Genomic DNA, 144179 nt, shown 5'->3' with positions numbered 1-144179 from the left:
AGTGAAACGTGATATTCCAAGCATAGCTCTTTCTATTCTTCTTTGGGAGACCTGAATAGCGTTCTCATCTTGTTTGCGTAGGGCCCAGGTCTCTGAGGCATATGTTAATGCAGAAAGAACAGTGGAATCAAAGAGATGTACCCGGAGCCGGAGGTTCTTCGTCCTCTTAGCTATTTCTTCGACGTTCTTGAAGGCGTTGCTAGCCGCTCTCTTCCTCCTGCGCAGCTTGGGTGCCAGGTCATTTGTCATGTTGACCTCTCGACCTAGGTACACATAGCTGTTGCATTCGGAGATGGTCGTTCCATTGAGAGTGAATGGGGCGTCAGGAACAAGGCTGTTTCTCATAAACATTGTCTTCGTAAGATTCAGCTGTAGTCCTACCGTTCCACACTCACGGTCAAAGTCGGCCAGCATTTGTGCCGCTTGGCTGATGTTTGGTGTTATTAAAACAATGTCATCAGCAAAGCGGAGGTGGTGTAGTTGCCGACCATCTATCTTCACTCCCATTCCTTCCCATTCCAGTCATCGCATGATGTTCTCGAGGGTGGCACTGAAGAGTTTCAGTGAAATGGTATCACCCTGCCGCACCCCTCTCTTGACATCAACGATCACTTCTTTGTAGAATGGTGAGATCCTGGTAGTGAATCCGCAATACAGCTCACGGAGGATCCTGATGTATTGGGCTTGAATGCCCTGATTGGCTAGGGCTTCAATGACCGCTTCCGTCTCAACAGAATCAAAGGCCTTCTTTAAATCAATGAACGTTAGACAGAGCGGCATCTTGAACTCCCGAGAAACCTCAATGAGCTTGGTTATCGTGTGCATATGGTCGATGGTGCTGAATCCTTTGCGGAACCCGGCTTGCTCGCATGGTTGTCCTTCATCTAGTGTTCTGCCAATCCTATTCAGGATGACTCGAGTGAACAACTTGTAGATGACAGACAATAGGCAGATCGGGCGATAGTTGCCAATGTCATGGATGTCTCCCTTCTTGAACAGTAGTACGGTCCTGCTGGTTTTCCATTGGGACGGAACCTTGCATTCAGACAGGTAGCGAGTGAAGAGCTGAGCCAGTGTATTGATGAGTACTGATGGCAGGTTCTTCAGGTGTTCAGGTCTGACCTTGTCTGGGCCGGGTGCTGTTCGTTTCTTTACCGATGAAATGGCCTGTCGGATTTCGGAAGGGAGAACATTGGGAATGACATATCCATCCTGTGGAATTTGTTATGTCGGCAAGTGGACATGGCTATCGAAGAGATTTGAGTAGAAGTCATGGATAATCTTCTCCATTGCTGTTCTGGGATGTGATGGATCCATCAGGACGTCGGAGGGCAGTCATCTTGGTCTTGTAGTTGGCGAAGGACAGGCGGGCGTTATGAATACTTTTCCCGGCTTCTGCCACATCTACCAGTACTTCTGCTCTTCTCTCTTTGAGGTCTTCCTTGATGGCATCTCTGCACTGCTTTGCGAGCTCGGACGTTAGCTTATGGTTGCCTGAGGCATGCGCCAAACCACGCTGGCGACTTAGCTCAAGAGTTTTTAAAGATAGGCGATTTTTTGTGGCTATCTCTCTCTTGGCGTTCCTTGCACATTCATGGAGGTGCTGAACCAGTCGATCGTATTCCTCGTCAATGTTGTCAACAATGGCATCTTCCCATGTTGTCGCAATAGTACCAAAGAGTTCCCAGTTGGTGGTCATTCTGGGAGTTCTCTTTTTGAACTTTGCAGCCCTTTCTCCCCGCTCTTTGAAGTAGAATTTTGCACGAAGGAGACGGTGGTCCGATCCCGTTTGAAATTTTGGGACAACAGCGACAGTGGTCAGGCAAAACCGTTGATTGAATATGATGTGGTCTATTTCGTTGTGGAATCGTCCACCGGGAGACTCCCATGTCCATCGTTTAGATTCTGCCTTCTGGAACTGTGAGTTACCATGAATGGTCTTGGTCGACATGATGAAGTCAGACAGTCTCTCACCCTGTTCGTTCCATTCTAGGCCATGGGTCCCGATGTGAAGTTCTTCAGCTGATCTTCTCGGTCCTATCTTGGCATTAAAATCACCCACAATGATCTTGTAGAAGGTGTGGTCTTCTTTATAGAACTTCTCTAGCTCCATGTAGAACTTCTCGATTTCTCTTTCGTCATAATGAGATCTTGGTGCGTAGACAGCTAAGATAGAAACTGCCGGCAGTGAGCCACATCTATTCAAATGTAAACGTCCGATTCGGGTTGTTAGGCATTCGAATGAATCAATGCTCTTGGCCAAGTTTGTGTTGACAAGGACACCGACGCCTCCGACACCTCTTTTATCGCATGTTCCGAGGAACAATTCTTCTCCAGTGTCGAAAACGGAATGGTGAGATTCGTGCCTTCTTGTCTCGGTCAGACCAATGATGTCGTACTTGATCATTCGCGCCTGTACCATCAGGTCCTCGATGGATGCATCTGATGCTAGCGTACGTGCATTGAAAGTACAGACAATCATTTTTATCTTCCTTCGTTGTGGCAGCCTAGGTCGGCCTTGAGATTTTGTCGGCCTCTCCTTTCTCATCCTTCTCAGTGCTGCCATGTCGGTGAAGCCTTCAGGGTCAGGTGAATGAGACCAGTTGTAGTTACTGGTTTTGGCATATTGAATACACAACGGATAGCTTGCCAGGCTCTTCCGTGCGGGCGGAATACTCTTGGTAGCTTGCCAGTCTTTCTGAGAGGGATAGAGGCTTTTGGGGCGACCTTTAATCATCCTTGTAGGTGTTACCATATTTGAACCCTATCAAATACGGTACGATAATTCCGGAAGATGGGTATTTAGTGTCTTATGACGTGTTGTGCAACCGCAAAGCGGCCGCGCATGTCCGGAAAGCGTCCTGAAGTGTGGCGACGGCTGGGTAGTGGAAGTAGTGTAAACTTTTAAAACAACAAAACTAACCTTCATTTTCTTCAAAGAGCTAAAGTACAGAGAAAAGTAAAGATCATAGTATAGAATCTGTTTTACATTCTTAAATTTTAAATTTTATACCCTTTTATTGTCTGTATCGTTTCTACCCTCCTTTCTTCTGGAAAAAAATTTTCCACATTCTGTTCTCAGAACTTTTCTTTTTTATATTTTTCCCTCTAGGATTTCACATGTAAATTATAACATGCAGTATTTGTCTTTTTCTGAAATGATTTATTTCACTTAACAAAATAGTCTCAAGTTTTATGTTTTAACAAATGGTAGGATTCTTTTCTTAATTGTGGTAGAAAATATTCTATGATGAACACATCTTCATCATCTGATTATGAATACTGAGATAATAAACATAGAATAACAGAGGATCTCTAATACTGTTTTCATTTTTTTTGGATGCACACACATGTATGCATATGCATATATATTTACTTATATATATATACTGGGCCCGCTCGAGAAAATCGATGAACAATGGGAGGACAGTGACAGTGACAGTGAGATATATATATATGTATATATATGTAGAGATATATAAATATCCCAAAGTGTGATAAATATAGTATCAATAAATGTGGTTAATATATTTTTAAAATTTTGAAATATCTCCATACTATTTCTCTAGTGAGTGTAGTAATTTTCACCCCACCAAAAGTGCAGCAGGATTACTTTTTCTCCACATCACATTACACATGTTATCTCTCATCTCTCCGAAGACAGCTTTCTAACAAGTGTAAGGTAATATCTTATTTTAGCTTTGATTTGTGTTTCCCTAATGCTTGTGATGCTGATCCTTTTTATACACTTGTGTACCATTCATATGTCTTTTGTGTACATATGTCCATTTATCTATCCATTTTCTAATGGGTTGCTCATGACAGTACTGGGGTTGTTTGTATCTAGGCAAGTGCCCTACCCATCCCTTGTTTTGTCACTCTGGCCCTTGATCTTACTGCATAGAAACACAAAATAATTTCTCAATGATGTTTTTGTATTCTGTAATTTTGCTGAATTCATTGATTAGTGCTAACAAATTTGTGGTGACTTGCGATATTTTTTGACGTAAAATTGTATAATTTACAAATAAAGAAAATTTTATTCCAAAAAAAAAACCAACAAATGCTGGCCGACTTCAACCATGAGTGTGGAAAGGTTAGACTGCAGCTGATTCTCACAAAGACAATGTTTATGAGAAACGGTTTTGTTCCTGGAGTCCCGTTCGCTCTCAATGAAACAAACATCTCTGAATGCAACAGTTATGTGTACCTAGGTCGAGACTACGAAAACAGGATGAGAACACTATTCTGGCCTCCCAAAGTGGAATCAAAAGAGCTATGCTTGGAGTATCACGCTTCACTCAAGTGAGAGAAAGAATCCGGAGTTCTGACCTCCATCGATGATCGAGAATCAGGGATGCTGTCTCATTTGCCAAGGCATTGAAAATCAGATGGGCTGAACATGTAATACGATTTGGAGACCACTGTTGGACTAGAGTTGTTACTTACTGGATTCTATGGGACGTCAAAAGACCACGTGGCCGCCCACCTACGAGATGGTCAGACTTCTTCAAGACCCTGAACGATTGGTTTGAGGCTCTTTGTGTTCCTGGAGTGAGCAGACGCCATTGGGCTACACTAGCACATGGCAGGGATGAATGGAGACTTTACTGGCGCAGTCTCAAGCAAATTGATGTGTAACGGGATGTCAAGTGATCAAGTGATAGGTATATGTCTGTAGTCAGTATCACCCTCAGAAACAATATCTGCTTCTGGGGCAGCAGCTCTAGTTAGCAGCTGCTTGTTGCTATGCCACTCTTTTCTAGTCTTCATCTTCATCAGTCCCTGTAGGCCTCCTTGTCTTTTAATCCTTGCTGTTTGCATTCTGTTCTCTGCACTGTGTTCTTTCTCTCATACTGTCCATTATCTATCATCCTGGATCTATCTTATTTTCTTTTCTCCACTGGCTCTCTGTGTAGTCTGTCATCTCCTCCTATGTAGTGACTTACATATATACATATATAAACATAAGTCATATATATATAATCTATATATTTATACATATAAAAATTTATATAAATATTTATATAAATATATAAATAAAATTTATAAATATATATTTATATATTTATATATTTATATATAACCTATATATTTATATATATATAAAACCTATCTCCATTCTTAGCTGTGGGGGTGGTAAGCTTGTATATGTGTTTCTGAAAGAATTCACTGAGTTTTAATAAAAGTTTATTTAAAAATAGGATGCTTTCAAAGAGAAGGCAAGTGGGCCTTTATTCTTCAGCAGAATGTCCCAGAGTAAAAGACCAAATCTAGATTTTGATTCAGGCCTATATACTGGATGTCTACATCATGTAGTCAGGCCTGACATTGAAGTGTGACAAATAGGCATTGCTAGAAATATTGCTGACTTCATTTCTCTTTTTTGCCCTTAGTGTGTATCCTATATTATTTTGCTTACTGACTTGCTTCTGATATCACAATTATAGGTTGGATTCTGGGTCCGAGCCCATCCTTTGCATTCCATAAGAACAGAAACAGATTTTCTTACTATCCTTATTGTTCTGTCTTTTTGTGATTGACTATATTCAGGCTGTGACTTGAATTTGGACCTTGTGTCTGGAAACAGGAACTTGTCAATCAGTGTGGTTACTGTAATACTAGAAAAAGGTAAAGGTAAAGGTAAAGGCCCTCCCGTTGATCATCGATGAGCGGGCCCAGTAACGTCTCCATTGGAGACTTTGTTGTTACTGTGTCTGGCATATCGAATACTCTCGGTAGCTTGCCGGGCTCTCCGAGAGGGGCGGAGGAATCGAACTCGGGTCGGCCATGTTGGCCGGGTGTAAGGCTATCGCCCTACCCGCTGTACTATCGCTCCAGCCACTAGAAAAAGAAACAACTGAATATAAAAGAGGGACACAGGGGTTGGAGAGATAGCACAGCAGGTAGGGGCACTTCCTTTGCATGTGGCAGAACTGGCTTTGACCCACAACACCTCTTATGGTCCCTTGAGTACCAGGCATCACCGTAAGTGATGGCTGGAGCGATAGCACAGCAGTAGGGCGTTTGTCTTGCACGCAGCCAACATGGCCGACCCGAGTTTAATTCCTCCGCCCCTCTTGGAGAGCCCGGCAAGCTACCGAGAGTATCTCGCCCACACGGCAGAGCCTGGCAAGCCACCTGTGATGTATTCTATATGCCAAACACAGTAACAACAAAATCTCCAATGGAGACGTTACTGGGCCCGCTTCAGCAAATCGATGAACAACGGGAGGGCCTCCTTAGTGCAGAGCTAGAAATAACTCCTGAGTATTGCCCAATATGTCCCCCAAACAAAGAACAAAAAAGGGACTTTTTTTGCAGTGAAACAACTTAAATCGAAAAGAATGTCCACCAACCAGGCTGGAGAGCACCTTTAAGGACAGGGAAAAGAGGGTTTGGTTTTATGCCCAGCAGAGACAGTGATATAACAGCTTATATTTTAGTAGTTTTTCAGCAAACTCAAATATTCATGAAGGACAACATCAAGCATGCACAACTGAAGAACATATAATGAACATATGTTGTATAAACAGAAAATGGTGATTTATATGTTATTGGGGGTAGGTATTTTAGTACAGTAATAAAGATTAAAGAGCTAGAGGTCCAAATGGGTACTCTGTACTAGCTAGATATGGCTAGGAGTCTTGGTCCTTATCAATATTCTTAGAGCAATCAAAGTAGAGAGAGTAATGTGGAAATCATCTGCCTCACAGGTAGGGGGAAGGTGTGCGATGGAGGGGTATACTGGAGTTTTTGGTGGTGGAAAGTGGGCACTGGTGAAGGGATGGGTGTTTCATTGTATGACCGAAACTTAAACCCGAAAGTTTTGTAACTGCTATCATGGTGATTAAATAAATAAAATTATAAAAATGGGGAAAAATGAATACAATGAGCAGCTTTTCCCAGAGAGAAGTTGGCTTCAGGTTAGTTTTTTTTTTAATTTTTTAGCTTTTGCTAACCCCAGAGACCACTTATTTACTTTTAGTTTTAGCATTAATGAAATCACAGCTGTTCCCTAATTGATTAGTTTTTGGGTTATTTCTCCCAGTGCTCAGGGATTACTCCTTGTTTTGTGCTCAGGAATCATTTCAAGTAGGGCTTGGGGAACCATCTGGGGTGTCTAGGATCCAACCTGGATCTGCTAAGTGCAAGGCAAGTACCCTACCCATTGTACTATCTCTCTGGCCCACAAAGCATGTTTTTGTCTTATTTGATAATGATGGGGTGGTCTCACCCAAAGTGCTCCAGGATGATACCTGGCTTGGAGCTGCAGATAGGAGGGTGGGGTCACTCCTCAGGCTACCATAACACTCAGGTAATTGAACCCAGGCCTTACGTTTCCAAGGTAAGTTCACTACCAGTGAACCATTTCCTTAGTCCAGCCTGAAGTATTTTTTAGAACGGGTGGTATACAGGGGCCTGTACAGAGGGTAGGGGGCTTGCCTTGCATGAAGCTAATGTTGGTTTGATTTCCAGCACCTCATATGGTCCTCAGAGCCCTTCCAGGAGTGATCCCTGAGTACAGAGCCAGGAGTAAGTTCTGAGCACCACTGGGTGTCGCCCCAAATAAAGGAAGAAAGGGTGGGTTGCAGATTAGTGGGTGCTCAAATGCACACTTCCCTTTGGCTTGGTCACAGTGTCTTATTTACAAAATTAAACAGAAATAAGAGGCTTTGGTGAGTGGCAAAATGAAGGTACAGTCCTTATCTTTGTGATTTGCTTTTGCTTTTGGGCCACACCCTGTGCTATGGTAAAAGGTAAAGGTAAAGGCCCTCCCGTTGATCGTCGATTTGCTCGAGCGGGCCCAGTAACGTCTCCATTGGAGACTTTGTTGTTACTGTGTCTGGCATATCGAATACTCTCAGTAGCTTGCCGGGCTCTCCGAGAGGGGCGGAGGAATCGAACTCGGGTTGGCCATGTTGGCCGCTTGTAAGGCGAACGCCCTACCCGCTGTGCTATCGCTCCAGCCCAGTGCTATGATCAGGGGCAATTTCTGACTCTGCTTAGCAGTGACCCCTGGCAGTGCTCAGGGGACTGTATGTGGTGCTAGGAATTTGAACTAGGATTGCAACCTCTGCAGCAGCATGCAAGGCAAGTGCCTCACCTCTTGTGCTACTTACCCAGCCCTAATCTTCTTGTCTTTAGGTTCTTGTGGAAGGGTAATTTTTCTGGTTCATAATATTGATTTTTTAAATTTTTCCTTTTGTTTTTTGGGTCATACCAAGTGATGTTCTGGGACTCCTTCCCAGTCTGTTTTAAGGGGTCACTTCTGTTGGAGCTCAGAGAGCCAGAGATAGAATCTGGGCTTCATGCACATAAAATATGTACTCAGTTGAGCTATCTCTCTGGACCTCTAATATTGATCTTATGGGTCAGTTTCAAAATATCATATAATTTATTGTAAGAATAAAGAGGATAAAAAGCAGAATAACATCCTTATAGTCAATGGGAGGGATTGTAGCTCAGTGGCAGTTCTTGTCTTGCATGTTTCAGACTCTGAGTTCCATCCTGGAACTGCAAAAACAAAAAGGAGGGAAATGAGAGAATTCCAGTGATACATGCATGAATAATAATAGGTGAAAAAAATGATACCCTGGTTCAGAAAGATAGGTCAATGGACCAAGCCACTATTTCTCTACTGGGGTCCAGTATATCCCAAGGGGAGTACTCCACAAGTGCAAATGGCAGGGCAGAGGGGGCATATGGGCATCCAGTCAAACATGAGGGTCTACAGGAAGGAAGAAAATATGGAAGGGGACCATGTTTGAGAACATGGCTAAGTGCGTGCTTTGCACTTGGGAGGACCTGTGTTTGGTTGTTGGTACAACATGGTGCCCAAGGATCTCTGAGCACTGCCAGAAGTGACCCTCTCCATAAGCACATAACCAGAAGAAGCCCTCTGTTAAATTTAAAAAAATAATCTACTATTTAAAAATGTTTAATTAAAATGAGGGGCTAGAGAGTACAGCGGGTAGGGCACTTGCCTTGCATGTAGCCAATACTGTTCAGTCCCCAGCATCCTATATAACACCCCAACCCTGCCAGGAGCAATCCCTGAGAGCAGAGCAATGAGTAAGTCCTGAATACCACTGAGTGTAATTCAAACAAAAAAGAAAAGAAATGATATAAGATATGAAAAACCAACACATCAGAATGAGAAAAATTAAAATACAAGCTAAGAATTAAAAACACTAAAACTGTGATGCCACTTCAGATGTGGTTAGAGATAGAAACTTATTGGCATCCAGCCAATAAAGATGGTGAACTTATGTTCTCAAAGTAACCATCATGTGTACCAAGTTTTCAAGAAAAGGGTTTTATAGGAAAAGAACAGAGTGGGGGAAAGTATGTGTTGCAGACTAGTGGATGCCTGAATGAACAATAAAATTCCTTAGTAGACTGGTCCCCAGAAGCTTACTGTCTTGTCTGCAAACCTAAACAAAAATAATAAAATCAGCTTGAAGAAATTGGTTGAATACAGAGTTAGAAATAAGAAACGTGTCTGGTTAGGAATAGTTGAAAATGTTTCCTTTGGGTCAGAGTGACAGTATAGTGGGTAGAGTGTTTGTCTTGCATGCAGCTAACCAACGTTCAATTCTTGGCATCCCATATGGTTTGCGAGCACCACCATGACTAATTCCTGAGTATGGCCTGAAAATGAACAACACACACATACATACAAAGAAAATGTTCCACTTAACTTTTCCTAAAAGATAAAAGAGCGGAAACCGTAATCAGAAATCTTTATCTGCAGACACAAAGAAAGTGTGCCTCAGAAGATCAGCCCTTGAATGAATTTATTATCACTCTGGTGCTCCTCTGTTTTAACATCCTAGCAATACTTTAACAACCCACTCTTCCTCAAGATGTGCTTCCATTTTCTCTTTTCCTATGAAACTGAAAAAGAGCGGCTGGAGTGGAGTAATAGTACAGCTGGTAAAATGCTTGCCTTTCTTGCAGACAATCCGGCTGATTTGGGTTCAATTCGTGGCATCCATGTGTTCCCTTGAGCACTGCTAGAAGTAATTCCTGAATGCCGAGCCAGGAATAACCCCTGAGCATTACCAGGTATGGCACCAAAACAAAACAGACAAAAACTCAAAAAGAGATCACACAGAAAGATAGTTGCTATGAGAATACGGGTCTGCCATTTTCTAACTCCCAGTTGTCAATAAAACTTTCTCTTCTTTGGGTGGTGTTTGAGGGCAAACTTGTCAGTGCTCAGGGCTTATTTCTGGCTCTCAGAAATCACACCTGTTGGTGGGATCATATGTAGTGCTGATGATCTAGAATTGAGATTTGAAAATCTCTTTCTCAATCATTGCCATCTTTCATTTGATTGACCTTCAAGTGAGTAGGAGTGGCACAAAATCTTCAGTAAAGGCTAGTTCTTTAGGGAAGGACAAGAGGAGAAAGACTATTTTCTTTTTTGGTGTGTGGGGTGGAATACTTGGCTCTGTGCTCAGAGTCACATCTGAGGGTGGTCAGGGAATCGTTTGAGCACTGGGATTTGAACCATTGTCACAGCAAAGTACAAGGCTAATTAGTGCCTTAACCTCTGTACTATCTCTCCACGCAAGACTATTCTTTTTTTATTTTAAAATTTTATTTAATTAATTATATTTTAACTTCCAAGTTTTATATCTTTTTAAATGTGTTATTGTGCAACTCTTTAATTTTTGTTTTTTTATGTTTTTATTAAAGTACTGTGATTTACAAAATTATTGATAGTTGAGTTTTAGGCATATAATATTCCAACAACAACCCCACCACCAGTGTTGACTTCCTTCCACCAATGTTCCATTATTCTCTTCTCACCCCAACCCCCACCCCATCTCCACCTGTCAACTTGATAGGCAAATTGCAAAGTTTTGGCAGTTGCAGCTTAGATCTCATGTTTTAAGTTTCATTGAGTCCGTGTTTTGGATATACGGCTATACCACTCTCCCATATCACGGGTATGGCTGAAACCCTCAGTCAAAACTATTCTTATCTATATTAGCTTTTGGTGGACAGGGTAAAGTGAGGACAAATCATTCTTAGACTTTTGAGCCAGGGCAGTTATCTTCATTTACTATTGAGTTTTAGCCAGGTTCAACAGAGTGAGAGCACCTGAAAGATAGTTCAAATGATAATGCATAAAGCTTCAAAACATGTGTTCACTCAGTCTTTGGCACTGCATGGTCCTCCACAAGCACTGCTGGGAGTAGTCCTTCAGCATAGAACTGGGAGTAGCCATTGTCCACTGTCTTGTGTGGCCCCAAAACTAGGAAAAAATAATTAGGAATGGAGAGTTTTTTGAAATATGAAGACTGCAGTTGGTATAAAGGATGTGAGTTATCATTAAGCTATTTAAAATATGAAGACTATGGGCAGGAGCAATAGTTCAGCAGGTAAGGCACTACCAGCTTTGCAAGTGGCCAATTCAGGTAGAATTCCAGGCATCCCATATGGCCCTTGGAGCACTGCCAGAGGTGATTACTGAGTGCAGACCCAGGAGTAACCCCTGAGCATTGGCAGGCATGGCCTCAAAACAGAAAAAAGCCAGTGAGGTAGATAGGAGTAGAAGCACTTTACTCGCATGAACAACCCAGCTTAGATTCATTAGGATATGGTCGCCTGAGTACAACCATGATTGATTCCTGAGCACTGTTTGATATGACCCCAATCCCCAGCCTTAGGGAGAGGGGAGGTAGCTTAAAGGTGCTAGAACACATTTTTTAAAAAAATTTTGTTAGTGAAACACCATGAGGTACAGACTTACAAATTTTTGTGCTTGGGTTTCAATTATACAACGATCAAGTACCCATCCCTCCACCAGTGCCCATTTTCCACCACCACGGATCCCAGTATCCCTTCCTCCCCATCCCCCCATACCACCCTGCCTCTAGAACACATGTTTTGCTTGAGGAAATCTCATGTTTGCTTCCCAGCACTGTATGGTCCCCCAACACTAACCTCAGCACAGAGCCAGAAGTAATTGTTGAGTTTTGTTGGGTGTGGCCCGAACCCCCCAACATAGAAGACTAAACTTGAAGAAACAAAAGAGAATATAATATAAGTGGGGCCAGAGCAATAGTACAGCAGGTAGAGCACTTGCTTTGCATTTAGCCAACCTGGGTTCAACCTCCAACACTCCATATTGGCTCCTGAGCACTTCCAGGAGTAGAGCCAGATATAAACCTTAAGCTGCTGGTGTGGCCCAAAAACCAAACCAAACAAAACCAAACAAAAAAAAAAGAGTATAAATGCTGATGGTGATTTTTCCTTTATTTTCTGTAAATCAAGTTCCTGACTTAAACTTTGATTGCCAAGTCATCCACTTTATGACTAGAGACGCATGAATAGATAAAGAACCCCTATCCCCAAAACCACCAGGTGAGATCCCTGAGAGTAGAGCCAGGAGTAAGCCCTGAGCACCACCAGGTGTGGCCCAAACTCCAAAAACAAGTCAAACAAAAACACCAATAACTGACAATTTGGGCTAAGTTTCCCCTTTCCTGTACTTCCTGCTCTTATATTTTAATTACTTCACAAGAAATGTGAGCCCAACCAAACCTAGGGCTCCTGTGTTCAACCCAAGAAAAACAAAACCTCAGGCTCATGAACAAACCTTATTATGTGGCCTAAGTATGCCATGTAATTTCCAGACCTTATAAGTAATAAGAGCCTAGCAAGCTACCCGTGACATATTCGATATGCCAAAAACAGTAACAATAAAGTGTCTCATTCCCCTGACCCTGAAAGAGCCTCAAATACGGCAGCGTTGGGAAAGACGAGTGAGGAGAGGCTGCTAAAATCTCAGGGCTGGGACGAATGGAGACGTTACTGGCACCCGCTCGAGTAAATTGATGAACTATGGATGACAGTGATACAATGATAAGTAATAAACCTTGCTTTTTTAAGTTTGGGAGTAGCTATTGCTGAGGGACGTCTTGCAATCATATTGTTAGTGTGTAAGAGGATGTTCCTACTCTGGTGGGTTCTTGAGAAGTGTATTAAAGATTTTCTTTCTTTCTTTTTTTTGCCTTTTGGGTCACATCTGGCGATGCACAGGGGTTACTCCTGGCTCATGCACTCAGGAATTTCTCCTGGCGGTGCTCAGGGGACCATAGGGCATGCTGGGAATCGAACCCGGGTCGGCTACTTGCAAGGAAAACACCCTACCTTCTGTACTATCACTCCAACCCCCGTATTAAAGATTTTCATACAAAACTGGAAGATTAAAAGTTAGAGTTTATTGTACAATAAGTAGATGAGTTCAGTTCCTCTCCAAATACCCTGGCCTCTCCTTTACCTGTGTACAACACCACTCGTTCTGTCTCACAATATACAACTTCTGAAATCTTGTGGCTGGGCCTTGCTTGGACTGCTGAAATCTTGTGGCTGGGCCTTGCTTGGACTGTACCCAGTGGTTCCTTTATGTCTTGTTCTGGCCTTCCTTAGTTTATGGTCATGGCCACACACCTGTGGTTGAGACCCCTATGCTCTGTATTGTCATTGAGCCTTTCAACTGTACCCCCACAGTTCCTATTGGTTTGTCCTAGCTTTCCTAGTCTCTAGCCACGGCCACAATGCTTGTGGGTTAGACTCCTGTGCTCAGCACCTTGTCTCTCAGACACTAGGGTATCTGAGCCCTGCCTGAATCTGGGCTATCCTGGGAATCTGATCCCTGTCTAGGCCTTTGAGTCCTGCATGTACTCGTGTATCTATCTGGGTGTACAAGTCCTACCTGATAGTCATCTGGGCACATGCAAGACCGCAAAACAAGAGAGCATGAGACTGTCTGGAAGCTTCCTTTTATCTATTGCTCTTCTCCTGTCCCCAGCCATCCTATTATCTATTCTAGTTGGATACCTTTTTGATCAGTGAGATTTAAACTGAACAATTAAATTTACCTAGCACTCTGCCCTTCCATTTCCACTATATTAATAAGAACTTCTAGGGACTAGAGCAATAATATAGGAGGCAGGGTGTTTGCTTTGCCCAGGGCCTCTATGGGTTCAAATCTCTGGCACTCCATATGGTCCACTAAACCCTTCCAGGAGTAATCCATGAGCACTACTGGATGTGACCCCCTACCAAAATAAAAGAACCTTTAAGTCCAGACCAGTCACAACACTAGTTATAGTTAGAAAGCAGCACACAGTGGTAAATAAAATAAAACTCATGAAAAGAGATGAAAAGGAGGAAAGTTTTATTTTATTAATGCATCTAATGAAGTTATTTTTTTACGATTTTCCTCCCAGTTTTGTTGGGGAACCACTGTCTGAAATATCCACTCTTGGAAAGCACAGAACAACCCATCCAATTAGTTATCTTCTACAGGATGTTCTGATGCAGAACGGGGAAGTAGCAACTGCTGCCAGAACGGCCTGCAAAAACAACCAGTGAAGAACCCAACTGGGCTTGAAGAAGGAGGCAACATCCCATAATAGATTCTTACTAGTCTCCTAGAAACACTGGAGCTGGAATCTATTCTGATTTAAGACTGCATGCGGAAAGCGGGTTTGAGCCGGGCTCGGGGAAGCGGCGGGGACCTCATGGGAAGGGGGGCTTTGTGGGCCGTCCCCCACGCCCCACCGAGGTCGCCAGCTGCCCCCCACGAGCGGCTCTCCGGCACGGCCACGGCCCCGGAGGCACAAGGACTTAGCACAGAGAACCAGCCGCTTGGAGCAGAAAAGCAAATGGACTTGTGTTGATCCGCGCCACCAAGCCTGCCCGGAGGGGGAAGGGCGTTGACCGGCCCGCCCGCTCCTCTCTGGAAAGAAAGATGGCGGCCGCACGGGAGCCTTGTGGAAAGCGGGTTTGAGCCGGGCTCGGGGAAGCGGCGGGGACCTCATGGGAAGGGGGGCTTTGTGGGCCGTCCCCCACGCCCCACCGAGGTCGCCAGCTGCCCCCCACGAGCGGCTCTCCGGCATGGCCACGGCCCCGGAGGCACAAGGACTTAGCACAGAGAACCAGGCGCTTGGAGCAGAAAAGCAAATGGACTTGTGTTGATCCGCGCCACCAAGCCTGCCCAGAGGGGGAAGGGCGTTGACCGGCCCGCCCGCTCCTCTCTGGAAAGAAAGATGGCGGCCGCACGGGAGCCTTGTGGAAAGCGGGTTTGAGCCGGGCTCGGGGAAGCGGCGGGGACCTCATGGGAAGGGGGGCTTTGTGGGCCGTCCCCCACGCCCCACCGAGGTCGCCAGCTGCCCCCCACGAGCGGCTCTCCGGCACGGCCACGGCCCCGGAGGCACAAGGACTTAGCACAGAGAACCAGGCGCTTGGAGCAGAAAAGCAAATGGACTTGTGTTGATCCGCGCCACCAAGCCTGCCCAGAGGGGGAAGGGCGTTGACCGGCCCGCCCGCTCCTCTCTGGAAAGAAAGATGGCGGCCGCACGGGAGCCTTGTGGAAAGCGGGTTTGAGCCGGGCTCGGGGAAGCGGCGGGGACCTCATGGGAAGGGGGGCTTTGTGGGCCGTCCCCCACGCCCCACCGAGGTCGCCAGCTGCCCCCCACGAGCGGCTCTCCGGCACGGCCACGGCCCCGGAGGCACAAGGACTTAGCACAGAGAACCAGGCGCTTGGAGCAGAAAAGCAAATGGACTTGTGTTGATCCGCGCCACCAAGCCTGCCCGGAGGGGGAAGGGCGTTGACCGGCCCGCCCGCTCCTCTCTGGAAAGAAAGATGGCGGCCGCACGGGAGCCTTGTGGAAAGCAGGTTTGAGCCGGGCTCGGGGAAGCGGCGGGGACCTCATGGGAAGGGGGGCTTTGTGGGCCGTCCCCCACGCCCCACCGAGGTCGCCAGCTGCCCCCCACGAGCGGCTCTCCGGCACGGCCACGGCCCCGGAGGCACAAGGACTTAGCACAGAGAACCAGGCGCTTGGAGCAGAAAAGCAAATGGACTTGTGTTGATCCGCGCCACCAAGCCTGCCCAGAGGGGGAAGGGCGTTGACCGGCCCGCCCGCTCCTCTCTGGAAAGAAAGATGGCGGCCGCACGGGAGCCTTGTGGAAAGCGGGTTTGAGCCGGGCTCGGGGAAGCGGCGGGGACCTCATGGGAAGGGGGGCTTTGTGGGCCGTCCCCCACGCCCCACCGAGGTCGCCAGCTGCCCCCCACGAGCGGCTCTCCGGCACGGCCACGACTCCAGGGCACAGAAACCAATCTCTTAACTAGCTAACTTTTAATAGAAATTCTTCCAGGGTCAATAAGTAAAATAGCAGAAATTCAAAACCGCGCGGCCACGATAGCGGCCGCGCGACATCATTTTATTCTTAAACCAAGTTGTAGAAAGCAAATCATTTCACAACGCTGTTTCAGCATGTCTGATTGGGGGGGGGGTGGGTCGTAAACTCTAAACAATAATTGTGCATCTTCTATCGAAATAATCTATCTAGTCAAAGTAGATAGAGTATTAACTAGAACTCATCTGCCTCATAAGAATTGGGAGGGGTGGGAGGTGGGGGTCTATTGGGGTTCGGGGTTAAAAATGAGTATTGGTAAAGCGAAATGTGTTCGGTATCTACATGACTGAGACCTAAACCCGAAAGCTCTGTAACTTTTCCCACAGTGATTCAATAAATAAATAAATTATAAAAAAAAAAAAAAAAAAAAAGACTGCATGCTCCACCAGGAAGTACCCTAGATCAGACCAAATATGGGCACAATCAAGCTGATTGGTTCAAGCTGATCTGGCACAACCCAGAAAGCCAACTCTCCTCCTTTTAAAAGCCTAGGCTGGACCAATGTGTGTGTGTGTGTGTGTGTGTGTGTGTGTGTGTGTGTGTGAGGCTATCATTAACTGTATTGTAAGTTACAGTGCCTGCGTTTTAAAAATGGGGGGAAAACAAAGCAAGGGAATGGTCAGTGTCTAAAGAAAACAAAACATTGAATATTAGAACTGAGTTAATCAAGTGAAGCTTTGGGTGGAGGGGTAGGATATGGAGGCCTAGAAGGGACTTAGAGATAGTGATGAATGGATTTGGGATACTTTATTAGTGACAGTGCGGTAATTTTGCACACCACTTGATCACTTGACTTCCTGTTACTTGTCGATTTGCTCAAGTGGGCGCCAGTAACGTCTCCATTTGTCCCTGTCGCATGCTAGTGTAGCCCAAAGGTGTCTGTTTGTTCTAGGAACACGAAGAGCCTCAAACCGATCATTCATGGTCTTGATGAAGAAGTCTGACCATCTGGTAGGTGGGCGGCCACGCGGTCTTTTGACATCCCGTGAAATCCAGTCAGTAACAGCTCCAGTCCAGTGATCGTCTCTAAATCTCATTACATGACCAGCCCATCTGATTTTTGATGCCTTGGCAAATGAGACAGCATCCCTGATTCTTGATCGTCGACGGAGGTCGGAACTCTGGATTCTTTCTCTCATTTGAATGAAACGTGATATCCCAAGCATAGCTCTTTCAATTCCTCTTTGGGAGACCCGAATAGCATTCTCATAATGTTTGCGTAGGGCCCAGGTCTCTGAGGCATATGTTAATGCAGGAAGAACAGTGGAATCAAAGAGATGTGCCCAGAGCCGGAGGTTCTTCATTCTCTTAGCTATTTCTTCGATGCTCTTGAAGGCGGTCCAAGCTGCTCTCTTCCTCCTGCGCAGCTCGGGTGCCAGGTCATTTGTCATGTTGACTTCTCGACCTAGGTACATACATATAGCTGTTGCATTCGGAGATGGTCATTCCGTTGAGAGCGAATGGGGCGTCAGGAACGAGGCTGTTTCTCATAAACATTGTCTTCTTAAGATTCAGCTGTAGTCCTACCTTTCCACACTCACGGTCAAAGTCGGCCAGCATTTGTGCCACTTGGCTAATGTTTGGTGTTATCAAAACAATGTCACCAGCAAAGCGGAAGTGGAGTAGTTGTCGACCATCTATTTTCATTCCCATTTCTTCCCATTCCAGTCATCACATGATGTTCTCGAGGGTGGCACTGAAGTGTTTCGGTGAAATGGTATCACCCTGCTGAACCCCTCTCTTGACATCGATGATTACTTCTTTATAGAATGGTGAGATCCTGGTAGTGAATCCGTAATACAGCTCACGGAGGATCCTGATGTATTGAGTTTGAATGCCTTGATTGGCTAGGGCTTCAATGACCGCTTCCTTCTCAACAGAAACAAAGGCCTTCTTTAAATCAATGAACGTTAGACAGAGCGGCATCTTGAACTCCCGAGAAACCTCAATGAGCTTGGTTATCGTGTGCATATTGTCGATGGTGCTGAATCCTTTGCGGAACCCGGCTTGCTCGCATGGTTGTCCTTCATCTAGTGTTCTGCCAATCCTATTCAGGATGACTCGAGTGAACAGCTTGTAGATGACAGACAATAGGCAGATCAGGCGATAGTTGCCAATGACGTGAATGTCTCCTTTCTTGTACAATAGTACAGTCCTGATGGTTTTCCATTGGGACGGAACCTTGCATTCAGACAGGTAGTGTGTGAAGAACCGAGCCAGCGTATTGATGAGTACTGATGGCAGGTTCTTCAGGTGTTCAGGTCTGACCTTGTCTGGGCAGGGTGCTGTTCTTTTCTTTACTGATGAAATGGCGTGTCGGATTTCAGAAGGGAGAACATTGGGAACAACATATCCATCCTGTGGAATTTGGTATGTTGGCAGGTGGACATGGCTATCGAAGAGATTTGAGTAGAAGTCATGGATAATCTTCTCCATTGCCATTCTGGAAGATGTGATAGATCCATCAGGACGTTGGAGGGCACTCATCTTGGTCTTATAGTTGGCGAAGGACAGGCGAGCGTTACGAATACTTTTTCCGGCTTCTGCCACATCTACCAGCACTTCTGCTCTTGTCTCTTTGAGATCTTCCTTTGATCACATCTCTGCATTGCTTTGCGAGCTCGGAAGTTCGCTTGCGGTTGCCTGAGGCATGTGCCAAACCACGTTGGCGAATAAGCTCAAGAGTTTTCAAAGACAGGCGTTTTTTTGTGGCTATCTCTCTCTTGGCGTTCCTCGCACAATCATGGAGGTGCTGAACCAGTCTATCGTATTCCTCGTCAATGTTGTCAACAATGGCATCTTCTCATGTTGCTGCAATAGTGCCAAAGAGCTCCCAGTTGGTGGTCGTTATGGGAGTTCTCTTCTTAAACTTTGAAGCCCTTTCTCCCCACTCTGTGAAGTAGAATTTTGCAAGAAGGAGATGGTAGTCCGATCTCGTTTGGAATTTTGGGACAACAGCGACATCGGTCAGGCAAAACCGTCGATTGAATATGATGTGGTCTATTTCGTTGTGGAATCGTCCACTGGGAGACTCCCATGTCCAACGTTTAGATTCGGCCTTCTGGAACTGTGAGTTACCATGGATGGTCTTGGTCGTCATGACGAACTCAGACAGTCTTTCACCCTGTCCGTTCCATTCTAGGCCATGGGTCCCGATGTGAAGTTCTTCGGCTGATCTTCTCGGTCCTATCTTGGCATTAAAATCACCCACAATGATCTTGTAGAAGGTGTGGTCTTCTTTATAGAACTTCTCCAGCGCCATGTAGAACTTCTCAATTTCTCCTTCATCATAAATGGATGTTGGTGTGTAGACAGGGAAGGTAGAAACTGCCGGCAGTGAGCCACATCTATTCAAATGTAAACGTCCGATTCGGGTTGTTAGGGATTCGAATGAATCAATGCTCATGGCCAAGTTTGTGTTGACAAGAACACCGACTCCTCTGACACCTCTTTTATCACATGTTCCGAGGAACAATTCTTCTCCAGTGTCGAAAATGGCATGATGTGATTGGTGCCTTCTTGTCTTGGTCAGACCAATGATGTCGTACTTGATCTTTCATGCTTGTACCATCAGGTCCTCGATGGATGAATTTGATGCTAGCGTACGTGCATTGAAAGTACAGATGATCATTTTTGTCTTCCTTCGTTGTGGCAGCCTAGTTTGGCCTTGAGATTTTATCGGCCTCTCCTTTCTCATCCTTCTCAATGCTGCCATATTGGTGATGCCTTCAGGGTCAGGGGAATGAGACCCATTGTAATTACTGGTTTTGGCATATCGAATACAGAACGGATAACTTGCGAGGCTCTGCCGTGCGGGCGGAATACTCTTGGTAGCTTGCCAGGCCTTCTGAGAGGTATAGAGGCTTTTGGGGCGACCTCTAATCGCCTTCGTAGGTGTTACCATATTTGAACCCTATCAAATATGCTACAGCAATTCTGGAAGATGGGTATTTAGTGTCTTATATATAATGTGTCGCTTTGCCGCGCGGGTCCGCAAGTTGTCCTGGAGTGTGGCGGTGACTGGTAGTGGATTTAGTGGACCGAAAAAATGTAGTGCACACCAAAAAATGTAAAAATGCTATTGTAAACCATATTTTTGCAGCAACAATAAGATGGAAAATAGGGAAAAAACCCAGATAGACAGGTAGCACAGTCTTTCCTTGGGCTCCCATACCCTGCAACTCTCTCCTAGAGCACCGTTTTTAAACAAAAGTTTCTTGCTTCGTCAGAACATGAGTCACCTAAGAGCCCACCTTGGAGCACTGGGGGGGAGGTCCTCCTGTAATGTTTAGGTTTTGTTTGTTTGTTTGGTGGCTACACCCGGCATTGCTTAGGGGCTACTCCTGGTTCTGCACTTAGGAAATATTCTTAGCAATGCTTGGGTGACAATTTGGGATACCAGGAATTGAACCTGAGTTGGTTTGTGCAAGGCAAACACTATATCTGCTGTATTACCTCTCTGGTGCCCACCTGTAGGATAACATTGGTTTCATAGCCTTAGGTAGTTTAGGTTTATTGGGTTACTCCCATCACAGTGCTTCCTTTCCTCTCTGTTTATTTGTAACTTCTTTCCTTCTTCTCTTGACTTGTAAAGATTGTTTTTCTCTTCTCCCTAAGTCCTTTGCATAGTTTATTCAGAGTAATGTCCTTTTTGTATGCACACAAGAAGACAGTAAATGCTATGCTTTTGTCATGGTCAGAGTCCTCCCGTTGTTCATCAATTTGCTCGAGCGAGCCCAGTAACGTCTCCATCGTGAGACTTGTTGTTACTGTGTTTGGCATACTGAATATATCACGGGTAGCTTGCCAGGCTCTGCCGTGCGGGCGAGATACTCTCTGTAGCTTGCCGGGCTCTCCGAGAGGGGCGGAGGAATTGAACTTGGGTCGGCCATGTTGGCCGCTTGTAAAGCAAACGCCCTACCTCTGTGCTATCGCTCCAACCCATGCTTTTGTAACATGGGAATTTATTGACTCTCAGTGATATTTACCTCCTGGGCATCTGTTTTCTCGACCTAAGCCTCAACTGCCCTTACTTCCTAGCAACTCCAAAAGCAGGGTCCCGATGAGGGACTGGATGGAACCAAGGCAAGCAGTAAGCTATGTGCTACCCTGGCATTGAGATGGGCCTGGCCAAAGTGCCTAATGCTTAAATATAAGTTAAGAGCTTGGTCATAGACAAATGCTGTCATGATCCAAAAAGAAATAACTAGATTCGGACCCTGCTAGGGTTAGAAAAGATTAATCTGGTCTGAGCTCTGTAGTCTGAGTCTGTGGCAAGATGTTCCCAGGAGAGCTGCCCTACAAGCCTCAATGTATCTCTTATTGTGTCCATACAAAAATAACTAGAATTAAGATGTTGATAGAGTTATTGGACTAAGGAAAGGAGAAAAACACCTTCGGAGGTATTTTGTTTGCCCTTGGGCTGTCAGGAAGGGCTTTGGAATACCACTAGGTATTTACATCCTTGAGCCTGATGGCAGTCAGGAAGGGCTTTCTTACGTGGATTTGGCTACCAGACTGGGTGCAATGTTGGCCCAGAGTGCCGGGGGTTCCAGATTGGGGCAGAGAGAGAGAGAGAAAGAGAGAGAGAGGAGTGAACGGGGATGAGATTGGAAAAAACAGCTATTGAGACCAACCAGCCTGGCTCTTGTTCCTTCCTTTGCCTGCCCTTGGCCAACAGCCATCGAGATCCAGTCCACACACAGTGGCTCTAGAGTACCAAACATGGGAGGTGAGATAGCCACCCAGAGAGCCTAAAAACACACACCCCTTCAGTGTGCATAGTTTCTTACACCCACCTATAATGTTTTATTGAGAAATAACTGTAATAAGTCATTGTTTGAAGAAGATAGCATGATGGTTTGATTTATATTTGTTGAAAATGGTTACTGAAATAGCTAGCATCCACCTTCTATGTGTAGCATTGTCCTCCCGTTGTTCATTGATTTGCTCCAGTGGGCACCAGTAACTTTTCCATTGTGAGACTTGTTACTGTTTTTGCATATGGAACACGCCACAGGGAGCTTTCCAGGCTCTGCTCTGCAGGCAGGATACTCTTGGTAGTTTGCCGGGCTCTCCTAGAGAAACGGATGAATAGAACCCAGGTTGGCCTCGTGCAAGGCAAACACTCTACCTGCTGTGCTATAGCTCCAGCCCACCTTCTAATATAGATATAATAAAATAAAGAAGAAAAGAAAAATGGTAAAACAAGTATCTCCTTGTGAGGAAAACTCAAAACCTTGTTTTTTTTTAAAAATATTGGATCACTGTGAGATACAAACTTTCATGATTATATTTTAGTCATACAACTATCAAGCACCCATCCCTCCACCAGTGCAAATTTTCCACCACCATTGTTACCAACTGTCCCTCCCACCACCCCTACCCTATCTCACCCACTGCCATTGTGGCAGTTACATTCCTTCTTGCTCTCTCTAATTTTGGGTGTTATGATTTGGAATACAGATAGTAAGAGGACATCGTGTTTGGTCGTTTATCTACTTTCAGCATATCTCTCCCATCTTGAGTGATCCCTCCAATCATTTACTTAGTGGTCCCTTCTCTATCCCAACTGCCTTCTCCCCAAGCATGTGAGGCTGGCTTCCAAACCACGGAGTGATCCTCCTGGGCCTTATCTCTACTGTCTTTAAGTGTTAGTCTCATAGTATGCAACTTTTTTTTGCCTTTTGGATCACACCCAGCTATGAACAGGGGTTACTCCTGGCTCTGCACTCGGGAATTACCCCTGGCGGTGCTCAGGCGACCATATGGGATGCTGGGAATAGAAAGCAGGTCATCTGTATGCAAGGCAAATGCCCTCCCTGCTGTGCTATCGTTTCAGCCCCCTCATAGTATGCAACTTCATATGCCACAAATGAGTGCGGTCATTCTATATCTGTCCCTCTCTTTCTGACTCATTTCACTTAGCATGATACTCCCTTTGTCCATCTACTTATATGCAAATTTTATGGTTTCATCTCTTCTAACAACTGAGTAGTATTCCATTGTATAGATATACCAAAATTTCCTTAACCAGTCATCTGTTCTCGGGCATTTGGTTTTTTCCCCCATATTCTGCCTATTTCATGCAACACTTTTTATTGACCTTTTGAACAGAAACAGGAAGTTATTTTCCAGGAAGGATGATCCATCATACTTCTGCTGGAAACAGTGCATGGCCTCCTCTTTGCTGATTCTTTGTTCGGCCCCAATGCAGCCTGTCCTGTGCTACTTGTCTGCTATGCTGAAACCTGGCCTACCCAGCACCACGTAGAAGTCCAGGACAAAGATACTGATGCTTGGGTCATATTTGATTCCGAGATTGATGTGTTCCTGGATCCCAAAACCAAAGTTTCCCGTATCAGAAAAGTTATTTTTTCATAACTCATACTCTCGCACCTTTACCCCTTTCTCCAAGATTTCTTCTGCCTTGGCTCCTGGAACAGTGCAGTGGACAGCAATCTCGTTTCTCTGGATGCCGAAAAACCTGACGGTATACCAAACTTTGGAGAACATGGGGGTCTGCCTGGTGAGCTGTTCCAGCACTTTGGCCGTGCGGGTCAGCCTGTCTCCGCTCTCCCCGATGCAGATGTTGAGGCAAAACTTGTGGATGCGAAGTTCCCACATGGGGTTCTCCTTTTCAGCCTGGTCCTGCGCCAGATGGAGAACAGGAAGAGAGAGCGCAGCTTCCAGCACAAGGCAGCCCGGCAGACCTCCTTTACCTCCACTACCTCCACTATCCAGCCACAGACGCCCTCCAGGATGATTTCCGGACACTCAGGCCAGGATGCACACATGAGTGAAGCCCCAGAGATCCAGGGGGCGGAACACTGTGACCTTGGACTCAGGGCTCAATGGACCTGGGAGCAGAGATCATCTGCCTGCTCCGAGCAGCCTGGCAGACCTCCATTACCTCCACTACCTCCACTACCCAGCCGCGGACGCCCTCCAGGATGCTTTCCGGACCCTGCGATATGCCAAAACAAGTAAATACAATGGGTCCCATTCTCCTGACCATGAAAGAGCCACCAATATGACAGCGCTAAGAACGATGAGGAAGGAGAGGCTCATAAAATCTCAGGGCTGACCTAGGCTGCCAAAACGAAGAAGGACAAAAATGACTGTCTGTACTTTCAATGCACGTATGCTGGCATCAGATGCATCCATTGAGGACCTGATGGTGCAAGCGCGAAAGATCAAGTATGACATCATTGGTCTGACTGACACAAGAAGACGTCAATAATATCACGCCGTTTTTGACACTGGGGAAGAACTGTTCCTCAGAACATGCGAAAAAAGAGGTGTTGGTGGTGTCGGTGTCCTTGTCAACATGAACTTGGCCATGAGCATTGATTCATTCAAATGCCTAACGACCAGAATCGGACGATTACACTTGAATAGATGTGGCTAACTGCCAGCACTTTCTATCTTCGTTGTCTACACACCAACATCCAATTATAATGAAGGAGAAATTGAGAAGTTCTACATGGAACTGGAGAAGTTCTATAAAGAAGACCACACCATTTACAAGATCATTGTCGGTGATTTTTTAAAAATTTTTATTAGTGAAACACCATGAGGTACAGTTGTAGATTTACAATTTTTTGTGCTTGGGTTTTGATTATACAATGATCAAATACCCATCCCTCCACCAGTGCCCATTTTCCACCACCATGGATAATATCCCTCCCACCCCATCGCCCCATCCCACCCTGCCTCTGTGCATTCCCTTTTGTTCTCTCTCTCCTTTCGGGTCTTGTGCTCTGCAAAAGAGGCATTGAGTGGCAAACATGTTCAGTTCATAGTCTACTTTCAACATGCATCTCCCCTCCTGGGAGGATCCTCCAAACACCCTTTCTTTGGTGCTCGCTTCTCTATCTGAGCTGCCTTTTCCCCTAGAATGCCTGGCTGGCCTCTAAGCTATGGAGTAATCCTCCTAGTGCTGATCTCAGCTATTCTTAGGTATTAATCTCATATTTTGTTACTTTATATCCCCCAGATGAATGCAATCTTTCTATGTCTATCCCTCTCTTTCTGACTCATTTCGCTTAGCATGATACTTTCCGTGTTGTACCACTTGTATGTAAATTTCATGACTTCATCTTTTCTAACCGCTACATAGTACTCCATTGTGCAGATGTACCAAAGTTTCTTTAACCAGTCATCTGTTCTTGGGCACTCAGGTTTCTTCCAGTTTCTGGATATTGTAAAGAGTCCTGCAATGAACAAACAAGTGCAGATGTCACTTTTTTTTTGAGAATCATCCATACTGTTTTCCAGAAGGGCTGAACCAGTCGGTATTCCCACCAACAGTGAAGGAGTGTCCCTTTCTCGCTACATCCGCACCAGCATCGGTTGCTTTTGTTCTTTTGAATGTGTGCCAGTCTCTGAGGTGTGAGATGGTATCACATTGTGGTTTTGATCTGCATCTCCCTGATGATTAGTGATGAAGAGCATTTTCTCATGTGCTTTTTTGCAATTCGGATTTCTTCTTTGAGAAAGCTTCTGTTCATTTCATTGCCCCATTTTTTGATGGGGTTGGATGTTTTCTTCTTGTGGAGTTCAACCAGTAATTTGTATATCTTTGATATCAATCCCTTGTCAGATGTGTATTCAGCGAATATCATTTCCCATTCTGTAGACTGTCTTTGTATTTTGGTCACTGTTTCTTTTGAGGTGCAGAAGCTTCTTAGTTTAAGATAGTCCCATTTATCTATCTCTGTTTTCACTTGCTCGGCCAGTGGCGTGGCATCTTTGAAGATACCATTAGCTTCAATGTCATGGAGGGTTTTGCCAACTTTGTCTTCAATGTACCTTATGGTTTCTGGTCTGATGTTGAGGTCTTTAATCCATTTTGATCTTACTTTTTTACATGGCATTAGGCAGAGTTCTGAGCCCATTTTTTTGCATGTAACCGTCCAGTGATGCCAGCACAATTTGTTAAAGAGGCTTTCCTTACTCCACTTCACGTTACTTGCACCTTTATAAAAGATTAGATGATCATATGATTGAGGGGAGATGTCAGTGTATTCAACCCTGTTCCATTGGTCTGCAGTTCTGCCTTTGTTCCAGTACTATGCTGTTTTAATTATTACTGCTTTGTAGTACAGTTTGAAGTTCGGGAGGTTGATTCCTCCCATTTTTTTCCCCAAGAATTGCTTTAGCTATTCGTGGGGGCTTATTGTTCCATATAAATTTCAGGAGTGTTTGCTCCATTTCTTTGAAGAATGTCATGGGTATCCTTATAGGGATTGCATTGAATTTATACAATGCTTTCGGTAGTATTGCTATTTTGACAATGTTAAGTCTCCCGACCCATGAGCAGGGGATATCTTTCCATTTCCTCATGTCCTCTTTTATTTCCTGAAGTAGCATTTTGTAGTTTTCTTTGTACAGGTCCTTTACTTCCTCAGTTAAGCTGATTCCTAGGTACTTGATTTTCTGGGGCACAATTGTGAATGGGATTTTTTTTTATGTATCTTTCTTCTCTCTCACTGTTTGCGTATAGGAAAGCCATGGACTTTTGGGTATTGATTTTATAGCCTGCAACTTTACTATACAAGTCTATTGTTTCTAGGAGTTTTTGGTGGAGGTTATTGGGTTCTCTAAGTATAGTATCATATCATCTGCAAATAGTGAGAGCTTGATTTCTTCCTTTCCTACCTGAATGCCCTTAATATCTTTTTCTTGCCTAATCGCTATTGCAAGTACTTCCAGTACTATATTGAACAGCAGTGGAGAGAGTGGGCATTCTTGTCTCGTCCCTGATCTTAGAGGGAAGGCTCTCAGTTTTTCCCCATTGAGGATGATGCTTGCTGTAGGCTTGTGGTAGATGGCTTTAAATATGCTGAGGAAAGTACCCTCTATCCCCATTTTGGCTAGGGTTTTTATCATAAAGGGGTGCTGGATCATGTCAAATGCTTTCTCTGCATCTATTGATATGATCATATGCTTTTTATCTTTTCTTTTGTTGATATGATGGATTATGATGATTGATTTCCGAACATTAAACCATCTTTGCATCTCTGGGATGAATCCTACTTGGTCATGGTGTATGATCTTTTTGATGAGTAGTTGGTTTCTATTTGCTAGTAGTTTGTTGAGGATCTTTGCATCTGTGTTCATCAGGGATATCGGCCTGTAATTCTCTTTCTTTGTGGTATCTATGTCTGCTTTTGGTATCAGTGTGATATTTGCTTCGTAGAAACTGTTCGGAAGTGTTTTTGATATTTCAATTTCGTGGAAAAGCTTAAAGAGGATTGGGAGTAAGTCCTCTTTAAAGATTTGGAAGAATTCACTAGTGAATCCATCCGAGCCAGGATTTTTGTGCTTGGGGAGACTTTTTATTACCATTTCAATTTCCTTTATGGTGATAGGTCAGTTCAGGTATTCCAAGTCTTCTTGGTTCAGCCTTGGGAGTCTGTAGGAGTCTAGGAATTTATCCATTTCCTTGATTTTTTGATGTTCTATGGCATAAAGCTTCTCAAAGTACTCCCTGAGGATCCTTTGAATTTACGTAGTTTCTGTTGTAATGACCCCATTTTCATTTCTGATTCAGTTTATTAGGGTTATCTCTCTCCCTTTCTTTGTGAGTTTTGCTAGAGGCTTATCAATCTTGTTAATTTTCTCGAAGAACCAGCTCTTGGTTTCATTGATCTTTCGGATTGTTTTTGGGGTTTCCATCTCGTTAATCTCTGCTCTGAGTTTTATTATTTCCTTTCTCCTGTTCGGGTTGTGCTCCGTTTGTTGGTCCTTCTCCATGCTCTTAAGCTGTGAGGTTAAGTTATTTATGTGTGCTTGCTCCTCCTTCCTGAGGAATGCTTGTAGAGCTATAAACTTTCCTCTTAACACAGCTTTTTCTGTGTCCCATAAGTTCTGGTAACTCGTGTCCTCATTTTCATTCGTTTCTAGGGATCTTTTGATTTCCTCTCTAAGCCACTCGTTGTTCAACAGCGCACTGTTTAACTTCCAGGTGTTTGATTTAGTTTTCTGTTTTTGTGTGTGATTTACTTCTAATTTCAGCGCATCATGGTCTGAGAAAATTGTTGATACAATCTCTATCTTCTTAATTTTATGGAGGCATGTTTTGTGGCTCAGCATGCGGTCTATCTTGGAGAATGTTCCATGCACACTTGAGAAAATTGTGTATTCAGCTTTTTGAGGATGAAGTGTTCTGTATATCTACTAAGTCCCTTTCTTCCATTGTTACCCTCAGATGAAGTATGTCCTTGCTAAGCTTGAGTCTGTTTGATCTATCCAGAGGTGACAAAGCGGTGTCGAAGTCTCCCACTAGTATTGTGTTGCTATTGATGTCTTTTTCCAAATCTATGAGTAGTTGTTTTAAGTACTTTGCTGGTCTCTCATTAGGTGCATATACATTTATTATTGTAAGTTCTTCCTGTTGTACAGATCCTTTGATCAATAAGAGATGGCCTTCACTCTCTCTTATGACCTTCTTCACTCTGAAATCGATGTGGTCTGATATTAGGATGGCTACCCCAGCTTTTTTATGGGAGCTGTTTGCCTGTAGGATTGTTTTCCAGCCTTTGACTCTGAGTCTGTGTTTGCTTTGAGTGTTGAGATGTGTTTCTTGCAGGCAGCAGAATGTTGGGTTCAATTTTCTAATCCATCCTGCCACTCTATGTCTTTTAATTGGTGCGTTTAGCCCATTGACATTGAGAGAGATTATTGTTATGGGATTTTGTCCCATTGTTCTATTGAAATTTGGTGTATTTGAGGGGCCTTTCTTGCCTTAAAGTATCCCATTTAGTTGTTCTTGTAACCATGGTTTTGAGTCTATGAAGTTCCTGAGCTGTTGTTTGTCTGTGAAACTGTGTGTTGTTCCTTCTATTGTGAATGAGAGTCTTGCTGGGTAAAGTATTTTTGGAGAGGTATTTATTTCATTGAGTTTTTTTTACTATGTCCCACCACTGTTTTCGGGCCATGAGGCTTTCATCAGAAAAATCAGTTGTGAATTTTAAGGATGCTCCTTTGTAAGAGATTTCTTTCTTCGATCTTGCTGCTTTCAGAATTTTGTCTCTGTCTAAGGTTTTGGTCATTTTGATCAGGATGTGTCTTGTGATATTTTTATTCAGATTTCTTCTAGCTGGTACCCTTCGGGCCTCCTGAATGTGGTCACAAGTTTTCTTCAGCTCTGGAAATGTTGTAGCAATCATCTTTGACAGTTTCTTCTTCATCAAGGTTTTCTTCCTGTCCCTCTGGGACTCCAATAATTCTTATGTTACCCCTCTTGGCTTCATCACAATCTTCTATTGCCATCTGTTCCCGAATTGTGAGTCTCTTTTCCATTTTCTGCTCTTTTCTGGAAAGTATCTGAACTTCATCTTTGAGCTCACTGATTCTGTTCTCAGCAGCTGTTACTCTGCTGCTGAGGCCTTCCACTGAGTTTTTCAATTCGCCTACCAGGTTTTTCAGGTCTGACATTTCCAATTGCATTTTCCTCATTTCTGCCTTCAAATCCTCTTGTCTTTTATTGGCATTGCTTTCCATAGTTTCTTTTAGTTCCCTAAGCATCCTAAGTAGCTCCCTTCTGAATATCTTGTCAGAGAGGTTGTCTAACACTACAGTACTGTTGGTGTCTTCTGGGCTAGACTATTCAATAAGAAAGTTTGGTGGGCTTTTGCGTTGCTTTACCATTGTGACAAGTGTGGTTTAGTCCTTCACGTTCACTGTTACTATTCTGCTTGATATGCAGTGTGAATTGAGATAGGCTTATGAGTTATTGGCTACTGTGTTTCTAGATGCTGAGCTAACCTAGAGCAGGTTCCATCTAAGAGGGTAGCTTATGGTTCCTATGGCATATGTAGTGGGGGAATATTTCGCGGCCGCATTAGCAGCTGCGGCTCCAGAAAGGGTCCCTGGCACTGAGCGGCAGGCTGTACCTGGTTGAATGAGGAGAGAGTACCCGGAAATGTTCAGCTTTGTTGCCGAGAGGTGGGCCTCAGTTCCCGTCCCGTGCAGATCAAGGGAGAAAACCGCATTTGTTGGTGATTTTAATGCCAAGATAGGACCAAGAAGATCAGCCGAAGGACTCCACATCAGGATCCATGGCCTAGCATGGAATGAACAGGGTGAGCAACTGTCTGAGTTCATCATGTCTACCAAGAACATCCATGGTAACTCACAATTCCAGAAGGCTGAATCTAAACATTGGACATGGGAGTCTCCCGGTGGATGGTTCCACAATGAAATTGACCACACCATATTCAATCACGGTCCTGACTGACTGATGTCGCTGTTGTCCCAAAATTCCAAATGGGATCGGATCACCATCTAGTTCATGCAAAATTCTACTTCACAGAGTGGGGAGAAAGGACTGCAAAGTTTAAGAAGAGAATTCCTAGAATGACCACCAACTGGGAGCTCTTTGGCACTATTGCAGCTACATGGGAAGATGCCATTGTTGACAACACTAACGAGGAATACGATCGGCTGGTTCAGCACCTCCATGATTGTGCGAGGAATGCCAAGAGAGAGATAGCCACAAAAAGATGACTGTCTTCAAAAACTCTCAAGCTCATTCACCAAAGTGGCTTGGCGCAAGCCTCAGGCAACTGTAAGCGAACGTCCGAGCTTGCAAAGCAGTGCAGAGAAGCGATAAAGGAAGACCTCAAAGAGAGAAGTACAGAAGTGCTGGCAGATGCAGCAGAAGCCACAAAAAGCATTCGCGATGCCTTCCTGTCCTTCTCCAACTAAAAGACAAAGATGACTGCCCTCCAACATCTTGATGGATCTATCACATCTTCCAGAAGGGCAATGGAGATGATTATCCATGACTGCTACTTGGATCTCTTTGGAAGCCACATCCACCTGCCCACATACCAAATTCCACAGGATGGATATGTTGTTCCCAATGTTCTCCCTTCCGAAATCAGACACACCATTTTGTCGGTAAAGAAACGAACAGCACCCTGCCCAGACAAGGTCAGACCCAAACACCTGAAGAACCTGCCATCAGTACTCTTCAATACGCTGGCTCGGCTCTTCACACGCTACCTGTCTGAATGCAAAGTTCCGTCCCATTGGAAAACCAGCAGGACTGTACTACTGTACAAGAAGGGAGACATCCACGACATTGGCAACTATCGCCCAATCTGCCTATTGTCTGTCATCTATAAGCTGTTCACTCGAGTAATCCTGAATAGGATTGGCACAACACTAGATGAAGGACAATCATGCAAGCAAGCCAGGTTCCGCAAAGAATTCAGCACAATCGACCATATCCACATGATAACCAAGCTCATTGAGGTTTCTGGGAACTCAAGATGCCACTCTGTCTAACGTTCATTGATTTAAAGAAGGCCTTTGATTCTGTTGAGACTCAAGTGGTCATCGAGGCCCTAGCCAAACAGGGCATTCAACGTCAATACATCAGGATCCTCCGTGAGCTTTATTGAGGAATCGCTACCAGGATCTCACCATTCTACAGGGAGGTGATCATTGACGTCAAGAGAGGGGTTCGGCAGGGTGATACCATTTCACTGAAACTCTTCAGTGCCACCCTCTAGAACGTCATGCGATGACTGGAATGGGAAGGAATGGGAGTGAAGATAGATGGTTGGCAACTACACCATCTCCACATCGCTGATGACATCGTTCTTATAACACCAAACATCATCCAAGTGGCACAAATGCTGGCTCTCTTTGACTGTGAGTGTGGAAAGGTCGAACTACAGATGAATTTCACGAAGACAATGTTTATGAGAAACAGTCTCGTTCCTGACGTTCCATTCACACTCATTGGGACGATGATCTCCGAATGCAACAGTTTTGTGTACCTAGGTCGAGAAATCAACATGACGAATGACCTGGCACCTGAGTTTTGCAGGAGGAAGAGAGCAGCTTGGAACGCCTTCAAGAATGTCGAAGAAATAGCTAAGAGGACAAAGAACCTCTGGCTCCGAGCATATCTCTTCGATTCCACTGTTTTTTCTTACATTAGCATACGCCTCAGAGACCTGGGCCCTATGAAAACAGGATGAGAACGCTATTCGGGTCTCCCAGGAGGAATCAAAAGAGCTATGCTTGGAGTATCACGCTTCACTCAAATGCGAGAAAGAATCTGGGATTCTGACCTTCCTTGACGGTCAAGAATCAGGGACGCTGTCTCATTTGCCAAGGCATCAAAAATCAGATGGGCTGGACACGTAATGAGATTTGGAGAGGACCGCTGGACTAGAGCCATTACTGACTGGATTCCATGGCATGTCAAAATGTCACGTGGTCGCCCACCTACTAGATGGTCAGACTTCTTTGTCAAAACCCTGAATGATCGGTTTGAGGCTCTTCGTGTTCCTAGAATGAGCAAATGCCATTGGGCTACATTAGCACGCGACAGGGATGAATGGGGATGTTACTGGCGCCCGCTCGAGCAAATCAATAATAACAGGATGTCAAGTGATCAAGTGATTCTGGATATTGTGAACAGTGCTGCAATAAGCATACAAGTGCAGATGTCATTTCTACTCTGTTTTTTTTTTCCTCTCCAGGATATATTTCCAGGAAAGGTACTACTGGATCATATGGGAGCTCGATTTTTAGTTTTTGGAGAAATATCCATATTGGTTTCCAGAAAGGCTGGACCAGTCAACATTCCCACCAACAATGAATGAGAGTCCCTTTCTCTCCGCATCCATGCCAGCATGGTTCTTCTTGTTCTTATTAATGTGTGCCAGTTTCTGTGGTATAAGATGGTGCCTCATTTTTTTTTAAGTTTATAATTTATTTATTGAATCACCGTGAGATACAGTTTCAAGGCTTTCATGTTTGAGTTTTAGTCAAACAGTGATAGAACACCCATTCCTCCACCAGTGCACATTTTCCATCATCAATGTACCTGTATATTTATTGCAGCACTGTTCCCAATAGCCAGAATCTGGAAACAACCCAAGTGCCTGAGAACAGATGACTGGTTAAAGAAATTTTGGTACATCTAAACAGTGGAATACTATGCAACTGTTAGGAAAGATGAAGTCATGAAATTTGCTTATAAGAGGATCCTTATTGTTGTTTTGATTCACATCCTCCCTGATGATTAGCAATGTAGAGTATTTTTGCATGTGGCTTTTGGCTATTTGAATTTCTTTTGGGGAGAAGTTTTTGTTAATTTCTTCCCATTTTTGATGGGGTTGGTTGGAGGGTCTTTTCTTGTGAAGTTCTACCAGTGCCTTGTTTATCCTGGATATTAAGCCCGTATCTGATGGGTTTTAGGGAATTATTTTTCCCATTCTGTGGGCTCTTTCTGTATTTTAGTCACTGTTTCTTATGAGGTGCAGAATTTTCTTAGGTTAATATAGTCCATTTTGTTTATGTATGTTTCCACTTGCTTGGTCAGTGATGTTTCATCCTTAAAGGTGACTTTAGCTTCAGTACCATGAAGGGTTCTGCCTACATTTTCCTCCATGTACCTTATGGATTCAGGTCTGATATTGAGGCCTTTAATCCATTTTCATCTGACTTTTGTGCTCGGCATTAGACAGAGTTCTGAGTTCATTCTTTTTCATGTAGCTGTTCAGTTTTCTCAGCACCACTTGTAAGAGGCATTTTTTGCTCCACTTCACATTTCTTGCTCCTTTACCAAATATTAAATGCTCAGATACTTGAAAGGCTGTGTCAGAATATTCAACTCAGAATATTCCACAGGTCTTCAGGTCTGTTTCTATTCCAATACCATGCTGTTTTAATTACTACTGCTTTGTAATACAGTTTGAAATTGGGGAAGGTGATGTCACCCATCTTCTTTTTCCCAATGATTGCTTTGACTATTTGTGGGGGCCTATTGCCCCCTATGAATTTCAGGAGACTTTTGTCTATTTCTTTGAAAAGTGTCATAGGATTCCTTATAGGGATTGCATTGAATCTGCATAATGCTTTGGGGAGTATTGCGATTTTGACAATGTTAATCCTCCCAATCCATGAGAAGGGGATGTGTCTCCGTTTCCTAGTGTCCTCTTATTTTTTGAAGTAGTGTTTTATAGTTTTCTTTGTATAGGTCCTTCACCTCTTTAGTTAAGCTGATTCCAAGATACTTAATTTTCTGAGGCACTATTGTGAACAGGATTGTTTTTTTAAATCTCTTTCTTCTTTTTCATTATTTGTATATAGGAAAGTAATAGACTTTTGTGTATTGATTTTGTAACCTGACACTCTACTGTACAAATCTATCTCTAAGTATCATGTCATCTGGGAATAGTGATAGCTTGACTTCTTCCTTTCCTATCTGGATGCCCTTGATAACTTTGTCTTGCCTAAGTGCTATGGCAAGTACTTCCAGTACTATATTGAATAGAAGAGGTGAGAGAGGGCAATCTTGCCTTGTTCCTGATCTTAGAAGGAAGGCTCTTAGTTTTTCCCCATTAATAATAATGCTTGCTGTGGGCTTGTGGTAGATAGCTTTGACTATATTGAGAAAAGTTCCTTGGACTCCCATTTCGCTGATAATTTTTATCATAAATGGATGGTGGATCTTGTCAAATGCCTTCTCTTCATCTACTGATATGATCATATGTTTTTTATATTTCCTTTTATTGATATGGTGTATTGGGAGCCTCCTTTTATACTCCCATCTGGGAGGAGCATCCGTGAGTTCTGGAGGGTGGTTGATGAGGAGATTATCTGATGCCAGCAGGATGTGACTTATGGGTGTGATCTCTGAGTCACCAGAGACTGGGGGAAGCAGGCAGAGGATCTCTGTTCTGGGTCCCGTTGAGACTGTGGAGCATGTGAGAGCCCTCCCCACCCCAAGGGACCCAGCCCTGGCAACTGACCTCCACTGCCCAACCTCTGCCATGCTCCAGACCACTTTCTGGATGCTCAGGCCGAGCCTCACGCAAGAATGAAGTCCCACGAAACCCAGATAATGCAAACCTTTGTGACCTTGGACTCTGGACTCAACGGGACCCAGAATGCGACCCCTCCTCTGCCTGCTTCCCCCAGTCTCTGGTGACTCAGGGATCACATACATAAGCTATACCCTGCTGGCACCAGATAATGTCCTCATTGGCCACCCTCCAGAACTCACGGATGATCCAGACGGGATCATCCCCACCCCAAGAGACCCAGCCCCGACAGCCAACTTCCACTGCCCAACCACCGCCACGCTCCAGGCTGCTTTCTGGACTGAGTGGCTGCAAAGCGACTAGGCGTCACATTATAAGACACTTCCTACCCATTTATACCTCACGGAGAGCCTGGCAAGCTACCAAGAGTATCCTGCCTGCAAGGGCAGAGCCTGGCAAGCTCCCCGTGGTGTATTCTATATGCAAATACAGTAACGACAATGGGTCTCTTACCCTTGACCCTGAAAGAGCCTCCAATTGCTGGGAAAAGACGAGTAAGAAGAAGCTGCTAAAATCTTAGGGCTCGGAGGAATAGAAATTTTACTGGTGCCCACTTGAGTAATTTGACTATCAGTGGGATGACAGTGATACAGTGATATGGTGTATTATGTTGATTGACTTGTGAATGTTTAACCATCCTTGCTTCCCCAGGATGAATCCTACTTGGTCGTGGTATATTATCTTTTTGATGAGTCATTGGATTCTATTTGCTGGTATTTTGTTGAGGATCTTTGCATCTGTATTCATCAGGGATATTGGCCTGTAATTCTCTTTTTTGTGGTGTCTCTGTCTGCTTTTGGTATGAGGGTGATATTTGCCTCATAGAAAATGTTTGGAAGTGTTTCTGTTTTTTCAATTTCTTGGAAAACCTTGTACAGGACTGGGAGTAGATCCTCTTTGAAGGTTTGGAAGAATTCATTAGTGAATCGACCTGGGCCAGAGCTTTTGTTTTTCAGGGGAATTTTAATTACTATTTCAATTTCCTTGATAGTGATAGGTCTATTTAGGTATTTCCAGATTTTCTTGGGTCAGCTTTGGGAGATTACAGGAGTCCAGGAATTTATTCATTTCTTCTAGGTTGTCTTGTTTCATGGTGTAAAGCTTTTCAAAGTAATCTCTGATTATCCTTTGAATGTCTGTGGGTTCTGTTGCGATATCTCCCTTTTTGTTTCTGATTCTGTTTATTAGGGATCATTCTTTCTCTTTCCTTGTCAGTCTTGCTAGTGATTTATCAATCTTGTTTATTTTCTCAAACAACCACCTCTTGGTTTCACTGATCTTTTAGATTGTTTTTTTTTTGGTTTCCATGCCATTTCTGCTCTAAGTTTTATTATTTCTTTCCTCCTGTCTGGTTTGGGATTCTTTTGTTGGTCATTCTCCAAGATCTTAAGCTGTTAAGTTATGTTACTTATGTGGACTTGTTCTTCCTTCCTGAGGAATGCTTGTAGAGCTATAAACTTTCCTCTTAACACTGCTTTTGCTGTGTCCCATAGGTTCTGGTAACTCATATCTTCATTCTTGTTCATTTCCAGGAATCTTTTGATTTCCACTTTGATTTTCTTTCTAAGCCACTCATTGTTCAGTAGTGAGCTGTTTAGTTTTCAGGTGTTTGGTTTGAATTTCTGTTTCTAAGTGTGATTCACTTCGCTTTATAGTGCATTATGGTCTGGAAAGATCGTTGATAGAATTTCTATTCTCTTCATTTTATGGAGGTATATTTTGTGGCCCAGCGTGTGGTCTATCTTGGAGAAAGTCCCATGTGCACTTGAGAAAAATGTGTATTCAGCTTTTTTGGAATGAAATATCCTATGTATATCTACTAAATCCCATTTCTTTCCTCAGAGAAAGTATGTCCTTGCTGAGCTTGAGTCTGGATGATGTTTTGAGAGGTGAAAAAGTGGTGTTGAAATCTCCAACTATGATTGTGTTGCTATTGATGTCTTTCTTCAAGTCTACGAGCAGTCTTTTTAAGTATTTTGCTGGTTCCTCATTAGGTGCATATACATTTAGGAGTGTGAGTGTACAGATTCTTTGATCATTAAGAAATGACCTTCACTGTCTCTTGTAACCTTCTTCAGTCTGAAGTCTATGTGGTCTGCTATTAGTATGGTTACTCCAGCTCTTTAGGGGGGAGTTGTTTGCTTGTAGAATTGTTTTCCATCCTTTCACTTTGAGTCTCTGTTTGCTCTGACTGTTCATGTGTGTTTCTTGCAGGCAGCAGAATGTTGGGTTCAATTTTCAGATCCAGGAGCTGGAGTGATAGCACAGCAGGGAGGGCGTTTGCATTGCATGCTACTGACCCGGGTTTGATTCCCAGCATCTCATATGGTCCCCTGAGCACCACAAGAAGTAATTCCTGAGTGCAGAGCCAGGAGTAACCCCTGTGCATCACCGGGTGTGACCCAAAAAGCAAAATAAAAAAAATTTCAGATCCATCCTGTCACTCTGTGTCTTTTAATGTAGCCCATTGACATTGAGAGAGATAATTGTTATGGGGTTTTATCCTATCTTTCTGCCAAAATTTTGTGTATTTGAGGGGCTTGTCTTGTCTAAATGTAGCTCATTTAGTTGCTCTTGTAGCCATGGTTTTGAGGCTGTAAAGTTCCTGAGTGTTTGTCTGTGAAGCTGTATGTTGTTCCTTCTGATATGAATGAGAGTCTAGCTGGGTAATGTATTCTAGCTGAGGCATTTATTTCATTGAGTTTGTTCACTATATCCCACCACTGTCTTCAGCCCTTTAGTTTTTCATCGGATAGGTCTGCTGTGAATCTTAAGGATGTTCCTTTATAAAGCAATTTCTTTCTTTGATCTTTCTGTTTTCAGAATTTTATCTCTGTCTATGCTTTTCATTATTCTGATTAGGATGTGTCTTGGAGTATTTTTATTTGGATTTCTTTTAACTGGTACCCTTCGGGCCTCCTGAATCTGATTGCATCTGCTCTTCAACTCTGGGAACGTTTAGCAGTTACGTCTTTGACAGTTTCTTCTTCATGAGGGTTTTCTTCCTGTCCCTCTGGGACACCAATGATTCTTATTCCTCTAGGTTTCATCCTGATTTTCTCTTGACATATGTTGGTTTATTTTGAGGCTCTTTTCCATTTTCTGCTGTTGTCTGAAGATTCTCTGCACCTCTTCTTGGAGCTTACTGATTCTGTCCTCAGCAGCTGTTACTCTGTTGCTGAGGCCTTCCACTGAGTTTTTCATTTCACCTACAAGGTTTTTAAGGTCTGTTATTTCTGCTTATATTTTTGTTTGTATTTTCTTCACCTCCGCTTTCATATCATCTTGTATTTTATCAGCAATGTGTTTCATTGCTTCTTTGAGTTCCTTATACATCCTTAAAAGCTCCATTTTAAATTCCATATCTGAGAGGTTATAGAGTTCATTATAACTCTTTGATTCATCTGGGCTAGCAACTTCAATCATTAGGCTTGTGTAGTTTCTGCATTGTTTTACCATAATGACCTTTGCGTTTTGGAGTTTTTTCTCATGTTGAATGTTTTTGCCCCTGTAATTGGGCTATCTTTGTGTGTCACCGTGGCTTATTGATAGGTACATGTGAGGTCTGGGTTAACTAGTACCTCAAATGTGAGGTGCAGACAAAGTAACTTCTTGCAGACACATTAATGTCCACGCAGTTTTGTGGTTAGAGGTTTAAAAGATGCCGGATGGGTAGATTGAGGGGGGGATGCTAGGGGTGCACACACCTGATGAGGACTTAAGTTTGGCGGTGCTCTGAGGCCGGTAGCTGGCCGTGGGGTGCGGGTCCCGGTGAGATGCTGGGAGGAGCTTGCCTTCGTGTAGAGGGCTGGGGTGCATGCGGGGAGAAGGGTGACTGACCAGTATAATTCACACACCTGATGGAGGAATTTAAGTTTGGTGGCGCTTTGGGCAAAAATCCAAAACCTTGTTGCAATGCCTATTGTTCCCCTCTTGCACAGTATTCTGGCTTAAAACCATTATTTTCTGAATGGGATATGAGTTCCATAGTTGGATAAAAATGTGGGCAACTTCAGTCAGCTTAATCAATGACTGAATAAATAGTAGTACTCCTATGTTTCAAAAAATGTGCAGTCTTCTTGGCTATGAAATCCACTTAAGTATTCTCCTTAATTATTTCAGCATCTCCTTCATAATGTCTCTTGTAGTGAATAACTGCTATTTTTTGTTGGAAGTTGCACTGCCTTAGTTTTACTATTTCTTCTCCATGATTTATTGAATTATTTTAGCTGATTATTTTTTTTTAAATTTTTATTAGTGAGACACCATGAGGTACAGTTGTAGACTTACAAACTTTTGTGCTTGGGTTTCAGTTATACAATGATCGAGTACCCATCCCTCCACCAGTGCCCATTCTCCACTCCCAGTGATCTCAGTATCCCTCCCACCCCCCTATCCCCCCCATCCCACCCCACCTCTTTGGCAGGGCATTCCCGTTTGTTATCTCTCTCCTTTTGGGTGTTGTGGCTTGCAAAAGAGGCATTGAGTGTCAATCATGTTTGGTCTATAGTCTACTTTCAGCATGCATCTCCCATCTTGGGAGGATCCTCCCAACACTCTTTAGTTGGTGCTCCCTTCTCTATATGAGCTGTCTTTTTCCCTATTAGCTGATTATTTAAAAAGTTCCTTTTCTTCATGAACTTTGCATTAGCATGTAGAAGTAAAAGAGCATATTTAAAATCAGTATAGACGTTTAAGTTTCTCATCCAATTGGCAGCCTTGGTAAGAGCTTTGTCTTTTGAGCTAAAGTTCACTTCCCAGCAAGGCTTTAAACTTCCAATATTTTAGATTTACAGTGGCATATGTCAATTTTCTTTTCTTTCTTTCTTTATTTCTTTCTTTCTTTCCTTTCCTTTTGCTTTTTTTTCTTTGATTTTTTTTTCTTTTTGGGTCACACCTGGCGATGCACAGGGGTTATTCATGACACTGCACTCAGGAATAGGAATCACTCCTGGCGGTTCTCAGGGGACTATATGGGATGCTGGGAATTGAACCAGAGTTGGCTACATGGAAGGCAAATGCCCTATCACTCCAGCCCCTTTATGCCAATTTTCAAGTTCCCTCATGAACTAGGCTACTACCCTTAGTTAACCAGGTTCTGTCTGGATTATCCAAGAGAGAGGGTTATTTTTGTTTGTTTTTGTTTTGGGGCCACACCCAGTTGTGCTCAAGGGTTACTCCTGGCTTGGCACTCAGAAATTAATCTTGGCAGTGCTTGAGGGACCGCATGGAATGCCAGATATTGAATTTGTTCAGCCTCGTTCAAGGCAAATACTCTAGTACTATCGCTCTGCCTTGAGAGAGTATTTTTAATTAATTGGTTTGGGGGTTACATATGGCTGTGCTCAGGGTTTACTCCTGGCTCAGGGATCACTCCTGGCAGTGCTTGGGGGACCACATGCAGTGCTAAGAATTAGGGCAGAGTGTGCTACATACAAGGCAAATGCCTAAACCCCTATATAATTGGTTCCCAGGGGACCACTCATATCTTTTAAATAAAACTACTAGAATAGGGATCAGCTAGATAGTACCTAGATAGTAGGGCATTTGCCTTGTGCATGGTTGACCTAGGTTCGATTCTCAGCACCCCATAAGTTCCCCTGAGCACCTCCAGGAGTGATCCCTGAGTCAGAGCCAGGAATAAGCCCTAAGCACCACTGGATGTGCCCCCTCCCTAATTAAAATTAAAAAGGTCTACTAGAATATATTCATTTAATTACCTCTGTGCACATATGATTTGTACATTCACAGGTTTCCTGAGGAAGGGGAATAAGAATTGCTGGATTAAGCATCTGACAAATCCTACAAGTTATTCCTGGAGAGTCTAACAATAGTATTTGGTACTTTGTTAGTCTGCCACTTCTCAATTATTGATGACCTTTTATTTCTAGCATACTCTGAAATTTAAGGGGCATCTGTATTTCTAGTGGCTGTCCTAGAGAAGGTTTTGTGGACTCCTCTACCATAAGAATAGTTGCTGCCATTGCCTGGAGGCATCTGGGTGAAATCTGACCCACACCGATAAGCTGTTTAGATAAATAGACTACAGGTTCTGAGAGTTTCCCCAATTTTTTTGGTTAACAGACTTAGTGCTACTATTTGCTTTTCAGTTACATGTAAGATAAAAGGCTTTCTTAGATTACATATTTCTAGAACTGGTGTGGAAACTAAATAATCTGTAAGATTTTGAAATGCCAGTTGGCAGCTCTTCTTCCAGTCTAGGGACTCACAGACCTCATAAAGAGATTTTGCTATTATGCATATTTGGGGATTTATAGTCTTTAGAATCCTGTTATTCCCCCCAAAACCCCCTTAATTTCTTTCTATTTTGTGATACTGTGTGTTTAACAGTGACTTCCTTCTGGTTGTTGGACAGATCTTCAGGAGTAAGTATGTATCCAAAATACCTAACTTTTTTGGTGGGTAATTTGTGCACTTAAAGAAGTATTTTATATCCTGTTTCCTCCCTGTGGTGATTTATCACAATAAAGGCATTTGGATCAGCACCTTTGATCTCTGTCTAGCAGGGTAAATTGCAAAGAACGAGAGAGACAGATGCTATGGCATGTCCAAATTGCTAGCTGGACAGCCTTGAACAAGGGGATTAACTGAGGATCAGCTGGCCATTTATTTAATACAATTTCTCCCCATCCCCCTCTTACCTTGATTCCAGATGCAAGCCACTGTTTATGTTAAAGGTACATTCAGGACAGATAGCAGGTACAACAAAAATTAACAAATATGGGGCTGGAGAGATAATATAGAGGGTAGGGTGCTTGCATTCTACACAGCTGACCACAGAGCCAGGAGTAAGACCTGAGGACTGCTGGGTGTGGCCCCCAACACACAAAAAAGTAAAACATCTTCTAAAATGCATCCTTTAGAAACTAGTACTGTGAACCAGGCAGTATTGATTGGAATTTGAGTTAGAACCACTGCCTCACTGACTGAAACCCATGGATTAATTTTTTTCTCTGTTAGGGGCATTAACTTTTTTCTAGATTCAGGCTTTTTTCCCTTTGGCTTTTGGGTCACACTCTATGATGCTCAGAGATCACCTCGGACAGTACTCAGGTGACTCTATATGGGGGTGCCAGGGGTTGAATCTGGGTTGGCTACAGGCAAGGCAAGTGCCTTGCCCATTGTATTCAGCCTGCAGTTCCAACTTTAGGCTTACCTACCTGTGTAGATAGGCTATACTTTCTTTGAGGTTGCTCCTCACAGGAATGGCTTTTTGAGTTCGTATGGGTAGTCCCTGGTCCCATTCCACAACAAATAGAGCACCTCTAATTTCAAAAGGGAGATATACTCCTCCTGAAACAGCATTGAATGTCAGAACTTTTTAAAAGAATATTTTGGCCATACCTAGCAAGGCTCAGGGATTGCTTCTGGCTCTGCACTCAGAGATCACTCCTGGTGGCCATGGGGCACCATATGCAATGCTAGGGATCAAACCAGGGTCAGCTATCACTCCAGCTCAGTGTCAGAACTTTTATAAAGTTTTTTCCTGTCGTGGGAAGAGAATGATAGGGGTCCCTAAGTTTTTTCCTTGTAAAGGGATTGGGCATTTGGGGACAAGAAGAAGACGGTGAGTAAAAAGGACCATCTTGTAACTGCAGCATGATGATCAAATAAATTTCCTTTCTGAATACCTCATTTCACACCCCTATCATCTCACATAAGTTGGCTGAGAGAAGGCCTGGAGATTGACTAAGGACAGAGTAAGAAGCTACTAGATCTATAAAAAATATATATACCTACTTGCCACATCAAATGTAACCTGAAGCTCAGTGACAGTAAAACAGGTTGAAGCAGGGAGCTGCAACGACCTTAGGCCTTTTCAGTCTTCTTAACAGAGCAGACTCAAGACAAGGACTGACTTCATTCCTCTCTGGGGTTGGGGAAGTCCCTTTTCTCTTACAATTAGGGCAGTACTCAGATGGTGTTGGCAGATCTGTACATTCCTTGTGCAGATGTCTTGTTTTTTCCCCACCTGAAGCAGTTCTCCTCTTTAGACTGCTCAGCCTGGAATGAATTCCTTGTGCGAACTTGCCTTCATGGTTCCATTGATGTTTCACGCCACTACTCACAGTAACTGCTATCATTTGAGCCTACTCTCATCATTTAAACTGATTCCTCTTGACTCTCTCAGCTTTCTTGGCTTTCTCTTGATTGTTAAATAAACTCATCAAGCTGACTTAGTGATATTTGTGTTCCCATAGCTGAAGTTGTAAATTTTCTACTTATATCAGCGGTACTCCTTATATCAGGGACTTTTAGGATACTTGGGCTTCTCTGTGTACTTATTCATTGTTTGTATTAGTCTATTCTGAAAGTGGTAAAGAATTTCCATCCTTTTCCTCAATGACTTCCTCCAGATTGTCATAATTAACAGCATTAAGACATGTTTCTTCATTTCTACTATTAAGCTAGTAATCAGGTGTTACCTCTTTTTCCTATCTTTTATGCTTTGATGGTCCCGATCTGAGTCTGTACAGGGTAATTATTAGGGTCTGTCATGTGGATTTCACTGCATAGGCTTGTGTAGTTGTTATAATCTGTACACTTTTCTTGGGAGGATACACCAATTTGACAGAATCAACAGCATATCCCCTCAGGTTAATTAAAAGAGAATTGTTAGGGTTTGGAATTCCTCCATAAATTTCTAATGATCTTTCCAAATTCTTCCTAATTGCTGTTTGTATTGGTTAAGGTCACTAATGGAGAACAGAACGTGGGTCTTCACTATGCCTGCTTCCCCATTATGTACCTTTTACAGAGGGACCATCTGTGCTAGTTTGGTAGCAGGTTCCCCTGTGAGTGCATCCTATAGGTTTATCTTTCTCTGGAGGGAGCTAGAGTGTGGCTTCTACTAGGGTTACTGCTTAGGTGCAGTTTCAGTCAGTCTTTGAGGCATTAGTGAACCTTATTCATGGAGCATTTAGCAATAGTGTCTAAAGTATCTGAAACTGATTCCTTTGATTCTGAAATGGGGATGTATCTTATTCAACATCCCTTTATTATCTCTGGATCACAGTATATTGTCATGAAGGCATGGGCATAAGAAATTTCATCCCATTTTCTTTCTTTAGGAAAGAAATGTTCTAACTGCAAAATTATATTATAATGATGCAGGAGTGGTGATGGCAGGTCTTTGTGTTTGTTCACACTTTCCATATTCTTCAATATTTTTAAGAATAAAAATATTTAGTAATAAAGATGCTCAGATTCCGAGTTAGAAAATAGAACGTTTGTTGGAAAATAAGTAGAAGAGAAAGAAACTCCCCAGCAAGGGAGGAACTCAGTATAGATCTAAGTATGGCTCATCCTGTGGGTTTTTTTAAATAGGAAAATTGGGTGTTGCTTACCAAAGTAATCAGAAGATTCTCAATTTTTTTCTCAGAGATGTCTTGCTAATTTAAGGCCCATTTGTGTTGCTAAGACTACCACCCTCTATATACTTATATTTCCATTTAGGGTATTGAGGGTGTCTATTTAGGTCCTTTTAGGTTATTTTATCTCTTGGTCTCCTATGAGCCTAATTGCTGGGGGAAAATTTATGGTCTTACCAATATGTAAACTAACTAGTGTAAAAGAAAGTCCAGGAATTTTCAGGAATGTCCAAAATGTAGAATTAAGTCAGCTTAAATGGCACCACAACGATGGACAACGGGGGAAACTGAGGCTTCCTCATTCATTAATGTAAACTGCCATTTATATATCCCCTATTTTTTGTTCATATTTGGGTCATAGGGTGTTACTAAAATGGGAAAGACACTTCCTCTTTAGGAATGAAATTTGATGCTCTTCCATTTAGCAAGTAACCACCTTAGAGGTGTATCTTTAGAGGAAGAAACTGAATATCCCATGTTATCTTCTCTGTAGCTGCAACAACTTATGAAGAGAAAAATACTAAAATCAAGGTGTCCCTGATATTTTTTCTCAGGTTGGTCCTTAATTTTTTTCCCAAAGGGATTTTTTTTCTCTTTTCTGGTTTTTGAGCCACACCCGGTGGTGCTCAGGAATTTCTCCTGGTTCTGTACTCAGAAATCACTCCTGGTGGGCATAGGTAGACCATATAGGATGCTGTAGTTTGAACTTGGGTCAGCAGTGTACAAGACAAGGCCGCTACTTGCTTGTGTTATCTCTCCATTCCCCACTAAGGGGATTCTTAGTCCCATGTGATTTAACTGAGTTCCTAATGGTGGCTATGACATTAATCCCTTAAAACTTGCAGAAGATACTTCATCTGTGCTGGTGAGGAACCCTAAAAGTTGCATTAGGGATTTCGCCCCATTCCTTGGTTTGGAATTCCAAAAAGTTGCAGGAGGGAATTCCACCTATATCCTGGCAGGAAATTCCTAAAACTTGCAGAAATGGGTGCCATCTCATGCCCTGGTGCAGGATCCCTAAAAGTTGCATCAGAGTTACTGAATTTGACATTTTTTTTAATAACCTCTGCAGTTTACCTTAAGTGTCGGGGTGAGGGTAAGGGTTGATGTGATCTGATGTATGGAAAACCACAGGTTCATGCTGAGTTTTGCTTAGAGCAGCAGGTTTGGAATGCCTTGTCACTGGATATAGAAATGAAAGTTCTACCTTTCTAGCTTAGTAGCCTGAATTTCTTCTCACTAGATTCAGGTACCAGCGTTTATTTTTCCTAGAGCTAAACCTTTATTCTGACCTTATTAGCATCCTAGTTCCTGCCTAAAAATCTCAATTTTGGGGCCAGAGCCATGGTAAAACAGGTATGGTATTTGCCTTGCACTTGGCTTACCAGGTTTAATCTGCCAGGAATGATCCCTGAGCATAGAGCCAGGACTATGCACAGAGCACCTCCGGATGTGACCCAGAACTATGTTCCTGCAAAAAAGGATTCCAAATCTTTTCTCCTGAACTAAGAGAGAGGGTCAGGGTAAAAGATACCAAAAGGGGAGGGAAAGCTTTCTAGTGCATTGACCTGGGGGCAAGATTTCCCAAATATTAAAGTTTATATTCTGACTAAGCTACAGAGATATTCTCCAAGAGTGTATCTGCATGACAGATTTAAATGGGGTTACCTCCCTTCTCCTGAATATCTTTTTTTTTAAATTTTTTTTTATTAGTGAAACACCATGAGGTACAGTTGTAGATTTACAATTTTTTGTGCTTGGGTTTGATTATACAATGATCAGATACCCATCCCTCCACCAGTGCCCATTTTCCACCACCATGGATAATATCCCCCCCACCCCCATCCCCCCATCCCCCCCTGCCTCTGTGGCAGGGCAATACCCTGTGTTCTCTCTCTCCTTTTCGGTGTTGTGGTCTGCAAAAGAGGCATTGAGTGTCAAACATGTTCAGTCCATAGTCCACTTTCGACATGCATCTCCCCTCCTGGGAGGGTCCTCCAAACACCCTTTATTTGGTGTTCCCTTCACTGTCTGAGCTGCCCTTTCCTCTAGAATGCCCGACTGGCCACTAAGCTATGGAGTAATCCTCCTGGTGCTGATCTCAGCTATTCTTGGGTATTAATCTCATATTTTGTTACTTTATATCCCCCAGATGAATGCAATCTTTCTATGTCTATCCCTGTCTTTCTGAATCATTTCTCTTAGCATGATACTTTCCATGTTGTACCACTTGTATGTAAATTTCATGACTTCATCTTTTCTAAGAGCTACATAGTACTCCATTGTGTAGATGTACCAAAGTTTCTTTAACCAGTCATCTGTTCTTGGGCATTCAGATTTCTTCCAGTTTCTGGCTATTGTAAAGAGTGCTGCAATGAACAAACAAGTGCAGATGTCACTTCGACTATACATTTTTGCCTCTCTGGGATATATTCCCAGGAGTGGTATTGCTGGGTCAAATGGGAGCTCAATTTCTAATTTTTTGAGAATCGTCCATACTGTTTTCCAGAAGGGCTGAACCAGTCGACATTCCCACCAACAGTGAAGGAGTGTCCCTTTCTCGCCACATCCGTGCCAGCATCGGTTGTTTTTGTTCTTTTGAATGTGGACCAGTCTCTGAGGTGTGAGATGGTATCTCATTGTGGTTTTGATCTGCATCTCCCTGATGATTAATGATGTAGAGCATTTTCTCATGTGCTTTTTTGCCATTCGAATTTCTTCTTTAAGAAAGTTTCTGTTCATTTCATTGCCCCATTTTTGGATGGGGTTGGATGTTTTCTTCTTGTGGAGTTTAACCAGTATTTTGTATATCCTGGATATCAACCCCTTGTCAGATGTGTATTTGGCGAATATCCTTTCCCATTCTGTAGACTGTCTTTGTATTTTGGTCACTGTTTCTTTGGAGGTACAGAAGCTTCTTAGTTTAAGATAGTCCCATTTATCTATCTCTGTTTTCACTTGCTCGGCCAGTGGCGTGGCAACTTTGAAGATACCATTAGCTTCAATGTCATGGAGGGTTTTGCCAACTTTGTCTTCAATGTACCTTATGGTTTCTGGTCTGATGTTGAGGTCTTTAATCCATTTTGATCTTACTTTTGTACACGGTGTTAGGCAGAGTTCTGAGCCCATTGTTTTGCATGTAGCTGTCCAGTGATGCCAGCACAATTTGTTAAAGAGGCTTTCCTTACTCCACTTCACATTACTTGCACCTTTATCAAAGATTAGATGATCATATGATTGAGGGGAGATGTCAGTGTATTCAACCCTCTTCCATTGGTCTGCAGTTCTGCCTTTGTTCCAGTACCATGCTGTTTTAATAATTACTGCTTTGTAGTACAGTTTGAAGTTCGGGAGGTTGATTCCTCCCATTTTCTTTTTCCCAAGAATTGCTTTAGCTATTCGTGGGGGCTTATTGTTCCATATAAATTTCAGGAGTGTTTGCTCCATTTCTTTGAAGAATGTCGTGGGTATCCTTATAGGGATTGCATTGAATTTATACAATGCTTTCGGTAGTATTGCCATTTTGACAATGTTAAGTCTCCCGACCCATGAGCAGGGGATATCTTTCCATTTCCTCATGTTCTCTTTTATTTCCTGAAGTAGCGTTTTGTAGTTTTCTTTGTACATGTCCTTTACTTCCTCAGTTAAGCTGATTCCTAGGTACTTGATTTTCTGGGGCACAATTGTGAACGGGATTGTTTTTTTCATGTTGCTTTCTTCTCTCTCACTGTTTGCATATAGGAATGCCATGAACTTTTGGGTATTGATTTTATAGCCTGCAACTTTACTATACGAGTCTATTGTTTCTAGGAGTTTTTTGGTGGAGGTTATTGGGTTCTCTAAGTATAGTATCATATCATCTGCGAATAGTGAGAGCTTGATTTCTTCCTTTCCTACCTGAATGCCCTTAATATCTTTTTCTTGCCTAATCGCTATTGCAAGTACTTCCAGTACTCTATTGAACAGCAGTGGAGAGAGTGGGCATCCTTGTCTCGTCCCTGATCTTAGAGGGAAGGCTCTCAGTTTTTCCCCATTGAGGATGATGCTTGCTGTAGGCTTGTGGTAGATGGCTTTAATTATGTTGAGGAAAGTACCCTCTATACCCATTTTGGCTAGGGTTTTCATCATAAAGGGGTGCTGGATCTTGTCCAATGCTTTCTCTGCATCTATTGATATGATTATATGCTTTTTATCTTTTCTTTTGTTGATATGATGGATTATGTTGATTGATTTCCGAATGTTGAACCATCCTTGCATCCCTGGAATGAATCCTACTTGGTCATGGTGTATGATATTTTGATGAGTAGTTGGATTCTATTTGCTAGTAGTTTGTTGAGGATCTTTGCATCTGTGTTCATCAGGGATATCGGCCTGTAATTCTCTTTCTTTGTGGTATCTCTGTCTGCTTTTGGTATCAGTGTGATATTTGCTTCGTAGAAACTGTTTGGAAGTGTTTTTGATATTTCAATTTCGTGGAAAAGCTTAAAGAGAATTGGGAGTAAGTCCTCTTTAAAGATTTGGAAGAATTCACTAGTGAATCCATCCGGGCCAGGACTTTTGTGCTTGGGGAGACTTTTTATTACCATTTCAATTTCCTTGATGGTGATAGGTCTGTTCAGGTATTCCAGGTCTTCTTGGTTCAGCCTTGGGAGTCTGTAGGAGTCTAGGAATTTATCCATTTCCTCGAGCTTTTGATGTTCCGTGGCATACAGTTTCTCAAAGTACTCCCTGAGGATCCTTTGAATTTCTGTAGTTTCTGTTGTAATGACACCCTTTTCATTTCTGATTCGGTTTATTATGGTTTTCTCTCTCCCTTTCTTTGTGATTTTTGCTAGAGGCTTATCAATCTTGTTAATTTTCTCGAAGAACCAGCTCTTGGTTTCATTGATCTTTCGGATTGTTTTTTGGGTTTCCATCTCGTTAATCTCTGCTCTGAGTTTTATTATTTCCTTTCTCCTGTTCGGGTTGTGCTCCTTTTTTTGGTCCTTCTCCAAGCTCTTAAGCTGTGAGGTTAGGTTACTTATGTGTGCTTGCTCCTCCTTCCTGAGAAATGCTTGTAGAGCTATAAACTTTCCTCTTAACACAGCTTTTTCTGTGTCCCATAAGTTTTGGTAACTCGTGTCCTCATTTTCATTCGTTTCTAGGAATCTTTTGATTTCCTCTTTGATTTCCTGTCTAAGCCACTCGTTGTTCAGTAGAGGACTGTTTAATTTCCACGTGTTTGATTTAGTTTTCTGTTTTTGTATGTGATTTACTTCTAATTTCAGCGCATTATGGTCTGAGAAGATTGTCGATACAATCTCTATCTTCTTAATTTTTTGGAGGCATGTTTTGTGGCTCAGCATGTGGTCTATCTTGGAGAATGTTCCATGTACGGTTGAGAAGAATGTGTATTCAGCTTTTTGTGGATGAAGTGTCCTGTATATATCTACTAAGTGCCTTTCTTCCATTGTTTCCCTCAGATGAAGTATGTCCTTGCTAAGCTTGAGTCTGGTTGATCTATCAAGAGGTGACAAAGCAGTGTTGAAGTCTCCCACTAGTATTGTGTTGCTGTTGATATCTTTTTCCAAATCTATCAGTAGTTGTTTTAAGTACTTTGCTGGTCTCTCATTAGGTGCATATACATTTATTATTGTAAGTTCTTCCTGTTGTACAGATCCTTTGATCAATAAGAAATGACCTTCACTCTCTCTTATGACCTTCTTCACTCTGAAATCGATGTGGTCTGATATTAGGATGGCTACCCCAGCTTTTTTATGGGAGCTGTTTGCCTGTAGGATTGTTTTCCAGCCTTTGACTCTGAGTCTGTGTTTGCTTTGAGTGTTGAGATGTGTTTCTTGCAGGCAGCAGAATGTTGGGTTCAATTTTCTAATCCATCCTGCCACTCTATGTCTTTTAATTGGTGCGTTTAGCCCATTGACATTGAGAGAGATTATTGTTATGGGATTTTGTCCCATTGTTCTGTTGAAATTTGGTGTATTTGAGGGACCTTTCTTGCCTTAAAGTAGCCCATTTAGTTGTTCTTGTAACCACGGTTTTGAGTCTATGAAGTTCCTGAGCTGTTGTTTGTCTGTGAAACTGTGTGTTGTTCCTTCTATTATGAATGAGAGTCTCGCTGGGTAAAGTATTTTTGGGGAGGCATTTATTTCATTGAGTTTTTTCACTATGTCCCACCACTGTTTTCAGGCCATAAGGGTTTCATCAGAAAAATCAGCTGTGAATTTTAAGGATGCTCCTTTGTAAGAGATTTCTTTCTTCGATCTTGCTGCTTTCAGAATTTTGTCTCTGTCTAAGGTTTTGGTCATTTTGATCAGAATGTGTCTTGGGGTACTTTTATTCGGATTTCTTCTAGCTGGTACCCTTCGGGCCTCCTGAATATGGTCACAAGTTTTCTTCAGCTCTGGAAATGTTGTAGCAATCATCTTTGACAGTTTCTTCTTCATCAAGGTTTTCTTCCTGTCCCTCTGGGACTCCAATAATTCTTATGTTACCCCTCTTGGCTTCATCCCGATCTTCTCTTACCATCTGTTCCCGAATTGTGAGTCTCTTTTCCATTTTCTGCTCTTTTCTGGAGAGTCTCTGAACTTCATCTTCGAGCTCACTGATTCTGTTCTCAGCAGCTGTTACTCTGCTGCTGAGGCCTTCCACTGAGTTTTTCAATTCGCCTACCAGGTTTTTCAGGTCTGACATTTCCAATTGCATTTTCCTCATTTCTGCCTTCAAATCCTCTTGTCTTCTATTGGCATTGCTTTCCATTGTTTCTTTTAGTTCCCTAAGTATCCTAAGTAGCTCCCTCCTGAATTCCTTGTCAGAGAGGTTGTCTAACACTGCAGTACTGTTGTTGTCATCTGGGCTAAACTCTTCAATAAGAAAGTTTGGTGGGCTTTTGCGTTGCTTTACCATTGTGAAAACTGTGGTTTAGTCCTTAAAATTCACTGTTACTATTCTGCTTGATATGCAGTGTGAGTTAAGATTGGCTTATAAGTTATTGGCTACTGTGTTTCTAGTGACTGAGTTAAACTAGAGAAGTTTCCATCGAAGAAGGTAGCTTATGGTTCCTATGGCATATGAAGTGGGAAAATATTTCGCGGCCGCTAATGCGGCCGCGGCTCCGGAAAGAGTCCCTGGCAATGAGCGAGGAGTTGGGAACGTCGATGGAGCTAGCTGTGCATGCGCAGAGAGGGTCCCAGGCCCTTGGGGTCGGGCTGTACCTGGTTGGAATAGGAGCCGTTCGCTTGGTTGCCCAGAGCTGGGCTTCCGTGCCCGTCCTGCGCAGACCAGGGGTGAAACCGGCTTTCTAGGAGGTGGAGCTAGCTGGGCATGCGCACAGAGGGTCCCAGGCCCTTGGGGGCGGGCTGTACCTGGTTGGAATAGGAGCCGTTCGCTTGGTTGCCCAGAGCTGGGCTTCCGTGCCTGTCCCGTGCAGACCAGGGGTGAAACCACGAATATCTTTTTTTAAAATTTTTATTAGGGAAACACCATGAGATACAGTTGTGGACATTACAAGTTTTTCTGCTTGGGTTTCAGTTATACAATGATCGAGTACCCATCCATCCACCAGTGCCCATTCTCCACCCTCAATGATCCCAGTATCCCTCCCACCCCCCCATCCCATCCCGCCTCTGTGGCAGGGCATTCCCTTTTGTTTTCTCTCTCCTTTTGGGTGCTGTGCTTTGCAAAAGAGGCATTGAGGGGCTATCTTGTTCGGTTTATAATCTACTTTCGGCATGCTTCTCTCATCCTGGGAGGGTCCTCCCAGCACCGTTTACTTAGTGCTCCCCTCGCTATCTGAACTGCCTTCTCCCTCAGCATGTGCGGCTGGCCTCCAAAGCCATGGAGTGAACCTCCTGGTACTTATCTCGGCTATTCTTGGGTGTTAGTCTCCCAATTTGTTACTTTATGTTCCCCAGATGAATGCAATCTTTCTATGTCTATCCCTCTCTTTCTGACTCATTTCACTTAGCATGATACTTTCCATGTAGTACCACTTGTATGTAAATTTCATGACTTCATCTTTTCTAACAGCTACATTGTACTCCATTGTGTAGAAGTACCAAAGTTTCTTTAACCAGTCATCTTTTCTCGGGCACTCGGGTTTTTTCCTGATTTTGGCTATTGTGAATAGTGCAGCAATAAACATAGAAGTGCAGATGTCATTTCGACTGTACTTTTTTGCCTCTCTGGGATATATTCCCAGGAGTGGTATTGCTGGGTCAAATGGGAGCTCAATTTCTAATTTTTTGAGAATCGTCCATACTGATTTCCAAAAGGGCTGAACCAGTCGGCATTCCCACAAGCAATGAAGGAGAGTCCCTTTCTCGCCACATCCGCACCAACACCAGTTGCTTTTTTTCTTTTGGATGTGGGCCAGTCTCTGTGGTGTGAGATGATATCTCATTGTTGTTTTGATCTGCATCTCCCTGATTATTAGTGATGTAGAGTATTTTCTCATGTGCCTTTTAGCCATTCGGATTTCTTCTTTGAGAAAGTTTCTGTTCATTTTATCACCCCATTTTTTTATGGGGTTGGATGTTTTCTTGTGGAGTTCAACCAGTACTTTGTATATCCTTGATCTCAACCACTTATCGGATGGGTATTGGGTGAATATCCTTTCCCATTCTGTAGATTGTCTTTGTATTCTGGTCACTGTATCTTTTGAGGTGCAGAAGCTTCTTAATTTAATATAGTCCCATTTATTTATCTCTGTTTCCACTTGGATGGTCAGTGGAGTATCGTCTGAAGATACTGTTAGCCTCAATATTGTGGAGGGTTTTGCTGACCTTGTCTTCGATGTACCTTATGGATTTTGGCCTGATGTTGAGCTCTTTAATCCATTTTGATCTGACTTTTGTGCATGGTATTAGGTCGAGGTCTAAGCCAATTTTTTTTGCATGAGGTTGTCCAGTTATGCCAGCACCCTTTGTTGAAGAGGCTTTCCTTGCTCCACATCACATTTCTTGCTCCCTTATCAAAGATTAGATGTTCATACATTTGGGGTTGTGTGTACGGATATTCCACCCCGTTCCATTGGTCTGTGGCCCTGCCTTTGTTCCAGTACCATGCTGTTTCAATTATTACTGCTTTGTAGTAGAGTTTGAGGTTGGGGAGGGTAATGCCTCCCTATGTCTTTTTCCCAAGAATTGTTTTAGCTATTCATAGGCGTTTGTTGTTCCATATGAATTCCAGGAGTGCTTGATCATTTCTTTGAAGAATTTCATGGGTATCTGTAGGATAACACTGTTCTGTCCTTACTGCATAGCTTCAGATAGTTTAGGTTTATTGGGTTGCTCCCATCACAGTGTTCCCATTCCTCTGTGTTTATTTGTAACTTCTTTCTTTGTGCTCTGTTGACTTGTAAATATTGTTTTTCTCTTCTCCCTAAGTCCTTTGCATAGTTTATTCAGAGCAATGTCCTTTTTGTATGGACACAAGAAGACATGCTTTTGTAATATGACTCTCAGTGATATTTTCCTCCTGGGCATCTGTTCTCTTACCTAAGCCTCAGCTGCCTTACTTCTTAGCACCCCCAAAAGCAGGGTCCCAATGAGGGACTGGATGAAACCAGGGCAAGCGGTAAGTTATGTGCTACCCTGGCATCGAAATGGGCCTGGCCAAAGCTCCATAATGCTTAACTATAAGTTAAGAGCTTGGTCATGACAAATGCTGTCATGATCCAAAAAGTAATAACTAGATTCGGACCCTGCTAGGGTTAGGAAAGATTAGTCTGGTCTGAGCTTTGTTGTCTGAGTCTGTGGCAAGATGTTCCCAGGAGAGCTGCCCTACAAGCCTCAATGGTATCTCTTATTGTGTCAGTACAAAAATAACTAGTATTAAGATGTTGATAGTCATTGCACTGAGGAAAGGAGAAAAACACCTTAGTAGGTATTTTGCCTGGGGCATTCTTGAAGGGCTTTGGAATACCTTTTAGGTGGTGTTCCCTTTGAATTTGGTGGGCCCTCAGGAAGGGCTTTCTTATGTTGATTTTGCTACTTAACTGGGTGAAGTGTCAGCCCAGAGTGCAGGGGGTTGGGGAGGCAAGAGAGGTGGAGAGAGAGAGAGAGAGCAGGGCAGCATGATGGATCGTGGAGAGGCTAGCAAGGGGGACAGAGAGAGAAGAATGTAAAATACAGGAGCAGGCACGTGGAGAGAGAGAAAGCCCAGGCTGTGGGATGGAGTTGGAGAGAGAGGAGAGGAGAGACAGGGGTGAAGGAAGGGAGGACTGGAATAAACTGCAACAAAGACCAACCAGCCTGGCTCTCGGTTCTTCTTTCATCTGCCCTTGGCAAATAGCCCTCCTGATCCAGGCCACAGACAGCGACTCAAAAGCATCCAATGCGGGCGGTGAGATAGAGCCATCTGGAGAGCCCACGAACACACAGCCTTCAGCGTGCATAGATTTTACAGCTGGCATCCCTTGGGCAGGTTTGAGCTACCAACTAAAGATAAGAATAGTGTTCGGTGCACCCCCACTCTAGAAAGTGAGTGGGAGAATAGGATTTTTTAGTTTGCTGGGAGTTAGAATCCTAGCAGCAATCCCCCCCTAAGATGGGACAGATTCTGGGCCTTTCCAAGTTCTTTGATAGTTTCTCAAGTCAGACTGAACAGGCCAAGCCATTTATAGATTTGATTCAGTGTCTCTCCTGCAAGACAGAGAACTCAGAACTCTACATTTCCAGAGACCAGCTCTGGTCCTGCTTTAAAGTAGTTTATGAAGTAAACCCATGGTTCCCGGATGAAGGGACTCTAGAAACCAAGATTTGGGAAAAAAGTTAAGAAAAATGTCTATAAGGCATCTAAGGAAGGGACTAAGATCTCCGTGGAATTATGGATTACATTGGGGATTGTTGATTCTATTCTCCTGTTTTGGAAAAGTGTAGTTGAGGAGGAGGAGAATATTAGGGATAATGCAGCCTGGGCTCCCCCCATACCTAAGTCTCGAAAGGGTTTTCATAATAAAAATATTTCTATGGTTGATGTGTTGGGATCGGGAGTCCCCTGGCCCTGGGAGGCGCGGAGAGACCAGACAGATACAATTCCTACAGGAGTACAAACAGGGTTTATTTAGACCAGCATGCTGGGGCTCCACAGCATACCCCAGAGTGGGCAGTGGCTGAGAGCCCCGAGCTTCTTCAAAGGGGATCTTATATAGGCCTTCATCAACCTTTACAACAAATCCCACGCATTTCATAGCCAATAGATTTGTAACAACATATACTTTCTTAACCAATCCATTCAAAAGTACATCACTCCTTAGCCTATAGATTCAAAGATCAGCATTTACTTACATCCGATTGTCAGCACAAGCAAGGTTATAGCTGGAATCATTAAGCCTTAGGTAATCTCCCCTGACCATCTGCATTTTGAGTTATCCATTACCCACGACATCTGCAGGGGTCTTTGCTAAGACAATACGTTCCCTTCCCGGAATGGGCAATCTACCCGCATCCTGAGTTATCCATTACCCAAGTCTGCAGGGTGCTTTACTGAGACAATACATTTCAGGAACAGTAAATACACCTGAATCCTGTCACACTTGGTTTAGAAAGAAGTTATGCCCTGTTCACATTCCAAGTCCCCACCTCCCTAGGTGCAAAGCAGCCAAGCAGTTTTGCAGAAAGCAATGTTGCAAGTTAGCTGAAGCACACAAAAATTTGATGCCCTAATATGGATTATTTCAGATGCATATAGCTCCACTTCCAATGCATCAAATGAAAGTGATGTAGATTATGAGTCTGCTGCTCCTTCCTCAGATTCTGAGTCCAAGAGTGACTCAGCCAAGCGGCTTTCAGACCACTCAGGACATGCTCCTAATCGCCCAGTCCAGGCTGAGAAGTGTGAGGGACAGGCCCAAAACGGACCACCACCAGAATTAATTTAGCTTAGCTTAACAGGAACCCACATTGCAAAATAACTGGTTTTTCGAGGAGCAAGTATAGATAAGCTTTTTCAGATTCTCTTTACAGGAGCATACATTGCAAAGTAAATGTTTTTTCTGTCCCTGAGCAAGGAATTCAGATACAGGTACTCGAAGGGTGGGGGTCAGACCAGATAACCGGATATCTCTCACAAGACCCATGTTGCAAGACCCAGGACTGCCCTAGAAACCAGGATGTTACTAAGCACTGACGCAAATGCTGATCTTTAAACTATAGGCTAAGAAGTGATGTACTCTTAATTGGATTGGTTAGGAAAGTATCTGTTATTACAAATCTATTGGCTATGAAATGTGCGGGCTCTGCTGTAATGGTTGGTGAAGGCCTATATAAGATCCCCTTTGAAGAAGTTCAGGGTCTTTACCCAACCTGCCAGACCTGCGTGTCTGTGTAGGCGGTGGGACCCTGGCTAGCCAGTCTTACAATAAACCCTGCTTGCTGTTTGCAGTCTCTTGAGTATCTTTGTCGTTAAAGGGAGATTTCAATCCACGCCCTAAGAGAAGAAGCAGTCTACATATTATCACAGGTTAAGAATGGATTCTCTCAGTCATTTCAAAAAGGCCTGTCCCTCATATGGGCCTACATCTCCGTATTGTAGGGAATATCTTACAGATTGGAGCAAAAAGGCTTATTGGATACCTCAAGATTTTCACGTGGTTGCTAAGACGTGATTAAGCCATTCTCAGTATATGCAGTGAAGGATGTGGGTCAGTGATGAGGCCAAGGCAAAGCTTCAGGGCCTAGGCCATGCTGGAGGAAAATTTTCAGGGATTAAATTGACTTAAGAGATGTTAATAGGTGAAGGGAAATGGCAAGACCCAAAAAGGCAAGTCACCTTGCCTCGTGCTGTTTTTGCTAATGTCTTTGGGTTGGAGAGGCAAGAGAGCTGGAGAGAGAGAGAGAGAGAGAGCAGGGCAGCATGATGGACCGTGGAGAGGCTAGCAAGGGGGACAGAGAGAGAAGAATGTAGAATACAAGAGCAAGCACGTGAAGAGAGAGAGAGAGAGAGAGAGAGAGAGAGAGAGAGAGAGAGAGAGAGAGAGAGAGAGAGAGCTCAGGCTGCGAGATGGAGTGCGAAGAGATAAGCGGGAGAGACAGAAAGAGACAGGAATGAGGCAGTGGAGACTAGAACAGGAGGCTCAGAGAGACTGGGGCAGGCGCGTGGGAAGAATGGAGTAAATGGCAACTGATCAATCAACCGCCTTGGCCCTCATTTCGTCCACCATCTGCCCCACAGCCCGGGCCACCCTAGCTGCGAGAGTGGCCCGGGCCCACTCTGAATGTGGGCGGTGAGGGCAAGAGCTGTTGGGGCCCCCCTGGCCGCCCTCAAAGTTTTTTACAGGTATCCTTATAGGGATCACATTGAATCTGTATAAATGTTTTGGGGGAATATTGCCATTTTGACAATGTTAACTTTTCCTATCCATGAGCAGGGGATATGTTTTCATTTTCTCGTGTCCTCTTTTATTTCATGGAGTAGTGTTTTGTAGTTTTCGTTGTAGAGGTCCTTTACCTCTTTAGTTAGGCTGATTCCGATGTATTTGATTTTCTGGGACACAATTGTGAACGGGATTGTTTATTTTTTTTAGATTGTTTTTTTCCTGTCACTTTTTTCTGTCTCATTATTTGCATATAGAAAGGCCAGGGATTTGGGGGCATTAATTTTATAGCTTGCAACTTTACTGTAAAATGCTATTATTTCTAGGAGTTTCTTGGTAGAGGATTTAGGGTTCTCGAGATATAGTACCATGTCATCTGTGAATAGTGAGAGCTTGATTTCTTCCTTACCTATCTGGGTGCCTTTAATGTCTTTTTTTTTTGCCTAATCGCTATTGCAAGTACTTCCAATGCTATGTTAAAAAGAAGTGGTGATAGTGGACATCCTTGTCTTGTCCCTGATCTTAGAAGGAAGGCCATTAATTTTTCCTCATTGAGGATAATGATTGTTATGGGTTTGTCGTAGAAGGCTTTGACTATCTTGAGGAAAGTTCCTTCAAAACCCATTTTGGTGAGAGTTTTCATCATAAAACGGTGCTGTATCTTGTCAAAAGCGTTCTCTGTGTCTATTGATATGATCATATGGTTTTTATCTTTTCTTTTGTTGATATGATGAATTATGTTGATTGATTTCCAAATGTTAAACCATCCTTGCATCTCCAGGATGAATCCCACTTGGTCGGGGTGTATGATCTTTTTAATGAGTTGTTGGATTACATTTGCTAATATTTTGTTGAGGATCTTTGCATATAGAAAGGCCAGGGATTTGGGGGCATTAATTTTATAGCTTGTTCATCAGGAATATTGGCCTATAGTTTTCTTTGTTGGTGGTGTCTTTGTTTGCTTTTGGTATTAGGGAGATATGTGATCATAGAAGCTATTTAAGAGAGTTCCTGTTTTTTCACTTTCCTGGAAAAGCTTGAGGAGAACTGGCAAAAGGTCTTCTTTAAATGTTTGGAAGAATTTACTAGTGAATCCGTCTGGGCCTGGGCTTTTGTTTTTGGAAAGACTTTTGATTACGGTTTTGATTTCCTTGATATGAATGGATCTATTCAGGTATTTCAAGTCTTCTTGGCTCAGTCTTGAGAGGGTGTAGGAATCCAGGAATTTATCCATTTCTTCTAGGTTCTCTTGCTCCATGGAATACAGACTCTCAAAGTGGTCTCTGATGATTTTTTGAATTTCATTGGTTTCTGTTGTGATGTCCCCTTTTTCATTTCTGATTCGGTTTATTAGGGTTCTCTCTCTCTCTCTCTCTCTCTCTCTCTCTCTCTCTCTCTCTCTCTTTCTTTGTGAGTCTTGCTAGTGGTTTATCAATCTTGTTTATTTTCTCAAAGAACCAGCTCTTGGTTTCATTGACCTTTCGGATTGTTTTTTGGGTTTCCATGTCGTTAATTTCTGCTCTAAGTTTTATTATTTGATAGCACAGTGGGTAGGGCATTCGCCTTACAAGCGGCCAACATGGCCGACCCGAGTTCGATTCCTCCGCCCCTCTCGGAGAGCCCGGCAAGCTACCGAGAGTATTCGATATGCCAGACACAGTAACAACAAAGTCTCCAATGGAGACGTTACTGGGCCCGCTCGAGCAAATCGACGATCAACGGGAGGGCCTTTACCTACCTTTACCTTTACCTTTCCTTCGGCCAAATTTGGGTTCCTTTTATTGGTCTTTTTCTAAGATCTTGAGCTGTATGGTTAGGTTATCTATGTAGGCCCTTTCTTCTTTCCTTAGGAATGCTTTCAACGCTATAAATTTTCCTCTTAGCACGGCTTTATCTGTGTCCCATAGGTTCTGGTAGCTCATGTCTTCATTCTCATTTGTTTCCAGGTATCTTTTGATTTGTTCTTGACTTCCTTCCTGACCCACTCATTGTTCAACCTTGAGTTGTTTAATTTCCAGGTGTTTGATTTGGTTCTCGGTGTCATTGTGTGATTCGCATCTATCTTCAGCGCATTGTGGTTTGAAAGGATTATTGATACTACTTCTATCTTCCTGATTCTATTGAGGTATGTTTTGTGGCCTAGTACATGGTCTATTTTGGAAAATGTTCTGTGTGCACTGGAGAAGAATATCTATTATTTCTTTTTGGGATGTAAAGCCCTGTATAGGTCTATTAGCTCTCTCTTTTCTATTTCTTCCTTCAAAGCCAATGTTTCCTTGCTGAGTTTTGTTCTTGTTGATCCATCCAGAGGTGATAAGGCGATGTTGAAGTCTCCAACTACTATTGTGTTGCTTGTAATGTCCTCCTTAAAATATGTTAGAAGTTGTTTTTAAGTATTTAGCTGGTCCCTCGCTAGGTTCGTATATATTTAAGAGTGTGATTTCTTCCTGTTGTATGAATCCCTTGATAAATAGAAAATAGCCTTCGCTGTCCCTTCTAATCTTTTTCAACCAGAAATTTATGTTGTTGGATATTAGTATGGCCGCCTCAGCTTTTTTGAGGGAGCTGTTTGCTTGCAGGATTGTTTTCCATCCTTTAACTTTGAATCTGTGTTTGCTCTGACTGTTGAGATGAGTTTCTTGTAGGCACAGAATGTTAGTTTCAGTTTCTGGATCCATTTTGCCACTCTGTCTCTTGATTGGTGCATTTAGACCATTGACGTTGAGAGAGATTATTGTCATGGGGTTTTGTGCCATCTTTCTGTAGGGCTTTGTTGTGTTTATAAGTGTTTTCCTTCTTATCTTACAGGAGTCCCTTTAGTCCTTCTTTTAGGTATGGGTTTGTGTCTATGAAGTTCCTGAGCTGTTGTTTATCTACAAAATGGTGGATCATTCCATTGAGTGTGAGTGAGAGTTTAGCTGGATAAAGTATTCTTGGTGAGGCGTTCATTTCATTGACTATTTTCACTCTATCCTACCATTGTTTTTGGGCTTGGAGGGTTTTCTCCTAATAGGTCTGCTGTAAATCTAGGGGTGCTCCTTTGTATGTGATTTCCTTCTTTGACCTTGCTGCTTGCAGTATTGTGTCTCTATCCACAGCATCCATCATTCTGACTTGTTTTTATTCAGGTCTCTTTTAGCTGGCACCCTTCTGGCTCCTTGGATATGGATGTATGCATTCTTTAACTCTGGGAACTTTTCAGCAATGATTTCTTTGACTGTGGCTTTTTCATTGGGGTTGCCTCCCTGTCCTTCTGGCATTCTGATGATTCTAATGTTGTTCCTCTTGGCGTCATCCCCTAGCTCTCTGATTCTCTTTAGAGCTATTTTGAGGTCTTTTCCCATTGTTTGTTATTCCCTATGCGATTTCTGTTGCTCATCTTGAAGCTCACTGATCCTGTCTTCAGCTGTATTCATTCTACTGCTGAGGGCACCTACTGAGTTTTTAATTTTGTCTACCAAATCCTTTACTTGTGACACTTCTTTTAGTAGCTTTTTTTATTTCTGCTCTCATTTCTTCCTGTATTTTCTCGACTATCTGTTCTACTGTTTCTTTCATTTCTTCTTTTAATTTTCTGGATGTCTCCTCCATTGATTCTTTGAGTAGTTCCTTGAACATCCTCTACATTTCATCTTGGAATTATTTATTGGAGAGAGCACATTTGTGGATGACCCCGGTTGAGGATTCGGGACTCTTTTCTTCGTCCTCTCCTTGTAGTGGAGATTTGCACTGTTTCTTTTTGCTGTTTTGGTTGTCTAGAGGTAAAACCTTAGAATTCACTAGCACTGTTCCCTCTTATCGTGGGAAAGGATTCTGGATAAGGTTGGTCGATGGTGGTCACCTTTCTCCCTTTCTAGAATCTGAACGTACTCTCAGGCATTATTCTTTGGCTTATGACGGGCATCTAGTGAAGCGTTGGAGGAGGTGCTCTTTAATATTGGGCTTGTACAGCTTCTTGCTTACTGGTCTTTTGCTAGAATTGTAGTAGGCCAGTGGATTATTGTTGTATTGTAGTTGAGGCGGCCAGGATTTTTCCCACACAATTAGGTGATAAAGGCTGGGATGTGAGTCAAGATTGCTGGGAGTGGGAAATTTAACTGTGGCCACTGCATCCGCTGGGCTTGGAAAATGCCACGCCCACTTTTGGGGAGGCCACGCCCCCAGCTAGTCCCAGGGTTGAGTTGACCTAGGAACCTGCAGAGGAGGGCGTGGCCCTGAAGAGGTGAGTGGGAGGTCCTGCAGAACTCGGCAGGTGTTCCTTAAAGTCTCCTCTGGCTTCCCAGTGGTGGAGGTCTGGTGCCAGGTGCCAGGGGCGCGCTCGCAGGGCACAGGAAAGGGACACGCTCCCGGGCTTCCCATGAACCTGCAAGGGCGGGGCCCTGAAGAGCTGAATATCTTTTTCTCCTGTCAATTCTTTACTTCTCTCCCCCCACCCCCCCCCACACACAGTTCAACAATTATGTTGCAGGTGGTAGATGTGATTCCCAGAAGAAGGTTTCCCCAGGTGGCTTTGAATTCTGTTGCAGGTCATCTGATTCCTGGCTGTCTCACAAAGCGTTGCAGGTGATTGGGATGAAGTGGAAAGCCAGGAAGGAAGTCTTGAGAAAAGAGCACTTCCACCACTCTGATTGATCGTCTCTTTCATAAGTGTTCAAGAGAGAACATTGGCTTCTCCAAAGCGGAAAAAGCTGAAAGTACACATCTCAGGTTGTGATATAGACCAATCTCCAGGGTGCGTGCCTTTACATAGTAGATTTTATAGACTTCTTTGTACACAGAGGAGTTAACCTGAGTGTTCTCACAGGAAAAAACTTTGATCTCTTGATTGTCCTCTCATATCATTACATTTATATTATCTTGAAGCTTCATTTTTTGTTTTGGGGCCACACCTGGCAGTACTTATGGCTCTGTGCTCAGGTCCTGGAGGACTTGGATAACAATATGGGGTGCTGGAAATTGAACCTGGGTTTGCTGCATACAACACAAGTGCTTTGTCCACTGTTTTATCTCCCCAGCCCCCAAACTTCTCCTTTGCTGAGGAGGTCATTTCTGACTGGTGCCTAAGTTTTTGAATCTGGGTTGTGGCTAATTTTCTCCATTTCCAGAGAGCTTAGTATTTGCATCTCAAAGGGATGTAATCTTCATGCTAGGGCTCTGCAATATCTTCTTAGTTTATTATTTCCTAAAGAACTCATTACCAGTCCCCCTTATCTATCTGCCTACAACCCAAGGAAGAGCTGAAGGTGGGTATTGAAACTGGCCCAAAGAAATTAGAAATGGCAGACTCTTAGACAAGGACATCTGTTTTTATTTTCTTTTCCCCTCCACCCAAAATATTAAAGATTAGAACAAATCCCTCATTTTTCCTTTGTTTAATTTTTTAAAATATTAATTTACTTTATTATTTTTTTGCATTTTCAGAAAGTTTTATTTTGCTTCTAGAATCATCAGAGTCTCTTTCTGTTTTTGTTGTGTCAAAGATACACACTTTTTATAAAGGAAAGATACAGTTTGTGTCAGTACATTGAACTTTACATAAAAATAAGTACCGCTCAAAATAAACGAGATCAAGGCAATAACAAAAACATTTGCAAGCTTATTTCTATTTAATGAGATGATATGATTCTATTTTGTTCTACACAGAAAGTAACTATTTCTATGAACAGAATAAATATACAAACTTTAAATTAGTTCTAGATCCAGTATAAAAAGGCACTGTCTACTTGAAAATGATGCTTGCTTGTCAGATGACTATATGCTTGTCAGATGACTATCACGATCACGATCATCCTCTTGTTCGTCGATTTCCTCGAGCACGCACCAGTAACATCTCCTTCTTCCTAGCCCTGAGATTTTAAAAGAGCCATTTTCAATGCTCTTTCAGGATTAGGAGAATGAGACCCATCATTGTTACTGGTATTGAGCATATTGAGTACGACATGGGAAGTTTGCCAGACTCTGCCGTGCGGGCAGGATACTTTTGGTAGCCTGCCAGGTTCTCCAAAGGAAAAAATAAGATAATAAGATGCGGCAAATGCGGCCGTGCGGTTCCGGGAGCTGGGTTTTATAGTCTCTGCGTCTTGGCTGTTGATGGGACCAACCTGGCGCTGGCGGCAGCTGGTGGGTGTGATGCCTACCTACTGGAAGATGGGGGCTCTGGTTGGAGAAGGCCCAGTCCCAATCCGAGTAGGCTTGGAGACCTCAGCCCCAGGACCCTGGGGTTCCTCTGCCAGGAGCCCCACCCTACCCTGCCCTGTCCGCTTCCATCAACCACCCAGGGATCGGATTGCGCACAGAGGACCCATCCTCTGATAAATACCCCACTGGCAGACTTCCACTATCAATACTACCTCCACTACCCAGCCATCGCCACACTCCAGGACTATTTCCGGTCCCGCGTGGCAGCTCCGGCCGAGACTCACACACGACTGAAGACCCACAGAACAAGATAAGCGGAACTCTCTGAGACCTTGGACTGCAGCTCGGCGGACCCAGGGACAGAGTTTCCTCTGCTCGCTCCCACCAACCACAGGTGACAAAGGGATTCTAACCAGGAGCCCCACCCTACCCTGCCCTGTCTGCTTCCATCAACCATCCAGGGATCGGATTGCACACAGAAGACCCACCCTACCCAGATAAATACCCCACTGGCAGACTTCCACTATCCATAATACCTCCACTACCCAGCAGCCGCCACACTCCAGGACGCTTTCCGGATCCGTGCGGCCGCACAACACTTCATAAGACACTAAAAACCCATCTTCCGGAATTGTCGTACCATATTTGATAGGGTTCAAATATGGTAACACCTACAAGGGTGATTAGAGGTCGCCCCAAAAGCCTCTATCCCTCTTGGAAAGACTGGCAAACCCGCACGGAAGAGCCTGGCAAGCTATCCGTTGTGTATTTGATATGCCAAAACCAGTAACTACAACTGGTCTCATTCACCTGACCCTGAAGGCTTCACCGACATGGCAGCACTGAGAAGGATGAGAAAGGAGAGGCCGACAAAATCTCAAGGCCGAATTAGGCTGCCACAATGAAGGAAGACAATGATCGTCTGTACTTTCAATGCACGTATGCTAGCATCAGATGCATCCATCGAGGACCTGATGGTACAAGTGCGAATGATCAAGTACGACATCATTGGTCTGACCGAGACAAGAAGGCACGAATCTCACCATGCCGTTTTCGACACTGGAGAAGAATTGTTCCTCGGAACATGCAATAAAAGAGGTGTTGGAGGTGTCGGTGTCCTTGTCAACACAAACTTGGCCAAGAGCATTGATTCATTCGAATGCCTAACAACCCAAATCGGACTTTTACATTTGAATAGATGTGGCTCACTGCCTGCAGTTTCTATCTTCGTTGTCTATGCACCAACATCTCATTATGATGAAAGAGAAATCGAGAAGTTCTACATGGAGCTGGAGAAGTTCTATAAAGAAGACCACACCTTCTACAAGATCATCGTGGGTGATTTTAATGCCAAGATAGGACCGAGAAGATCAGCTGAAGAACTTCACATCGGGACCCATGGCCTAGAATGGAACGAACAGGGTGAGAGACTGTCTGAGTTCATCATGTCGACCAAGACAGTTCCAGAAGGCAGAATCTAAACGTTGGACATGGGAGTCTCCCAGTGGATGATTCCACAACGAAATAGACCACATCATATTCAATCGACGGTTTTGCCTGACCGATGTCGCTGTTGTCCCAAAATTCCGAACGGGATCGGACCACCATCTCCTTTGTGCAAAATTCTACTTCACAGAGCTGGGAGAAAGGGCTGCAAAGTTCAAAAAGAGAACTCCCAGAATGACCACCAACTGGGAACTCTTTGGCACTATTGCGGCAACATGGGAAGATGCCATTGTTGACAACATTGATGAGGAATATGATAGACTGGTTCAGCACCTCCATTAATGTGCAAGGAACGCCAAGAGAGAGATAGCCACAAAAAAACGCCTGTCTTTGAAAACTCTTGAGCTAATTCGCCAGCGTGGTTTGGCGCATGCCTCTGGCAACAGCAAGTTAACGTCCAAGCTCGCAAAGCAGTGCAGAGATGCGATCAAGGAAGACCTCAAAGAGAGAAGAGCAGAAGTACTAGTAGATGCGGCAGAAGCTGGGAAAAGTATTCGTTACGCCCGCCTGTCCTTCACCAACTACAAGACCAAGATGACTGCCCTCCAACATCCTGATGGATCCATCACATCCTCCAGAACGGCAATGGAGAAGATTATCCATGACTTCTACTCAAATCTCTTCAATAGCCATGTCCACTTGCCGACATACCAAATTCCACAGGATGGATATGTCATTCCCAACGTTCTCCCTTCCGAAATCCGACACGCCATTTCATCGGTAAAGAAACAAACAGCACCCGGCCCAGACAAGGTCAGACCTGAACACCTGAAGAACCTGCCATCAGTACTCATCAATACACTGGCTCGGCTCTTCACTCGCTACCTGTCTGAATGCAAGGTTCCGTCCCAATGGAAAACCAGCAGGACCGTACTACTATTCAAGAAGGGAGACATCCATGACATTGGCAACTATCGCCTGATCTGCCTATTGTCTGTCATCTACAAGTTGTTCACTCGAGTCATCCTAAATAGGATTGGCAGAACACTAGATGAAGGACAACCATGCGAGCAAGCCGGGTTCCACAAAGGATTCAGCACCATCGACCATATCCACACAATAACCAAACTCATTGAGGTTTCTCAGGAGTTCAAGATGCCGCTCTGTTTAACGTTCATTGATTTAAAGAATGCCTTTGATTCTGTTGAGATGGAAGCGGTCCCTGAAGCCCTAGCCAATCAGGGCATTCAAGCCCAATACATCAAGATCCTCCGTGAGCTGTATTGCGGATTCACTACCAGGATCTCACCATTCTACAAAGAAGTGATCGTTGATGTCAAGAGAGGGGTGCGGTAGGGTGATACCATTTCACTGAAACTCTTCAGTGCCACTCTCGAGAACATCATGCGACGACTGGAATGGGAAGGAATGGGAGTGAAGATAGATGGTCGGCAACTACACCACCTCCGCTTTGCTGATGACGTTGTTTTAATAACACCAAACATCAGCCAAGCGACACAAATACTGGCCGACTTTGACCGTGAGTGTGGAAAGGTAGGAATACAGCTGAATCTTACAAAGACAATGTTTATGAGAAACAGCCTCGTTCCTGATGCCCCATTCGCTCTCAGCGGAACGACCATCTCCGAATGCAACAGCTATGTGTACCTAGGTCGAGAGGTCAACATGACAAATGACCTGGCACCCGAGTTGCGCAGGAGGAAGAGAGCAGCTTGGAATGCCTTCAAGAACGTCGAAGAAATAGTAAGAGGACGAAGAACCTCCGGCTCCGGGTACATCTCTTTGATTCCACTGTTCTTCCTGCATTAACATATGCCTCAGAGACCTGGGCCCTATGCAAACAAGATGAGAACGCTATTCAGGTCTCCCAAAGAAGAATAGAAAGAGCTATGCTTGGAATATCACGTTTCACTCAAATGAGAGAACGAATCCGGAGTTCTGACATCCGTCGACGATCAAGGATCAGGGACGCTGTCTCATATGCCAAGGTGTCGAAAATCAGATGGGCTGGTCACGTAATGAGATTTAAAGACGACCGCTGGACTAGAGCTCTTACTGACTGGATTCCACGGGATGTCAAAAGACCGCGTGGCCGCCCACCTACCAGATGGTCAGACTTCTTTGTGAAGATCATGAACGATCGGTTTGAGGCTCTTCATGTTCCCAGAGCGAACAGATGCCATTGGGCTACACTAGCACCGGACAGGGACAAATGGAGACGTTACTGGTGCCCACTCAAGCAAATCGATGACTAACGGGAAGTTAAGTGATTAAGTGATTAAGCGTCTTGGCTGTTGATGGGACCAACCTGGCGCTGGCGGCAGCTGGTGGGTGTGATGCCTACCTACTGGAAGAAGGGGGCTCTGGTTGGAGAAGGCCCAGTCCCAATCCGAGTAGGCTTGGAGACCTCAGCCCCAGGACCCTGGGGTTCCTCTGCCAGTTCTTTCATGCATGAGGCCCATCCGGACATGTGGAGAGTGGTCCCAGCATGGCCGTGGCTGGCTCCGGAGGTCCTCAGCTGCTGTGGCTCTGCTCGGGGTGGGGGGGGGTGGAGAGAAACTCAACCCTCCCCCCTCCAAGGGGCCCCGGTGAGGACAGTCAGGCACGGGGGCAGATGACTATATGGTGATGAAATCTGTTTCTGTATATATAGGCTATTTTTTAACTTTTTTATTGAATCAATGTGAGATAGATCCTTACAAAGCTGTTCATGATTGAATTTCAGTCATACACTATTCCAACACCCATCTCTCCACCAGTGTATATTTCCCAGCACTAGTGTCCACAGGCTCCCTCCCATCATCCCCACCCCCACCCCCCGCCTGCCTCTATGACAGGCGCTTTTCTTCTCTCTTTCTCTCTCTCTCTCTCTATCTCTCTCTCTCTCTCTCTCCCTCTCCTTTTGGGCATTGTGTTTTGCAATATTGATACTGAAAGATTATCAAGAAAATCCCTTTACCTACTTTTAATCCTCAGATTTTGTCCAGTGTGATCATTCCCAGTTATTATTGTCATACTGGTCTTTTCTCTATCTTAGCCACCCTCAGCTCCCCACAAACTTTTGGTTAGTTCCAACCATTGACCAGTCCTCCTAGCCCCTGTTTTCCCTGGCCATGGATATTAGTTGTTTTTTTATTTTTTTTATTTCGAATACCCATCCCTCCACCAGTGCCCATTTCCCACCACCACGGATCCCAGTATCCCTCCCCCTCATCCCCCCATTCCACTCTGCCCCTGTGGCAGGGCATTCCCCTTCATGGTTACTTTTGATGGTTAATTTTGTCAAATTGAGTGGGCCTCTTGATGCCAACATATTTGATCTTTATTCTTGGTATTTCTATGGGGATATTTTTGCATGAGGTTGATTCTTAAGTCAGTTGACTGAATAAAACATTTTCCCTCTGTAAGGTGGATGGGTCTCATCTAGGACTGACTTAGAATGAAAAGACTGCTTTTCCTCCAAAGTGAAAAGTAATTACTCTTGGAGCTAGAGAGGTACTATAGTTGATAAAGTGCTTGTTTTACATGCAGCTGACCTGGATTAATTCCCAGGACCATACATGGTCCCCTGAGCACCAACAAGAGTAATCTACAAATATACAGCTAGAGGTAATCCCTGAGCACATTCAGGTGTAACCCAAACCTCTCCTAACAAAAGAAAGAAATACTCCTGCCTAATTGTTTTCACAAGGACATTGGTCTTTTCCTGCTTTTAGATGTGAACTGAAATATTGACTCTTCCTGTGTCTTGAGTATACTGGCCACTATACTGGATGCATACAGCATTCATCTCCGATCCTAGGAGGATCCTTCCAACACCCTTTATTTGGTGCTTCCTTCTCTATCTGAGCTGCTTTTTCCCCTAGCGTGTGCGGCTGGCCTCCAAGCCTGGTACTTATCTCGGCTATTCTTGGGTATTAGTCTCCTATTTTATTACTTTATGTTCCCCAGATGAATGCAATCTTTCTATGTCTGTCCCTCTCTTTCTGACTCATTTCACTTAGCATGATACTTTCCATGTAGTACCACTTGTATGTAAATTTCATGACTTCATCTTTTCTAACAGCTGCATAGTACTCCATTGTGTAGATGTACCAAAGTTTCTTTAACCAGTCATCTGTTCTCGGGCACACAGGTTTTTTCCAGATTCTAGATATTGTGAACAGTGCTGCAATGAACAAACAAGTGCAGATTTCACTTCAACTATACTTTTTTTGCCTCTCTGGGATATATTCCAAAAGGACTGTACCTTTCGGTATTCAATGAAGGAGGGTCCCTTTCTCGCCACATCTGTGCCAACACCATTTGCTTTTGTTTTTTTGGATGTGGGCCAGTCTCTGTGGTGTGAAATTATATCTCATTGTTGTTTTGATCTGCCTCTCCCTGATGATTAAAGATGTAGAGCATTTTCTCATGTGTCTTTTAACCATTCGGATTTCTTCTTTGAGAAAGTTTCTGTTCATTTCGTCAGCCCAATTTTTGATGGGGTTGGATGTTTTCTTCTTGTGGAGTTAAACCAGTACTTTGTATATCCTTGATATCAACCCCTTGTTGGATGTGCATTGGGCGAATACCCTTTCCCTTTCTGTAAACTGTATTTGTATTTTGGTCACTGTTTCTTTTGAGGTGCAGAAGCTTCTTAGTTTAAGATAGTCCCATTTGTCTATCTCTTTTTTCATCGATTTACTCGAGCAGGCACCACTAACGTCTCTATTCGTCCCAGCCCTGAAATTTTAATTTATTTTTACTTTTTTAGTGAAACACCATGAGGTACAGTTGTAGACTTACAAATTTTTGTGCTTGGGTTTCAGTTATACAATGATCAATTACCCATCCCTCCACCAGTGCTCATTCTCCACCACCACTGATCCCAGTATCTTTCCCACCCACATCCCCCCCCCCCATCCCACCCTGCCTCTGTGGCAGGGCATTCCATTTTGTTCTCTCTCTCCTTTTGGGTGCTGTAGTTTGCAAAAGAGGCATTGAGTGGCAATCATGTTCGGTCAATAGTCTACTTTCAGCATGCATCTCCCATCCTGGCAGGATCCTCACAACACCCTTTATTTGGTTACACTAGATTTCTTGGTATAAGTAAACTACCTGGGGCCTAAAATTAGGCCTGGAATTAAGCCACGCCCACTTCCTCAGAAGCCATGCCTCCTTCTGAAGAGGCCACTCCCCCACTGGAACCTGGTGTCTTTGGGGGGGTACTTGCTGGGATGGGAAGAAGACCGGCACAGCGTTGGGGATAAAGAGCCAGAGTGAAAAACTTTCAACTGAGATTAGAGAGAGGTGCGTTAATCTTATTCATAAAGATAGTGAAAGGAACCTGGGCACAGTATCAGTGGAGACGAATATCTCAGGAAATAGAGACTAGAGTGTTGGCATATGTATTTTGAATCCACTGTTAATGTGGACTTTGAAAAATACCAAAATTCTGGCAAGAGGGGAATGAGAGAGAATAATAGTGAGCCCAGAAAAAATATTCAAAACTGAAAAGGAATGAGAAGTGTCATGATAGACTATAATGAAGATAATAGAGACTGTGTATGGTGATGCCACAAAGGAGCAGGGAGACTTCCCAATGAGGGATGGAATGTGGACTGGGAATTGTTCATGAGGTGCACGGAAAACACCTGTGCTTTCTTAATAACTGGCATGACCCATTTGGAAGAGAATTCACTGCTTGAGAGAGCTACAGCAAGATGTACTGTTCTTTTTAGACTAAGAAGGTGAACTTAACTTCCAGGAAAGATGTTAAGGATGTAGGCATTCTGCTAATTTCTGAGTATGAAGGCAAAATCTCCAGAGGTGGATCAGAAAAGAGTTTGGGGACTTCTGTTTTTAAGTCATGCTGTTGGTAAGGATTTCATTACTCTCCTGCTTTAAACAACTAAACCATAATATTAAGTACATAGAACAATGGTTTCTAAAATTATTTAACAGGATACATGGCACATGATCCTGGAGAAAAGAGAAACAAATGAATAAACTGTGATTTCTTAGGGAAAACTTCCAGGTGCGGGGCAAGAACTGGAAGGAAGGATCCAAAAAGAGCCTGTTAGTATACCTGAGTTTAGAAAATGATGATAAAGTATGAAGGCGGCCTGGAGAATGGCTTATACGGCCTGCTGGGCCTGATTCTTGCATCTCTCCAAAAAAGGATTTTATGTGGATAACAAAATATGTATTATTTTTATTTGTTTGTTTTTGGCACCTGACTGTGCTCAGGGGTCACTCCTTGGTATGTGCTCAGTAGCCACGTGCTAGGCAAGCACATTAACTTTTGTACTATTTTTCTCACCCATGATCACAGTATATTTAAAGCAGTCATTTATTTTAGATGGCAAGAAGCCAATGAAAGAAACTAATACCCAACTTGAAATAAAGTGTTTATTTTATTTATTTATTTTTAATGTAGGAGTATTGCTATTTATTCAGTCATTGATTAGGCTTATTGAATTGGGCATGAACTCCACCTTACTTTTTTTTCATTTTTTAAAAATTTATTTATTGAATCACTGTGAGAGCAGTTACAAAACTTTTTGGTTTAAATCTCAGTCATACAATGATGAAACACCTGTCCCTTCACCAGTGCCCATTTTCCACCACCAAAAACCCCAGTATACCCCCCATCCCACACCTTCCCCCTACCTGTGCGGCAGATTATTTCCACATTACTCTCTCTCTACTTTGATTTCATTCAATATTTCGACCCCAGACCCACCATTATTATTTGGTATTTTACCCCAACATTCAGATCTGTCGAAAAAGCAACCGTGGACAATTTGTTTTCTACTGCTTGTTATGAATAACATGTCACGTGGCCGCAGTAGTGGCAGTGTAATTTTGGAATTTCGAAATTTTAACAATTAAATCTGGAGGGATTTCTGCCAAAACCTGCTGAGTTCCGAGATTTGTTTTTGAGTCTCTTGGATCATGGTAGTTAAGCAGCTTGATCAGGAGCCAGAGAGGTCGTTCGTGGGAAATGACTTGGGGTCTCGTTTGGTTGAGGAGGAAAGGGCCAGCTCCACCCCCATCCCATGAGGCCCCACGTGTCTCGTCACTGCGGTCCAAACCTGACTGTCCAGTGATCTCTGGAGGATGGTGGCACTGAGCTGGCAGGGGAAACAGGCCAAGGCATGAAACCTATTCCCTTCTGGGGTGGCCTGGTGCCAGTAATCTCTTGCGGGGACTGGACACATCTCTGCCAAAAGCCGCTGGGTTCTGAGATTTGTTTCTGAGTCTCTGGGATCATGGCCATTAAGCAGCTTGATCAGAATCTAGAGAGGCTGTTCGTGGGTGGCGATTTGGGATCTCGTTGGGGCGGGGAGGAAAAGGCTGGCTCCAACCCTATTCCATGAGGCACCATGTGTCTCATCACTGCAGGCCCACACCTAACTGTTCAATGGCCTTTGGAGGATGGTGGCCACAAAGCCTCCAAGGGGAAGAAGGTGGAGGGACAGCACCCTTTGCCCCCTGGTGTGGCCTGGCCCAGTAACCTACTGTGGGGACCGGACACATCTCTGCCAAAAATCGCTGAGTTCTGAGATTTGTTTCTGAGTCTCTGGGATCATGGCCATTAAGCAGCTTGATCAGGAGCCAGAGAGGCCATTCAGAGTCTTGTTGGGGTGGGCATGAAAGGGCCGGCTCCACCCCCATCCCATGAGGCCCCATGTGTCTCGTCACTGCAGGCCTAAACCTCACTGTCCAATGGCCTCTGGAGAATGGCAGTCACTGAGCCACCAGGGGGAACAGGCCAAAACACGAAACCTATTTCCATCTGGGATTGCCTGGCACCAGTAACCTACTGAGGGGACCAGATGCATTTCTGCCAAAAGCCGCTGGGTTCAAGATTTGTTTCTGAGTCTCTGGGATCATGGCCATTAAGCAGTTTGATCAGGAACCAGAGAGGCCTTGCCTCCAATTATATAGCTGAGCCGGAGGTGGTTTGTGGGTGTGTCTCTCACATACCTAACTTTTGGCCGTTTACTTTCTTGGTAAATTTGGCCCCAAGTTGTTGTGGTCTGGCTAAAGGCACAGCAGCAATTTTGGGGTATCTACAAGTCTGAAGGCACCGTCAGGCTGCTAATGCACTCGCCTCACAGGTACAGAATGACCTGCTGGCAACACCATACCCCCAGGAGTAAAGTGTTTATTTAAGGAAAAGAGAAAATAACGCGAGGATCTCCCAGAACTATTCAAGGAGTGTGGATCCAAAGGGGGAACTTCAGTGCTATCTTTGCTTTGACTTTTTTGTGCTTTCAAACTTCCTGACTCTTCTATTCTCTTCTACTCTTCCTCCTTCACTTTGGTGGGAATACCTGGGATCTGAAGTCATGATCATATTAGGCCACTTTATGTGTTGCCAAAGTAACTATAAAACTGTCATGGCACCAACGAGCATGATCTTGATATGTTTTAAAATATGATCTTATAATGAGCTAGAGTTCACTCAGAGGTCTCTTAGGACTGACCTCTGTTTGCTTCTCCTAAGTGTAGTAAAATTCTCACTTCACTGATCACATGACTTCCCGTTAATCGTCGATTTGCTTGAGCGGGTGCCAGTAACGTCTCCATCTGTCCCTGTCGCGTGCTAGTGTAGCCCAATGGCGTCTGTTCGTTCTAGGAACACAAAGAGCCTCAAACCGATCGTTCATGATCTTGATGAAAAAGTCTGACCATCTGGTAGGTGGGCGGCCACGTGGTCTTTTGATGTCCCGTGGAATCCAGTCGGTAACAGCTCTAGTCCAGCGGTCATTGCTAAATCTCATTAAGTGTCCAGCCCATCTGACTTTTGACGCCTTGGCAAACAAGACAGCGTCCCTGATTCTTGATTGTCGACGGAGGTCGGAACTCCAGATTCTTTCTCTCATTTGAGTGAAACGTGATACTCCAAGTATGGCTCTTTCAATTCCTCTTTGGGAGACACGAATAGCATTCTCATCTTGTTTGCATAGGACCCAGATCTCTGAGGCGTATGTTAAAGCAGGGAGAACAGTGGAATCAAAGAGATGTGCTCAGAGCCAGAGGATCTTCGTCCTCTTAGCTATTTCTTCGATGCTCTTGAAGGCGTTTCAAGCCGCTCTCTTCCTCGTGTGCAACTCAGGCGCCCGGTCATTCATCATGTTGACTTATCGACCTAGGTACACATAACTGTTGCATTCGGAGATGGTCGTTCCATTGAGAGCGAATGGAGCGTCAGGAACGAGGCTGTTTCTCATAAACATTGTCTTCGTAAGATTCAGCTGTAGTCTGACCTTTCTACACTCACGGTCAAAGTTGGCCAGCATTTGAGCTGTTTGGCTAATGTTTGGTGTTATTAGAACAATGTCATCAGCAAAGCGGAGGTGGTGTAGTTGCCGACCATCTATCTTCACTCCCATTTCTTCCCATTCCAGTCGTCACATGATATTCTCGAGGGTGGCACTGAAGTGTTTCGGTGAAATGGTATCACCCTGCTGAACCCCTCTCTTGACATCAATGATTACTTCTTTATAGAATGGTGAGATCCTGGTAATGAATCCGTAATACAGCTCATGGAGGATCCTGATGTATTGAGTTTGAATGCCCTGATTGGCTAGGGCTTCAATGACTGCTTCCTTCTCAACAGAATCAAAGGCCTTCTTTAAATCAATGAATGTTAGACAGAGCGGCATCTTGAACTCCCGAGAAACCTCAATGAGCTTGGTTATCATGTGGATATGGTCAATCGTGCTGAATCCTTTATGAAACCCGGCTTGCTCGCATGGTTGTCCTTCATCTAGTGTTCTGCCAATCCTATTCAGGATGACTCAAGTGAACAGCTTGTAGATGACAGACAATAGGTAGATCGGGCGATAGTTGCCAATGTCGTGGATGTCTCCCTTCTTGTACAGTAGTACAGTCCTGCTGGTTTTCAACTGGGACGGAACCTTGCATTCAGACAGGTAGCATGTGAAGAGCCGAGCCAGCGTATTGATGAGTACTGATGGCAGGTTCTTCAGGTGTTCAGGTCTGACCTTGTCTGGGCAGGGTGCTGTTCATTTCTTTACCGACGAAATGTCGTGTCTGATTTTGGAAGGGAGATCATTGGGAACGACATATCCATCCTGTGGAATTTGATATGTGGGCAGGTGGACATGGCTATCGAAGAGATCTGAGTAGAATTCGTGGATAATCTTCTCCATTGCCATTCTGGAAGATGTGATAGATCCATCAGGACGTCGGAGGGCAGTCATCTTGGTCTTGTAATTGTCGAAGGACAGGCAGGCATTACGAATGCTTTTCCTGGCTTCTGCCGAATCTACCAGCACTTCTGCTCTTCTCTCTTTGAGTTCTTCTTTGATGGCTCCTCTGCACTGCTTTGCAAGCTCGGACATTCGCTTGTAGTTGCCTGAGGCATGCGCCAGACTACGTTGGTGAATAAGCTCAAGAGTTTTCAAAGACAGGCGCTTTTTTGTGGCGTTCTCTCTCTTGGCATTCCTCACACAATCATGGAGGTGCTGAACCAGTCGATCATATTTCTTGTCAATGTTGTCAACAGTGGCATCTTCCCATGTTGCAGCATTAGTACTAAAAAGCTCCCAGTTGGTGGTCATTCTGGGAGTTCTCTTCTTAAACTTTGCAGCCCTTTCTCCCCGCTCTGTGAAGTAGAATTTTGCATGAAGGAGATGGTGGTCTGATCCCGTTTGGAATTTGGGGACAACAGTGACATTGGTCAGGCAAAACCGTTGATTGAATATGATGTGGTCTATTTTGTTGTGGAACCGTCCACTGGGAGACTCCCATGTCCAATATTTTGATTCGTCCTTCTGGAACTGTGAGTTACCATGGATGGTCTTGGTTGAAATGATGAACTCAGACAGTCTCTCACCCTGTTCTTTCCATTCTAGGCCATAGGTCCCGATGTGGAGTTATTCAACTGATCTTCTTGGTCCCATCTTGGCATTAAAATCACCCACAATGATCTTGTAGAAGGTGTGGTCTTTTTTATAGAACTTCTCCAGATTCATGTAGAACTTCTCAATTTCTCCTTCATCATAATTGGATATTGGTGCATAGACAACGAAGATAGAAACTGCGTGACACATTATAAGACACTTAATATCCATCTTCCAGAATTGCCGTACCTTATTTGATAGGGTTCAAATATGGGTTGAACCATGGGAACACCTACAAGGGCGATTAGAGGCCGCCCCAAAAGCCTCTATCCCTCTCGGAGTGCCTGGCAAGCTACCGAGAGTATTCCACCCGCATGGCAGAGCCTCTCAAGCTTTCCGTTGTCTATTTGATATGCCAAAACCAGTAATTACAAAGGGTCTCATTTTCCTGACCCTAAAAGCGTCACCAATATGGCAGTGTTGAGAAGGATGAGAAAGGAGAGGCTGATAAAATCTCAAGGCCGATCTAGGCTGCCAAAACGAAGGAAGACAAAAATGATCGTCTGTACTTTCAATGCATGTACACTAGCATCGGATGCATCCATCAAGGACTTGATGGTACAAGCATGAAAGATCAAGTAGGACATCATTGTTCTGACCGAGACAAGAAGACACCAATCACATCACGCCGTTTTTGACACTGGAGAAGAATTGTTCCTCGGAATATGCGATAAAAGAGACGTCAGAGGCGTCGGTGTCCTTGTCAACACGAACTTGGCCATGAGCATTGATTCATTCGAATGCCTAACAACCCGAATCGGACTTTTACATTTGAGTAGATGTGGCTCACTGCCAGCAGTTTCTATCTTCGTTAAAATTCTCATTAATACTTTTGGGGGGGGGGTCACACCCGGCAATTCACAAGGGTCACTCTTGACTTTGTACTCAGGAATTACACCTAGTGGTGCTCAGAGGACCATATGGGATGCTGGGACTTGAACCTGGGTCGGCCACGTCTAAGGCAAACACCCTACCGGCTGTGTTATCACTCCAGCCCCCTCATTAAGGCTTTTACTACTATAAATTGCCAGGGTCTGCTATGCGGATGGGATACTCTCTGTAGCTTGCTGGGCTCTCTGAGAGGGACAGAGGAATCAAACCCAAGTTGGCCGAATGGAAGGCAAATGCCCTACCTGGTGTGCTATCACTCAAGATCCCCGTGGCATATTCGATATGCCAAAAACAGTCACAAGTCTCACAATGGAGACGTTACTGGTGCTCACTTGAGCAAATCGATCAACAATGGGAGGACAGTGCTACAGCGATACTACCACAAATTAGGACTGATGCTTTGCTTGGGGTCTCACTGCGAGCAATCTATTAGCATTGCTTACCCTTCTCTATGCCCTTATGATCTCACATACCACATGCTATCTACCTTCCTAACAGTGAAAAGTTACTGAATCACAGAAGTTAGAGTTCACAAGACAGGGCAGAGCACTGTGTAGGGAGAACTCAGAGAGAAAGTTCTGGAGATCTACAGAGTGTAGGGAAAGGAACTCAAACCCAGCCCCTGCTGAGTCATATGGTATGGTGGTAAAAGAATTTACCAGGAGACCAAGATCGTTCTGATTAGAGCAAAACACATTTATTAGAGAGAAAAGGCACACTGCTCAGGATGACACAATGAAGGCCTACAGGAAATCTGTCAGTCATTCTTAGGGAAGTTTATTTTATGTCTCTGGGCTACTTAGGCAGGAAATGTCTACTATCTATAGATTCTATGGATTAGTTAATTCTGAGAAGTAGGTGAGCAGGAGGGAGACATGTGGCCAATACTGGAAGGGAAGTGAGTTGTATATAAAGTATTTTGAGCCAGGGGCTATAGTGAGATAGTATAGCATGTAAGGCACTTGCCTTGCATTTGGCTCATCCAGGTTTTATCCCTGGCATCCCATATGGTCCCTTGAGCTCTTCCAGGAATGATTCCTGAGCACAGATCCAGGAGTAAGTCTTGAGCATTGCTGGGTTGACCCAAACCTCCCCTAACAACCTCAAATGATCTGAGCCAGTAACATGAAGACAGTGAGACATATATAAAATATTTTGAGATTATTCTGGGAAAGGAGTAGTGGGGCAAATTCTAGTTTTGCCAATTTTGAGTGGCAAAAGATGCTCAGAATATTTTGCTGAACCAACTCTCTGAGGCAGGGGTGTCTAAGCTAGTTACAGGAATTGAATAGCAAAATGGAATAACAGTGGGGTCTCTAGTCTCTGGGGCATAGCTGATTATGTTAGCAGGGACAATAACAACTAATTGTGCTAGCAAGGACAACACAGCTATTTTGTTAGCAGAAGCAGCACAGCTGATTATGCTATCAGGGAATGTTTTAGCCTGTCAGGCATTTTAGATATGGGAATTAAGCTCGACTATTTCACTGAAGGGTGCCTTCAAGTCTTTATGAAATATCAATCAACCTATGAATATGAAGAAACTGCCTGAGGGCAGAGAAAGACCGCCAAAACAGATGAGACAAACAAGTCTTAGATATATGAATAATTCATTCTACACCAACCTACACAGAAAATTCTCCTAACACATGATATTCTCCTAACACAATGGATATATAACTCAGAAAAAGAACTCAGAGCTAAAAAAACCAGTATAAAATTGATTCTAGACTAAAGGTGCTGCCTCAAACTAATGCAAAACAAAACAGAATGCAAAGGTTGGGGTCAGTGGTAGAGTGCCTGTGTTACAGCTGTTGAGTCCTTGAGTTCTCTAGCACCACCTCACAAAATACAATATAGTCCCAAACATACTGTGGTGGTGATTTCGGGTAGACCACAGTATGGGACCCAGATATTATGACAATGACAACAACAAAGGGAAGGAAATGTGGTGGAAAGCAATGATAAAATATTGACTTATGTTTTGTTTTAGTGACACACTCGGTGATGCTCAGCAGCTACTCCTAGCTCTATGCTCAGGAATCACTGTTGGTGGGATGCTGGGGAATGACTCCAGGTTGGTTGCATACTAGGCAAGTGCCTGACCTGATCTGTTCAACCCCCAAATATTGACTATTATGTTTAAGAACAATTCCTCATCAATGTTTTCCCCCTTCCTTTCCCTTTCTTGCTATTGTTGTGATGTCCGGAGGTCGCATATTTGCTTGGTTTTGTTTTTTACCAGGAATCCACTCATTTTATTGTGGTGTTTGCCCACACCTGGCTATGTGCTAGAAATTATACACTTGGTTGTGGTGCCAGGGTTTTCAGACAGAAGTTCTGGGTCAGCTCTTGTTGCATGTGGGTGGTACAGGGATTGAATTCATGACCTCTCATTTGCTAATCAGGTGCTTTTTGCCATTGAGCAACCACCAGAGCTCCCCATAACCAATGCTTTTACATGTTAAAAAAATCAGCATCCAACAAGGTAAGCTTATGGTGTCTGGTCACGGTCCCGGTCACCATCACAGTCCTCCTGTTGTTCATCGATTTGCTTGAGCGGGCCCAGTAACGTCTCCATCGTGAGACTTGTTGTTACTGTGTTTGGCATATCGAATATGTCATGGGGAGCTTGCCAGGCTCTTTGTCCGGGCGAGATACTCTCGGTAGCTTGCCGGGCTCTCCAAGAGGGGCAGGGGAATCAAACTTGGGTCGGCCATGTTGGCCACTTGTAAGGCAAACACCCTACTGCTGTGCTATCGCTCCAGCCCATGGTGTCTGGTATAAACTAAAAAAGTTAGGGCTTTGGGATGTGACTCATCAGTAGAGTGTTTCTTTGGCTTGCATGTTTGAAGCTTTAGGTTCAATCCCAGGATATGCAAAGAAATGTTTTTAAGTTCTGAGGCATACAAAGAATCTAAAAAATATAAGGAGAAATTTTATCCTTAGAAAACGACCTGGTCGGGGGAGTGGAGTGATTAGTACAGCGGGGTAAGGCATTTGCCTTGCATGCGGCCTACCCGAGTTCAATCCCCGGCATCCCATATAGTCCCCCAAGCACCGTCAGGAGTAATTCCTGAATGCAGAGCCAGGAGTAACCCTTGAGCATCCCTGGGTGTATCCAAAAAGCAAAAAAAAAAAAAAAAAAAAGAGAGAGAGAGAAAGAAAAGAAAAAAAAACTGGGTAGGTGGCTGGAAAGATGGGCTGGGCACATGCTTTACATGGAGGAAGTTTGGGTTTGATTTCTGGCACATTTCCCTGAGCAAATCTAGGAGTGACCCTGCCCCCGCCTCCAAGCACAAAGCTAAGAGTAGCCTCTTCCCGCTCCCCCCGCCCCCCCCCCCCCCGTGAATCAACAGGTGTGTCCCTTCAAAAGAAAGAAGGAAATGAATGAAGTAAGGCAGGAAGGCAGGCACAAGCGGTAGAACGAACATTTATAAATAAAAGCCATGTATTCAAGAACATAGAGGAGGGCAGAGAAGCAGGAAAGGCACTTGCCTTGCATGCAGAAAACCCGAGTTCCATCCCTGGCACTGCATATCCAATAATGATCCCTGAATGCAGAGCACTGCTGTGTGTGACCCAAACCACTTTCCCTAAAATAAATAATTAGAGAAAAGCAGTCCTCTGGCTGAAATGCAGCACCAGGAAAGACATTATCCCCACACCTTCCTACTCAGAGTTGAGATACAGTCTTTTTTGTAGATGATATTACTGAAGGTCTTTGAATGATTAAATGTGCTTCAGATCTAGTTTCTTGAATTAACCAATACTATATCCTCTAGGGTGCTAAAGAAAATAGCATTAAGAAATGTTTCTGAGCTCTGGAAAGAAAGATGGCGGCCGCATGGGAGCCTTGTGGAGAGCAGGTATGAGCCGGGGGTGATGGGGCGACTAAAACCTCATGGGAAGGGGGGCGTTCCAGCCCGTCCTTCACGCCCTACCGAGGTCACCAGTTGCCCCCCACAAGCGGCTCTCCGGAACGGCCACGGCCCCAGAAGCACAAGGACTTAATGCAGAACCCAGCAGCTTGGAGCAGAAAAGTGAACGGACTATGCATTAATCCACACCACCATGTCTGCCCCAAGGGGAAAGGGTGTTGCCCCCTTCCGCCCTCTCTCCTCTAGAAAGAAAGATGGTGGCCGCATGGGAGCCTTGTGGAGAGCAGGTATGAGCCGGGGGTGATAGGGCGACTAAAACCTCATGGGAAGGGGGGCGTTCCGGCCTGTCCTTCACACCCTACTGAGGTCACCAGTTGCCCCCCACGAGTGGCTCTCTGGCACGGCCATGACTCCAGAGCACAGAAACCAATCTCTTAATTATCTTATTCTCAGTAGAAATACTTCCAGGGTTAATAAGTAAAATAGCAGAAATCCAAAACCGCGCCACCGCTATTGTGGCCGCGCGACATCATTTAATTCTTGAACCCAGCTGTAGAAAGCAAATCATTTCACAATGCTTTTTCAGCATGTCTGATGGGGGGGGGGTAAACGCTAAATAATAATGGTGCATCTTTTATCAAAACAATGAATCTAGTCAAAATAGATAGAGTGTTAACTAGAATTCATCTGCCTCACAGGCATTGGGGGGGTGGGGTTTTATTGGGGTTCTTCGTGGTGAAAAATGAGTATTGGTAAAGGGAAATGTGTTTGATATTTGCATGACCGAGACCTAAACCTGAAAGCTTTGTAACTTTTCCCACAGTGATTCAATAAATAAATAAATTATAAAAAAGAAGAAATGTTTCTGAACTTGACGTTCATATGTTCTCCTGAAGGCCAGTATTCAAAATATAAGACTTGATGCAAGAAAAGCAGGTTTGGACTGGAGATATGGTACAGAAGGTAAGGAATTTGCCTTGCATGTGTCGACTCAGGTTCGAACCCCAGCACCACATATGGTCTCCTGAGCACCATCCCACAGTTAGGAGTAAGCCCTGAGTGCAACCGTGTGTGACTCCAAAAACAAAAAAAAGAGAGAAAAAGAGGTTTATTTTGTGGATAACAACCTGAGAAGATGGTGCTCTCATGTCTCAAAAAAAACCCCATTTTAGGGCTGGAGAGATAGTGCAGCAGGTGCTTGCCTTCCACAGAGTTGACCCGGTTTTGATCCCTGGCATCTCATATGTTCCCCAAGCACCACCAGGAGTCATTTCTGAGTGCAGATGTAGGAATTACCTCTGGGTATAGCTATGTATAGCCTCGCTCCCTCAAAAAATTTTTACCTTCAGGGTCACCAGAAGTTTTTTTAAATTTGGAGCTCCATGATTTACAATACTGTTTTAGAGTTTCATATACACAACATTCCAACACCACAACCTCCACCAGACTGTCCACTTTCTTCCACAATAGTCTTAGTGTCACCTGTCCCTCACCCTGACTTAAGTTCTTGGTAAATTTAGTTATGTAAACCAGTTCTTGGATTTTGTGATCTCTGACTTGTTATTTCCATACCATGTTTCTTTATATCTCAAATATGAGAGAGGTTGTTCTGTATCTGGTGCTCTCCTTCTGCCTGACTTCACTCAACATGATATCCTTTAGTCCCATCCACGTGGGGAGATAGTGGATGATTTTGTCTTTGTGTGTGTGAGAAGAGACTGGGGGAGGGAATAGGGGGATTTGGACCACACCCAGCAGTGCCATGTTTTCTTATAGCTGAGTAATTTCTTACTGTGTAACTATGCCACTGTTTCTTTATACAGAGTTCTGTTCTTGGTCACATTTGAGTTGTCTCCTGATTTTTGGCTATTGTGAGTAGTGCTGCAATAAACATAGGTACACAAATGTCCTTTTGGAATAGAGTTTTCCTTGGGGTAGGCCAAAAACAGTGAAATTTCTAGGTCAAATGGAAATTCAATTCTTAGTTTTTGAAGAAGTGTCTATATTGCTTTCCAAAGAGGTTTAACCAGTTGAAGAAGGGGAGGGGGTTATAGGAAAATAACAGGAAAGAAGGATAGAGTGCAGATCAGTAGGTGCCAGAATGAACAATAAAAAATTCCAACATGGGCAAGGACAAGTGATCTTGTCTAATATTTATTTTGTTTTGGTTTCATTCACAGTAAGGTGTCTCATCAGAGGTACTGTACTACTAAACTACCTGAGTTAGTAGCCAGGGCAAGATGCAGGCTACTAGATACTGATGGCTGCCCATGCAGTGCAAGAACTGGAGACAGACGCTGTGGTTGCCTCACAAGGCAGAAGTAAACAGGGCTCTGGAGAAACTGAATGCTGCTGGTCACTATGCACTGTAGGAGCCAAACACAGGACAACCAGTGTAACTTTGATTCTGGTGCTGGACAAAGCAGTCATGTCAAACCCGTTTCTTTCTTGCAGTGTCTTTCCACTGCCCTCTACTGGCAAGTCGTCTTGGATAGTCACAATCCAAGTTCCTCTTGGTAATGACCAAAGATCAATCATTCCAACAGCACTGCACTGTAGCACTGTCCTCCCACTGTTCGTCGATTTGCTCGAACAGGCCCACTAATAACGTCTCCATTGTGAGATTTGTCGTTACTGTGTTTGGCATATTGAATATGTCACGGGTAGCTTGCCAGGCTTTGCCGTGGGGATGAGATACTCTCGGTAGCTTGCTGGGCTCTCTGAGAGAGGAGGAAAAATCGAACCCCAGTCGGCCCGGTTGGCCACGTGCAAAGCAAATGCCCTACCCGATGTGCCATCACTCCAGCCCAAATCCAAGAGCAGAACTGTTAAATTGATTTTTTAAAATGGAAGTTAATGGTGGAACAAATTTGGATTTTTCCAAAGTTTCCAAGATTTGGTGAACACATAGAGCCAGGACCAAAACACCATTGATATATTAAAGCTCTGAATTAGTGCCCTGTGACTGAGTAAGGTTGGAAGTGGAGAGGACAGAGAAAAAGAATTCCAATAAGTAAAATAATTCTATTTCCCCCTATTTTTTAAAAAAAATTAGTGAATCACTGTGGGGCACAGTTACAAACTTCCGTGTTGCATTTCATTCAGACAATGGTCTTCCCCCTATTTTTTTACCCTATAGTTTTATTGGTATAGGACCTTCTGACACTGTGGAATCATTGTGCACCCCTGTAAAGACTTTTCCCACTCACAAAGAAAATGCATCAGAATTTAGCTCTCATTGTGCTCAATTTCACTAAGGTCTTCTAGTATGCACTCATTTAAATTTATATGACCTTTTAATTTCACCATCAATGCTTCACTTTAACATCAGGCATCTTGGAAGACTATATTTTTACTTGCTCTGTAATTCAGCCTTGTTGCAGATTGTGATCTGTTTGAGTTTTAGCAATCTCAGACTTTTTCAGGGAGTACAAAAAAGATGTCGGGTAATTAATGTGCTTGAAGTGAAAATTCAAATTCCTGAACTCATCTTTTCTTTCACTACTTTGTCCAGCAATATTAGGAACAACTGAGCAATCTCATTATATACGTTAGTTTACCCAAAATAACCAATTTGATGCCCCTCAAGCTTTGAAGGGTAAAACCCTGGAGACCCCCAAGCATTGTCAGGGGCAGCTTAATTAATCCCTGGAACCATAATGTCTGAGCATCATTTGTGAGGCCCACAAAGGAAAAAATACTTGAAAATATCTTTTGCAAAGTTACAAAATTACAAATATTCAACTGAGATATTTAGCATAACTATTGCCATTGCAATATCATGTCATGGACTACTAGTGCTCACTTTACTATTAGAAAAAGAGTCATTAGCATCTTTATATTTAACCATATTAGAGACCCAATTCCAGAAACCCCAGTGCTTGCTTGCGGGCCTCCACGGTTGTACCCTTCAATGCTTAAGGGGCATCAAATTAGTTAGCTACATGAAAGGCATACACATTAACTCCTATACTATCTCCCATGCTCTCTTTCAAGTATTTTGGGGGAAAACTAATTAATAAATATATAAATCCAGAAAATTCATCCTTAACATTCTTTTTCTCTAACCCCTCTCCTAAAACCAAAATCAATATTAGTGTTCTCCAGAGAAATCAAGACACCTTATGTGAAGTACAGAGAAGAGAAGTATCTGCCTCTAGACAGGGGTCTACTGATTTTCTCTTTACCCACCTGGATCAGAAGTTTAGGACTGATGAAAGTCTGCTTTGAACACTTGCTCAAAGACTTTATGGTGTAGACTTTACATCTCACCAGTTCCACAAAGTAGTCATCAAACTGCACCTGAGTCACACTTATTCTACCTGGCATGGGAATTTATCCCTGCTACCTAATTTTCCTGTGAGCCATGAAACTCAGACTAGAGTGGAATTAAGCTTTGCAAGAAAGGAAAATCAGTTATAATATCTGTCGAGGTTTTCCAGGAAAAGGTTTTTCCCGCAGAAAAGACTATCAGTAGGAAACTGAAGTAAAGTAAAATATAGTGAAGTAAAGTGAAGTATAGTAAAGTTTTGTCTAGATTATGATAAAGCAGATAGAGAGGGAGTGAGAGGGAGAGAGAGAGAGAGCACAAAGAGTACACATGTCTGGAATAAGAAAAGCATGTTGCTTACCTTTGCAGAGTTGGTTTTATGACATGTTTATCAAGATGCCTCCACCTGGAGAGCTTTCTATGTAGGTAAGAGTATCAGGGCTAGATAGCACTTACTAAGGCTTTGCACAGAGCTGACCTGGGTTCGATCCCCCACATCCCATAGGGTCCCCCAAACATTGCCAGGAGTAATTCCTGAGTACAAAGCCAGGAGTAGCCCTGAGCATTGCTGGGTGTGACCCCCCCAAAAAGAGTATGTAGGTAAGAGTTTATTGCTAGAATATTGTCAAGAGGAAGAGCTTTGAAACGCTTTTGGTTCTCCACCTTCATGTTCTTTTCACAGTCTTTTGTTTCTGCTAGAATTTCTTTTCTCCAGAGGGAGTCCAGCCTTGTCTGTGTAGGTACTGACTGGTATCAGTTAGAATCTTTTCAAACTTAAGTTCCTCTGTCCACAAAGTTGGCCTAAATGCTTTTTGGCTACTGTAGAGGTAGTGACAGTAACTTCTTTAAGTTACGTCTTGGTCTTATTATGTTCTTAGAAATTATTACCAGGTTCCCTACCTATCTAGATACTTTATATTTATATATGAGATTTATTTCAAAGAATTGGGTTATACCATTACAGAGGTGAAGGTCCTAGATCGGTGGTCATCAAGTTTGAGTCCAGGTTATAAAATCAAGTTTGAGCCCAGGAAAGATGATGGTTTGGTACTAGTCCAAGTCCAAAAACATAAGAACCAGGGAAGCCATATACAGCTATAGTCCAGGTCTAAGTGCAAGTCTTAAAGCTGGATAAGACTGATATCTCAGGTCAAAGAAAGCCAAGCAACCATTACTCAGAATTATTGTTTTATAGGTATTGGATGAGGCCTACTCACATTGGGGAGAGTGATGTGCTTTACACAGTTTGTCAAGTCAAAGGTTCTTTTTCTGGTTTTGTGTTTGGACCATGCCCAGCAGTGCTCTGGGGCTACTTCTATATCTGTCCTTGGGCATCACTCCTGGCAGTGCTTGAGGGACCATGTGATACCAGTGATTGAACCAGGGCCTACTATATGCAATGCATGTGCTCAGCCAGTCAGGCACTCTCTCTTTGGCCTCAAATGTTAACCTTATCCAGAAACACTCAGAAGCACTACCAGAAAAATATTTAACCAAATATCTGAGTACTCTGTGACCTATTCAACACATAAAATTAACTATATCTGGAACATAGATTTTCAAAGTACCAGTGTTCAAAATTGGCAAGAAAAACAATTGGCAATCTTCCTCTTCGTCCCCCAAGCTGAGCTGGTCTTCGCCCCCTCACCCAGGTCAGTTTGTCTGCCGCTTCTCGGACCCGGGACTTGGATTTCTCCCCGCAAGCCCCTCAGGCGTCCTCTCGGACCTTGGGAGACAAAGTAGCTCTGAGCCTCTGCCTCTTCCTCTTCATCCCCCAAGCTGAGCTGGTCTTCTCCCCCACCCAGTCTTTACTCCCCCCCACACACACCAGGTTCCCGTGGGGGTGTGGCCGCTTTAGAAGTGGACATGGCTTCTGTAGAAGTGGGCGTGGCCTAATTTTCAGCAGGCCAACGCTCACAGAGCCGCAGGTAGTTTAGTCATACCAAGGAATCTAGTCCCCAAGCTTGCACTCCAACATGAAGAAACAATGTAAATCCCCACCGCAAGGTGGGTGGGGGGGGGGTCGATGAAAAGAGTCGAGAAGCCTCTGTAGGTGCTGCTCACCTAAGGGACATCTCTGACAAAGAATTCAGATATGAAGTTATGAAGATGTTCAATGAACTCAATGAAACAGTCAGACAGATATCCAGTAAATTGAAGGAGGATATGAAAGAAACAATGGATCAGACAATCGAGAAAATACAGGAAAAAATGAGAGCAGAAACTGAAAAGCTATGCACAGAAATGTCACGAATCAAAGATTCCGTAGATAAAATAAAAAACTCAGTATGTGCCCTCAAAAGTAGAATGACCACAGCTGAGGAAAGAATCAGTGAGCTGGAAGATCAGCTGGACCAAGCCAACAGGCAACAACAAACAATGGCAAGGGACTTCAAAATAGCTCTAGAGAGAATCAGAGTCCTAGGAGACGATTCTAAGAGGAACAACATTAGAATCATTGGAATACCAGAAGCTCAGGGAAATAATCCCAATGAAAAAGCCACGGTTAAACAAATCATCGCGGAAAAATTCCCAGAGCTCGCGCAGCCATTCAGATTCAATGAGCCCGAAGGGTGCCAGTTAAAAGAGACCCTAATAAAAACACTCCAAGACATATCATAGAACGATCAATGCTGCTGATAGAGACACAATACTGCAAGCAGCAAGGTCAAAAAAGGAAACAACATACAAAGGAGCACCCCTTAGATTCACAGCAGACCTATCAGAGGAAACCCTCCAAGCCCAAAGGCAGTAGCGAGATATAGTGAAAAAACTCACTGAAATGAATGCTTCAACAAAAATACTCTTTCCGGCTAAACTCTCACTCAAACTCGAAGGAACGGTACACTATTTTCTAGATAAACAGCAGCTCAGGAACTTCACAGACTCAAAACTAAACGTAAAACAAGGGCTAAAGGGGCTACTATAAGACAAGACAAACCCTACACCCACAGCAGACCCTTACAAAAAGATGACACAAAACCCCATAACAGTAATTTCTCTCAATGTCAACGGTCTAAATTCACCATTTAAGAGACACAGAGTAGCAAAATGGATTCAGAGACAGAACCCAACATTCTGCTGCCTACAAGAAACTCATCTCAACAGTCAGAGCAAACACAGACTCAAAGTCAAAGGATGGAAAACAATCCTGCAAGCAATTAGCTCCCTAAAAAAAGCTGGGGTGGCCATACTAGTATTCTACAACATTAATTTCACGTTGAAAAAGATTAGAAGGGGGGGCTGGAGCAATAGCACAGCGGGTAGGGCATTTGCCTTGCACGCGACCAACCCGGGTTCGATTCCCAGCATCCCATATGGTCCCCTGAGCACCGCCAGGAGTAATTCCTGAATGCAAAGCCAGGAGTAACCCCTGAGCATCGCCGGGTGTGACCCACAAAGCAAAAAAAAAAAGATTAGAAGGACAGTGAAGGCTATTTTCTCTTCATCAAGGGATACGTACAACAGGAAGAAATCACACTCTTAAACGTATACGCACCTAATGAGCGAACAGCTAAATATTTAAAACAACTGCTAACAGATTTTAAGGAGGACATTGCTAGCAACACAATAGTAGTTGGAGACTTCAACATCGCCTTATCACCTCTGGATAGATCAACAAGAACAAAACTCAGCAAGGAAACATTGGCTCTGAAGGAAAAAATAGAAGAGAGAGGGCTTATAGACCTATACAGGGCTTTACACCCCAGAAAGAAAGAATACACATTCTTCTCCAGTGCACATGGAACATTAACCAAAATAGACCATGTGCTAAGACACAAAACATACCTGAATAGAATCAGGAGGATAGAAATAGTATCAACCATCTTTTCAGACCACGATGCACTGAAGATAGAAGTGAATCACACACAGACACGGAGAAACAAGTCAAACACCTGGAAATTAAAAAACTCAATGCTGAACAACGAGTGGGTCAGGAAGGAAGTCAAGGACGAAATCAAAAGATACCTGGAAACAAATGAGAATGAAGACACGAGCTACCAGAACTTATGAATGCAGCGAAAGCCATATGAAGGGGATAATTTATAGCTCTGCAAGCATTTCTCAGGACGGAAGAAAGGATGCACATAAACAATTTGACTTCACAGCTCAAGACCTTAGAAAAGGACCATCAGAAAGAGCCCAAATCAGGTAGAAAGAAAGAGATCATAAAACTTAGAGCAGAAATCAATGACATGAAAACCAAAGAAACAATCCGAAAGATCAATGAAACCAAGAGCTGGTTCTTCGAGAAAAAAAATAAGACAGATAAACCACTAGCAACACTCAGAAAGAAACAGAGAGAGATAATCCTATTAAACCGAATCAGAAATGAGAAGGGGGATATCACAACAGAAACCAAAGAAACTCAAAAGATCATCAGAGACTACTTTGAAAATCTGTATGCCACGAAACAAGAGAACCTAGAAGAAATGCATAAATTCCTGAATTCCCATCATCTCCCAAAGCTGAATCAAGAAGATCTAGAGTACCTGAATAGACATATTAACATCAAGGAAATTGAAACTGTAATCAAAAGCCTTCCCAAAAACAAAAGCCCAGATCCAGATGGATTCACTAGCGAATTTTTCCAAACATTTAAAGAGGACCTACTGCCAGTTCTTCTCAAGCTTTTTCAGGAAATTGAAAAAACAGAAACTCTCCCAAACAGTTTCTATGAAACCCATATCTCTCTAATACCAAAAAGAAACAAAGACACCACAAGAAAAGAAAACTACAGGCCGATATCCCTGATGAACACAGACACGAAGATTCTCAACAAAATACTAGCAAATAGAATTGAACAACTCATCCAAAAGATCATACACTGTGACCAAGTGGGATTCATCCAGGGGATGCAAGGATGGTTCAACATTCAGAAATCAATCCACATAATCCATCATATCAACAAAAGAAAAGATAAAAATCATACGATCATATCAATAGATGCAGAGAAAGCATTTGACAAGATCCAGCACCCGTTTATGATAAAAACCCTCGCCAAATTGGGGATAGAGAGGACTTTCTTCAGTATGGTTAAAGCCATCTATCACAAGCCTACAGCAAGCATCGTCCTCAATGGGGAAAAACTGAGAGCCTTCTCCCTAAGATCAGGGACGAGACAAGGATGTCCATTCTCTCCACTGCTGTTCAATATAGTACTAGAAGTATTGCAATAGCGATTAGACAAGAAAAAGATATTAAGGGCATCCAGGTAGGAAAGGAAGAAATCAAGCTCTCACTATTCTCAGATGATACGATACTATACATAGAGAACCCTAAAACCTCTATCAAGAAAGTTCTAGAAACAATAGACTTGTAAAGTGGCAGTCTATAAAATCAATACCCAAAAGTCCATGGCTTTCCTATACGCAAATAGTGAAAGAGAAGAAAGTGACATGAAGAAAACAATCCTGTTCACAATTGTGCCCCAGAAAATCAAGTACCTAGGAATCAGCTTAACTGAGGAAGTAAAGGACCTGTACAAAGAAAACTACAAAACGCTACTTCAGGAAATAAAAGAGGACACGACGAAATGGAAAAATATCCCCTGTTCATGGATGGGGAGAATTAACATTGTCAAAATGGCAATACTTCCCAAAGCACTGTACAAATTCAATGCGATCCCTATTATAATACCCATGACATACTTTAAAGAAATGGAGCAAACACTCCTGAAATTTATAATGAACAATAAGCCCCAAAGAATAGCTAAAGCAATTCTTGGGAAAAAGAAAATGGGAGTAATCAACCTCCCTTACTTCAAACTCTACTGCAGAGCAGTCATAATTAAAACAGCATGGTGCTGGAACAAAGGCAGAGCTGCAGACCAATGGAAAAGGGTTGAATATACTGACCTATATCTAATCTTTGAAAAGGGAGCAAGAAATGTAAAGTGGAGCAAGGAAAGCCTCTTTAACAAATTGTGCTGGCAAAACTGGACGGCTACATGCAAAAAAGTGGGCTCAGATCTCTGCCTAACGACATATATGAAAGTAAGTGCAAAGTGGATTAAAGACCTCAACATCAGACCGGAATCCATAAGGTATATTGAAAAAAAAGTTGCCAAAACCCTTCATGACATTGAAGCCAATGGTATCTTCAGAGATGTCATGCCACTGGCCAAGCAAGTGAAAACAGAGATAGACAAATGGGTCTATCTTAAACTAAGAAGCTTCTGCACCTCAAAAGAAACAGTAACCAAAATACAAATACAGTCTACAGAATGGGAAAGGATATTTGCCGAATACACATCCGATAATGGATTGATATCAAGGATATACGAAGTACTGGTTGAACTCCACAAGAAGAAAACATCCAACCCCATTAAAAAATGGGGCAATGAAATGAACAGAAACTTTCTCAAAGAAGAAATCCTAATGGCCAAAAGGCACATAAGAAAATACTCCACATCATTAATCATCAGGGAGATGCAGATCAAAACCACAATGAGATATCATTTCACACCACAGAGACTGGCCCACATCCACAAGTAGAAAAGCAACTGGTGCTGTCGCAGATGTGGCGAGAAAGGGACCCTCCTTCACTGCTGGTGGGAATGCCAACTGGTTCAGCCCTTTTGAAAAAAAGGAAGGACGATTCTCAAAAGAATTCGAAATTGAGCTCCCATTTGACCCAGCAATACCACTCCTGGGAATATATCCCAGAGAAGCAAAAAAGTGTAGTCGAAGTGACATCTGCACTTATTTGTTCACTGCAGCACTCTTTACAATAGCTAGAATCTGGAAAAAGCTTGAGTGCCCGAGAACAGATGACTAGTTAAACTTTGGTATGTTTACACAATGGAGTACTATGTAGCTGTTAGAAAAGATGAAGTCATGAAATTTACATACAAGTGGTACTACATGGAAAGTATCATATTAAGCGAAATGAGTCAGAAAAAGAGGGATAGACATAGAAAGATTGCATTCATCTGGGGAACATAAAGTAACAAAATAGGAGACTAACAGCCAAGAATGGCTGAGATTAGTAACAGGAATTTTGCTCCATGGCTTGGAGGCCAGCCACACATGCTAGGGGAAAAGGCAGCTCAAAGAGAGAAGGCAGCACCAAATAAAGGGTGTTGTAAGGACACTCCCAGGATGGGAGAAGCATGCTGAAAGTCGACTATAGACCAAACATGATTGCCATTCAATGCCTCTTTTGCAAACCACAATACCCAAAAGCGAGAACAGAGGGGAATGCCCTGCCACAGAGTCAGGCTTACTGGGATCTGTGGTGGTGGGAAATGGGCACTGGTCGAGGGATGGCTATTTTATCATTGTATAATTGAAACCCAAGCACAAAATTTGTAAGTCTACAACTGTACTTCATGGTGTCTCACTAATCAAAATTTAAAAAATAAAAAGAAAAGACAATTGGCAAGATGGGAAACAAGTATTCTGAGTAGGTGTAATACTGAGAGGAGACATTCCAACTTTTACACCTTGATTTCAGGTGTAAATTTGATTTTTTTCACATCCGTTTATACTGTCTATGCATGAGACAGAACCAAATTAATACAAACTGTCACTGTCACTGTCACTGTAACTGTCCTCTCGTTGTTCATCGATTTGCTCAAGTGGGCCCAGTAATGTCTTCATTGTGAAACTTGTTGTTACTGTGTTTGGCATATCGAATACATCATGGGGAGCTTGCCAGGCATTTGCCGTGTGGGCGAGATAGAGTATCTCGGTAGCTTGCCGGGCTCTCCAAGAGGGGTGGAGGAATCGAACCTGGGTCTGCCTGGTCCGCTGCATGCAAGGCAAACGCCCTATGGCTGTGCTATCACTCCACAAACTACATCCTATAGACAGAATTCCTTTTGGAAATGTTGTTTTCCAACTAGCACCATAAAACAATCTTTAAAGTTGTTCCAGTTGAGGATATAACTCAGCGATAGAGTGCATTCTTTGCATGTGGACAAGTTGAGATTGGAGCGACAGCACAGCGAGTAGGGCATCTGCCTTGCACGCAGCTGGCCTGGGTTCTTATAAAATAATAGGAAGGAACTACACATCCCAAACTGAATTGTGGGTGACCTTTTGAATGGAGAATCATGCTGCCTTCCTTTGCAATGTTTGTTTTTTGTTTTTGTTTTTGGGCTATACTGGTTGTGCTCAGATCTTATTTCTGGCTCTGAGGCTTACCCCCTATACTATTTCTCCAGTCCCTGTAAAGTTAGTCTTATACCTTTAACCCCCTCTTTGGGCTTTCTGTATAAATAAGTCTGTTGCTAGGGTTTTGTCAAGAGAGAAGAACTTGAAACTTGATGATTTCTCTTTATGTTCTTATCACAGCCTTTTGTTCCTCTGGGGCTTCTCCTTTGTGGATAGATTTCAGCCTTTTCTGACCCTGTGCTGGTACTGTTTAGAGACTTATTAAATTCTTTTCCTTATCTCTATAGTGAATATGGATTTCATGCTTTTTAAGGTTACTTTGGGGGGGCTAGTAACAGAGGAAGTTCTTTGAACCATCCACATAATGGTTTATTTCTTCCCCCCAAATCATTGTCAGTCTTCCTCCCCATCTACTTGCCTGCTACACCAGTGAATTCCATAGACATGAACACATTGCTTTATTTTCTTTGCTGTGAAATGAGTTTTTGGATCAGATGCAATGATATGAAGAATCTCCAGATGGTGGTACTTGTAGAAGAATTAAGGGCAGCAAAGGAATAACTGCATCCAGAAAATGTTTCTATCTCTGTGAGAAGAAATCTTTGTCCCTCTTCCTGAAGAAAGATCTATAATTAGTATGCCCAGAGGCTGTCTGGTTCCCATAAGAAAGAATGCTACGGAGAGATCTCAATTTTGGTCCCTAATGATATCAGATTTTATATTCATTAACCATACCATCCCCAGTAAGGGGAAGTTTATCTTGTTGAGACCAACCATAATTCCCATCTCTGTCACTCATGGGGTTGTATGGACTGAATTTTGTCCCTTACAATTCCTTTTCTTTGTCTTTTGGACCAAACCCAGTGATACTCAGGGTTTACTCCTGGCTCTGTACTCAGATGTCACTCCTGCTGATGTTCAGGGTATCATATGGGATGCCAGAACTCTAATCTGGGTCAGCCATGTGAAAGGCAAGCACTTTCCCAATTGTACTATCACGCTGGCCTCTGTCCCTCAAAATTATTATGTTGAAACTCTGACCTCCAGTCTGATGGTATTTGAAGATGAGGCCCTTGGAATTAATTAGGTTATGAAGGTAGGGCCCTCATTATGACATTAGTGCCTTTATAAAAAGACATATGAGAGATTCCTCCTTTTATTTTGTGGCTACAACCAGTGGTGCTCAGGACTTACTCTTTTTTTTCAAAAATTTTTATTTATTAATTTTTTATTTTATTTTATTTTGGGGTGACAACCAGCGATGCTCAGGGGTTACTCCTGGCTCTGCACTCAGGAATTACTCCTGGCGGTGCTGGGGAGACTGTATGGGATGCCAGGGATCGAACCCGGGTTGGATATGTGCAAGGCAAATGCCCTACCCACTGTACTATCACTCCGGCCCCATTTTAAGATATATTTATTGAATCATTATGAGAATAGTTACAAAGCTTTCGTGTTTGAGTCTCCTTTGTACACTGATCAAACACCTATACCTTCACCAGTGCACATTTTCCACCACCCAAAACCCTAGTATACCCACATCCCAACCCTGCCACTGCCTGTGTGGCAGATAATTTCCACATTACTCTCTCTACTTTGATCATATTCAATATTTTGACAACAGTCCCACCATTGTTATTTGGAATTTTCCCCCAACACTCAGACCTATCGAAAAGGCAACATTAGACAAATTGTTTTCTATTGCTTGTTATGAATAGCAGATGATGTCTGCTCCCGTGGCCACATGATCTTGGAATTCTAAAATTTTAATAATTAGGTCTGGAGATACTTCTACTATGAGCAGCTTGGTTCTGAGATTTTTTGTGTGTCTCTGGAATCATGGCCATTAAGGAGCTTAATAAGTAGTGGGGGGTGGGGGATATCTGTGGGCGGCTTCTCAGGGTCCCGTCAGGGTTGGGGAGAAGGACTGGTTTCTCCCCTAACCCGTGAGGCCCAGCGTGTGTCATCACCGCTGGCCCATACCTGGATTTTCCAATGAATTCTGGAAGATGGAAGCTTCCAGGATCCCCAAGGAACAGGTGGAGGGACAGCACCCACTCCCATCTGGGGTGGCCCAGCGAAGGTGGCCTAATGCAAAGTCCAGAGGCATTTCTGCCAAGAGCCATTTGGTTCTGAGATTCATTTGTGTGTCCTCAGGACTTACTCTTGGCTCTGTGCTAGAGAATCATACCTGGCAGTGCTCAGAAGAGTATATGTGTTGCCAGAGATTGAACCTGGGTCAGCCACCAGACAAGTGGCCCCAGGTAGGTAATACAGCAGGTACTACCTGCTCTATTATTTCTCTGCCATCCTCCCATCTCACTTTTTGGCCACACCCAGAAACCTCTTGATTCTGCACTCAGGGATAACTCTTGGCAGTTTCAGGGGACCATATGGGATGCTGAGGAATTGAACCTGGGTCAGCAGCATGCTTTCTCCAGCTCCCCTTTTTCTTCTTTTTTATTTTCCTCCATCTCTCACTCTTCCCCCCAGTCATGTGAGGACACAGTCACAAGAAGATGGTTGTCTGTGTTATGAAAGATTAACAGCATGCAATTTTCCACTACATAGATACAACTAGAGGATATCATGCTGAGTGAGGTCAGTCAAAAAAAAGATCATACAGAATGATCTCACTTACATGTGGAATTTTAAGATACATAGTAATGTAGTAGCAAAGGGTCAAAGGCAACAGAACTGAGTGTTGGTCTACAGAACTCTGTTTATGGGTAGGGGAGTGGGGGAGGAGAGAGGTTTGAAAGGGGAGGGGCCTTTGGGACCTTGATGGAGGGAAGCAGGTACTCTGGTACACCAGAAGAATGTACACATGAAACATCATTAACAGTATTGTAAATCATAGTACCTCAATAAGGATGGAAAATATTTTTTAGGAGTTCATATGGTTTAAAAAACTATTGGGACTATACTTTTTTGCCTCTCTGGGATATATTCCCAGGAGTGGTATTCCTGGATCAAATGGGAGCTCAATTTCTAATGTTTTGAGAATCGTCCATACTGTTTTCCAAAAGGGCTGAACCAGTCGGCATTCCCACCAGCAGTGAAGGAGGGTCTCTTTCTCGCCACATCCGTGCCAGCACCGGTTGCTTTTGTTTTTGTGGATGTGGGCCAGTCTCTGTGGTGTGAAATGATATCTCATTGTTGTTTTGATCTGCAGCACTCTTTACAATAGCTAGAATCTGGAAAAAACCTGAGTGTCCGAGAACAGATGATTGGTTAAAGAAACTTTGGTACGTTTACACAATGGAGTGCTATGTAACTGTTAGAAAAGATGAAGTCATGAAATTTACATACAAGTGGTACTACATGGAAAGTATATTAAGCGAAATGAGTCAGAAAGAGAGGGATAGACATAGAAAGATTACATTCATCTGGGGAACATAAAGTAACAAAATAGGAGACTAACAGCCAAGAATGGCTGAGATTAGTAACAGGAATTTTGCTCCATGACTTGGAGGCCAGCCACACATGCTAGGGGAAAAGGCAGCTCAAAGAGAGAAGGCAGCACCAAATAAAGGGTGTTGTAAGGACCCTCCCAGGATGGGAGAAGCATGCTGAAAGTCGACTATAGACCAAACATGATTGCCACTCATTGCCTCTTTTGCAAACCACAACACCCAATAGGAGAGAGAGAACAAAAGGAAATGCCCTGCCACAGAGGCAGGGGGGATAGGGGATTGGGGGGTGGGAGGTTTATTGGGATCTGTGGTGGTGGGAAATGGGCACTGGTGGAGGGATGGGTATTTGATCATTGTATAATTGAAACCCAAGCAAAAAAATTTGTAAGTCTACAAATGTACCTCATGGTGTCTCACTAATAAAAATTAAAAAAAAAACTATTGGGAGCTGGAGAGATATTACAGTGGGCAAGCCTCTTGCCTTACGTGTGGCTGAATTGGATTCGACCCCTGCATGTCATATGGTTCCCAGTCACCCACAGGACTGATCCTGTAGTACAGAGCTAGGCATAAGCCCTGAACACCAAAACCCAAAATTAACCAACTAAAAAAAAATGAACATTATTTAATTTATTTTTGTTTTTTGTTGTTTTTTTTTGAGGGGGCCACACCTGGCAGTGCTTGGGGTTACTCTTGGCTCTGAATTCAGGAATTACTCCTGGTGGTGCATAGAGGGACTATATGGGATGCTGGGGATTGAACCCGGGTTAGCCACATGCAAGGCAAATGCTCTACCCTCTGTAGTAGCTCACAAGTCCCTGTACTATTATTTTAAAAGGAAGATGGCTGTCTGCAAATCATGAAGAGGGATCTAACTAACTAACCAAATTGACTTGCCCCCAGATTGTGGGATTCACAGATCCAGAGCTGTGATAAATACATTTCTGTTTTGGGGGCCATGGAGACAGTGCACTGGACTGAGCACATACAGCAGACGATTTTCCTTTTTGGCACTGCATACTACCTTGAGCACTGAACTTACACTAGCTGTAAGTTTAGTAAGTATTGCTCACTGTGGCTCCAAAATAAAACAAAATTCCTGTTGTTTAAGTCAACTTGAGTAAACGCTTTGCAGTAGCTGCCTAAACTACAATATGGGCTCATTGTTTCTTTAATGAAAATTTAAGTGGCTGGTACAAGAAGCAAAGTGCTACCATTTTAACCTGATTATTAAAATCCACTGTACAGTGTACACCTTTTGGCATTTGTAGTGCAATACCAAGCACACAAATATCTTTACCATCTGTGTCCACTGATAGGTCAATCCACCTCTCTTCTCTTGACTTTGTTATTTTTTTGTTAATTTTTAATATTTGTAAAATACCCATTGGTGCTTTGGTTTATTCCTGGCTCAGTGCTTTGTTGTTGTTCCTTGGTGTTTGGTATTGATCCCAGGCCTTCTGTGTGCAAAGCATGAAGTCAGCACACTGAACTATCTCTCCAACAATCTCAATATCCCTTCAACTATTATGCTAGTCCTTTCCCTTCCATGGGGAAGGACACAGAAAACATAGATATATTGCATATCTATGTTCATTGCAACATTAAATAAAATAACCAGAATATAGACACAAATTGGATATCAAATAAAAGAAAAATGGACAAAGAAAACTGGCATATATATGAAGCATTCATCTAGTTAGAGGACTTCTGGCAATTAGTTATCAGGAGTTAATAAAACCATAACAAGGTTTAGTTCAACTGCTACTCAAAGGCCAATCCAGAGACATAGCATCCTACAGTAGGTAGGGAGAAAGAGCTTTATTCAGCAACAAGTCAACAGGTTTGAAGATGGTCAAATCATGTCCTCAAACCATCTTGTCTGCTTGGCCACAAGAAGGGAATAAGTCAATTAATTAATAAACAAATAATGGAAAAACATGTGCTGGATGTACAATAAAATTCCTTCTTGGGCACACTTCATCTTATCTACAAACCTAAACAAAGGAAGGACAAAATGAGGGACTGGTCCTAACCTTTTTAGTTGAATCACAGTAATATACAAATTTACAAAATTGTTCTTGATTGGGTTTTAGTCATACAATGTTCCAACACCCATCCCTTCACCAGTGTACATTTCCCACCACCAATGTCCCCAGTTTCCCTCCTGCCCTACCCCAGCTTGCCTCTATAGCAGACACCATTCTCTCTTTCCTATCTCTTCCACTTTTGGCACTGTGGTTTGAAGTACTGTTACAGAAAGTTTATGAATATCATTTTACCTTCTGTCAGCACTCATCTTGTCCAGACTGATCATTTCAAATTATCATTGTCATAGCGGCCCCTTCTCTGTCCTAACTGTACTCCCCCATAACTTGTGGCAAGCTTCCTAGCATGAAGCAGTTCTCCTGATGCTGTTTCTACTCTTCGAATATCAATTTCATACTATGTTTATTTTTTTCTATCTTACAAATGAGTGTGATCATTTTATGTCTGTCACTCTCCTTCTAACTCATTTCACTCAGCATGATACTCACCATGTTCATCCATGTATAAGCAAATTCCATGACTTTATTTTCCTAAAAGCTGCATACTATTCCATTGTATAAATGTAGCATGGCTTATTTATCCAGTCATCAGTTCTTGGGCACCTGGGCTGCTTCCAGATTCTGGTAATTGTTAATAATGCTGTAATGAACATAGGAGTACAGATGGCTTTTCTGCATTTTGTTTTTGGGCTCCGAGTGTATATTCCTAGGAGCATTATCACTGGGTCATATGGAAGCTCAAATTCTAGGGGTTTTTTTTGAGAAATGTCCATATTGTTTTACATCCTTTAACTTTGAGTCTGTTCAGATGTGTTTCTTGTAGACAGCATAATGTTGGTTTCAGTTTCTGGATCCATTTTGCCACTCTGTGTCCCTTGATTGGTGCTTTTAGACCATTGACATTGAGAGAGATTATTGTTGTGGGGTTTTGTGCCATCTTTCTGTAAGGGTTTGTTATGCTTATGGTTGTTTTCCTTCTTGTCTTACAGGAGCCCTTTTAGTCCTTTTTTAGGTTAAGTTTTGAGTCTATAAAGTTCCTGAGCTGTTGTTTATCTATAAAATGGTGTATTATTCCATCAAGTTTGAGTGAGACTTTAGCTGAGTAAAGTATTCTTGGTGAGGCTTTAATTTCATTGAGTTTTTTCACTATATTCTACCATTGTCTTCGGGCTTGGAGGGTTTCCTGCAAGCAAACAACTCCCTCAAAAAAGCTGGGGTGGCCATACTAGTATCTGACAACATAGATTTAAGGTTGAAAAAGATTGGAAGAGACAGCGAAGGCCATTTTCTGTTTCTCAAGGAAGAAATCACATTCTTAAATGTATACACACCTAATGAGGAACCAGCTAAATACTTAAAACAACTGCTAACAGATTTTAAGGAGGACATTGCTAGCAATGCAATAATAGTTGTATTATTATTATTACAACACTGCCTTATCACCTCTGAATAGATCATCAAGAAAAAACTCATCAAGGAAACACTGGCTTTGAAGGAAGAAATAGAAGAGAGAGGGCTAACAGACTTATACAGGGCATAGCTGGACAACCACATACTAAAGAATAGGATTAGACCTTGACCTTACACCATCCACAAAAGTCAGATCAAAATGGATTAAAGACCTCACATCAGACCAGAATCCATAAGGTACATTGAAGACAACGTCGGCAAAACCTTCCACGATATTGAAGCTAAGGGTATCTTCAAAGATGTTGCGCCACTAATCAACCAAGTGGAAACAGAGATAAACAAATGGGACTGTATTAAACTAAGAAGTTTCTGCACCGCAAAAGATAGAATGACCAGAATACAAAGACAATCTAGAGAATGGGAAAGGATATTCACACTATACCCATCTGATTAGGGGTTGATACCAAGCATATATAAGGCACTGGTTGAAACTCTATAAGATGAAAACATCCAACCTCATCAGAAAATGGGGTGAAGAAATAAACAGAAACTTTCTCAAGGAAGAAATACGAATGGCCAAAAGGCACATGCGAAAATGCTCTTCATCACTAATCATCAGGGAGATACAGATCAAAACAACTATGAGATATCATCTCACACCACAGAGACTGGCCCACATCCAAAAGAACAAAAGCAACTGGTGTTGGCGCGGATGTGGGGAGAAAGGGACCATCCTACACTGCTGGTCAGAATGCCGACTGGTTCAGCCCTTTTGGAAAACAGTATGGTCACTTCTCAAAAAAATTAGAAATTGAGCTCCCGTTTGACCCAGCAATACCACTTCTAGGAATATATCCCGTAGAGACAAAAAAGCATATTCAAAATGACATCTGCTCTTGTATGTTCATTGCAGCGCTGTTTACAATAGCCAAAATCTGGGGAAAAAACCCGAGTGCCCAAGAACAGATGACTGGTTAAAGAAACTCTGGTACACTTATACAATGGAATACTATGCAGCTGTTAGAAAAGATGAAGTCATGAACTTTGCATATAGGTGGATCAACATGGAACGTATCATGCTAAGTGAAATGAGTCAGAAAGAGAGAGACAGATATAGAAGGATTGCACTCATCTGTGGAATATAAAGTAACAGAATGGGAGACTAACACACGGGAATAGCAGAGATAAGTACCAGGAGGTTTGCTCCACGACTTGGAAGCCGACCTCAAATGCTGGGGGAGAGGGTAGCTCAGATAGAGAAGGAAAAACCAAGTAAAGTGTGGTTGGAGGACCCGCTTGGGATGGGAGATGCGTGCTGAAAGTAGACTATAGATTGAACACAATGGCCACTCAATACCTCTATTGCAAATCACAACACCGAAAGGGAGATAGAGAATAAAACACCTAACCCCTGTTGCAGAGGCAGGTAGGTGGGGGGTGGGGTGGGAGGTGGGAGGGTTGCTGGAGTTGTTGGTAGTGAAGGGTGGGCACTGGTGGAGGAATGGGTACCCGAGCATTGTACTACTTAAATACAAGGACAAAAATATGTAAATCTGTAAGTGTACCTTACAGTAATTCACTAATAAAGGAAATATCGATGAGATAGCCCATTACAAAGCTGTACATAATTGGGTTTCAGTCATGCAATAATCCAACACCCATCCCTCCATCAGTGTATGTTTCCCACCACCAATGTCTTCTGTTTCCCTCCCACCATCCCCCAGCACCTCACCCCCCACTCCCAGTCTCCTTTGATGGGAGGCACTTTCCTTCTTGCTCTCTCTCTCCTTTTTCCTTTTGTGCATTATAGTTTGCAATACAGGCACTAAGAGGCCGCGGTTTTTGTTCAGGGAATTCAGTATTTTTATCGAGATGGTAAGGGTGGAATAGCTTTTAAACTGGATGGGAGCTTTCAGTGTGGATGTGACTGCCGAAGCTTCTGGAAGTACAGGGAGATGGGGGAAGGTAGGCTATTCTGACTCCGAGAGAGCCTAGAGATTTCAGTCACAAAACCTGAATACCAGGGGGTATGGTGATGCCAGCAGGTCAATCTGTACTGTGAGGTGAGTGCATCAGCAGCCTGATGGTGCCTTCAGACTTGTAGATACCCCAAAATTGCTGCTGTCCCTTTGGCCAGACCCCAACAACTGGGGGCCAAGTTTACCAAGAAAGTAAACGGCCAAAAGTTAGGTATGTGGGAGACACACCCACAATCCACCTCCAGCTCAGCTATATATTTGGAGGCAAGGCCTCTCTGGTTCCTGATCAAACTAATTAACGGCCATGATCCCAGAGACTCAGAAACAAATCTCGGAACCCAGCGGCTTTTGGCAGAAATGCATCCAGTCCCCGCAGTATTTTACTGGCACCAGGTCACCCCAGATGGGAATAGGTTTTGTGCCTTTGTCTGTTCCTCCAGGTGGCTCGGTGGCTGCCATCCTCCAGAGACCACTGGGCAGTCAGGTTTGGGCCCATAGTGATGAGACATGCGAGTCCTCATGGGATGGGGGTGGAGCCGGCCCTTTCCTCCCCACCCCAATGAGACCCCAAGTTTCTGCCCACAAATGACCTTTCTGCCTCCTGACCAAGCTGCTTAATGGCCATGATCCCAGAGACTCAGGAAAAAATCTTGGAATCTAGCAGGTTTTGGCAGAAATCCCTCCAGATTTAATTGTTAAAATTTCGAAATTCCAAAATCGTGCAACCACTACTGTGGCCACATGACATCATATGTAATTCATAACCAGCAATAGAAAACAAATTGTCTACAGTTGCCTTTTTGGCAGATCTGAGTGTTGGAGTAAAGTCCCAAATATTAATGGTGGGTCTGGGGTCGAAATATTGAATGAAATCAAAGAGAGAAAGAGAGAGTAATGTGGAAATCATCTGCCCCACAGGTAGTGGGAGGGTGTGGGATGGGGGGTATGCTGTGGTTTTTGGTGGTGAAAAATGGGCACTGGTGAAGGGACAGGTGTTTCCTCATTGTATTACTGAGACTTAAACCTAAAAGCTTTTTAACTGCTCTCATGGTGATTCAATAAATAAATTTATAAAAATAAATAAGGAAAAAAAAGTAAGTTGGAGTTTCTGCCCAATTCAATCAGCCTAATCAATGTCTGAATAAATAGCAATAGTCCTACATTTAAAAAAAAAACCAGAATACCATACCAGAATTTTCAGCAGATTATATCTTGGTGAGGTCCAGACCTGAAATGGTGGTGGAATCAGGCATAAGGGGGGTGCGTTTGGCGGCAATTTTGGATTGTGAGAGCAAGCGGCTGCCAGCGGCTCTGCTTGGGCATGCATGAGACTGTCTTGCTCCCCTCCAGTTTATCCCAGTCTGTTAAGCCATGCGCAGGTCTAAAATTAACTGCAAATTTTTAAAATCATTACAAGACAAAAATTTAATGAAAATTGGATAATGGGAGCTAATAATGCACAGTGTTAAATATAAATACATCAGTTTTTAACTGCAACTTTTGATCTCTCTTTCAAGATTTGTTTATGGATCTCTAAAATAAGGCCAATAAATGACCTTATGTAGCTGAGCCAGAGGGGGCTTGTGGGCATGATGCCTATATACCTAACTTTTGGCTGTTTAATTTCTTAGTAAACTTGGTCCCAAGTTGTTGGGGTTCGGCCAAAAACACTGAGGCGATTTTGGGATATCAGGAAGTCTGAAGGCACCATCAGGCTACTGATGCACTCAGTCCTACAGGTTGACCTTCTGGCAGTACCACATACGCTTGTGGCAAGCTTCCAACCATTGACCTGTCCTCCTGGCCCTTGTTTACCCTCCACCTTTGATATTAGTTCTATACTATATATAGATATATGTATCTATATATATTTATATCCCACAAATGAATGCGGTTACTTTATACCTCTCTCTCTGCTTCTGTAACAGTTTTGTTGCTCATTGGAGAAACCATTATTAATAGTATTATAGACCAAGGAATTAAAAATTTAAAAATATAATTTTAATAAGATATATTACAGATAGTAAAGCTTAATTTTTTGTTTTTTGGATCACTTCCATCTCTGCTCAGGTATTTTGCCTGATTATGCCCTTAGGGGTTATTCCTGGAAAAGTTCAGGGAACCAAATAGTGCGCCAGAGATCAAACTTGAGTTGGCCCCATGTAAATCGAGCACCCTACCCACTGTGCTAATACTTTGATCCCCTAAAACTTATTTTTTTTGGCTTTTTTGGGTCACATATGACGTTGCTCAGGAATTATTCCTGGTTCTGCACTCAGAAATTACTCCTGGTGGTACTTGGGGCACCATATGGGATGCTGGGGATTGAATTTATACTAAAAGTAAGTGTCTATAGTTTTTAAAAAAGTGTATGTATATATATACATAATATATATATAGACATAACGCACACACATATATGGACAGATATTATACATTAATTTGGGCATCAATACATCAAGGATTAAACTTGTATTAACATATATCCAAAAAAAGGACAGGGAGTTCTTAAAATAACTGCTAATATTGGTGCGAAAGCGATAGTACATTAGGTCAGGTGCTTCCTTTGCATGTGACCAGCCAGGGTTCAGTCCCTAGCTCCCCATATGAACCCCTGAGCCCTCCAGGAGTTATCCTTGAGCATAGAGCCAGAAGTAAACCTTGAGCACTTCCAGGTGTGGCACAAAAAGGAATAAAAAACTGCTACCATATCTGAAGAGGAGAAGACAATTATCCTGACATAATAACAATAGAAAACTTTAGTATTATTTTTCTTTTTGAGTTGCTTGGGCTCGAACTTATGGGATTACACATGTAAGGCATATGTTTTACCACTGAACTTCAATCCAACTCTGAATAGTAGTATATTTTAACACCTGGACATATCAACCAATTAATAATTCAGAAAATCAAGAAGATAACAGCATTAAATGAGGAGCTTAAAGAACTTGGCATAGTAGTCACTTATAGGGGTGTTCAACTCCAGAAAACCTAATATATATTCATCTCCTGTGCATGTGGAAAATTTTCCAATGTAGACCAAATGATGAACACAAAACAAGTGTTTTGGAGATTTTGGATAATTCATGAAGGTGAAATAATATAAAGTATTGCTTCAGATCACAGTGCTGTGAGTGCTGTGAAATTAGATATTAAACAAAATTAAAGTTGCTTCACTGACCCCACTCCAATATGTCTGAAAGCCTTGGTAACCATACTCACCTCCCACGGTTGCTGCCATGTTGACTAACCTGGACGATAACATTGGTTTGTCCTTTCTCCCTTGCCACAGGGAGCTTAGGTTTATTGACTTACACCCATCACAGTGCTCCTGAGTTACGCCCATTCCCCTGTGTTTATCTATAAACTCTTCTCTGTACTCTCTTCCCCAACAGATCTATCACCTTTCCCCCATAATCAGACTCTGTTAACTTGTAAGGTCAGATCCTTCTAAGGACACTTGACTTGTATTCATGAGTGAAATATTGCCTTTCTCCTCTCCTTATGTCTTTTGCATAGTTTACTTTAAAGCAATATCCTTTTTGTACAGACACAGGAATACAGTTAATATACTTTTGAAACTTGGGAGTTAATTGAATCCGAATAATTTTCACTCTCAGTCATCTGCTTTCTTGACTTAAGCCTCAGTTGTGTTAGTTCCTAGCACCCCAAAAGCAGGGTCCTGATGAGGGACAGAATGGACCAAAGGCAAGCTGTGAGCTACCCTTACAACCAAATGGGCCAGGCCAAAATGCCACAATATAAGTTAAGAGCATGGTCATGGACAAATTCTGTCATGATCCGAAGAGTAACAACTGGACGCTGCTAGGGTTAGGAAAGACTAATCTGGCCTGACTGTAGTCTGAGACCTATAGCGAGATGACCCCAGGAGAGCAATCCTGTAAGCTTAATGTATCTCTTACTGTGTCCATACAAAATGACTGTTTATATGTTTGTTGGACTAAGGAGAGGAGAAACACACCCATATTTTGCCCTTAGGCCAGTCGTCTTGCTGGATGAGAATCTGTTCTAGAAGAAGCTTCCCCTGAGGGATGGACTTTACTTCTGCTGATTGTGATCACACCTACATGTAATAAGCCCCAACCCCTCATTCTTTGGGATTTAACTAGGCTGTAAGAGTGGGCTGGGGCATCCAGAAGGAGAATGAAGTAGAAGGGGAGGCAGAATCAGGAAGAAGTATGAAGGAACAGGACCCAAGAGGAGTATGAGGGGGACTGGTGAGGCAGAAACTGAGGGAGAATCAGAGGAGAATGGAGATTGATTAGAATAAACTGCAGTTGATACCAACCAACCTGGCCCTCATTCTCTCCTCCATCCACCCATCCATCAGTCACCCCGGGGTGGGGGAAGCGTCGTAAGACCACCGAACACAGGTGGTGAGACAGAACCGCCGTGGCCTTTCATATATACGCACTCACCCATCAGTCTCGTTCTACCAATTCACAACTAAATTTCCAAGAATATGCAAGCCAAGCAGCTACAATTCATGGACACACTGGTCCCCCTGGCCCTGGAGTGTCTTTGGGATGTGGGCAGACTGAGTACCGACCCTGCCAAAATCACAGCAGCCGCACCCAGACTCCACTGCTGCAGCCACACAAAGGGCTTAACTCCACTGGGATATTAATACTCTACAGAGACACCAAACTGTGAAAAATTTTTAGGTATCCTAATGCTCAGGCTGATATCTCCAGGGACTTCTCAGAATGGGCAGCCTTATCCCAACCTCCCATACTCCAGAAGTCCTGGAAGCCACACCCACCTCCCACAGCTGCTATGTCAATTCATTCATTGGTCCAGACCATAGATCCTGAAGTCTGTTTTTTTTTTTTTTTTGCTTTTTGGGTCACACCCAGCTGTGCATAGGGGTTACTCTCCTGGTTCATGCATTCAGGAATTACTCCTGGCCTTGCTCGGGGGGTCATATGGGATTTTGGGAATCGAACCCGGGTCGGGCCACGTGCAAGGCAAATGCCCTAGCCCCAATTTTTTTTCTCTTTGTAGATCCTGAAGTCTCTGGACTGCAAAACCACATATGAAGCTGTGCGATATCTCCCAATTCCTCAATACAAAAATTTCAGGAAGAGCATTAGATAAAATGAAAGGGAAATTAGATAGGAAAGTAACATAGAAAGTAATGAAACAAAAACAATAATTCAGAAGGTGCAACTATCAGCAAACAGATTAGTAAATCCTTAGACAAGCACTTAACAATCCTATGATGAGATGCAACAATTTTCACATTAAAATTTATTTTTATATTTATGATTTTAATATTGGAGCTTTGTTATCTAATCCATTTCAACTGTAGAATTGTATCAAAAGTTGTGGCTTTTGTCTACATTAAAATTAATTTAGGGGCTGGAGCAATAGCACAGCGGGTATGGTGTTTGCTTTGCACGCGGCTGACCCGGGTTTGGTTCCCAACATCCCATATGGTCCCCCGAACACCGCCAGGAGTAATTCCTGAATGCATGAGTCAGGAGTAACCCCTGTGCATCGCCGGGTGTGACCCAAAAAGAAAAAAATAAATAAAAATAAAGTTGGAGGGACCGGAGTGGATAGTACTGTGGGTAGGGCATTTGCCTTGTACCTGGACAGCCCAGGTTTGATCTCTGGCACACAATGTGGTCCCCAGAGTACTTCCAGGGGATTCCTGAGCACAGAGCTAGGAGTAATCTTTGAGCACTGGTGGGTGTGGCCCCAAAACCAAAGTAAAGTTTGGGGAAAAATCCAAATTTAGTGACTAAACGCATACTTTTGGCTTACACCTGACAATTCTCAGAGGCATTTCTTGGTTCTACACTTGGGCATCACTCCTGCTGTTGTTTAAGGTGTCAGGGATTGAATCCAAGTTGGCTGAGTGCAAGACAAGTGCCCCCATACTATTGTTCCAGCCCCCAAACAACATAATACTGAACAACAATTGTATCAGAGAGAAAAATCTAAGAAACAAAAGGATTTCTGAAAATAATGAAAATGAACACAAGCTATTAGACCTATGGAACACAGTAAAGGCAATTTGGGAAGTCCCTAGTAATGTATTTTTTATCAGGAAACAAAAAATTCTTAAATAAAATAACCTAACCATACAATTTAAGGAATTAGAAAAAGAACAAATGAAACTGAGAGTCAATTGAAGGAAGGAAGGAAATAATTAGAGTGGTGACCTATAATTTCATCTTTTTTTATATCTGAGAAGTAGTCCACTGTGTATATGTACCATAGTTTCTTTATCCAGACATCTATTGTTGGACATTTGGGCTGTTTCTAGAATCTGGCTTTTGTGAATAGTGTTGCAATGAACACAGGGGTGAATATGTCTTTTCTAAATAGAGTTTTTGAGCCCTTGGGATAAATGCCAAGAAGTGGAATTTCTGGGTTATAAACAAAATCAATTTGTAGTTTTTTTAGAAGTGTCCAAATTGTTTTCCAAAAGGGCTGGACAAACTGAAATTTCACCAGCAGTGAATGAGGGTGCCTTTCCCCCCACATCCATGCCAACACTAGTTGCTTTTATTCTTTATGATGTGTACATCTTTGAGAAAGCGTCTGTTCATCTCTTCCGTCCATTTTTGATGGGGTTATTTGTTTTTACCTTGCAAAGTGCTACCAGAGTTTTATATATCTTGAATGTTAACCCTTTGTCAGATGCGTGATGAGGAAATATTTTCACCCAGTCTGTAGGCAATATTTTTATTCTAGTCATTGTTTCTTTATGATGTAGAAGCTTCTCAGTTTGATGTAGTCCCTTTTGTTTATATTTGCTTTTTTTTTTGTTTGGCCAATGGCATTGAATCATTGAAGATATCTCTAGATTCACTATCATGATGTCGCTGTCACTGTCCTCCCGTTGTTCATCGATTTGCTCGAGCGGGCCAGTAACATCTCCATCTTGAGACTTGTTGTTACTGTGTTTGGCATATCGAATACGTCATGGGTAGCTTGCCAGGCTCTGCCGTGTGGGCGAGATACTCTCAGTAGCTTGCCAGGCTCTCCGAGAGGGGCGGAGGAATCGAACTCGGGTCGGTCATTTTGACTGCGTGCAAGGCAAACGCCCTACCCTCTGTGTTATCGCTCCAGCCCACTATCATGATATATTCTATAAAGCTATAGTAATCCAAACAGTATGATCCTGGATTAAGGACAGGCTCCCAGACCAAAGGAATAGAAGTGTCCAAAGACATATCCTCGGTTATATGCACAGTCTTTGACAAAGGTGGGAAAAGCATGAAGTGGAGCAAAGAGAGCCACTTTGACAAATGGTCCTGGAAAACTGATTGCTCACGTGAAATAAAGACCTCTCAGATCCCTTTCTAAGGCCATGCACGATCTCAAATAAAAATAGTGCAAAGACCTCACTATCAGACCTAAATTAATAAATTATATTGTATGAAATATTTTCTCCTAATCAGGTGGTAGTCTATTAATTTTATTCTGAATTTCTTTTGCCATGCAGAAACTTCTTAATGTGATCCGTCCCATTTGTTTATTTTTGTTGTTGTCTTTGCCAATGGAATCACATAAAATTAAAAACAACTTTGAGGGGCCGGGCAATAATGCAGCAGTTAGGGCATTTGCCTTGCATGTGGCTGACCCAGGTTCAATCCCCAGCATCCCATGTCCCCCCAAGCACCCTCAGAGTAATCCATAAGCTCAGAGCCAGGAGTAACCTCTGAATGCCACAGGGTGTGATCCCCAAACCTAATAATAATAATAATAATAATTAATAAATAAATAAAATAAACTTTGAGGTCCAAATTTTGAAGTGTTCTGCCTATATTTTCCTTAATGTATTTTACGGATTTTGGTCTAGTATTGAGGCTTTTGATTTACTTTGAATTGAGTTTTTTATAAGGTGTGAATTACAGATCCAGTTTTATATTTTTGATTCTACTTATCTAGTATTCCAGCAGCACTGGTTGAGGCTATCATTACTCCACTTTATATATGGAGCTTCTTTGTCATAAATTAGCTGTTTATATAATCCAAGGATTTATCATTGGGTACTCAATTCTCACTCATTGGTTAGTCTATCCTTATTCCAGTACCATGCTGTTTTGTTTACTGTACTTTTATAGTATAGTTTCTAGTCAGGTAATGCAATACCTCCTGATTTATTTTTTCTCAAAATGGCTTTGGCTATTCAAGGTATCTTCTGATTTATGAAAATCTTATTAGTGACTGTTCTAAATCCTTGAAAAAATGTCATCAGGATTCTGATGGGGTTGCTTTAAATATACATAAAACTTTAGGTAGGATGATCATTTTAACAGTGTTGATTCTTCCTATCCAAGAACCTAGATTAATTTTTCATTTTCCAAGGTCCTCTTCTATTTCTTTCATACGTTTCATATTTTTCAAGGTAAAAGTCTTTCAATCTCTTTTGTAAAGTTGATTCTTAGGTACCTTAGGTAGACAATGTTTATGAGAAACAGCCTCGTTCCTGACGCTCCATTCACTCTCAACGGAACGACCATCTCCGAATGCAACAGTTATGTGTACCTAGGTCAAGAAGTCAACATAATGAACGACCTGGCACCTGAGTTGCACAGGAGGAAGAGAGCTGCTTGGAACGCCTTCAAGAGCATCGAAGAAATAGCTAAGAAGATGAAGAACCTCCAGCTCCAGGCACATCTCTTCAATTCCACTGTTCTTCCTGCATAAACATATGCCTCAGAGACCTGGGCCCTATGCAAACAGGATGAGAATGCTATTTGGGTCTCCCAAAGAGGAATCAAAAGAGCTGTGCTTGGAGTATCACGTTTCACTCAAATGAGAGAAAGAATACAGAGTTTCGACCTCTGTCGACGGTCAAGAATCAGGGACACTGTCTCGTTTGCTAAGGTGTCAAAAATCAGATGGGCTGGACACGTAATGAGACTTGGAGACGACCGCTGGACTAGAGCTGTTACCACCAACTGGATTCCATGGGACGTCAAAAGACTGCGTGGCCAACTACCAGATGGTTAGACTTTTTCATCAAGATCCTAAATGATCTGTTTGAGGCTCTTCGTGTTCCTAGAATGAACAGACGCCATTGGGCTACACTAGCACGTGACAGGTACAAATGGAGACGTTACTGGCGCCTGCTCGAACAAATAGATGATTAACGGGAAGTCAAGTGATCAAGTTTCTATATGCTTTAGGTATTAGTGCAATGTCAGCTATATAGACAGTGTTAGGAAGAATTTCTGCTTCTTCACTATTTTTTAGGGGGGAGGACGGACCCGATGATGTTCAGGGGTTACTCCTGGCTCTGCATTCAAAAATCACTCTTGGAGGACCATATGGGATGCTGGGGGTTGAACCTGGGTCAGCTATGTGCAAAGCAATTAATATACTTGCTATACTATTTCTCTAGTCCCCTGCTTCTTTAATATTTTGAAAAATCTTGAGCAGTATATATAGCATATCTTTGAAGATTTGATAGAACTCATCAGTGAACCCATATGGATCAGGACTTTTGTTCTTGGGGAGACCTCATTTATTTATTTGCTTTTTGGGGTTTTGAGGCCACACCCAGCAGTGCTCAGAGCTTAATCCTGGCTCTGCATTCAGGGATCATTCCTGGTAGAGCTTGGAAACCATTTTGGGTGTTTGGGATCCAATCTGGGTAGGCTTCATGCTAGGTAAATAACTATGCCTGTCTCTAACTCTAACCCTCAGGTAAGGTGTAAGCAGACAAACAAACTAAAAACAAAACAAAAATCAAAAACCAGCCCAAAGGCATTAAGGTTATTCAGATGAAGGAAAGTTTTTTAGAAGGCCAGAGACCCTTTGAAATGCAGAAATGCAAGGCCTAGACCATTTCTGGACCTTCTTATAGTAGAGCCCCCTGCAGGGTATATGGACATGATGAAAATGTCAGAGATGATCATCAAAACTTCTAAGGTCTTCTCCTCAACAACACTCCAGCAACAGACCTTTATGGGAAGTTTGGGAAAACCCAGCATAGAAAAGTAACTTTACAAAGGTAAGCATCACATGTTCTCCATCTTCGGGATCACCCATACCTCCACTTGAGATGTGTAGTCTCATCCGCCTGTGTTTTCCCTTGATTTTTTTGGTTTATTTGGAAGCCACACCTAACAGTGTTCAGAGGTTATTCCTGATTTTGTACTCAGGACTTACTCTTGGTTGTGCTTGAGGAACTATATGGAATTCTGAGGATTGAACCCTAGTAAGCCACATGCAATGCAAATACTCTATTTACTCCTTTTTCTCCCTTAATAATTCTAAATAAAGATGTTTTGTCTCCTTTCTGAAACCTTTCTTTTTATATTTTTGGTTTGGGGCCACACTTGGCAGTACTTGGGACTTATTCCTGACTCTACTCATAGGGATCACTCTTGCTGAGGCTCAGGGGACCATATAGAATGCTGAGAATTGAACCTGGTTGGCCACATGCAAGGCAAGCACCCTACTACGGTACTATCACTCTGGCCCCATAGTGAAACTCTATTATATGAGGGTAGACAACAGTTACAAATCCCTGTGTACTAGGGTAGAGGTCAGGACTGACTTTTCCCTTCTTACAAAGAACAAATTCCTCTCTTGTCTGAGTTCCATGGCTTCCTGAGATATCGGGTAGTGGCGATAAGTTCTCATGCCATAAAGGTCAAATGGAACTCAGACACAGCCTCACCGCTGTCTAATGGGGGTGGTGGGATGCAAATGTTCATGTTCTTTAGATGCTTGTGGAATACTTTATCAACCCTAACCCTTTAGGTCACTTTCTTTGGTGACAGAGGTGGGGGATGCAAGAAGGCAGTAGCACTGCCATTTTTTTGTTTGCGTGGAAGGGAGCCACACCGACAGTGCTCTGTGCTTGTTCTTGTCTCTGCATTCAGGGGTCACTCCTAGCAGGCTCAAGGGACCACATGGATGCTGAGGATTGATCCTAGGATAGACCATGGGCAAGGAAAATGCCTTACCTGCTGTACTATTGCTCTGACCATTTGATTATTCTCTCACTCACTACATATGTTACTTGCAACACTAGGATGGGGCACACTGGGCTGGCATGCCTATACTATAGCTTTTCTAACTAGAGATTAGTTTTAGATAACTCATCCTCGAATTATCACTGCTGAGACCCCATTGGGATTGGAGTCCTAAGCCTGAAATTCTGCCAGTATGCCTTGTCCTATTTTAAAAAATATTTATTTCCTCACGCAATTACTTTAAGTGCCACACATACAAGTGATATAATCCTGTGTTTGCACTTCTTCTGGCTTACTATTTAGAGTAATTGTATTAGAAAATAAAGTGGTTTAGAAGGGAGATGCCTAGATAACCTTTGGATCCAGAGTATAGGGAGAAGGAAAAAATAGAGTGAAGGGAAAGGGGAAAAGAAATAGATGAGAAGCAATAGGGTGGGAGTTATGGGGACTCAGGTAGATTGGTGGTGTTAGGAATGATAGAGCTAAATATTCAAACCACATAATAAAAAACATTGAAATGACGAGACCCAAACTTTAATAACCAAACTTATAAGGTGCCTGTTGAGATGGCAGTCTGGGTAAGTGGGTGGGTGGTGGAATAAGGTACATTGGTGGAGGGAAGTTGACAATATTGGTAGTATCAGTGATGGAACATTGTATGTCAAAATCCCAACTATGAACTTTGTAACTTTGTAATTCATAGTGCTTTCATAAAATAAAATTTGAAAACAATTTAAAAAAATTATTATAGTTTAGGAATAACTCCTGAGTATTGCAAAGTGTGGCCCAAAAAGAAAAAAAAATTTCACTCTATCTAGTTGTCTCTGGGCCGGAGCGATAGCACAGCGGATAGGGTGTTTGTCTTGCACGTGGCTGACTCAAGTTTGATTCCTCCATCCCGCTCGGAGAGCCGGGCAAGCTACCGAGAGTATCCTGCCCGCATGACAGAGCCTGGCAAGCTCCCCATGGTGTATTCAATATGCCAAAAACAGTAACAACAAGTCTCACAATGGAGACGCTACTGGTGCCCGCTCGAGAAAATTGTTGAACAATGGGAGGACAGTGCTGACAGTGCAGGAAAGATGATTGCGATAGTATTAATATTTATGGTATTTACATACAGTGCTGGATCTGGAGCGATAGCACAGAGGTAGGGTGTTTGCCCTGCGCACGGCCGGCCCAGCCAAGCAGGGTTCAATTCCTCCACCTCTCAGAGAGCCCAACAAGCTACCGAGAGTATCTCACCATACTGCAAAGCCTGGCAAGCTACCCGTGATGTATTTGATATACCAAACACAGTAGCAACAAGTCTCACAATGGAGACATTACTGGGCCCGCTTGAGCAAATCAATGAACAACAGGAGGACAGTGCTACAGTGCTACATACAGGGCTGAAGTGATAGCACAGCGGGTAAGGCGTTTGCCTTGCACACGGCGGACTAGGGTTCGATTCCTCTACCCCTCTCGGAGAATCCGGCAAGCTAGCAAGAGTATCTCACCTGCATGGCAAAGCCTGGCAAGCTCCCAGGGACGTATTCGATATACCAAAAACAGTAACAAATCTCACAATTTGTTGTGAGATGTTACCGGTGCCCACTCGAGAAAATTGATGGAGAACAGGAGGACAGTGTTACTGTGCAGTGCTACCTTCATAGCACTAAAGTCCCCACACCCTCCACTACTGTCTTTATTTCATTTCATTTTTAGTTCATCTCTTTCTTCTTCTCCATGCCTCCCCTGACTGCTTGGTAATCTCAGTTCTGCAGTCAAAGGCTAAGGATTTGTCATCATTCAATACTGTCTGTTCTCTTGTTTTGTTTCTCTATATACCACAGATGATTGATTATTAAGTGAAATCATCTGATTTCACTTAACACTATGCCCTCCAGTTCCATCCAAGTTGCATCAAACTGCAAGATTTCTCCTTTTCTTATAGCTGCATAATATCCATTGTGTATACTATTGGTCTTCTGGGTAGCTCATGAAAATATGTTATTCGGAGAAGTGTGGAGTCACAGAGGTAGTAGCCTCAAGAGAGTGCTATTCAAAAATTTGTAAGTCTCGGGGCTGGAGCAATAGCACAGAGGGTAGGGCGTTTGCCTTGTACACGGCCTACCCAGGTTCGATACCCAGCATCCCATATGGTCCCCTGAGCACCGCCAGGGGTAACTCCTGAGTGTAGAGCCAGGAGTAAACTCTGTCCATAGCCAGGTATGACTAAAAAAGAAAAAAATTGTAAGTCTAAAACTCTCATGGTGGTGTTTCACTAATAATTAAAAAAAGAGAGTGCTATTGTCTTCCTTTTTGAGCCACCTCTGTCTCTCTAGGAAGTGCCTGGAGGAGTTAGAACTCGTAAAGTCTGCCATGAGCACCTGCATCTTCATAATGGTAGCATCCCATCAGCCCTACAAGTTAGCAATACAGCTGAACCTGAGATGCACTCCTTCTGCACAGTATAGGACTTGAACCCGACCACCCAAGTTTTCAGGGATCTCTGGCCTCTTACTGGAGAGAGAAATTGTTTTTTTTTAATGAAAAGGAAAGACAGTTCTTGAATGTATCCATGTTTCCCAACTTTGTTGTTTATCATGGCAGAAAAGAATTTTATGATACAAATAGTGAAGTTAAACAAATAGTTTTATTTAGGGAAAGAGGAGATAGAGATGGAGGAAGAAGGGAGGGATGGGAAGAGATGATGCATTCAAGAGACTCTGCACAGATCTCCAGAGAGCAGAGAGCAGAGGGTATGCCATAATGTATAAAAGAAAGGAATTACACATCCCAAGTTGAGATGTGGAAACACCAGAATGAGGATGCTCACTGTTTTCTATTGCAAAGCTGGTTTTATATGTGTTTTCCCAAACTACCTCAACTTGGGGATTTCTATGCAGGTAACAGTCTGTTGCTAAGGTCTTGTCAAATGGAAGAACTTTGAAAATTTGGTGTTTTTTATGCTGTTATCTCAACCTTTTTTTCTTTGAATATTTTCCTCTCCTGATGGAGTCCACCCTCGCCTATGTGGTACCTGTACCAGTTAGTCATGGGTTTATGCCATCATGTCTTTGTACTACTTTTAGGGCTGGTGACAGAGCAACTTCTCTCGATCACACTGAAACTGGCCCAAAGTAATTAGAAACAGCAACACCTAGAAAAGGACACCTGTCCTTGTCTTACTTTATACCCCCAAAACCTAAAGATACTTTCTATCCCCAAAACCTAAAGATTATGGGGCCAGAGTAATACTATGATGGGTAGAGCTCTTGCCTTGCATGTGGCCAACCCTGATTCAATTCCTGGCACTCCATATGGTCCCCTGAAGCCGCCAGGAGTGATCTCTGAGTACAGAGCCAGGAGTAACCACTGAGCATGGTCAGATATGGTCAGATGTGCCCACCCAAAAATTTATTTTAAAAAGATCTAAAGATTAGGGAAAATCTCTTATTTTGTCCTTGCTTTGTTCAAGTTTGTAGACAAGATAGTGTATCTCAGGGGACCAGCCTCTGTAAGTATTTTATTATTCATTCTGTCACCCACCTGGTTTGCAACCTGCCCTTTATTCCCTGTTATTTATCATGATAAAAAACCCTTCCTGATAGGTATGATACTTTATCTGCATTTAGCCAACCCTGGTTCGGTCTTTGGCACCATATATGGCCCCCCACAGCCCTGTCAATAATGATCCCTGAGCACAGATCTAGTAATAAGCCCCGAACACTGCTGGGTATGGCCTCTAAACAAATAAAATCTTTCTTGTGATTATGCAGACAATATGAGTTTTTGATGAGTTCCCATTCCTTCAAACTGTTGCTTTGTTGCTGAAAAAAGCTTTCTCTTACTTGTCATAGTGTCTCTCATTCAACTGACCCTTGAGCAGCTGTAGAACAGAAGCTTCAAGATTACTATTTGGTGAGTCAGCCAGGAGTAGAGTCCACTGTGACAAGCCCATCACAGATACAGGAAATTCTCAGGTAAGCCTGTTTGCCAGTCTTGGGGGTCGTACCCTCTCCTGCCACTCTTGACGTGTTAGAGAAATAGCTGAGGTTATGTCAGTTAACTGTGTTTGTGGCCACTGCTGTGTCTGAAAATGAGGATAGTAACTTTGGGGTGCATATCCCCCAAAGAAACTCTCTTCTTTGTCTGGGCCTGTTTTCCTGTGCACTTGGGGCAATTCTTTGAGCAACTGTAGGACTTGAAATAGTGTGGACTTCTGCCCAAATCTGTGAATCGATTTATCTCTCAAGAGTTATCACTTCTGTTTATTTCCCAGGGGTGAGGAGGGAAAGTAGTCTGTTGATGGATAAAAGTTTAATTTGAAAAGAGTGATGAAATCTAAGATAAGTGGACTTTGTGCATAAATGAAAGGCCTCCTTTCCACACAGTTTTTTGCCATTTAGGAGTCATTCTGTGTCATTTGTTTTGCGGTACTGCCAGCCAATTTAACAAGACCTCTACCTATCTCCTCCTCAGGATGGTTTTTATTCAGAGAACCTCCATTTGTACGTGGAATTTGATTTTGTTCTAGTTGTGTTTACACTTGAAATTTGATTTTTTTCTGTTTATGTTTGTAGTTTAGTTTTGTTCTTTGTTTTATTTCACCATGAGGAATTTAGCTTTCATATAATTAAAATTGTTTTGTCAAACATCTGATAAATGGGAAGAAATTTTATATAACTGCATAATATTAAGCAGGACTCCTCATAATGAGTCCATAATGATATAAAATGGAGGAAAAGTTTGGATCACAATTAAGATGGAAAAGTTCTGGTTATTGGCCAATGGAAAATTTTGGAATTTTTAATCTAAATTTTTGGGGAAGGAGTTGGGCCACACCTGGCAGTGCTTAGGGCTTACTCCTGGTTCTGTGCTCAGAGATCACTCTTTTGGCTTGGGAAATAATATAGGGTGCCAGAGATTGAATCCAGGTCTGCCACATGCAAGGCAAGTGCCCTACCCACTGTACTATCTCTCTGGCCTCTAAATCTAAATTTGTTACTGGGAAAAAATAAAGAGGTTAAAAAGGTAAAGACGCCTCCTCCAGATGGAACCCCGGTGACCAGAAGCCTCTACAAGCATAGCTCGAGTATGCGGGAACTAGGACTTTTCCTCCAAATCCCGCGGCCACTTACGCAGCCGCGCGACATCTCCATTTATACAAAGTGATCAATTGAAAGTAAATCATCCAACGTTTCTCCCTGAAAATCAGGCTTAACTCTAATACAAACCACAGCACCCAATAGGAGAGAGAGAACAAAAGGGAATGCCATGCCACAGAGACAGGGTGGGTTGGGGAGGGTGGGGGCTGGGAGGGATACTGGGATCCGTGGTGGTGGGAAATGGTCGCTGGTGGAGGGATGCGTATTCAAAATAAATAAATAAATTAAAAAGAAAAGGTAAAGAAATAGTTGTAAGAGTTTTTTGTAACTTTGCCCTATCTGCTCTTCCCCACTAGATTGAGAAGGACATTCTGGGTTTATAAAAAACTGAAACAGAGTGGCCTGAGGCTTGTACTTTAGAGGGTGTAGCAAACTCTCTCTGAAGAAGCTTCCTCATTGAATTCTATTGGCTCTGACTAGGCCAAAGAAACCTTCAAGAGCATCATTGCACTGTTAAGAACCCTAGACTTTAGGCCATATGGTATTGGCCAGTGGAGACTGCAGTAGTGCCCTTCTCATTCTCTAGTCTCTTTGCTTTTCATAACCAAACTAAAAACACACCCTTTAAACATTATTTTTTGCCATATTCTGTATATACAATGTATATTCATTGTATGTTCCTCACTTGCACATGGTCTTTGTTCACCCCCATGTATACGTATGAGTTTCCTGAAAAAAAAACTACTAAAATATGTATATGTATATGTTTTATGTGTCACCCTAGGCATAAAACCAAACCTTCTCACTCTCTTTGAAGCCATTCTCCAGCCTGTGCTCGTGGACAGCTTTCCCAAACTTGTTTTTATTGCTAATAAAGCCTCTCTTTGTTTGTTTGTAGTGGGGGCAGTATTGGGCCACAACCAGTGGTGCTCAGGGGCTATTCCTGGTTCTACTTAGGAGTAACACCTGGAAGTACTTAAGGAAGTGCTTACTTCCTTATCTCCTGTACTATCTCTCTCTAGTCCCTTAAATTTTGTTTGGAATATAGGTGCAATGAGTTACTATACTGTTAATAAAATTTAAGGCTTGTAATATTACATCTCCAAACCCACAATCTGTTTCAGCATCCTTCCACCAATGTACATACCCAAAGCCCCCTCCCATTGCCCACAATACCTCCTTAGCAATCTCATTTTTATATTTTAAATTATTATTATTTTAAAAATATGCTTTAGGACAGCACCTGTTGGTTCACTCTTCGCCGGTTGGAACCATTGCCACCCCCTGCCATGATGAGGCAGTGAACCATCGAGGGGGCAGAACCAACAGGTGCTGCCTAGAGACGGAGACAGGTGCGTGTTTGTCAGCGTGCAGGTCGTTACAACATGCCAGTCGACCAAAAGCTTGCATTTGGTAGACTGGGTCATCACGATCACGGTCCTCCCGTTGTTCATCGATTTTGCTCGAGCAGGCCCAATAACATCTCCATCATGAGACTTGTTGTTACTGTGTTTGGCATATCGAATATGTCACGGGTAGCTTGCCAGGCTCTGCCATGCAGGTGAGATACTCTCGGTAGTTCCCCGGGCTCTGCGAGAGGGGTGGAGGAATCGAACTCGGGTCGGCCATGTTGGCTGCTTGTAAGGCAAATGCCCTACCGCTGTGAAGTTGATTAGAGGATACCCTAAAAGCCTCCGTCCCTCTTGGAGGTCCCGGAAAGCTACCGAGGGTATCTTGCCTGCATGGCAGAGCCTGGCAAGCTACCTGTGGCATATTCAATATGCCAAAAACAGTAACAAAAATGGGCCTCATTCCCCTGACCCTGAAAGAGACCCCAATATGGCAGCATAAGGAAGGATGAGCAAGGAGAGGCTGATAAAATCTCAGGGCCTAACTAGGATGCTAAAACTGAGAAAGACTGAAATGACTGTCTGTACTTTCAATGCACATACGCTGGCATCAGAAGCATCCATCGAGGACCTGATGGTGCAAGCACAGAAGATCAAGTATGACATCATTGGACTGACTGAGACAAGAAGGCACCGATCACATCACGTCATTCTCGACACTGGAGAAGAAATGTTCTTCGGAACGTGTGACAGCAGAGGTATCAGTGGTGTCGGTGTCCTCGTCAACACAAACTTGGCCATGAGCATCAATTCGTTCGAATGCCTAACAACCTGAATTGGATGCTTACATTTGAATAGATGTGGTTCATTGCCGGCAGTTTCTATCTTCATTGTCTATGCACCAAAATACAACTACGATGAAGAAGAAATTGAGAAGTTCTACATGGAATTGGAGAAATTCTATAAAGAAGACCACACTTTCTACAAGGTCATTGTTGGTGATTTTAATGCCAAGATAGGACAGAGAAGGTAGCCCAAAGAACTCCACATCAGGACCCACGGCCTAGAATGGAATGAAAAGGATGAGAGACTGTCTGAATTCATCATGTCAACCAAGACCATCCATGATAACTCACAGTTCCAGAAGGCCGAATCTAAACATTGGACATGGGAGTCTCTCAGTGGACAGTTCCACAACAAAATTGACCACATCATATTCAATCGATGGTTTTGCCTGAATGATGTCATTGTTGTTCCAAAATTCCAAAAGGGATCAGACCACCTTCTCCTTTGTGCAAAATTCTACTTCACGTAACAGGGAGAAAGGGCTGCAAAGTTTAAGAAGAGAACTCCCAGAATGATCACCAACTGGGAGCTCTTTGGCACTATTGGGGTAATATGGGAAGATGCTGTCATTGACAACATTGATGAGCAATACGATCAACTGGTTCAGCACCTCCATAACTGTGCAATGAATGCCGAGAGTGAGAAAGTGATAAAAAGATGCCTGTCTTTGGAAACTATACAGTTCATTTGCCAACGTGGTTTGGCGCAAGACTCAGGCAATCACAAGCTAACATCCGAGCTCGCAAAGCTATGCAGAGAAGCTATAAAAGAATACCTCAAAGAGAGAAGAGCAGCAGTGTTGGCTGATGCGGCAGAAGCCAGGAAACGTATTCACAATGCCCGCCTGCCCTTCGCCAACTATAAGACCAAGATGACTGGCCTTCGACGTCTTGATGGATCTATCACATCTTCCAGAAGGGCAATGGAGAAGGTTATCCACGGCTTCTACTTGGATCTCTTGGATAGCCACATCCACCTGCCCACATACCAAATTCCGCAGGATGGGTATGTCGTTTCCAGCATTCTCCTGTCAAGGGAGACAAGGTCAGACCCGAACACCTGAAGAATCTGCCGCCAGTACTCATCAATACACTGGCTTGGCTCTTCACATGCTACCTGTCTGAATGCAAGGTTCTGTCCCAATGAAAAATCAGCAGGACCGTTCTTTTGTACAAGAAGGGAGACAAACACGACATCGGCAGCTATCACCTGGCCTGCCTGTTGTCCGTAGTCTACAAGTTGCTCACTCAGTCATCCTGAATAGGATTGGCAGAACACTAGACAAAGGAGAACCATGCAAGCAAGCCGGGTTCTGAAAAGGATTCAGCACGATTGACCATATCCACATGGTGACCAAGCTCATTGAGGTTTTGCGAGAGTTCAAGATGCAGCTCTATCTAACGTTCATAAATTTAAAGGCCTTTGATTCTGTTGAGACTAAAGCAGTCATCAAAGCCCTAGCCAAACAGGGTGTTCAGGGTGTTCGGTACATTAGGATCCTCCTCAAATTGTATTATGGATTCACCACCAGGATCTCACCATTCTACAGGGAAGTGATCATCGATGTAAAGAGAGGGGTTCAGCAGGGTGATACCATTTCACCGAAACTCTTCAGTGCCACCCTCGAGAACATCATACGGCGACTGAAATGGGAAGGAATGGGTGTGAAGATAGACAGTCGGCAACTAACCACTGATGACATCGTTCTAATAACACCAAACAATAGCCAAGCAGCACGAATGCTGGCTGACTTCGACCACGAGTGTGGAAAGGTTGGACTGAAGCTAAATCTAACGAAGACAATATTCATGAGAAGTGAACTAGTTCCTGACGTTCCATTTGCTCTCACTGGAATGAACATTTCTGAAAGTAGCAGTTATGTGTACCTGGGTCGAGAACTCAACATGACGAACAACTTGGCTTCAGAACTGCACGGGAGGAAAAGAACAGTGTGGAACACCTTCAAGAGCATCAGAGAAGTTGTTAAGAGGATGAAGAACCTCCGGCTTCGGGCAGATCTTTTCGACTCCACTGTTCTTTCTGTACTAACATACGCCTCAGAGACCTGGGCCCTACGAAAACAGTCACTATTCGAGACTCCCAAAGAGGAATCGAAAGAGTTATGCTTGGAGTATCACTCTTCACTCAAGTGAGAGAAGGAATCTGGAGTTCTGACCTACGTCGATGATCGAGGGTCAGGGATGATGCCTCGTTTGCCAAGAGTCGACATCAGATGGGCCGGACACGTAATGCGATTTAGAGACAACAGCTGGACTAGAGCCATTGCTAACTGGATTCCACAGGACATCAAAAGAACGCCTGGCCTCCCACCTATGAGATGGCCGAACTTCTTCGTCAAGACCCTGAATGAATGGTTTGATGCTCTTCGTGTTCCTGGAGTGAGCAGACGCCATTGGGCTACACTATCATGCAACAGGGACGAATGGAGACATTACTGGTGCCCACTCAAGCAAATCAATGAGCAATGAGATGACAAGTGATACAAATGATTATTTTTTTTATTTTAGGACCACACCCAGCAGTGCTCAAGGCTCAATCCTGGCTTTTTTGCTCAGGGATCATTACTGGTGGTGCTTGGTGGATCAAGCCATGAAATTCTGGGGGTCAAAACCTGGTTGGCTGCATTCAAAGCAAACATCCTTGCCCACTGTACTATCTCTTGGTCCCAGCAGTCTCAGTTTTAAAACTTTCTAATTTTATTAGCAATCTCATTTGAAACATTATTTAAAGGACTGTGATTTACAAAGTTATCGATAGTTGAGTTTTAGGTATTAATGCTCTTATTGGATTTAGGCACCAATCCCACCACCTGTGTCAACTTCTCTCCACCAGTGTTTCCATGTTCCCTCCTGGCCTCCTTGACAGACACATTATAAAGTTTGGTGGTTTTAGTTTGAATCTTATATTTCAGTGTTGTTGAATCTGTCCTTTGGATATATAGGTAATCCTCTTCACCACATTACCAGTATACCCAAGTCCCAGATATCAGTTCCCACATTACTTCCTTTTCTCATCTTCCTTCTTTTCTCAGTTTGTTTCCTTCTCTGTCCTCCTTCCTATACTCTGGGGTCAAGGGTGATCTAAGCACACCCCTTTAAAACATTGCATTTCCTTGCCCAGTTATTCTATATACCACAGATAAGAGAGATCATCCTGTGTATGTCCTTCTTCTGGCTTACTTCATTTAACATGCTATTTTCCAGTTCATTCAGGTTGCAGCAAATTGCATGATTTCATCACTCTTTGGAGCTGTATACCACATCTTCACAAACCATCTATCTGTTGTTGGACACCTAAGTTGATTCTATATCTTAACTATTGTATTAAGTGCTTCAGTGAATAATAATGTGCCTATGTCCTTTTGAGTTAATGTTTTTGCGACCTGGTGGTAGGTATTCAAAAGTAGAATTTCTGAATTATAATCACAGCTCATTTCCAAGTTTATAAGAACTCTCTTTACTGTTTTCCACAGTGGTTAATCAAACAGTATTCCCACTAGCAGTAGAAGAGAGTTCCTTTATTTACCACATCCCCACCAACACAAATTGTTCCCACTATGTTTTATAAGTGGCGTTCTCACTGGTATGAGGAGCTATCTCATTATTGTCTTGATTTTGATTTCCCTAATGATAAGTAATGATGAGCATTTTTATATGCCTATTTGGCATCTGCCTGTCTTCCTCCAAGAAATGTCTGATCATTTCTTCTCCCCATTTAAATATATTTTTGGCCATACTTGGTGGTACTCAGGGCTTATTTCTGGCTCTGGGTTGAGGGATCACTCCTGGCAGGGCTCAGGGGACCAGATGAATGCCAAGGATTGAACCCAGGTCAGCTGCATGCAAAGCAAGTACCCTACACTGTACTTTTATTTTGTTGTTATTTATTTTATCTATTTTTATTTTTTAATTTTTTATAAAGTTGTTCACAATAGTTTATTACGTTCAGTATTCCAATACCAATCCCAACACCATTACACCTTCCCACTACCACCATTATTTCGAATTTTCCCACCACCATTCAAGCCTGCCCCAAAGCAGATCCTAAGTAATCCTATACTTTTGCTCCAGCCCCTTCTTCCCATTTTTGATAGGATTTTTGGATTTTTTTTTTTTTTGCTTTTCGGGTCACATCCGGCGATACTCAGAGGTTACTCCTGGCTCTGCACTCAGGAATTACTCCTGGTGGTATTCTGGAAACCATATGGGATGCCGGGGATTGAACCCAGGTGAGCTGCGTGCAAGGCAATTGCCCTATTACTATTGCTCTGGCCCAGTTTTTGGATGTTAAAAACATCTTTGATTTTTGTGAGTATATTATATATCCTAGATATCAATCCATTATCTGATGTGTTAAATATGAATACTTTTCCCTATTCAGTTTTTGTTTTAGCCCATGTTTCTTTTGCCATGCAGAAACTTTAATCTGATGTAATCCCACTTGTTTATTTTTCATTCGGTTGCCTTTGCCAATGGCATCATATAATTGAAGACTCCTTTGAGATCAAAATCTTGGAGAATTATGCCTGTATTTTCATTTCTGATTCTATTTATTTGATCACGATCACGACCATCCTGTTATTCGTTGATTGCCTAGAGCAGGCCCCAGTAACGTCTCCTTCGTCCTAGCCCTGAGATTTTTAAAAAAGTACCATATTCAAGGCTCTTTCAGAGTTAGGAGAATGAGACCCATCATTGTTAATGGTATTTGGCATATTGGTTATGCCACGGGGAGTTTGCCAGACTCTGCCGTGTGGGCAGGTTACATTTGGTAGCCTGCCAGTTTGTCCAAAGTAGGAATGAGATAATAAGGTGATCCGCGGTCACAAATGCGGCTGCGTGCTTCCAAGAGCTGGGTTTTATAGTCTCTGGGTCTTGGCCACGGCGCCAGGGGACCAGTTGGTAGGTGTGACCCCCGCCTACTGGAATTTGGAGGATCTGGGTGGAGGATTCTCAGCCCCGATCCCAGTAGGCTTGGAGATCTCAGTCCTGGGACCTGCATGCCTTTGTTCCTCTGCCAGTACCTTCATATGTGCAGAGAGTGGTCTCAGCATGGTGGTGGCTGGTTCTGGAGGTCTTCGGCTGCCGGAGCCCTGTTCTCTGCCTTTCTCTTCCCTTTGCTGACGCGACTTGGTTCTCGTCAACCTCCAGCCCACCGTCTCCTGACTGAACGTCATGCCTTCTATTAAGTTGCAGAGCTCCAATGGAGAGATATTTGAAGTTGATGTGGAAATTGCCAAACAGTCTGTAACTATCAAAACCATGTTGGAAGATTTAGGAATGGATGATGAAGGAGATGATGACCCAGTTCTTCTCCCAAATGTTAACGCAGCAGTATTTAAAAAGGTTATTCAGTGGTGCACCCACCACAAGGATGACCCCCCCCCCTCCTGAGGACGATGAGGACAAAGAAAAGCTAACAGATGATATCCCTGTTTAGGACCAAGAATTCCTGAAAGTGGACCAAGGAACACTTTTTGAACTTATCCTGGCTGCAAGCTACTTAGACATCAAAGGTTTGCTTGATGTTACATGCAAGACTGTTGCCAATATGATTAAGGGGAAAACACCTGAGGAGATTCGTAAGACCTTCAACATCAAAAATGACTTTACTGAAGAAGAGGAAGCCCAGGTACTCAAAGAGAACCAGTGGTGTGAAGAGAAGTGAAATGCTCTGCCTGACACTGTAACACTGTAAGGATTGTTCCAAATACTAGTTGCACTGCTTTGTTTATAATTGTTAATATTAGACAAACTGTAGACAAACGCAGCAGCAAATCAATTGAATTAGCGAATATTGTCCTCTTTGCATGTGTAGTTTGAGTACAGATTCCAGACCTAAAGCTTGAGTTTCTTATATGATCAAAGGGTTTTTTTCTTTTCTTTTTTTGCTCTGAATAAAACTGAACAGTGGATTCTCTCTAGAAAGTGGCATTTCGGGCTTTCCCTCTTTTGTAAAGCGATTTCTGCCTAGTTTATTGTCTAGTGGACTTCAGTGACCTATTTATTTGAATATTTTCTTTTTTTTCTCATGAGTTCAGTTTAAAGTTTATCTGTCTTATTTGTTCTTTCAAAGAATCAGCTTCTGGTTTCACTGATTCTCTGGTTGCTTTTTGGTTTTTATATTTTTATTTCTGCTATTTTTTTATTTGCTATTTTTTAGGGGCCTTTCTTTAGGAATCAAAATCTCAGGGTTGGGAAGAATGGAGATGTTACTTGCAAATCGATGAAAAACAGGATGACAGTGATACAGTGATACAGTGATTTCTGCTATAACAATAACTATAGCAGAAATAAAGATATATTTACCTCCTTTTACTGCTTTTGGTTGTCTTGCTGATCCTTTGAAGATCTTTCAGATGTGTGTTTAGTTTGTTGATTTGGGCTTTTCTTTCTTTCTTTTTTTAAAAAAAAACTTTTTAATTGAATCACTGTGAGATAGACCCTTACAAAACTGTTCATGATTGCATTTCAGTAATACAGTACTCCAACTCCCATACCTCCACCAGTGTACATTTCCCAGCACCAGTGTCCCCAGTTTCCCTCCTATTGCCCCCCAACCCCCACCCCCACTCCCTCTTTCTCTTTCTCTCTCTTTCTCTCTCTCTCTTCTTTTGGGTGTTGTGGTTTATAATATTGATACTGAAAGGTTATCATCTTTTTTCTCAATGTAGGCCTGTGTTGCTACAAATTTTCCCCTTAGTACAGTTTTGTTGTTGTTGTTGTTGTTCCATAGATATGATACCTTGTTTCTTCATTCTCATTAGTTTCAAAGGATCATTTTATTTATTCCTCTTTGAGCATGTTTGGAGATTTTCACAGGGGAGCGCAGCTACTTGTACACTCTTGACAGAAGAAAGGTCCATATCTATTTGGATAAAGTTGTCCTCTTTGACTGAGCACACAGTTTTGGGAGGGATGCACAAGAAGTGGTAAGGGTGGAAGGGAACACCTGCCTAGCCATCCAGATCAGTCAGATCAACCCTGGTGACAATGGGGTGACAGATGTTGCAGCCAGATTGCCTTCACATACTTGTTTTCCTCTTTGACCCAGCTGTTTAGCAGTGTTTAATTCAGCTTCCAAGTGTTAGACACTTTCCTCATCTTTTTTGGGCTTAACTTCTATTTCATAGCATTGTGGCCTAAGAAGGTACTTTGTACAATTTCTGTATTTGCAAATTTGTGTATATTTTAGAAATGCTCTAGTATTATATACCCTGAAGAACGTTTCATGTGTACTAGAAAAGAATGTGTATTCAGGGGGCTGGAGCAAAAGCACAGTGGGTAGGGAATTTGCCTTGCACGGGGCTGACCCGGGTTCAAATTCCAGCATCCCATATGGTCCCCTGAGCACTGCCAGGGGTAATTCCTGAGTGCAGAGCCAGGAGTAAACGTTGTGAATTGCCATGTGTGACCCAAAAAGTAAAAAAAAAAGAATGTGTATTCAGTTTTTTTGAGCATGGAGAGCGCTGTATATGTCGACTGACCTCAGTTCTTCTAGCTCCTTGTTTAGGGCTCTTGTCTCTTTTTTAAAATTATTATTAGTGAAACACCATGAGGTACAGGTGCAGACTTACAAGTTGTTGTGCTTGGGTTTCAGTTATACAATGATCAAGTACCCATCCCACCACCAGTGCCCATTCTCTACTCCCACCAATCCCAGTATCCCTCCCACCCCCCCATCCCCCATCCCACCCTGCCTCTGTGGCAGGGCACTCCCTTTTGTTCTCTCTCTTTTTGGGTGTTGTGGTCTGCAGAAGAGACATTGGGTGGCAATCATTATCAGTCTATAGTCTACTTTCAGCATGCATCTCCCATCCTGGGCGGATCTTCTCAGCACCCTTTATTCTGTGCTCCCTTCTCTGTCTGAGCTGCCTTTATCCCTAGAGTTTGCGGTTGGCCTTTAGGACATGGAGTGAACAGCCTGGTATTTATCACAGCTGTTCTTGGGTGTTAGTCTCTTATTTTGTTACTTTATGTTCCCCAGATGAATGCAATCTTTCTATGTCTGTCCCTCTCTTTCTGACTCATTTCACTTAGCATGATACTTTCCATGTAGTACCACTTGTATGTAAATTTCATGACTTCATCTTTTCTAAGAGCTACATAGTACTCCATTGTGTAGATGTACCAAAGTTTCTTTATCCAGTCATCTGTTATCGGGCACTCAGATTTTTTCCATATTCTAGCTATTGTAAACAGTGCTGCAATGAACAAACAAGTGCAGATGTCACTTTGACTATACGTTTTTGCCTCTCCGGGGTATATTCCCAGGAGTGGAATTGCTGGGTCAAATGGGACCTCAGTTTCTAGTTTTTTCAGAATCTTCCATACTGTTTTCCAAAAGGGTTGAACCAGTCAGCATTCCCACCAGCAGTGAAAGAGGGTCCCTTTCTTGCCACATCTGCGCCAACACAGGTTGCTTTTGTTCTTTTGAAAGTGGGCCAGTCTCTGTGGTGTGAAATGATATCTCATTGTTGTTTTGATCTGCATCTCACTGATGATTAATGATGTAGAGCATTTTCTCATGTGCCTTTTAGCCATTCTGATTTCTTCTTTGAGAAAGTTTCTGTTCATTTCGTCACCCCAATTTTTGATGGGGTTGGATGTTCTCTTCTTGTGGAGTTCAACCAGTGCTTTGTATATCCTTGATATCAACCCCGTGTCAGATGTGTATTCCGCGAATATCCTTTCCCATTCTGTAGACTGTATTTGTATTTTGGTCACTATTTCTTTTGAGGTGCAGAAGCTTCTTAGTTTAAAATAGTCCCATTTGTCTATCTCTGTTTACACTTGCTTGGCCAGTGGCGTGACATCTTTGAAGATACCATTAGCTTCAATGTCATGGAGGGTTTTGCCAACTTTGTCTTCAATGTACCTTATGGATTCCGGTCTGATGTTGAGGTCTTTAATCCACTTTGATCTTACTTTTGTACATGTCGTTAGGCAGAGATCTGAGCCCACTTTTTTGCATGTAGCCGTCCAGTTTTGCCAGCACCATTTGTTAAAAAGGCTTTCCTTACTCCACTTCGCATTTCTTGCTGCTTTATTAAAGATTAGATGATCATATGTTTGAGGGGAGATGTCAGTATATTCAATCCTGTTCCATAGGTCTGCAGCTCTGCCTTTGTTCCAGTACCATGCTGTTTTAATTATTACTGCTTTGTAGTAGAGTTTGAGGTTCGGGAGGTTAATTCCTCCCATTTTCTTTTTTCCCAAAAATTGCTTTAGTTATTCGTGGGGGCTTATTGTTCCATATAAATTTCAAGAGTGTTCGCTCCATTTCTTTGAAGAATGTCATGGGTATCCTAATAGGGATCACATTGAATTTGTACAGTGCTTTGGGAAGTATTGCCATTTTGACAATATTAATTCTCCCAATCCAAGAACAGGGGATATTATTTCCATTTCCTCGCGTCCTCTATTATATCCAGAAGCAGCATTTTGTAGTTTTCTTTGTACAGGTCCTTTACTTCCTTAGTTAAGCTAATTCCTAGGTAGTTGATTTTCTGATGTACAATTGTGAACGGAATTGTTTTCTTCATGTCATTTTCTTCTCTCTTACTATTTGCGTATAGGAAAGCCATGGACTTTTGGGTAATGATTTTATAGCCTGCAACTTTGCTATACAAGTCTATCGTTTCTAGGAGTTTCTTGGTAGAGGTTTTAGGGTTCTCTAAGTATAGTGTCATATCATCTGCGAATAGTGAGAGCTTGATTTCTTCCTTTCCTACCTGGATGCCCTTAATCTCTTTTTCTTGCCTAATCGCTAACTGCAAGTACTTCCAGTACTATATTGAACAGTAGTGGAGAGAGTGGGTATCCTTGTCTCGTCCCTGATCTTACGGGGAAGGCTCTCAGTTTTTCCCCATTGAGGATGATGCTTGGTGTAGGCTTGTGGTAGATGGCTTTAACTATATGGAAGAAAGTCCCCTCTATCCCCAATTTGGCGAGGGGTTTCATCATGAATGGGTGCTGGATCTTGTCAAATGCTTTCTCTGCATCTATTGATATGATCATATGATTTTTATGTTTTTTGAGGAGTTGTTGAATTCTGTTTGCTAGTATTTTGTTCTGGTAGTTACTGGTTTTGGCATATCGAATACACAGCGGATAGCTTGCCAGGCTCTTCCGTGCGGGTGAAATACTCTCGGTAGCTTGCCAGTCTTTCCGAGAGGTATAGAGGCTCTTGGGGTGACCTCTAATCACCCTTGTAGGTGTTGCCATATTTGAACCCTATCAAATATGGTACGACAATTCCAGAAGATGGGTATTTAGTGTCTTATGATGTGTCGCGCGGCCGCAAGCGGCCGCGCGGGTCCGGAAAGCATCCTGGAGTGTGGCGACGGCTGGGTAGTGGAAGTAGTGTCGAGAGTGGAAATCTGCCAGTGGGGTATTTATCTGGGTAGGGTGGGTCTCCAAAACCAGTAACTACAACTGGTCTCATTCACCTGACCCTGAAGGCTTCACCGACAAGGCAGCACTGAGAAGGATGAGAAAGGAGAGGCCGACAAAATCTCAAGGCCGACCTAGGCTGCCACAACGAAGGAAGACAAAAATGATCGTCTGTACTTTCAATGCACGTACGCTAGCATCAGATGCATCCATCGAGGACCTGATGGTACAAGCGCGAATGATCAAGTACGATATCATTGGTCTGACCGAGACAAGAAGGCACGAATCTCACCATGCCGTTTTCGACACTGGAGAAGAATTGTTCCTCGGAACATGCGATAAAAGAGGTGTTGGAGGCATCGGTGTCCTTGTCAACACAAACTTGGCCAAGAGCATTGATTCATTCGAATGCCTAACAACCCGAATCGGACGTTTTCATTTGAATAGATGTGGCTCACTGCCTGCAGTTTCTATCTTCGTTGTCTACGCACCAACATCTCATTATGATGAAAGAGAAATCGAGAAGTTCTACATGGAGCTAGAGAAGTTCTATAAAGAAGACCACACCTTCTACAAGATCATTGTGGGTGATTTTAATGCCAAGATAGGACCGAGAAGATCAGCTGAAGAACTTCACATCGGGACCCATGGCCTAGAATGGAACGAACAGGGTGAGAGACTGTCAGAGTTCATCATGTCGACCAAGACCATCCATGGTAACTCACAGTTCCAGAAGGCAGAATCTAAACAATGAACATGGGAGTCTCCCGGTGGACGATTCCACAACGAAATAGACCACATCATATTCAATTGAGGGTTTTGCCTGACTGATGTCGCTGTTGTCCCAAAATTTCGAACGGGATCGGACCACCGTCTCCTTCGTGCAAAATTCTACTTCACAGAGCGGGGAGAAAGGGCTGCAAAGTTCAAAAAAGAGAACTCCCAGAATGACCACCAACTGGGAACTCTTTGGTACTATTGCGGCAACATGGGAAGATGCCATTGTTGACAACATTGACGAGGAATACGATCGACTGGTTCAGCACCTCCATGAATGTGCGAGGAACGCCAAGAGAGAGATAGCCACAAAAAGTCGCCTATCTTCGAAAACTCTTGAGCTAATTCACCAGCGTGGTTTGGCGCATGCCTCAGGCAACCGCAAGCTAACATCCGAGCTTGCAAAGCAGTGCAGAGATGCGATCAAGGAAGACCTCAAAGAGACAAGAGCAGAAGTACTGGTAGATGCGGCAGAAGCCGGGAAAAGTATTCGTAACGCCCGCCTGTCCTTCGCCAACTATAAGACCAAGATGACTGCCCTCCGACGTCCTGATGGATCCATCACATCCTCCAGAATGGCAATGGAGAAGATTATCCATGACTTCTACTCAAATCTCTTCGATAGCCATGTCCACTTGCCGACATACCAAATTCCACAGGATGGGTATGTCGTTCCTAACGTTCTCCCTTCCGAAATCCGACACGCCATTTCGTTGGTAAAGAAGCAAACAGCACTCGGCCCAGACAAGGTCAGACCTGAACACCTGAAGAACCTGCCGTCAGTACTCATCAATACACTGGCTCGGCTCTTCACTCGCTACCTGTCTGAATGCAAGGTTCCGTCCCAATGGAAAACCAGCAGGACCGTACTACTGTTCAAGAAGGGAGACATCCATGACATTGGCAACTATCGCCCGATCTGCCTATTGTCTGTCATCTACAAGCTGTTCACTCGAGTCATCCTGAATAGGATTGGCAGAACACTAGATGAAGGACAACCATGCGAGCAAGCCGGGTTCCGCAAAGGATTCAGCACCATCGACCATATCCACACGGTAACCAAGCTCATTGAGGTTTCTCGGGAGTTCAAGATGCCGCTCTGCTTAACGTTCATTGATTTAAAGAAGGCCTTTGATTCTGTTGAGACGGAAGCGGTCATTGAAGCCCTAGCCAATCAGGGCATTCAAGCCCAATACATCAGGATCCTCCGTGATCTGTATTGCGAATTCACTACCAGGATCTCACCATTCTACAAAGAAGTGATCGTTGATGTCAAGAGAGGGGTGCGGCAGGGTGATACCATTTCACCGAAACTCTTCAGTGCCACCCTCGAGAACATCATGCGACGACTGGAATGGGAAGGAATGGGAGTGAAGATAGATGGTCGGCAATTACACCACCTCCGCTTTGCTGATGACATTGTTTTAATAACACCAAACATCAGCCAAGCGGCACAAATGCTGGCCGACTTTGACCGTGAGTGTGGAAAGGTAGGACTACAGCTGAATCTTACGAAGACAATGTTTATGAGAAACAGCCTTGTTCCTGACGCCCCATTCGCTCTCAATGGAACGACCATCTCCGAATGCAACAGCTATGTGTACCTAGGTCGAGAGGTCAACATGAGAAATGACCTGGCACCCGAGCTGCGCAGGAGGAAGAGAGCGGCTTGGAACGCCTTCAAGAACGTCGAAGAAATAGTTAAGAGGACGAAGAACCTCCGGCTCCGGGCACATCTCTTTGATTCCACTGTTCTTCCTGCATTAACATATGCCTCAGAGACCTGGGCCCTAAGCAAACAAGATGAGAACGCTATTCAGGTCTCCCAAAGAAGAATAGAAAGAGCTATGCTTGAAATATCACGTTTCACTCAAATGAGAGAACGAATCCGGAGTTCTGACATCCGTCGACGATCAAGGATCAGGGACGCTGTCTCATATGCCAAGGTGTCGAAAATCAGATGGGCTGGTCACGTAATGAGATTTAAAGACGACCGTTGGACTAGAGCTGTTACTGATTGGATTCCACGGGATGTCAAGAGACCGCATGGCCGCTCACCTACCAGATGGTCAGACTTCTTTGTCAAGATCATGAACGATCGGTTTGAGGCCCTCCATGTTCCCGGAGCGAAGAGATGCCATTGGGCTACACTAGCACGCGACAGGGACAAATGGAGACGTTACTGGCGCCCGCTCGAGCAAATCGACGACAAACGGGAAGTTAAGTGATTAAGTGATAAGTATTTTGTTCAGAATCTTCACATCCGTGTTCATCAGGGATATCGGTCTGTAGTTTTTTTTTGTGGTGTCTTTGTTTTCTTTTGGTATTAGAGAGATATGGGCTTCATAGAAATTATTTAGGAGAGTTTCTCTTTTTTTAATTTCCTGGAGAAGCTTGAGAGGGACTGGCAATAGGTCCTCTTTGAATGTTTGGAAAAATTCGTTAGTGAATTCATCTGGACCTGGGCTTTTGTTTTTGAGAAGACTTTTGATTACAGTTTCAATTTCCTTGATGTTAATAGGTCTATTCAGGTACTTTAGATCTTCTTGATTCAGCGTTGGGAGATGATGGGAATTCAGGAATTTATCCATTTCTTCTAGGCTCTCTTGTTTCGTGGCATACAGACTTTCAAAGTAGTCTCTGATGATCTTTTGATTTTTTTTGGTTTCTGTTGTGATATCCCCCTTCTCATTTCTGATTCGGTTTATTAGGGTTCTCTCTCTCTGTTTCTTTGTGAGTGTTGCTAGTGGTTTATCTATCTTGTTTATTTTCTTGAGTAACCAGCTCTTGGTTTCATTGATCTTTCAGATTGTTTCTTTGGTTTTCATGTCATTGATTTCTGCTCTAAGTTTTATGATCTCTTTCCTTCTGCCTGGTTTGGGCTCCTTCTGTTGATCCTTTTCTAAGATCTTGAGCTGTGAAGTCAAGTTGTTTATGTGCATCCTTTCTTCCGTCCTGAGATATGCTGGCAGAGCTATAAATTTTCCCCTTAATACGGCTTTAGCTGCATTAGGGCTATTTTCTCTTTACTTGATATTCCATATGGTTGATCTGACAAGTGGAGAAAGTGTAATGTTGAAGTTTTTAACTACTTGTATTTCTGTCAGTGTTTTTCTTTAAGTTTGTGAACAGAAGCTTTATGAACTCAGCTGAGCCTTAATTTGGTACATAAATGTTAATCACAGTATTTATTGATCTATTGTTCCCTTAAGTGGTAAATAGTGCCCAGCATTGTCTCTACTTATTTCATGTTGAATACTATTTGATCTAATATGTGTATGGCTCTCACAGAAGTCTTTTTTGTCTGCTATTGACTTGTATTTGTGGTTTCCACCTTTTCACTCTGAATCTGTATTTATCCTATGAGTTCAGGCATGTTTTCTGGAGGCAGCAAATAGATGGATTTTCCCCTTGATGCTTCCAGCTACTCTATGCCTTGATCACTTGACTTCCAGTTAGTCATCGATTTGCTTGAGCGGGTGCCAGTAACGTCTCCATTTGTTCCTGTCATGTGCTAGTGTAGCCCAATGGCGTCTGTTTGTTCTAGGAACACGAAGAGGCTCAAACCTATCATTAAGGATCTTGATGAAAAAATTCTGACCATCTGGTAGGTGGGCGGCCACATGGTCTTTTGACGTCCCGTGGAATACAGTCGGTAACGACTCTAGTCCAGCGACTGTCTCCAAATCTCACTATGTGTCCAGCCCATCTAATTTTTGACGCCTTGGCAAAAGAGACAGCGTCCCTGATTCTTGACCGTTGACAGACGTTGAAACTCCGGATTCTTTCTCTCATTTGAGTTAAACGTGATACTCCAAGCATAGCTCTTTTGATTCCTCTTTGGGAGAACCGAATAGCGTTCTCATCCTGTTTGGGTAGGGCCCAGGTCTCTGAGGCGTATGTTTATGCAGGAAGAACAGTGGAATCAAAGAGATGTGCCCGAAGCCAAAGGTTCTTCGTCCTCTTAGCTATTTCTTCGACATTCTTCAAGGCGTTCCAAATCGCTCCCTTCCTCCTACTCAACTCAGGTGCCAGGTAATTCATCATGTTGACTTCTCGACATAGGTACACATAACTATTTTATTTGGAGATGGTTGTTCCGTTGAGAGGGAATGGAGCATCAGGAACGAGGCCGTTTCTCATAAACAATGTCTTTGTGAGATTCAGCTGTAGGCCGACCTTTCCACACTTACGGTCAAAGTTGGCCAACATTTGTGTTGCTTGGCTAATGTTTGGTGTTATTAGAACAATGTCATCAGCAAAGCAGAGGTGGCATAGTTGCCAACCATCTACTTTCACTCCCATTCCTTCCCATTCCAGTCATTGCATGATGTTCTCAAGGGTGGCACTGAAGAGTTTCGGTGAAATGGTATCACCCTGCTGAAACCCTCTCTTGACATCGATGATCAGTTCTTTGTAGAATGGTGAGATCCTGGTAGTGAATCCATAATACAACTCACGGAGGATCCTGATATATTGAATTTGAATGCCCTGATTGGCTAGGGTTTCAATGAATGCTTCAGTCTCAACAGAATCAAAGGCCTTCTTTAAATCAATGAACGTTAGACAGAGCGGCATCTTGAACTCCCGAGAAACCTCAATGAGTTTGGTTATTGTGTGGATCTGGTCGATGGTGCTGAATCCTTTCCGGAACCCGGCTTGCTCACATGGTTGTCCTTCATCTAGTGTTCTGCCAATCCTATTCAGGATGACTCAAGTGGACAGCTTGTAGATGACAGACAATAGGCAGATTGGGCGATAGTTGCCAATGTCATGGATGTCTCCCTTCTTGTACAGTAGTACAGTCCTGATGGGTTTCCATTGGGACGGAACCTTCCATTCAGACAAGTAGCGTGTGAAGAGCCGAGCCAGCATATTGATGAGTACTGACGGCAGATTCTTCAGGTGTTCAGGTCTGGCCTTGTCTGGGCAGGGTGCTGTTTGTTTCTTTACCGACGAAATGGCATGTCTGATTTTGGAAGGGAGAACATTGGGAACGACATATCCATCCTGTGGAATTTGATATGTGGGCAGGTGTACATGGCTATCGAAGAGATCTGAGTAGAAGTCATGGATAATCTTCTCCATTACCCTTCTAGAAGATGTGATAGATCCATCAGGATGTTGGAGGGCAGTCATCTTGGTCTTGTAATTGTCGAAGGACAGGCGGGCATTACGAATGCTTTTCCCGGCTTCTGCCTCATCTACCAGCACTTTTGCTCTTGTCTCTTTGAGGTCTTCCTTTATCACATCTCTGCACTGCTTTGCGAGCTCAGACATTCGCTTGCTATTGCCTGAGACATGCGCCAAACCATGTTGGCGAATAAGCTCAAGAGTTTTCAAAGACAGGCTTTTGTGTGTGTGTGTGTGTGTGTGTGTGTGTGGCTATCTCTGTCTTGGCGTTTCTCGCACAATCATGGAGGTGCTGAACCAGTCAATCATGTTCCTTGTCAATGCTGTCAACAACGGCATCTTCCCATGTTGCAGCAATAGTGCCAAAGAGCTCCCAGTTGGTGGTCGTTCTGGGAGTTCTCTTCTTAAGCTTTGCAACCCTTTCTCCCCGCTCTGTGAAATAGAATTTTGCATGAATGAGATGGTGGTCCGATCCCATTGGGAATTTTGGGATAACAGCGACATCGGTCAGGTAAAACTGTCGATTGAATATGATGTGGTCTATACCTCCACTACCTCCACTACTCAGCCGCCGCCATGCTCCAGGACGCTTTCCGGATGCTCGGGCCGAGACTCACGCACAACTGAAGCCCCACAGAACAAGATAAGCAGAACTCTGAGACCTTGGACTCCAGGCTCAACGGACCCGGGGACAGAGATTCTCTGCTTGCTCCCACCAACCACAGGTGAGGAAGGGATTAAAACCAGGAGTCCCACCCTACCCTGCCCTGTCTGCTTCCACCAGCCGCCAGAGACCCAGGTATTGTATTGCGCACAGAAGACCCACCCTACCCCTACTGGTACCAGATAAATACCTCACCGGCAGACCTCCACTACCTCCACTACCCAGCCGCCGCCACGCTCCAGGATGCTTTCCAGAACGTGCAGCGGCAAAGCGGCTGTGTGACACGTTATAAGACACTTAATACCCATATTCCAGAATTTCCACACCATGTTTGATAGGGTTCAAATATGGTTTGAACCATGGGAACACCTTCAAGGGCGATTAGAGGCTGCCTCAAAAGCCTCTATTCCTCTCGCAGAGCCTGGCAAGCTACTGAGAGTATTCCGCCCACACCGCGGAGCCTCGCAAGCTATCCATTGTATATTCAATATGCCAAAACCACTAATTACAATGGGTCTCACTCTATGCCTATTTACATGAAAGTTTATCTCACTTATATTGATAAATGTAGGGCTGTGTTGCCTTTTTTTGGTAGGTATCTGTGAAATCAAGTTTTTCCCCCAAGTATCTGTTTCCTATTTTTAGTTTTTGTTTCTGATTTGGGGCCACATTTAACGATGCTTAGAGCTTAATTCTGGCTCTGGCTCAGGAACTACTCATGGCAGAGCTGGGTGACCATGTGGGATGCTGGTTCTTGGGGATTGAATCAAATGAATCCAGGTCGGCTCTATGCAAAGCAAATGTGATACCCATTACACTATCATTCTACCTCATTTTATTTGCTTTTTATAGGTGACCTTTTGGCAATTAATTCTTGCAGGATTGGTTTAGTTGTCACAAATGCTGCCAACTCTTGTTTGTCTGAAAAGGTTCTTATCCCTCCCTCAACTCTAAATGTTAGGTTCACAGGGTAGTGAATTCTAGGCTGGAAGTTTTTTCAGTCAGTTATTTGAATATGTTATTCTATTATTTTCTGACTTATAAAATGTCATATGGAAGGTCTGTTTTGATTCTTATATTATTTCCCTTGTAAACGTTTTCTTTATTCTGACTGCTTGAAGTAGTCTGCCTTTGTCTTTTGTTTTTACCATTTTGATGTACTGTGTATCTTGGTGTTGTATTTTTTTAAGTCTATTTTGTTTGATGTTACTGTGTCTGGCATATCGAATACTCTCAGTAGCTTGCCGGGCTCTCCGAGAGGGGCGGAGGAATCGAACTCGGGTCGGCCATGTTGGCTGCGTGCAAGGCAAACGCCCTACCTGCTGTGCTATCGCAGTGGTAGGGCGTTCGCCTTACATGCGGCCAACATGGCTGACCCGAGTTCGATTCCTCCGCCCCTCTCTGAGAGCCCGGCAAGCTACCGAGAGTATTCAATATGCCAGACACAGTAACAACAAAGTCTCCAATGGAGACGTTACTGGGCCCGCTCGAGCAAATCGACGATCAACGGGAGGGCCTTTACCTTTACCTTTTGTTTGATACTCTTTGGGCCTTATGAATCTGTGTGAAAACCTTTCTACATAGATTGGGGAAGTTCTCAATTATTATTTCTTCCATTTTTCTTCTTCCCCTTTCTCTTTTTCCTCTCTTTCTGTTCTTCCTATAGATAGGAGATTATTCCTTGTGCTATTATTTGTCAAGAATCTTACATTGTCTTCTATTTTTGTATTTTTGGCCACACCCAGCAGTGCTCAGGGCTTACTCCTAGCTCTGCACTCAGGAATTACTCCTGGTGGTGCTCAGGGGACCTTTTGGCATGCTGGGGATCGAACCTGGGTCAACTACATGTAAGAAAAGTCCCTTACCTGCTATACTTCCACTCCATCCCTGCTTCTATTTGTTATTTATTTTTTCTTTTTTCCATTTAATTATTGTAGATGGGTAGCATTTTGTCTTCGCTATCTCTGATACAGTTCTCTACATGCTGAGTTCTGTCCTTGTAACTTGTGATTGTATTACTTAACTCCTCCAGTTATGTATATATGTATATATATGTACATACATACAAATGTACTCTTTGATACATTTTTGAGCTGTATCAAAATTATCTCATATCTAGAGAACAAAAGGAAATGCCCTGCCACAGAGGCAGGGTGAGATGGGAGGATGGGGGTGAGAGGGATACTGGGATCAGTGGCGGTGGAAAATGGGCACTGGTGGAGGAATGGGTACTCGATCATTCTATAATTGAAACCCAAGAACAAAAATGTGTGAGTCTACAACTGTACCTCATGGTGTTTCACTAATAATTTTTTTTTCTTTTTGGGTCACACCCGGCGATGCACAGGGGTTACTCCTGGCTCTGTGCTCAGGAATTACCCCTGGCGGTGCTCAGAGGTCCATATGGGATGCTGGGAATTGAACCCGGGTCGGCCGCGTGCAAGGCAAATGCCCTACCCACTGTGCTATTGCTCCAGCCCCCACTAATAAATTTTTTTAAAAAATTATCTCTGATCATCTTTGGGCTAGTTGAATTTTTCTTGCAGTGATTGATTGATTTGTTTCCATTGCCATTGCATAGATTGTTGAGTTGAAGTCCTCCTAAATGAATCTTGAGGCTTTACTTGATCACTTGATCACTTGACATCCCATTACTCATCGATTTGCTTGAGCGGGCACCAGTACCGTCTCCATTCGTCCATGTTGCGTGCTAGTGTAGCCCAATGGTGTCTGCTCATTCTAGGAACATGAACAGCCTCAAACCGATCATTCAGGATCTTGATGAAGAAGTCTCACCATCTGGTAGGTGGGCGGTCATGTGGTCTTTTGACGTCCCATGGAATCCAGTCGGTAATGGCTCTAGTCCAGCGGTCATCTCTAAATCCAATTTACATGTGCAGCCCATCTGATTTTCGACGCCTTGGCAAACGAGACAGCATCCCTGATTCTTGATCGTCGACAAAGGTTGGAACTCCAGATTCTTTTTTTCATTTGAATGATGCGTGGTACTCCGAGCATAGCTTTTTTGATTCCTCTTTGGGAGATCCGAATAGCGTTCTCATCCTGTTTTCATACGGCCCAGGTCTCTGAGGCATATGTTAATTCAGAAGAACAGTGGAATCGAAGAGATGTGCCCAAAGCCAGAGGTTCCTCGTCCTCTTAGCTATTTCTTCGGCGCTCTTGAAGGCGTTCCAAGCCACTCTCTTCTGCGCAACTCAGGTGCCAGGTCATTCATCATGTTGACTTCTCGACCGAGGTACACATAACTGTTGCATTCAGAGATGTTGATCCTGTTGAGAGCGAATGGAACGTCAGGAATGAGACTGTTTCTCATAAACATTGTCTTTGTAAGATTCAGCTGTAGTCCAACCTTTCCACACTCATGGTCATAGTCGGCCAGCATTTGTGCTGCTTGGCTGATGTTTGGTGTTATTAGAATGATGTTATCAGCGAAGCAGAGATGGTGTAGTTGCCGATGGTCTGTCTTCACTCCCATTCCTTCCCATTCCAGTCATCGCATGATATTCTTGAGGGTGGCACTGAAGAGTTTCAGTGAAATGGTATCACCTGCTGAAGCCCTCTCTTGACATCAATGATCACTTCCTTGTAGAATGGTGAGATCCTGGTAGTGAATCTGTAATACAGCTCATGGAGGATCCTGATGTATTGAGTTTGAATGCCCTGTTTGTCTAGTGCTTCAATGAATGCTTCAGTCTCAACAGAATCAAAGGCCTTCTTTAAATCAATGAACGTCAGACAGAGCGGCATCTTGAACTCCCGAGAAACCTCAATGAGCTTGGTTATCGTGTGGATATGGTTGATGGTGCTGAATCATTTTCAGAACATGGCTTGCTTGCATGGTTATCCTTCATCTAGTGTTCTGCCAATCCTATTCAGGATTACTCTAGTGAACAGCTTGTAGACAACAGACAACAGGCAGATTGGGCGATAGTTGCCAATGTCGTGGATGTCTCCCTTCTCTGTGAAGTAGAATTTTGCACGAAGGAGATGGTGATCTGATCCCCTTTGGAATTTTGGGGCAACAGCAACATCGGTCAGGGAAAACCGTCGATTGAATATGATGTAGTCAATTTCATTGTGGAACTGTCCACCAGGAGACTCCCATATCCAATGTTTATATTCAGCCTTCTGGAATTGTGAGTTACCACGGATGGCCTTGGTCGACATGATGAACTCAGACAGTCTCTCATCCTGTTCTTTCCATTCTAGGCCATGGGTCCTGATGTGGAGTTCTTCAGCTGATTTTCTCGGTCCTATCTTGGCATTAAAATCACAGACAATAAACTTGTAGAAGGTGTGGTGCATAGGCAATGAAGATAGAAACTGCTGGCAGTGAACCACATCTAGTCAAGTGTAATCATCCGATTTGGGTTGTTACGCATTTGAATGAATCAATGTTTATGGCCAAGTTCATGTTGACAAGAACACCGACACCACCGACGCCTCTTTTGTCACATGTTCTGAGGAACAGTTCTTCTCCAGTGTCAAAAATGGCATGATGTGATTAATGCCTTCTCGTCTCGGTTAGACCAATGATGTCATACTTGATCTTTGGCGCTTGCACCATCAGGTCCTCGTTGGATGCATCCGATGCCAGTGTAAGTGCATTGAAAGTACAGACAGTCATTTTTGTCCTTCTTCTTTTTGGCAACCTATTTCGGCCCTGAGATTTTATCAGCCTCTCCTTCCTCTTCCTTCTTAACACTGCCGTATTGGTGGCTCTTTCAGGGTCAGGGGAATGAGACCCATTGTATTTACTTGTTTTGGCATATCGAATACATCGTGGATAGCTTGCCAGGCTCTGCTGCGTGGGCAGAACACTCTTGGTAGATTGCCAGGCTCTCCAAGGGGGATAGAGGCTTTTAGCGTGGCCTCTAATCATCTTTGCAGGTGTTCCCATGATTCAAACCATATTTGAACCCCATCAAATATGGTGCGGTAATCTTGTATTAAGTGTTTTATGATGTGTCTGGAAAGCGTCCTGGAGCGTGGCGTCGACTGGGTAGTGGAGGTAGTGGAGGTTGTGGAGATCTGCTGGGCTTCTGGAAGCAAGCAGGATCTCTGCTCCTGGGCCCGCTGAGCCTGGAGTCTAAGGTCATAGTATTCTGCTTTCCTGGCTCTGTGGGATTTCACCTGTGCGTGAGTCTCGGCCCGCGGGTCCGGAAAGCGTCCTGGAGCGTGGCGTCGGCTGAGTAGTGGAGGTAGTGGAGGTAGTGGAGGTTTGCCGGGCTGCTGGAAGCTTTAATTGAGCTTGCCAATTTGCCGAAACTTCTGTCCTTGACTGCAAGAGAAGTTGAATTCTTTTTCTTCACCATTGTTCTTAATTATTTGTGGTTGCTTTGATTTGAACTTCATATTTCCAATTATCTATGATGTGAATTGATTCGTTATTTTTCAGTAGGGGATCACTACTGTTATTCTAACAATTTTTGTGCCCTTTAGATGCTATTTTAGCAGTCATGCAGATGAATTTCTAATTTCATCCATTTACATGCTAGGGTTATTAGGTAGGTATTTTGAGGACAGATATCAGAACCTAAAAGTCCTTAGAGTTTACCAGAGTTGAAGGAGCAGTTAACTCTCTAAGTCCTTTCAATTTACTAGGGTTGAAGGAGTAGTGTTGCATCGATATGGTTTAGGATTTGAGGGTAGCGGTATTAGGGCTTCCTTGGTCCACAGTACTGGGGAAGACGTGATAGCACAGAGAGCAGTGGGGGAGGAGGAAGTTAGCATCTTTGACGCATCTACATGACATAGGAGGCTAATGTTAGCATTGGGGTCTGTAACAGTGGGTCCTGGGATTGAGGGGCTGGTACTGCGGGATTTCTTTAAAATTTTTTTTGAATCACAGTGAGATACACAGTTACAGAGATGTTAGTGATTGGGTTTTGATCATATAATGTTCCAACACCCATCCCTTCACAGTGTACATTTCCCACCACCAATGTCCTCAGTTTTCCTCCTGCCCACCCCAGCCACAGCCTGCCTCTATGACAGACAATTTTCTTCTTCTTCTTCTTCTTCTTCTTCTTCTTCTTCTTCTTCTTCTTCTTCTTCTTCTTCTTCTTCTTCTTCTTCTTCTTCTTCTTCTTCTTCTTCTTCTTCTTCTTCTTCTCTCTCACTCTCTCCTTTTGGGCATTAAGGTTTGCAATACAAATACTAAAAGGTTATCATGCTTTTTTCTGCTTTTTGGGTCACACCCAGTGATGTACAGTGGTTACTCCTGGCTCAAACACTGAGGAATGACTCCTGGAGGTGCTTGGGGGATCATATGGACTGCTGGGAATTGAACCCAGGTAGGCCACGTGCAAGGCAAACACCCTACCTGCTGTGCTATTGCTCCAGTCCCAGGTTATCATGTTTATGGGTGGGGAATTTCTTGTTCCATGGGACTGGAGAAGAACTGGTGTCACGGGAAGTGACCAGGACTCCAGCAAATCTCATCTTTAAAATTATTTATTATAGTTTCCAAGACCCTCTACCAGTGCCCATATGTGACCTCCAAATTAGTCACATCATTCTCTCCGCCAGTCCCTTCTTTCTTGGCATTCTCAGTACTGTAATCCAGGTCCAAGGGTTTGCCATCA

General features: G+C 43.2%; 2 pseudogenes; one reads left to right on the top strand and one right to left on the bottom strand.

The window, feature by feature from the left end:
• Window positions 1–23350: 23350 nt before the first annotated feature.
• Window positions 23351–105568, bottom strand: LOC130038136 (60S ribosomal protein L11-like; annotated as a pseudogene).
• A 20134-nt stretch (window positions 105569–125702) lies between these two features.
• On the top strand, window positions 125703–126601 carry LOC130038193 (S-phase kinase-associated protein 1-like; annotated as a pseudogene).
• Window positions 126602–144179: the final 17578 nt, after the last annotated feature.

Source organism: Sorex fumeus, unplaced genomic scaffold, assembly GCF_029834395.1.
Source record: "Sorex fumeus unplaced genomic scaffold, SorFum_2.1 ptg000073l, whole genome shotgun sequence".
NCBI lineage: Eukaryota > Metazoa > Chordata > Mammalia > Eulipotyphla > Soricidae > Sorex > Sorex fumeus.
Note: the sequence above shows the minus strand (reverse complement) of the source record. Positions and strands in the feature narration are given on the sequence as shown.